At 39.9% G+C, this 129,608-nt stretch overlaps 7 protein-coding genes across 9 annotated transcripts; 4 read left to right on the top strand and 3 right to left on the bottom strand.

Moving 5' to 3' along the window:
- The first annotated feature begins 15,782 nt into the window (after positions 1–15,782).
- Positions 15,783–20,456, top strand: LOC146138375 (uncharacterized). Its single transcript, XM_083393413.1, has 4 exons — positions 15,783–15,844; positions 16,158–17,662; positions 18,087–18,219; positions 18,467–20,456. Exons 2-4 carry the CDS (start codon positions 16,290–16,292, stop codon positions 18,662–18,664), a joined length of 1,704 nt encoding a protein of 567 aa, XP_083249539.1. The 5' UTR covers positions 15,783–15,844; positions 16,158–16,289; the 3' UTR covers positions 18,665–20,456.
- A 3,871-nt stretch (positions 20,457–24,327) lies between these two features.
- Positions 24,328–69,024, bottom strand: LOC146138373 (WW domain-containing oxidoreductase-like). The gene is made up of 10 exons (XM_083393456.1): positions 68,864–69,024; positions 68,360–68,424; positions 67,878–67,935; positions 66,818–66,996; positions 66,395–66,501; positions 65,990–66,078; positions 56,685–56,870; positions 55,811–55,918; positions 53,663–53,807; positions 24,328–26,008 (listed from the first exon to the last, which is right to left on the bottom strand). Exons 1-10 carry the CDS (start codon positions 68,950–68,952, stop codon positions 25,757–25,759), a joined length of 1,278 nt encoding a protein of 425 aa, XP_083249582.1. The 5' UTR covers positions 68,953–69,024; the 3' UTR covers positions 24,328–25,756.
- LOC146138374 (uncharacterized) lies at positions 59,165–65,878 on the top strand. The gene is made up of 6 exons (XM_083393457.1): positions 59,165–59,510; positions 60,403–60,533; positions 62,246–62,422; positions 63,188–63,303; positions 63,923–64,037; positions 65,289–65,878. The coding sequence occupies exons 1-6, from the start codon at positions 59,348–59,350 to the stop codon at positions 65,571–65,573; spliced, it is 987 nt and encodes a 328-aa protein (XP_083249583.1). The 5' UTR covers positions 59,165–59,347; the 3' UTR covers positions 65,574–65,878.
- A 2,747-nt stretch (positions 69,025–71,771) lies between the features above and the next one.
- Positions 71,772–74,365, top strand: LOC146138372 (alpha-galactosidase MYORG-like). The gene is made up of 4 exons (XM_083394580.1): positions 71,772–72,080; positions 72,171–72,712; positions 72,952–73,132; positions 73,316–74,365. The coding sequence occupies exons 1-4, from the start codon at positions 71,772–71,774 to the stop codon at positions 74,363–74,365; spliced, it is 2,082 nt and encodes a 693-aa protein (XP_083250706.1).
- An 819-nt stretch (positions 74,366–75,184) lies between these two features.
- On the bottom strand, positions 75,185–81,524 carry LOC146138371 (uncharacterized). Its single transcript, XM_083394579.1, has 8 exons — positions 81,458–81,524; positions 81,212–81,388; positions 80,313–80,366; positions 78,056–79,355; positions 77,703–77,805; positions 77,250–77,480; positions 76,515–76,610; positions 75,185–76,414 (listed from the first exon to the last, which is right to left on the bottom strand). The coding sequence occupies exons 1-8, from the start codon at positions 81,522–81,524 to the stop codon at positions 75,185–75,187; spliced, it is 3,258 nt and encodes a 1,085-aa protein (XP_083250705.1).
- Positions 81,525–84,824: 3,300 nt separating this feature from the next.
- Positions 84,825–88,739, bottom strand: LOC146138370 (dynamin-like GTPase OPA1, mitochondrial). Its single transcript, XM_083394925.1, has one exon. The coding sequence runs from the start codon at positions 88,662–88,664 to the stop codon at positions 85,746–85,748; it is 2,919 nt and encodes a 972-aa protein (XP_083251051.1). The 5' UTR covers positions 88,665–88,739; the 3' UTR covers positions 84,825–85,745.
- A 12,148-nt stretch (positions 88,740–100,887) lies between these two features.
- Positions 100,888–127,694, top strand: LOC146138369 (somatostatin receptor type 2-like). 3 transcript variants are annotated; one of them, XM_083393256.1, is made up of 11 exons: positions 100,888–101,423; positions 102,533–102,610; positions 104,459–104,575; positions 105,628–105,746; positions 114,882–115,057; positions 117,471–117,532; positions 118,022–118,168; positions 120,035–120,214; positions 120,842–121,068; positions 122,563–122,775; positions 126,285–127,694. In XM_083393256.1, exons 1-11 carry the CDS (start codon positions 100,988–100,990, stop codon positions 126,381–126,383), a joined length of 1,854 nt encoding a protein of 617 aa, XP_083249382.1. In that variant the 5' UTR covers positions 100,888–100,987; the 3' UTR covers positions 126,384–127,694. The 3 variants fall into 3 exon arrangements, with proteins under 3 accessions (XP_083249382.1, XP_083249383.1, XP_083249384.1); XM_083393257.1 differs by having other exon boundaries at positions 125,410–127,694; XM_083393258.1 differs by lacking the exon at positions 102,533–102,610 and having other exon boundaries at positions 100,889–101,423.
- Positions 127,695–129,608: the final 1,914 nt, after the last annotated feature.

The following is a 129,608-nucleotide window of genomic DNA, read 5'->3' as shown; positions in this document are numbered from 1 at the left end:
GTTGTATGTGAAAAACTTCAATAGAACCACGTATAACACGTATAATATCAAAAAGGCAGCAGCAAATTGCTCATTAAATTATTAAATTATAGTTTTAATTATTTGCTTTAAAGTTACATTGCTTACTTTTGTCGTAATTACATTTTGGGTGGATTTGACTTTTGAAGTTTCACCGGGTAAAATTTTACCGGACCGTAAGCTAAAAAGGTTGAGAACCACTGCTCTAACCAACCTGGCAACTAACACAAAAAAACGATTGTCATTCTAACTAGGCTAGCAAAGACAACATATAGGCTAAGTCAATCAAGTCATCTCGTAAAATAAAAAAATGAATGGCAATAGTTTAATGATGATGATGCATGGAAAAATTCGTCCCTCACTTAGTTATGTGCCAGGTTGCTAAACCTTATTCGCAGAATCAGACGCCACAACTGTATTAAATTCCAACTATTGAATCCAAAAAATAACTAACTGAGGGCCGAATTTTTCCAGGGCCTAAGGCTATAGCCTTATTAGCCTAATGGTTAATCCGGCCCTGGGTACATCCCTAACTCCCCTAAAAATTTCAACCCTAACTATTTTTGTAACCCCGCCCATTACCTACTTTTTTGTAGAGAAGCCCAGATGAATTTTTGGACTCCTAAGAAACAGGCCGCTAAAATGCATGTCCTTAACTTCTTGAACTCTAGGCAAAATTCATCCACTCAGTAGATAGTTGCCCGTTAAGTATATTCACAAATCTCAGCAGTACATACGATAAGGTAGCGCGGGGATTCAATCCGCTAGTGCTAGTTTATAAGACGTATATATTAGAAAGCATCAAGTAGAATCTGTGCGAAACGATGAAAACGCACAGTCACGCGTCAGTAATCAACGGTCACGTGCATAGTGACGTAAAATTAGGCAATATCGAGTTATATTGTATGATAAATGCTACAGAATCCCCCTCCCAATGAACAACTCAAACATAGGAAGGGCTACAATAATGCTCTGCGGGCCACATACAATGTTGTTTTTTTATTAGATAAGAAACGTAGAATTTTGTGATGATTAATGCCGTGGGCAACTGGGCAACACCCAGCCTGAATTAGAGGCTATGCCCCCTATATCTTCTGAAACGGTATTTGATTCCCGTTGCATTTATTTCGCTCCCAATCGCCAACCAAACGTTTATAGCAAGAAAAAAATGCTGCTGTCCTCACCTACCTTGTTTATTATAAAAGTGTAATAAGTTTAGCGGACCGCTTCTGAGGTTTTGGTTGGCTACATCTAGAAGATAAAGGTGTACTTTATATGGTGTTAACCAGACGGTTAACTACGAAACAACAAAAAACTAAACAAAATACAGTTTGCAAATTAGAAAAACAGCGTGCCAATATTTTGTATGCAGCGCTCAATAACTTACGTGGGCATGCTTTCATTCTTGCTACGCACAAGTATCCTAAAATTACCAATAAAATAAACTTTTAGGTGGTGTTATTTCCTTGCTGTAATGGTTGTGTTGATGCAGTATTTGTAAAAGATTTGACTGAAATTTCCGAAATGTTTGCTAAATGCGGTAAGTTTTCTCAAAGATTCTCTTCGTCACAAGCGACTTAAAACAATGGCTGTTTTGCCAGGTAAAGGTTTTTTTACATTTTTTGACATATTCGTTTAATGTCTTTTGTCGAGAACGACAGGAATTTATGGCAGAAGCGAAAGTTATGTTTTTTATTTCGACTCGAAACTGTTTGCACCCCCTTTTTTTCGGCATTACGTTCGAACCAGAGCTGCCTGCAAATGATTTCCACGTTATATTTTACCAGTGTCCCTATGTATCCCTCTATGACACTACAGATGCTGAAAAATAATAACTATGTGCAAAACAGCCTATAGTTATGCTTGTGCATAGTAGTTAATCATTTCAGGTCGAGACAAATATTACGAACAACTTGGACTTGATCAATTTAAAACTTTCGTCATCAGCTCACTAAGCTAAACTAGAAATGTGCAAAGATGTCAATTGTATAATTATGCCAACGGCCAAACGTGTTTGGAAACATTTCGTATCATATACGCTTGTAGCAAAAACATATAATGGCAATTGTATCTTAGGATTGAGGTATTTACCTCTATCCTTATTGTTGAAACAGTTTGAAAATTCAGCAGTGTGTGATTGAAGTTATTTAAAAAACACTGTACAGTATTTGATAGTTGTTTTCTCACATTTAATAGGTGACTTAATTGTGCTTTACAAAGCAACAATTAGGGTTGATGCAAATTTCCCTGGTATTTGCTCTAAATTTCCCTGGTACTTGTTTCCAGACTTTTACTAACAATGATTTTTTTTAGGAAAGTAAATCAGAATTTTATGATGTTGGCACACCCACCCTGAATTACAAATAGTGCACGGATTTTCGACCCTGTTGTGTTTCTTTTGCCTCCAATGTAAAAGAAGGGGCATATTGCCAACTTTGAACTACTGGTCTAAACTGTTTTTCTGCCTCTTACATAAGTCAATAGTCAAGCAAATGTTTATAGCAACATAAGTGCTGCTGTCCTATCTACCACTAATTTACTAAAAATTTGTACCAAATTTAGCGGACCACTTCTAAGGCTTCGGTTGGCTATACAAATCAGCAGATATAGATTTTTCTTTTATAGCGTTAACCGCAGTCGGTGTTAACTACATAACAACAAAAAAAAACTAAACAAAATACAGTAGGCTACCGGAATGCCAATTTGAAAAACAGCGTGCCAATATTTTGATACAACTCTCAGTTTATTACGTGTGCCTGATTTTATTATTGCTATGCACAAGTATCCCAAAATTACTTAAAAAATAAACTATAGGTGTGTTATTTTCTTAATTTAATGGTTGTGTTAATTAATGCAGTATTTGTAAAATATTTGACTGCAATTTCCGAAAAGTTTGCTAAATTCAGTAGTTTCCCAAGGATTCTGTTACGTCACAAGCGACTTGAAACAATGGATTTTTGCCAGGTCAAGTTTTTTTTTTGCATTTCTTGGTATATTCGTTCAATGTCTTTTGTCGGGAACGACAGAAATTTATGGCAGAAGCGAAAGCTATGATTTTTATTCGAATCGACTCGAAACTGTTAGCGCCCTTCAATGGGTTGTTTGGCATTACGTTCGAACCAGAGCAGCCTGCGAACGATTTCCAGGCTTTGCAGAAATGCTTCTATTCAATGGTCCCTGACTCATTGGAGAAACTAAAGACCAACCCGGCTTTTAACATCGCTATGTTGTTGGTCAGTGTGATAATGTTCATCGCACTCTTCGAGGGTGGATGTGTTCTCGTGGAAAGGTAAATCTATTTCAAATTCACAAACGTTAAATTTATTTGAATGTTTTTGCTTCGATAGCCATGTAATTTAACATAATCTACACTTAAGTTTGAACAGCGATATTTTAGTTGCAACGATGTTTAGGTTTGTATCCTTTCTGCGAAGAATTGTGCATTCGAGGAAAGCAGCACTTAAAAAAGGCTTGAAGGTAAAGCATAAGTTACACCAGTATTTCAGTTGTTTGATCGGAATAGCTGCATTAATTTAGGTTTCGATAAAAAAAGTAAAAATAAAATTGTGCGGTTGTAGGATGTAGCTGAACTTTTGAATGCGATGTTTGCTAGCTAGCCTACTGAAAATAAACGTCTAGTACAGGGGTTTTCAACCTTTTTTTACTCATGGCCCACTAAATTAGTAAAAAAATGGCGGTGGCCCATTTAACGTTTAATGAAAAACAAAAAGTTTCAACAACACAATAAATTAATAAAGCTTGTACATTATTTCAAATGCGTTACGTCGCCTCATACTTAATGGCGTGGATTGGGACCGCCCAGGCGAGTAGTTCAATATATAAAGCGGGGCAGTAAATATCATCAGCAGCCAATATAAAAAGAAGTAGTTTATAATAAAATGCGCCAAGGGCGTCCGAAATTTTACGCATTACATTCCTTATCTTCTGATTTTGCGGTTTTACAGACTTTCTGAAAATTTCTGAAACCAGTTAGAGTCCTAAAAATTGTACTTCCTTGCAACAGCTGACGGAAAACAGAGGGCTTTGATAGCATTTGGAAAATGAAACCAGACATTGGTGCTTTATATTTTGCAACTTGAGATATTTTTCGAAACAACTCCCAAGACTAATTATAAAATGCCAATAATATTTTTTGGGTTTCGAGCGTATGGTTAATCTCCCTTTCCACGTTGGTGTAAAATTTGAACACAATTGTTCTATTTTTATACTCCAGGTAGTTCCTGGTGGTTAAGTCAGTATTCGATTTATGACGATAGAAGGTAACATAGGTTTCAAAAAAGTTTTAATTATTATTGAAGTTCATAAATTTATACCTGAAATGAAACACAAGTAGGCCTAACACAACTACGGGAACGTCGCGACACACCGGTTGCGCAGCACAATAAACGTAACAAAGAATAATACGAAAGCAAGGGGATTGCCATTGTAAAAAGAAATTATGTTACAAATATAACATTAGGTCGAGGTTTTTGTTATTTATCTGTCGGACTCTTATGTGTTCATCATAATGACATGCTTTTTGACCTCACTGTATGCAAAGCTCTGTGGCCCACTGAAAACAGCGTCACGGCCCACAGGTTGAAAACCTCTGGTCTAGTAGTACAGTGGTCGGCAAACTGTTGGCCGCGGCACAAATGTGGGCCGCAGAGCCATTTTAAGTAGGCCGCGAGCTATTTTTTAATGTTTTTTTTTTTATCATGTATAGTTGTTGGCCGCGTGAAGGCTGTACATATATTGAATTGTATTTTAAAAGTTGTGTGGCTAAGAATTGTTAATTGTCTCACCGTGGTTCAGGCCCGCGTGGTAAATGAGGCACAAGTGAGGGCCCGTCAACTATAAGTTTTCCACTTATAGTTGATTTTTCGTTTAAAGTATGATTTACATTATGGCATGGCCGTGTTTTCGGCATCAAGGCGCCGTGTAACATTTCACCCTTTCTTGGTGTCCACAACCATAACGCTGTGTGAACTTAGACTTCCTCCACATACAATTTCTACCAACATTTATCTAGTTAATGTATTTTTTATTCAACATTGAAATATTGCTATTGTTACGTGAGCAACATTTATCCAACTTTAACTACAGTGTTATTATAATATTCCTCTTTTGTGTTTGGTTCGAACTTTTTACGTGATTGCGGCTGTCGCCATTCAGCTGTGGAGATGATATAGTGTTAATCTTTTGTGCATTAATACGTCTAGGGTAAACGTTTCGCCACCTGGATTTTAGCTTCATATTTGCGCACCAGTTCGTTCAATACAACAGGTGTTCCTAACAACAATTGTTTCATGACGTAACTTTGTGATGTCATTTTAATGCGTCCAATTCAAAACAAATATCCTATAGATTCGCCTTGTTTTGTAGTTGTTTTACGTAGCGGGCCTTCAATAGTTTAAAAAAGAGTATTTACGGCCGCGACAAATAAATTTGCCGACCACTGTAGGCCTCCTAGTATATACGATTCTATTGAACCTGTCGGCTACATTTCATATAAGGTAATACAAAAACAAAACGGCACAAACTTAGCAAAAAATTCGTGTCGTGAAAAGTGGTGAAAAACATGTCCTTTATCTGTCTTGAATACCTTTACACTCAATACTTTAATAGTCGTGTTTTTAATGACAGAATTTACTGCGATTAAACATGTTTTTCGGGCAAATCGCCAAATTTTTAAACGAGGCAAATATTCATTTTGATTTCAAAGAACTATAACCCTTAGTAATGCGTTTTCTCTTTACGGTTCTACGTAAGCCGTTGCCATGGCTGAACTTTCGATGTAGGAATACCATTTTTAAGTTAACGAATAGTGTCTAAGTTTGTTAATTTGTACCTGTTATATTTTTTTTCAAAAAGATTACAAGCAACCCAAACAAGGATAAGTTGCTGACAATTTGCATTCCGGCAAGAAAGAAATTCGAAAATGTAGGATTGCGAGGTAATTGCTGTGGGGTTTTATATTGATTGCTGCCTTGGGCTTAGTTGTACACCTTTTTAACCCATCTTTGTGTATTTATAGGTCTACCAAATGTCGCCGTGAAGTCCAATGCGAAACCTTCCCTCAAATTACCATTCGAACCGTTCCTGTTAACTGCTGGCATGGTTGTGTTTCTTCAAACAGGATTTCCGACCAATGGACCACGCGTGCACTTCATCATCACCTCCGACATGTTTGAAATATTCCTTTCTTACTTGAAATTGAATGGCTCGACCAAGGCTAATGCTCTTCTGACTGAACTGAAGCAGCGTAGGGCACAGGATATCTTAACCCCATCACCTGATTGTAGCCAAAGTATCCAGGCCGTATCTAAATCATCGCAGCAGGTCTTCATCCACTGCACGATTCAACCTGACAAGTCCTCCGTAAAACGCCCAATTAACAAAACCTGTTCAGTACAGACCGTCAACTCGATAAGGGCAAATGTCTGCATCGCGACAAGCCAACCCAAAATCAACACTATTCACACTAAATCTGTAAAATCCCCATCCGTCGCCGGCCAAACCTTGCAGTTTGTCGCAAAGCCTATTCCAACACAGACCATCAGAAAATGTTTTATGCCCGCACGCATCCAAACCGTAAATCCCATCCTCAAGTCAATTCGAACCCAAACTTCCAAATCCGTTGTTAAACCCGCATCCACGCAGACCTCTACTTCAACAACCGCCCCTGTTTCCACTCAAATTATTGGACATAATTCGAAAAGTTCAAAGTCACATTCTGTGCCCACTTCAACTCAAACCTTCCAGCGTACCATGCTCTTAGCGTCAATGTCTACTCAGACTTCCAAAACTGGTATGACTGTTTGCACCCAGACTGAAGAACTTGGCAGCTCGCCTGTAAGCACACAAACAACAACTCAAACTCAGCCGAGTGATCAACTTACATCGGACACTGGAAGCCTAAAAAAACGACAAAGCGCAACCACATTCACCCAAACTATTTTTGGAACTGTTCGAATGTTGCCGGCTCTAAAACCCAGGTCCAAGTTTAACAAAGGAACACAAACTACTATTCTTCCTGCAAGGGCTTGTCAACGTACTTCGAAAAACGCAAGTAAAACTGACAAATCTTCCGTAGTAGCAAAACGACTGCGCCCAGTACTAAGTAAGTCCCATGTTGTCGTCACTAGCTATCCAGGATCGGATGAACTGGGAGGATTCCTTGATCCTGAACATGAATATTGGCTTCAGAAATGGTCCAAAAGGAAGCACCCGATTTTGAAAATTCCGAAATTCAGCAACGACGATATTATTAAAGCAATTAATAAACTGCCGAATGAGGAAAGTGTTAAAACAACTCCCACCGAAGAAGACTGGGAGAGGTACTACCAGGAGGAGCTGGCGGAACAGGCGAAAGAGGACGCGCAGCGAATGGCACAGAGGGCATATGACAAAAGACAGGACATAAATTCCTTCCGTTCAAATCCCGGAGACACACCGAGCAAAGATGCACTTCTTGTAGTTGATGACATTATGAAAGCTATTAATCAGCTACCAAAGAAAAAAAGCGTTCGTCAGTCTCCCACTGAACAAGACTGGGAGCGTTACTACCAAGAGGAGTTGGCAGAGCAGGCGAAAGAAGACGCACAACGACTGGCGAAGAAGGCAAGATCTACAAAATCAACAAAAGATAGATCTTCCATTTCGTCAAAGCTTGGCGAAATAACCAAAACAAAAAAACTTGCTGCTGCTGAATCTCACTCCAAACTGCGTGCACCAAACACAATCAAGACAGCGATGAAAGTCAGCACCTCTCAGTTGTCCGCTGAATCCAGCTTTCACAATGCACCCAGTGGTCCTCCTTCTACAGTTTGTCAACCAACTTCCTCGAAACTCCGTGCGCCGATTAATCACAAGGCTCAAATTGTGGTAAAGAACCAGCCAAGCAAGTTAGAACGACCGGTGTCCAAGCGTTGTGGATCGAATCAACAGATTAAACCGAAAGACCTGAGTGATGCGCTCAAAATGGTGCCCAAAATTAAGTCGTCTCAAGTTTCCGGGTCTCCAACTTTCCGTGTCCCAAAACTGGATAGGAAAAAGGGGGAAGATTGGATGGCAAACATGCAGAGAGCCTTGACAAGGGAGAAGTTGTTCAGGATCCAAGATGACCCTGAGCATTGCTGCACCTCATCCTCGGTCGTCGGCAAGATGAGGAAGCCAACTAGGATGAGGAGGAGAATCTTGGAGGAGGTTGATTTCCTAGATGAAATAAAAGAACTGGCAGAACCTTTCAACCTCGTCCCATGCATGTCCGGTGCTCCGCGGCTGATCGGAAAAATAAAGGTAAAACATTTTCATTCATGATGACCGATTCAATATTTGTATGGCAATAAACACTTTTTTTTAATTACAGCCTGACGATGCCAGCTTTTTCGATATGGAACCACAACTGCTGGGTTTTGTTGACGATTTTACCGACGACCTGCCACTAATTACAAACGAAGATATCCGCCAGTTGTGCGATCGAACCCCGCACCTATACAAGATGACTGACCAAGAGGAACAGGAGATGGAAGCTTGGCTGCACACTTGCAACATCCCCAACCAATTGCAAGCCAATCTACTCTTGTTTTGAGTGATCTCGAGATATTTCTCTAAAGACAATGTGATCACAACCATTTGGCGCTGAAAAGACGCTTAAGAGTTCATTATTTTGTATTTCATGACTATTTTCAATAAATGTAATATTTATTTTAAGTCGGTAGGTTGTCGTTCTGTTAATTTGTAGAGAATAAGCGAGGGGACCAAAAACATGCTTTTGTCATTCCATTTAAATTAAAGTTTAGACCGCAGACTCCTGTGTTACCGTTGTGTGTTTGTTTAAGTTTGTAGATACAGCATCCGTATCTACGTTTGTCAAGGGTGTAAACTTTAAACTAGTTGCACCTGTGCCAAGAACTCCCCGAAACCCCCAAAAATGTGTTCCACCCGGTTCAATTTGTTTTAGACGCTTGTAGCGCTCGTATTAGGATAATTCGTGGCTTTGAAGCGTCTGTGTTGGAACATGTGTTATAAATTTTATGCTTCAAGTGGACTGTATTAGAACTGGATACAGGTGAACAACGTTTTACCCAGTTAATAGCAGGTTTAAAGACTTTTATTGTTGCTAAAGCATTGTTAATTCAACATAAGTAAGATTACGTTGGGAATGGCTTTATTTTGCGGTTTAGGAAATATTTTGATTATACATTTTTGCTGTACTGGTGAATAATGCTTTTCCTGATTATTATCTTCCATACCAAAGCATGATTAGTCTGCGCATATCACATGTATCCAGTGGTAACACAGCTCGATTGAAGCGTAACATTTCTAACACATGTTCCAACACGGACGCTTCAAAGCCATGAATTATCCTAATAAAAGCGCTACAAGCGTGTAAAACAAATCGAACCGGGTGGCGTGTTTATACTCAAGTCATAAGACCTAAATAAGAAAAATATCAATGTCGGAATAAAACACAATTTGATATAAAAATGATATCCGCCAAATACACAAAGATGCTCGCATACCACCTAGAATACCGTCGCGTACGACTAGTAATACGCGTACAACCTTAGGGAAACACTTTATTAATAAATGTGACAATTTTAAGAACCATGCGAAATCCGGTTTGCAGATTATCAAACCTTGCCTACTTAAAATGTTTTTCAATTCAAACAATAAAAAATATACTATACATAAAAATTGTTGATTGAATTCAAAATTTTGCGATGTGCCTTGCGGCTCGCAAAGCCCTCTAAAGTAAAGTGTTACTTTGTACATAACATGAACCGGCAGCATTATTGAAATCCCATTTCTAATCCACCGTGGGCCTGGCAAGTATTTCTTACGGTAGGTTTGTTTTTCTAAGACAACAAAAAAGTGACGATTTAAACGGTTTTGGCTGTGCTTGTAGAAATAGTGGCACGCAGAGAAGTTTGGCAATAAAAGCAGGGCTGCGGAGTCGGACTCGGGACTCGAGTGATACCATTTAAAACAGGGGTTTCCAACCTATTTTACGCCGTGCCCCCCTTAGAAAATTTTGAGAAATCAATGGCCCGCCTATTTTTTCAACCTTTTGAATATACAGTAACGGACAGTTATAATGATAAAATGATATAAACATGATAGTACAATAATTAGTTATTACATACTCAGTTAATGTGATGGTTGAGCTTGTTTTTTCTGACAATGTCTTAATTGCTGGTTTAGTGGGGGAAAGAGCCAAGCGCATATCATATTGAGTATCCAAGACACTGCGCTGCTTTGTCTTCATAAGTAACATTGTTGAAAACCCACATTTACATAGATATGTTGGTGGGAAAGGCAGCAATGGCATGACCATTTCATTAAGCTTAGGGTACAAACTGCTTAGTTTTGCCCCAAATGTGGTCAAACTATCTTTATCATAGCTCAATCGGGTTGCCTTCTCTTCTTGCAGCTTCAAGAGTTCATCAAATTTTTAATTATTCTTTTTTTTTGTTATAGTGGAGGAGATGATAAACTAAAAAAAATATTATTTTTCAACTTTTTTCATGGTCCCCTCGAAGAAGGCCCCTGATGTAAAACAACCCGATTCCCGACTTGTAAAACTGATATGGCCGCCAACTGTAAATTGTAAAGGTGGAATAGCATATGGTGGAATATTTTACAATGTATTGTGAGTGAATAAATTATACCACACGCCTATACAGTACGTGGATTGCTGAAAATCCACGTTACTTTAGTTACGTAAATTGGCGGAATACAGGCTGTAGAGTCAGGGTCGGACTAGGGACTCGACGAAATCGCACATTTGACCGGAGTCGGCTCGGGTTTATTTTTTGGCCGGAGTCGGACTCGGGTTGTTTTTACCGACTTCGCAGCCCTGAATAAAAGTTGACCCAAAATAAATCGTTTCAAAGGCCTGAATTGTAATCTATATTATTGTAGTCGCAGTAGTATTTAATTCATGTTTTGGTGTTCTTGCAAACGACATCTACGCTTATCCAAATCTAGTTTGTCGATAAAAGATAGCGCATGTTGCTAAAATGAGGTTTTTAATTGCTTTTATGTTTAAAATAGGGAGACATCCTACTTAAATTGAATATTTTGTCCCGTTTTGGCTTTGTTTTGCTATACATAAAACGTTGGCCTATTTGACCGAGATTCGGAGTTTCGGTTTTGAATACTGTAGATACCAACACCGCAAGGTGGCAGTATTTCATTAACAAACGTGTTATTTAAGTCACGACCCTTGACCAAGTAAATAAACAAATATATTTCAAATCGCATTAAATTTGTCTATATCATCAATAAACGGTAGGTCCTACACTTATTTTATCGAGCCACTTGTTTTTGTGCTCCTAAATAAGATGAATATAGCTTTGAGACAAGATTAATGATTCGTCCAGTAAGCAAGGTAAAATAATATCATATATGCTTGTAGGGTAAGAAATCGCAGCTATATAACAATAACAACGCGAACAAAACTAGTTTGTGGGTTACATTGTTGAAGTAAAATAAAATTGATGAGAAGGCCATGTGCCTGCTTTACAGGTTTACCATTTGGTATTTACAATCACGAACAGCACTTAATCCTAAGTGAACATAACCCTGCACTTGGATTAGCCGTGGAGGTAAGTGTTGTTTTGTAACATGGGATTATTGATATTGGACGCTTCACAACAGTTTAACTCGTAGTGTTGTACTGACTTTATTCTTTTAAATTTAAACAAACGACTTGACTTGAATTAGACAAATGTCCTGGAGTGAGACTAACTTAACTGCTGAAATTTAATGGGTCACATTTGTTGTGAAATGAATGGGGCCTAGTTAACTTTTTCGCAAAAAAACAGCTCGGGTTTTATTTGTTTAGATTTTAGTAATTGTGAAAATATACAATGTCAAGAGCGCAATACGAATTTTAAGTTTAATAGTAATACGTGTTTTAACGCTAATTACTTAACTTGGATAGGCCTAAGTAATGATTTAGTATGGATCTTTTATTATTTTTGAAAATGAGTTGGCCAGAACTCATGTCATCAACTCTATAACCAGAGTCGAATTGGGGGTGCAACCAACGTAACAGTTTGACTACGTTTTTGGAAAGACACTTGCACAATGTCATATTTTATAATGTACGATAAACGTTAAACTAGACAACATAACAAAACCTAGATAGTAGTCAATTTCGTAACGTTATTTCCAAGACAGTCTCTGCGGAATCTAAGCTCGGTTTGTTGTTAATTCCAACGGCACCGATGTTTTCAAAATATTGTTGACAAATCAACTTCGAGCGCTTATGCGTAGGCCGTGGTCGTAAGCTGTTTGCCCGAATGCGACAGCACGCGTCCATGCATGCGCGATTTGGGAGAATTTGGCCGCAGTTCGCGCTGTTAGGACTTTTCATGACGAAGAGGCCCAGTAAACAATCGCGTCGAAACAGTGGTAAACATCGGCCAATTGGCCCTAGTGGGAGCGCTAACCCTTCGCAGTAGTTCGTCGCTTGCGAACCAGCCTTTCGGGTCAACGAAGCACTTAGGAGAAAGGGATCACTGGGCCAAGCAGAACTATGGCCTACGCCGAGCCAAGGCGGCCGTTCTCGATTAGGCGCGAATACGACATTAGCAGTAGAACCAGCAGTATTAATAGCGGCTTAAAATAGACGCGACGAGCTATGCTTGGACTCTAAGAAACGATTAACGACGACGTGTTGTTTGCGGCTGGGGAGAACTTTGCGTTGTTAACTACTTTATCCGCTGTGCCGGTGGCGACGGGCAATGTTTACCGCCACGAAGTGCGTATCTTTGATCGCGTTGTGTTTCTTACATAACATCGTCCAGCGATCCAAGGTCCGTGCTGATTGATAGATCTCGCAAAAACACGCGTGGTTTAATTAATTGGGTTAAAAACAAGGCAAAACTGAGCAGCGAAACTGTATAGCTTATAGGGGCGAATTAAAATTTTATTTTTAAATCAGTTGTCTTTTACAGCACATAACAGCAGCTTTCCAGGGTCTTGCCTTGTCTTTTGGCTGGGATTACTTGGGACAATCAAACAAGCCTTACGGTCGATAACAATGCGAGTATCGTTGATTAGTTATATGTTTCCGCAAGGATAGAAATCGAAACTATGCGCTGCCACTTAATGATGCATTCAACACAACAACTTGTCGTGAAATCGTGGTGCATGGGCACTCAGTTATGTATTGCGGTTAGCTATAAAGTACACAAATTGCTATAGCAAAGGTTTTATATTAATGCAGACATTTAGATAGATGAATAAATGTATCACTTTTAAATATATGTAGCGCCAGTGCGACAGCTTATATCAAAAGCACAAAGATTAGAGATACATTGAAGAGCAAAATTCAAACCGAGGTGCTTTCTTCGTGAAGAAATGGTACACATTAGGACAGTGGTTTTCAAGGCCAGGAGTTCCTCAATTTCTAAATTGTTTAGCTAATTGAGGTGTGTTTATTACACTGGGATTCATCGAGCCAGTGGAATTATTGCACTGGGGTTCCTCGAGCCAGTGAAATGTTCCATAGGGTTCCACTCCAGCAAAAAGGTTGAAAAGCACTGCATTAGGATTATGCAGTGAAGCTAGACGTCCAGCTTGCACAGCCGTGAAGTTAAACGCCGATATTACGCAAAGCGGTACGGGCTTGGCTCCACAAACGCGCAAAAAACAATACCTTAAGCGGGCGTAGAGCAGCTTAACTTTGCTCGAATATGGTATTTCGCGGTGCGCCAGGCAGGCCCGCGATAAGGCACACGGCCTCGGCCCGCGAATAGCGCGACCACGTGCCTGCAAACATTTCGTAATAACAGGAGACTCCCTCCCTTTTTTATTTGCGATTGCAAAAGCAGGCGGCAGCGGTGAGCGCGCGGGTTCAGGGGTTCTGTCCAGCAACAGCAAAGCGCCTGGGCGCGTGCGACTTCCTTTAAAATCGAAATGATCAGCGCACGCCTGTCGATTGTTCCCGGGCCGCGGCGGTTGCGAAACGCAGATATATCGGGAAGCCTCGCTGACGCAACCGAGTACGAGTGGGGCTCAGAGAGACAATGGGATCACGAGCAACCGATTACACATCGCCGGTCGCCGTCCACGCGGGAAACTTCGGGAAGAAAGAAGACGCCTTGTTTAGTGTTGACGCCGCAGCCGAGGGTCCAGCGCCCCGTGACGTCATAGTTTTTATGTTTTCGAGTGGGAAGCTGGTGCTGCTGTGCAACGCGCGCGCGGTTCGGTGTAGCGACTTGGGTAAACAGCCTCCGCCGCTGCCGTGAGAGTTAATTAGCCGCGCTGCTTCTTGGAAGAGCGCCAAAGTGCTGATGATGCGGTGGCCGCGGTCATTGTTGTCGGAGACGTTGCTGTTGTTAATAAATCCAAGGTGCAATAAAGTATCAAAAACAACTCACTCTCGTCGTGCAGTGTCGAAATTTTATTGCACTTGCAATGAACGACTCTATTCTATTAATAGGGTCGTGGTTTCTATGAATGTTTATGAACACATTTGTCATAAGGGGCGCACGTGATAAATAGAGTGTTATAAAAACAGAATTTTTCAAGAAAACGTGTACCTAGTAACTATTTATAACTTGTGTTTTTTATACTCAAACTAAAAGTAATTAATTGCAAAAACGAAGTTACTAACTTATTTTGAATAAGGCATTTCGAGTTATCCACTACTGTTTATCATTCGTACTCATTTTGACCGTGAACCGTGGTTTCGCGCAAAATGAACTTTGAACACACTTCTAAAACCAATCGCGCTATAATTAACCAGTAACCGTGAGACTAGCGCGGCTCAGCTCGAAGCGAGTGCGGCGATCTTGGGCGAAGATCAATTGCGCCACTACGACGATTTTGCGGCAATAAGCGCGCGGATACTCGCACTCGACGACCCACGCCGCCGTTGGGGTGAAGCGGGGTTGGATCGTGTTTCTGTCGTGATCGCCAAGTTTGCACAAACCTGTCGACCCGCTGGCCAAAGACTGGTTAATAAACAACCAACCGGCCACGGCGAGTCTAAGAGAAAAACGGCCAATGCGACAGCGGCGATGATGTGCTACACGTTGTGGGGATGTGCAACACAGCTAGTGATATTGCACAGGGCTGTGGCCTGTACCCGGGCCCCGATAGATCCCCGTGCCGATATATAGGTCGAGACCGATCGCCCGGTGCGACGCTTTACCGTTGCCGCGACTGTCGAAACGGTAAACACAAATCGCTCGTTTGTGCGCGCCTGCTGTCGCTGCTGCCGAGCCGCTCTCGAACTGGCCTCAACCGCGGCCGGTTCACCTATAACGCCTGCGCCGCGGAGAGACAATCGGCACGGGAGTGAACGAACAAGCGGAGGATCGCTGCCCGGCAGTGAATAAGAGCCTCAGTTGTTGTTGTTGGTGATAATGCAGCCACGTCGGGTGTATTATGACCAGTTAGAGAAAGGGCGCCGAGGCGCGCGGCAGCAAGACCAACAAAAGTGTGTGGGACTATAGCAAAGAGAGAAACAGAGAGAAAGCCCGGCGGCGGGCGCTCCGTTAGGGAGAAAGGTTGAGTTCTCCCTCTTCAGGATCGGTCAGCTGATTCTCGCTTACTGAGACGTCGCGTCGCTCTGCCTTTCTTTCGGTGGCAATTCAAGCCCGAGCCGCCTTCCTATTGGCCTGCCGCACCGGCTTTTCTCTGTTTGCCCGAGCGAATAATAGCGAAAGCACGGCCGGGCCACAGTCAGTCAGTCAGTCAGCTGTTTGCTCAAGTGGATCTCGCGCCGGCTCTGTAGCAGCGCAGAAGACGCGGCGTGCAGCTATACACTTGCTGTTGCGCAATTGCCGCACCCCATTCACGGGTAAGGCGGAAGACTTCGGCGCGAGATAATTTGTTTGCACTTGGAATAAGAAGAGACGAAATGTTTTTACAAATTGCAGTAAGAAAGGCGATAATAATTAATTCAAAGTGTGCGAACCACCGAAAGGCGAGATATTGGACATTGCGCAATCATCTCGAAGTTGGCAGCAATCGTGCCCTTTGCGACTAACGTTGTAAGACTTAGTATATTAGAAACATGGGTAAACCTGTTTTACCTTAGAATATGAGAAATATTAGCTGAGCCACGTTTTAAAATAGCCATTTTGTTTTAATGGCTTGTGTTACTTTTGCAGAAACATATAAATAAAACTTAGAAAGCAAGACGAAAGAACTACATTCCTCCAATTTCGCTTTCTTTGCTATCGACCCTATCGAGGAACGAACCATTTTCACATCCAATCCAAGACACCGCACGGAATCGACGAATGGTTGCCATCGACCTTTACGCATCAGCAGCAGAAGACATGTCGAACGGGGAAGGCGCAGAGAAATCGGCCGGCAGGTTCAACCACTCTAGTCCCTGCGACCCGTTCCTGCCTTCCAGCCCCATGCAGCAGCAGCAGTCGAACTTCAACAACAGCAACATCGCCAGTTTATCGGAAGGCGACTCGGGCAAAGTGGCCTCTGTGTACTGCTCAGCGAGCGCAACCTTTTCGCTACCCTCCTTGGAGAGCGCGCTGTCCGAATCCTTTCCTGAGCAGAAAAGCTTCGAGGCCAGTCACCCCTACACAAGCTACACGGACTCCCTGATAGGCGGCTACTGCAGCGCCGGCGAGATGCCGTGCGTTGTTGCCGCCCAGCTCCAGCAGCAGCCTGTCGAGCAGCTCAGACCCGAGGTAACTGCCTCGCAACAAACCGTTTGCTCGCTGTCGTCGTCGCCGGCGTCGCTGGCGCCCAGCCCACCTCAGGAGCGGAAGCCCACAGCCGAAGAGCTGCAGTGGCACGCCCAACAGCAGATGCTGCACATGCACGGACACAAGCATAAACAGCAGCAGCACCAACATCTGCAGCCACAAGTGGAAGCTCTGCAGCAGCTGCAGGCCTCGCCCCCGGTCCAGGACATGGGACGCTTCAACGTCGAACACTCTTCCGACGAGGATGAGGTCTTCGAGAGTCTGCTGTCCAACATCCAGTTCAGCGAGTCGTCGGTCCTTTCCCATTCCTCGTCAAACGCTACGTACCCGGCCCCGATGTTCGACGACTGCTTGGCCGTAGACACGCAGGCGCCGTTCAGCACCGTGTCGCAACCCACCTTCAGCACTTTCTCCGACGCGCAAATGCTCGCAAATCAAGGCGGAAATTTCCAGTCGGATCCGCACGAAAAGATCGACTTCCTCGCCGGAGCGGTCCGAGACTTCCCGCTTAACGCCAATAGCGCGATCTCGCAGCAGCCTGTGTACGTGGGAAACGTCGTGAACACGGCGGCGAGCCCCTTTGGACAACCGTGCGGCGGCGGCGTCTACCCAGGCGCCAACGGCTCGCAGTTCTACTCGGGCATCTTCTTCGACGCGCAGTCGGACAGCGGCTCACTGGGCGAAAACAACTTTTCCGACACGACGCTAGAGCTGACCAACGAGAGCATACAGGCGCAACTGCTCTGCTCGAAAATTAACAGCTACGCCGCACAGGCAACGAACAAAACGCGCAGTAAATCGGCCGGGTCGACGCCGAACGAAATGAGGGCGGTGTCTCAATGCAGCACACCGAGCCTGCCGGGAGAGGCCCTCGACGCGCTTCCAGACAACCAGCTGACACAAATGAGTGTGAGAGACCTGAACCGGTGTTTGCGGGGACTAAGGTAAACAGACAATGGCAAGGGTCATAATAGGCGCTTTGTACACACCTCACCCCCAATCGCTTTGCGCGCTCTTGCCCTGTTTAATCCATAGTCTGTCTGCAAATGTTACGACCATATAAAATCGTCCCCGTGGTGCAGTTGACTGTGCGTCGGCCTGGCACAGCTAATAAATACTTTTAAATCGTCAAGTTGACAATGGATGTAAAGTTAATGCTAATAATAGCAGGACTGTTTACAAGCTAATGGGGCAAACAGTACAAAAGTTTTAAACGTAAATTCAAAATAAAAAAACACCTGTAAATTAAATATAATATGAATAAAATTTAGTTCAACTGGCGACTTGAAAAACAGTGATTTTGATTGTTATTTGAGAATCTTGTGCGATACACGAGTTTCTAATTCGGATTTTTTTTGCCTTTTCCAGCAAAGACGACGTTGCTGCACTAAAACAGCGGCGAAGAACGCTGAAAAATCGCGGCTACGCCCAGAGTTGCCGAACCAAGCGGGTCATGCAAAGGCACCTTCTGGAAAAAGAGAAGAGCGTTCTTCAATTACAGGTGACTGCCTTTACTGGGCAATCGAGCGTCATACAAGTTACTAACTTAGTCGTACATCCTACCCAGTTGCTACAAAGTAATTAAACGCCATACTGGAGGCGTCCGTATAAAAGCAAGCATTTAAAATTTGAAATACTACTTTTGAAAAAAAAAGGCTTTTTGTTTAAAATACTGAATTGACAAAGCCTGCGATGTGTGCTAAGCAGAGTGGTTCGCTTTTGTAACGCCAAATTTGTTTGTTTCACAGCTCTCGCAGCTCCAAGAGCAAGTAGGGGCTTTGGCAAAAGAAAGGGACGACTATAAAACTAAATTCGAGCACCTGAGGAATTTCATCCTGGATCAGCAGCAACTCCTCAAGCCAGCAGCCTCTACCGAGCGGCAACAGCGACTGCAGCAGCAGAACCAGCTCAAACAAAGCTCCAGCCAAGAAGTGTACCAGTCTTAGGCTGTTTGCTTTGTGACGCCGGTCGTACCTCGTTCATGCAATGTGAGGACGCTTGAGAATAGGCCGCTGGAAACAGTGTAAAGCCGGAAGCGTCTTTTCGGAGAGATCAAACAACAAAATCGAGAGCCTGCTTAAAGTTTGTAGCAACCGGAATTCCATGCTGTACCGAATTTTTATTACTAACTTAAAAACAGTTATTTTATCGCTAAGCCTGCGTTACCGGTCGTAAACAAATTGGTGAATATGCATTAGCCGACGCATCGTTTATTGCAGACCATACAGTCCTTAAACTCGTGACGGTGTAATAGTTTGCGAAGTACTTACAACTTTCAGTGTTGAAACTCGAAGTCGCGACTATATTTTCCTCGGCCGTGCTGCAAATCCGTAGTTTGACTCTAATCCCGCCAGCCTTACAACGTTTCCCTCCAGCATATGTGTTTAATGCGTGTGAAACATGTTCAGGGCTGTAGTTACTGCTACCCTGCCGCACTGAACATTCCATCCCTTGTACGAACCATGTCTTCGACAAGGTACAACATCTATGACACAGCAATATTGGCACCACGTAAAAATCCAATTGCAATAGAATGACTCAGTTTGTAACTGCCAAAAATCAAAGTCTATATTGAACGGGCCCCATATCGAAAGCTGGACGAGGAATCATTCTTTGTGAAACCTTAGCTGCTTATTCTTTATCACTGCCAACTTACCGTTTATTTAAATTAAAAAAAAATGAACGCACATCCAAGCGAGTATTAGCAAAATTATTTTTGAATAAATATTTCATATAATGAAACACTGCTTTAAAAGCAAAAAATTTCTTATAATGAACTGTTAAATTCGCCCAATGTGTAAAATAAAACGTAAGTTCAATCGATCTACTAATGTTTATCGGCAGATATCTTTTCTCAACAGTAACGAGTAACACTGTATTAATTTTTGAATTACCAGCAACCACTGAGTTGCCAATTTTGTGTACATTTTGACGTATCACTGCAAAGCTAAAATTTTTGACAAGTCCTGATATTTTTGCTTGTTTGGTATGTTTTCAATTGAATCAAAAAACACCTTTCATGGTGGGTTATACATCCACTCAAAAAAAATAATATCCAGAAGCTTAGCGCCTTTGATTAAACACTTATCTTTATCAAGTATCTATTGTTATCCTATTATAAACTTTCTATATTTAAGTTAAACCGTCCTCAATTAATTTTTAAACTTTAGATAAGAAATCTGTCAGCAAATGCCAGCTACTGTTCTGCATCCAAATGTCGTTGGGTATGTTTAATTTTTTTCCGCCAAAGGAATAAGAAGTCACCCCCAAAGTGTATTTTGCTTTTTTTTTCATTCCGTGAATCGCCGTTGCAATTATACGTACAACTGTGTGGTGGTATAGGAGAAAATAAGGCCAATTGTGTTCATTTATGTATGCAGACGTTCCAATCGCTGTTTTGCTGACGAATCTTGCCTTAATTCCCGGGGTTTTTCACTTTTTTGTAAAGTTCCCGACGTTTGGTTACTGCTTTTCTTGTTTCATGTTTCGTTCTTCTTTACGATGCGTTTGGCATGTTGTGTTCCTTTTTAACTGTGACCCCGCCTCGTCTTATAGGTGTATATCCGCCGCCCGTGCAGAGCGACTTGCTCCAATTTTTCATTTGAAACCCTAATGTTTGCCGCGCATATATGTCGAGGACCTAATACATTATAAGATTTTTTTATGTATGTGTGGCGTCTTTTTCTCTTCTTTCTTTCCTCTACCCCAAAACAGCAGTCTCACAATAAATATTTACGTACATAAGACGTGGTGTTGATTACGATGAGTCAGTCTGGAACAAAACGGTCCACCTGTGTGGTAAACAACTTTAAATTTTTTTTTTATAATCCTGCGTTAATTTTAGGCCGACCCTGTTCTTTGTAATAAGATTTATTTTAACTTGCAGCACAACCAAATGTGTTACCAGGTTTCGACAGTCAAATAGTGAATTTGATATAGCATACACTTAAAAAATAGGAAGGTTGTATTGATAAAGCGAATTCCAGCAAAGTTTTATTACCTCGTTTTATACCTTGCCATAAACTTGAACAAATAGAGGATCGTTATTGAAATACGGACATTTAAGTTTTTACGTATCACTAAATTATCACCAGTAAGAATAAGTACTATACTTTCTGAACAATCGACTATTATTTGAAATAATGTACTGCAAAACAATTTTTTCCGAAATCTATCGTTTTGTGATATAGTATGTTCTTTGTAAATAGGCCTAAATATTGTAGGCGTTTTTGGCTCCAGGATTGGTACAATATTTAAAGAAGTAACAAATAGGCTATACGCTTACAAATGATAGAAACTTTTGATGTCACTGGCCTAAACAGGGATGTCTTTCAAAAATCCCAACCAAGCGATCTCAATTTCTAAAATTTGTTGTTAAACAGCTTTTAGTTTTTCCACTTGGCCAGTCGAAACTTCAAAACACTGTGCTGACGTAGGTCATAGCTGGTTTAGAGTTGCGAATTGTTGACTAGCAACATGTGCTACTGAACGTTGTTTTTTATCCTTAAGCTTGAGCATGTTAATCTCGTGTTTGTCTCGTAAGTAAACACATAACAGCGATATCAATTAAGGGTTGAAAGGTTGAATACAAACAATACGCCATCCAATAAGTTTTAGTGGGAAATAGGCACTCTGCAATCATGAGAATATTTAATGTAATCTATTTGCTTTGCAAGAAAGTTTCGCGTAATTTAACTCTTCCAAAGGTCAGGTACCCTTTTTCTATGTACCTAATACTAACAAAAACCTACCAGATCAGGTGTTTACCGCGACTTGTATCCGGTAGCGGGCGGGTCCTATACTGCAAAACGCATTGTTAAAAAAGTCGAAAAATGGTTTGAGGCAGGGCCATTGTCCAAGATCATGCATCTTTCCAATTGTCATGTCCATATAAATCAGCGTAATCAAATTAGTGGAAGGCCCAACTTGAATTTCTCGACCTGTTATTGCAGAAGGCGTGTTGACACTTCGACACTCTCACATTGTGCGCGATCGGGCAAAAGCGGTACGACCATATTCAAACAGCGTAGAGCCTGCGTCGATATTTGTCCGCGTCTATTAATAGAATAAGGGCTAAATTGGAAAGGGGCGAACTTACCTGTAGCGCTGCTGCGCTTGTTTGTCCTAAGCAAGCGCAAATTAAACTGAGGAGCGCCGCGTCCTACGCCAAGTCCTTTGTGGCCCCTGCAAACACGATTTTCCGATACAGCTTGGCGGGGCAGCCGGCGTTCAATGGGTGAATTGTGCGGGCTGGGTGTTCAGTGTGTGCCTTTGTACAGTTTAAACGAGAGATAAATGTCTATTCGAGCTCTGGTTACAGAAAGCACAAAAAACGACAGTTCGCCAGCGGGAGTTCGTAACGCGATTCCGCACGTATTTCGACCTGGAACCGGCCGCTGTTTTGTCAGTAAAACAGGAATTCGAAGTTAATTTACTTCGTTAGCTATAATTCCACTGATTACATGACGTTAAATTGGTTAAGGAGGGAAGAAAACAGAGGCAAAATCATTTTTATTTAGGTATTAATTCCTTTTCAGCAATACGTGAAGGAGCATAAATTCTAATCTAAATGCTCGGCGGTTTATCTTATAACATTAGGCCAAAAAAATCTGTATTATTGGCTTCTGTTTCTCCTATAAAGCCTCGCGATATACCGATTGGTTCAAAGCAATGCAGTCCGGCGGCAGCGTGCATTCCCGACAACCGCACTCAATTATAGGCTATAAGGGTGGGGGTCTTGGGCCGAGCAAAACAACCGTCCCATCTCGCAGTCAAGCTGTCCCTTTGAGGGGCACGACCGAGTCCCGTAGCCAGGCAACATCCGTCAGTGGGCTGCGAACCTGTTAGGCGCGCAAATCACAAACGCAGGAAACTCTGGACCGAAATCCGGGCTGCGGGCGGCGGGTTAAGGCCCTGTCGCTTTGACGGCGCGATCTAGCAACGGTTTGACATGCCGACAAAGGCTGAGCAACGGCACATCGAGATGGGACGCGGGCTCTTTCGACCGATCGGCCTGTCAAGCCGAAACGCTACTGCGCCGCACTTCCTCCTTGATGCAGCAGCTCAGGCGTTCCGCGTGCACCGCATCTTGATCGAAGGAAAACGTGGATAACACACATATCGCATGTGAGCCGTCAAGCTGCAGCGATTAGACGACGGCCAACGCTCGTGTCAAATTTACAACCGCTTTCCGTTTGCATTAGGGAATTGTTGTGCAAAAATTATAGTGATCGTAACCAACAATAAACCAATTCTTTGGCATGGCGGTTTAAAATCTACTATGATGCAAACTTAGGCTATGTCGCACTTACAAATACATTTACCCGGCTTTTAATTTATAACACTTTGCTTACTTTTTTGGAAAGGTTTCTTTTGATGACGATTGAGTGGGTACTACGTTGGTCTCGAAATTGTTTCTTAGGTTTTGTGGAAACAGACAAGGCAAAAAGGCTACACGAACCCTAAACGTTTAATGTTTGTATTTCATTATTGTTTTTTCGAAGTAATCATGGGCATCACATATTTTTATGGAAGGGATCAAATTCTATCTAATTTAGAAAACCATTCAGAAAGTCACCTATTTGATTAGTTGCTTTCGCAGAAGTGGTCGTCAAATGGTCAGCCGTTTTAAAGGGCACATTGATCAATGACATGCCACGATATTACATTCGTACGAATCAGTTTCGAATTTAACTACAAGTAAGTCTAAACAGCGTAGGGCTTCTCAACTTTGCATGAAGAAAATAGTTTGATTTCAGACTTTGTTTAACGAAAGTATAGTCCGCTTCATGCAAACAGGGCATAGAGTTCTCATGAAGTCTATATTGGCACCGCGACAAAATCTGGCACCGTGACCCGCGATATCAACGCACGTCCATTTTGTTGCTACAATTTGACCATTTTTTCGTTTCGCAAATACCGCAATCAGAGTGAAAGACAGAGAAGTGTGGCAAATAAAACCGTGTGAGGACAAGCAACATACCTTCCTATTTCACCAGATGAGCCGGTTCTCTTCGTTGAAGTTTGCTTGTTCGACATTTAACATGTTCACACTCCTTACGCACCGGATCCGAAATGTTTGATTAACGAAAGCCTTACAAGCCTAGTAAACTCTGGACTCAGCCACGACACAGATCATTTCGTTTAAACAAATATTGCAACTAAGCTGGTTCGAACACGATGCCGCATTGTGCTGATTTAAATCATTTTATTGTCAATAGGCAAAAATATGAACATTTAAACGCGAGTGATTCATGGGTCATCTAAAAATAGCGGCGAACTTCGTGATATCGAACAGAAACACCGTTTTCACAAAGTTCAAATGAGGGGAGAACCAAAAATAGAAAAAAAGCAACATTTTTCTTTTTACTCAAACAACATGCATATAGGGACTTGGTTAAAAAAATGTTATACTCAAATATTTTTTCGTGCAATTTAGGTTCAACAGTAAGAACACTTCTGTTGTACATGAAAAAAACATCTATCACCAAAAATAGCATAATTAACAACTTGATGTGTTGAATAATAGGTGTGTGCGTTGACATCCTGCCAACAGCAAAGTGAGCTAAGTTTAGAAAAATAAAAACGCTGAATACGACTTTTGGTCTAGGACAAAGAAAGAAACATACAGCTAGAAGTATCATTTAATACAGTTCGTTGTCTATATCAATTTACTCCCATCTTCAATCCCGCATTAAACAGCAAAACTTAGAAATGCAGATCGACATTATACCTATTTGTGCCGCTTTGCTATGCGTAGTATCGGCGAATTAAATCTGTAAATTCGCAAAGCATTCAAAGCAATCATGCCGCCGGCAAGACAAAACATCGCGGGTCAGCACAACTGAATAGTTTGTACCATCTTATTCTTGGCAAACAGTTTTATTTTAGTGGGTTGACAGGGCGACGTTTAACGATTTTCACTGAATGGAGGGTGCTGTTCTCGTGATGCTATATTGGAACATATCCGCCTTGCAACCGCCGATTCGAAGGATTAGCGCGGCTAATTATATCACAAAAATACCCTGCGAGGAAATCTTTCGCCAAGTTTAGTAATGTTTCAGTAAAGACTACTTGTATAATGTGAAATACGCAAGGCTTATTATGATCTAAGATCCCCAGTTTGTTGTTTACTTGCTTCATTCTTATCGAGACTAAAGACAAATTTCCGCTGAAATTTATTGGACAAAATAATGGTTTCGACGGAGCTCGAAAGCGTGATTCATTTTCTTTGCTGCTTTGTTCTAAAACTTGAAAAACAACTACGAACGAAATACAATAGCGTCCAAAATAAGACTGCTATAAATAAAAATGCAAAGTTGTACGATTTTACTTTCAGATGTTGTTTAGTACTCATAGTGTGTGTATGCGTTGTATATCGTTACTGTATGGTTTCTTGTCGAATTTTATGAAGTCGCAATCAAAAAATGCACCACGGGCGGCAAATCGTCTTCTTAGCTGCGTTGTTGGGGTAAATCAAAAGGCGGGACGGGTGATGCTTTAAGCCCCCGAAACTACCCCCGTAACGCCAGGTCGTTTTAAGTGCGGGGTATCGCGTTACGGCCGTTCGCCAGAACTGTGGGTTTACCTTGCTCATTACGACAAACACAGGAAAACAAGTGGCCGCTGTGGGCCCAAGTCTGCTTACGGCATCGGCTTGCGGAAAACAGCTTGTAAAAACAACGGAATATAAAACAAAGCATCGTCACGATGACTGCACGGAAAAACGTCAATGCATCGGAAAAAAGTAAAGATATAACTAAGATTATGGTTCTTTAACGTCTTACGGTTCGAGCGGCCAAATCCGAACATAACTTGTCCCTTTTTTCGCCATATTAACATAACTCGAAGACTATGGAAGTTCGACTATTCGGGGTGGTAAAGAACTTGAGTAGAACACGTTTAACATTTAACACTTTGCGTTCCGAACACAAAACAAGTAAAATCAAGCTTGGCGCGGCGAACTCAGCTTAACACTGTGGCATGCGCATGCAGCACATTACGACAGGACGCGAATTTCAAACGAAAACAAAAGCACGTCAAGCGTCGGAAATCGTGCTGCTCGAGTCTCGACTGCGATTGTCAGCCTGGCCGCGCGCGATCTCCTTTCGTCGCGCTCTCAGACGGTCGGAAATCAGGTCTTCCGTGATCGTCCAGAGACGTGCGGCGGCGGCGGGATTCGAACCGTCGACGCTCGTATCGCAGACGCAGCAGTTGTTGAAGTAGAGACCACCCAAACCTTCGAGCTCGGGCGCCGCGGCCGCGTAGACGCTGCACGCCGCTCCCTGTTTCTACAAAGAAGCAAATTGCTTATAAGGATGCGGGTTTGCCTTTGGACAAGTTGTCCTAATATGGGCATTTCAGGGTGGGGTTTGTCTTTACGGCAGGGCTGGCCAAAAAAAGGAACCCAAATCCGATTACCGAGTACGCCCTGAATTTCGCCCATTTAGGTAACTCAAATAAGGTGGATATTAGGTGATCCACTCATGCTGGGGTCATACAGTTCATCAACCCACAATAGTTGGCAATATTTTTACCATATAGTATTCCACCTTTCTAATTTACAGTTTGAACCTATCAGTTTGGTGTTGCAGTTTTACTCGAGTCCTGAATGGGTCCCGAGTCCGACTGTAGCAAAACAAATCGAGTCCCGAGTTCGAGTCCAACTCCGCAGTCCTGTATTAGCCAGCATACAAGCGACAAGGATGAACTCCTATGTTGGATGTATGTTAGACGCTATGTACATTCTTCACGGTGCACAATAACTAAACTTGCGTTTTTGATGGCCATACCTCTAATGAGAGCAACTCGAGTGCATTGGGCGTATTGCACTTTTGATGAAAAATATATTAAAGCAGAACTGTGACAGGTATACATGTCGGGCCCAACAATAAAACGAAGGGTCGAACAATTAGTGGCGACTGGCAATGTGTGGCCTGGAAACACGACGGAATTGCTGATAACGCGATATTTGTAGCTTGAATCTCAATGGTATTTTAGGATGGGTTCAACGTTCGACCTAGGAGTTACAAGAAACACAACTAAGCTAGACTGAATTATAAAGCCCAGAGAACAGGCGAAGGATCAAACAACCAAACAACATTGCATTAAATCATCTCGTGTGTAGTGTAATCGCTAAAAAAAGTATGACTGGTTTTGAATTGAGGCCGAATCTCGCGATTGCGTGGGACGAGAGGCCGCAAGTTTTCCAGTTACCTGGAATGATAAGTGATGAGTAACCTAAACAACGAGGGAATGGAAATAGCATTAGTGGCAGTCGCCTCTTCAGTTTCTGCTCCTCGGGAAGTGGTTCAAATCGGTATATCGACCTCCCGAACTTTCTAACGTCTAAAGTATGGTCATGACCAACGCATTCCGATCAGACTGCTGCGGGTCTTCCTCCTAGAGTCTCAAAAAATTCAGATCCAGCTGACGTGTTCGCACAACAAACAAAATAGCTGCCCGACGTACCAAAATAGACCCGAAAAACTCCTTTCGCAAAAAAACGAAAAAACATTTAGCAACAGAAGCAGGCAAAATCACATGATGCGCGGCAATCGCGGCAAAAGTCTGTTGTGCCCGTCCCCTCTCGCATCTCTTTCTTGCAACAATGCGGAGTGCAAAGTGCCGTCGGCGGGCCAGCCGCATTGTACTGAATGGCGTGCGCACACGTCAAGGCGGCGGCAGACGTAGGCGAAGGCACGGGACAGCAACAGGGATCCGCGTGCTGTGCGCAACGCTTCGGGCCGCGAGTAAATAAATCGACAGACGGCGGTTTAATCTGCGCCATAACGGCACGAGCGCTATAGGTAGGCGCGGTTCTTATTCTGTCGCGGATGCAGCCTTCCTGCGATTCCAGCGGCCTTGGCCTTCGCATTCCGGCGACTTGTTGTTTATTCGGTTCTTGTGGGTCATTAGCCGGCGGTCGCAGGCCGAAAAACGGAAATCACGCGAGTGGGAAAGATTACAGGCGCGTGGCGTCGGTCCTGTTTATAGTTGGGTGGCAAAAATACGCACGAGCCAATTACTATAGGGACTTGACGATGCACTAGGCACGAAACCGGGAGATGAAAATATGCTTACTCGAATTGTACTCCCTACTCCGATGCCACCATTTTCGTCAATTTTTCACTAATCACACCAAATCGCCCAAGTTCGACTTCCTGTTTTTTCCTTAAAGTCATGAGCCAGCATTTCGAAGACTCAGCGCAACATAAGCCACCTTGGGAAAAATAAAATCGTGGAATTGGCCCATGGACAACGAAAAAAAAAGATTGTCTTGTAAATGCCCCGCATATTGCCACAAAGGTGGTGTCGAACAGAAAAACCGAGCCGATGTGATTTTTCTTTTACCAATATGCACACCAGTGACATCTATAAATCTTATATGCAAACCAGTTTCCATTGTAACTCGACTAGACATTTGAAGCCCGATAAACTTTCGGTTATATAGTATAACTGGGGAAAAACAACTTTCTTTTACGTAGCCTGGTAGGATTTAAAAAAACCTCCTGAAACAGGTTTACTTTATCAACGTATTAACTTTATTAAAAAACGACTTTTTCCTGTTTAAAAGATAAAACTCGTGGCACTGTAGCTATTCTTGTTACCTTGACCTAATGAAGCAGGGTTGTGTGAATGCTGAATTGCAATATATTAACAGTACCGCAAAAATTTCAGTTTTTACACAATGTAGTAAATTTCTGCAACCGTTGCATCTAACCGTGTTTACTTGAAAGGGTAATTCTAGCGAAAATAGCCGCTCGTGTGTTTCTCCTGTTTGCAGGTTTTGTTAAGAGGGTCTTAGATGTTGGGAAATAAACGCAAAATAACATGGTTCGAACGGGTTCGAAAAAAACAAAAGCAGGTACATCTGGCAAAGATAGTGTGCTGACGGCAGCCGTTTCTTGGTTAATTTTGCTAAATCGCAGAAGGGGGGAGGGGTGGGTGGCCTCTTTGATGTCTTGACGCGCAAACGGTTTGGCGAATGCATCGCGTGCGAATGTTGCCGGACTCGTACAAAGCAAACCGCTCCAACTATACATGCGTGGACACAAGTTCATAGAAAAAAACAAAGTATTGAGAAAATCGACAGGAAAACACTCCGGGGCCGTCGCTCCCTGCGTCCGCAATCCTGAGTCCCCTAGGGATCGTACGCCTGGGGCGGCCGCTCGGAGGTAACCCCAGGCAGTGTGACGTCAGGCCGTGACGCGCTTGCAGGCGCGTTGCGAACGCGAAACGCGTCACGGCGTTTTGCACGCGGAACGCCGGCGGCTACCAGCGAAAAAGCACAGAAGCAACTGAGGATGGATTCGAGTCGCGTCAAGAATTACAAACGAAATGCCGACAACGTTGCAAGCGATAGGCACGAGATAACGCGAAAATGTTTCGCAGGTCTTTCAGGGCAAGGGTTAAGTCACTTTCGCTTGAGGTGTGTGTAAAACTTCCATGCGTAGTAAAATGGTATGAATTCGCTTTGTTAAAGCTGACCACAGCGCTTGTGGTGTTCAACAGGACAACTAAAATAATAGCAAAAAAACTGTTTAAAATCTCCTTCGTGATAACGATAAGATCAAACTGTGTTTAAAACTTACCCGAAAATCACTTCGTTTAGTTTTCAGCAACTAACTCATTTCACTCCAATAAGAGCATTTACTATTCATCCGTATATAAAAATCTAATGAAACATAAAGCAAATAGCTCGCAAATAGAAACTCAAAACTACCGTTCTGCCAACGTTTAGCACTGTGCAGGTACCCAGGACACACTTGGGGTGAAATACACGCTGAATGATTAAAAATTACACCATGCATTTTGTTAATAAAAGCTTGAGAAGCGCACCGCTCCGAACAAAAATCAGTAAGGTCTAAAACTTTTAATACAAATATGCATTTCGCCTATATATGCATTTTGTTGTGTTTTTAGATGATCTCTCATCGGATTGAAGACTGTTTTGCCTAAACATGTAAGCGACATGATTTTCCGTTTCTAAATTTTCTAGGTAGATTTTTTATAACCTAATTAGCAACCAGAATCGTTTGTTTTTACCATTCACATGCACAAAGATTGTTAATAATTAGAAAAAAAATCTATTGCAATCGACACAATTTAAATTGGCGACACAGTAGCATCTTCTGCGCTTTTTTAAAACAGGCGCATTTAAAACTTTAAACGGATTTGAGTGTCGAGGCTGAATGGGGCTGGCAACCGTCCATGTCTGGCGAAGCGAGCAATGTTTGGGGTCAATGCACTAAGAGTTGAAATGGGTCGAAGAGTTGAAATGGGTGCAGCTTCTTGAAAAATGGCTCATTTTGCGATAGCTTTAAAAATAACATTATACATTTATAAAAATATGCTTTCAAAAATTGTAATGATTTCTCAACTACAAATATTCCATAGAACAACACATGGCTGGTCATATGATAATTAACATTCTAAATCATGTTAAAATAAAACAATATGCGCCGATAACAATGCTTTCTTGCTAAAGTGCGATTGAGATATCACACCACGTAAAGTATTGACAACGTTACCCACTAAAAACGTTAAAATACCCCCTGTGGGTAATAACTCACGGTTTGGGAACACTTGGTCTTGTGAAGCTGCAACACCGGATACCTCGCAAGTTTGCCCGAGGTCTTAACCTGCATGCAACGCGCTAACGGTTCACTGTGAAGGATGCGTTTACAAACAGCGCTGCATTATTTGAATTGGCAGCGGGCTGGAAAGTACACTTGACTTTGCAACACCTCGAACGCTCGTTACAATACTAGATGACGACGTGGGCCACACTTTGTCGATTAATCACCGTACGTTTAGCGGAATATTAAGCGTTTAGCGCAGTGGTTTTCAACCTTTTATGGCTTGCGGCACCCCTCAGAAATAATAAATAGATTGTGGCACCCTTAAAAGATTTTTCCGTAGGTAAATCACTAGAATGTCACAATAAACGGAACTGGAACAACACACATTAACTCTGCACATCGTAAAGAGGTTTAATTGATTTATTCCACTTTATTAATCTTACAAAAAAGTTGTAAGAGATGAACAAAAATTAGATTCAAAAATATCTCTCGGTACCCTTGGGCATTAGAAATGACACGCGGCACCCCGGTTGAGCACCACTGGTTTAGCGAAATATAAAGCGTTTTTCCACCCCGCACGTATGCACTGACAAAGTTTTGTGGCTCACCTTTGCCCCAGTTGATATTCCGTCATGGAAGTGAACAGCAAATAAAAAAAATGTAAAAGAAACTTGCCACCGCTAACGTTGGTAATTTTTTTATAGAAGGTAAATAACTTTGACCTTCGAATATGTTTACGATTTTTCAAGGTCCCCTTGGATAAATCTTGTATTTTCTTCCTGTAAAAAATTGGTCCTTAAAAGGGTAAAAAAACTAGACAACGACCTGTCTCGAAATAGATACGGTAAGGCAGGACAAACAAAACCTAATCTTATCATATTTATCAAGCATAAGGTAAACGCATGGCACAACAACAGGAGGAATGAGGTTATCGTCTTGAGCGTATGACGTGTTATTTCATAATAAAGTTGACAACTGCGATAAAATGACTCTCTAAAATGTGTATTTATTTGCTAGGTTAGCATCACATTATGATCCTGCATTATGAGCTTAAGGCAACTGAATAGGCTAAAATATTTGAGTAAACGCCAAGAATCGAGCAAGGATAGCTGGTGCAATACAAGACATCCCACATCTAAAAAGGCAGCCGCACTCGCTTTGGACAACTGCACAAAGCAATTCCTGGAAAACCTACTCATATCGTGACTTGGTTTTGCAACGGGTGAACTATAACAAAACACAACAACAAAAACGCCGTTACCGCGCGACACAAAAAAGGGGAAATACACTACTCACTCACGTTTAACAAGAAAAAAACACAAAAAGCAAAAAAGCCAGATGGAAAATATGAAAGACGTTACAAAGGATGAGCAATAGACAAATGCAGTTCATTTTTTTATCATTTACTTAAGACTTTTAAAATGGCGTTATGCTTCTCGATTGTGCGTTTTGGCGAAATTGATCATCCTCGATGTCACAAACTAGCTATAACCGACCGACAATTACTCTTTGACTGACAACTTTATTGAGGCAAAAAATGAGGCAAAAAAATATTGCGAAATCCGTGCTGTACATGTCTTAATCCGGTGCGGCCGGGGACTTTCTCCAGAGCAAGCGAGAGAGAAGACAAAATAATGTTTGTCACAACACCAAGACGGTAAAAACCCGACGCGACTGACCGATTTGAGACCAAAAGTCCAACAGGGCGATTGCCTTAACAAGAAACGTCAATATACGAGGTTGCGGTGCCAGTATAATCCCATGCGAACAAAAGCTTACACGCGGCAGAGACGCTGCAAGCACGCACAGGTGCCGGTCTTGACACCAAAGCGACCTTTTTAAATCGGGATTAAGGCAGAGCTGTTAGCGGTCAAACTTCAGGTCGCACAGATCAAGTGCTGTTTCAAGCTCGGACGCTCATCTGCTAAATGTGGCTAAACGGGTGATTGTGGACATAAACACTGGACTGAAAGCAAGATTCAAAAATCTGGAACATTTTGGCGAATAATGGTTGGAGGTTGCAGTAAGACGTAGTAAGATTAATTATCAATACCCATACAGAAGTGTAGGTATCATTTTGAACGTTTTGAATAAAGAGTTATTTGCCTACGTCTGTATGGGCTTTGATATTCTTACTACGTTGTATGAAAGACTTTAATTTGGCGTAGCGACAAATTAAGTGAAGGTAATTAAACGATTTCGTGATTTTAAAAACAAACAACGCCACACCTGTCACTAATTTCAAACAACTTTCGACAGTCATGCGTATAATCATGCTTATAATATAAAATCAAAAAATGGTGGCCACTCAGTATCGGAAAATCGAGTTTTGGATTGCTAGGATAGATGACCTAATCAGAAAGAAAAATACGATTATTTGGAGCCTACCGTTTTGCATAAAATCGTGCATTGCTCGGGGCTTGGTGTAGGTAGAATTTCGCAATGGTACCAAGCACTACCTTACCTACATTTACACATAAGCAAATACGAGTGCGCCTCTTCAAAACCCGTCCACAGAATCAACCCTTAATCGATTGTGTTCAAAGTCACGTTTTCTATTTTTCGAAATGCGCAAATGAACGTCAACAGCCTATCCTTACAACGCCTACAGTCGATCGGCCACAAGACAATGCAAAAATCTTTCCAGTGGCCCGTCCTGGTACTCAAATCAATCCAATCGGATTACGGCGAACACGCGCTTTATGGCTCGAACTTGCGCCGCGTCAAAACATGATTCGATCGGCCGCGTACTCGTGTTGAAACGTGACAACCTACGTAAAGGCCAGCGGCATTCGGCGGGTGATCTCCCGAACATCTTACTGCCGCGTATTGCCGCGTAGCACCGCAGCAAGATGAATGTGCTTCTCTATGCCACACGCAAGAACCTCTATGCGCGCCGGGCATCACACGACAATCGTGTTTTCGCCGGGAGTTTGCACGTGACGTCATGGACGCCTTGACGTCAGAGCGAATACGCGCGCATCGCCGGGGCGCCTGTTTGACTACGCGACCCAGTACAGGTGTTCTTACATGGGTCGGGCGGTTGGTAACGCTACACTAGTTGTGGTTATTTGCTTGCCTCGAATGGCCACTACTTTCAAGATTAGGAGCAAAACATTTTTTTCAATTGCTTTATACACTTGGGCGGTGCGGTAATTCCTTCACAAATGCTTTTTTCAAGTCACTATGTACGTCATTAGTTAGGGTACGAAAAGTGTAAAAAATAAAAAAGGGATAAATAAGGACTTTGACGTTGTTTTTTTTTAGATTGTCACCTACAAAAATTGAATAGTTGTTCATACCACGCATGCAGTCGGCAGTCGGCAGTCGGCAGTCGGCAGTCGGCAGTCGGCAGTCGGCAGTCGGCAGTCGGCAGTCGGCAGTCGGCAGTCGGCAGTCGGCAGTCGGCAGTCGGCAGTCGGCAGTCGGCAGTCGGCAGTCGGCAGTCGGCAGTCGGCAGTCAAAAAGAAACTCGTGTGCTCCCAGACAGAAAAAAATTCTTTCTTTCTTTCTATGAGAGAAAGTCGCGCATCTCAAGCGAACGCAGTCGCAAACCGGTTACGGGTGAGCAACTTTTATTTTTAAGGCGTTTGTTAGCAATTCTGGATCGATAAATGTCGCTACATATTTTGCTGCTGTGTATAAAAAAACGTGTGAAAAGAGTAATTTAATTTCAATCCTTCAAGGGACGACCAGCGCTTTGGTGTAAACAATAGGCTCAAGGCGATAAAACATAACATGTTATGAAATTTTTTGTAACCGAACGTGTGCAACGTTCCAAGTAAAGACTTAAGTTTAAAACTTTTAGCAGTATATGCAACCACGCAATTTTTTGAACACTAAGCAGATTTACTTTTCAAACGAGGTTTTCTTTCGTTGGACGTCAAATACTGCTACCACACGGGTCGTATACTAAACATACTTTGAAAAAACATCAGGAAACCTACACGCATATCGTACAACAAGCAATGCTGTGATGTAGATTGAGGCCAAAGTATAATGACTTCTTACAATGGGTTTAACCACGCAATACTTGGCAGAGGTCGCGAAATATTGCGTTCATTGCAACAGTTTAACAGAAAGCATTTGTTTTTTCAGTGAGGATTTCTTACGTTTGACGCAGTTTAGCACCGGGATTACGTTTTGCTTAAATATCGCGCTATCAAGCAAGTCTAAACAAATTGCTGCTACAACCTGAAGTTTTACGTTTGAGAGTTATTGTCAATTAAAAAATGTCAAGGGTTTTCGTTACTTAAAATATATATGACATGCTTAGCCAAGTGTTGTGTGCTATAGTCGATTATTTAGTCGTACCATTCAAAAACATCACACAACAGTGGTTGCATGTTAACTCGAAAGGGCGGGCGTGCGACTTCTCGCAAAACCTCTTGACGAAAAGGGTAAAGTGTTTTCACACATTTATAAGGCAACAACTTGCGTAAAGTGCATTGCCTTGGTAAAAATAAAGTTTCATGTGGCAAAGTTCATACTTTTATGTTTGATAGCTTTTTTGCAGTTTGTTTAACCCCGTAAAAGATAGTATAAGTTCGCAAAATATTGCGTTAATTGCAGCGTTTTCCTTGACATTCTTTTATGAGGCCTTAAGACACTTCCACAGAAAACTTACATCAACCTTAACCGAGTTTAAACTAAGCAACATTTGGACTGAGTTAGCAAAATATCGCGTTTGTTGCCGCGCGAAAGATAATTTTAATTGTTTGTTGTATTTTGTTTTGGTCTTGGAAAGCGGAGAATGGACAGGAGAAGAAACGGGTAAAGTGAAATGTTGGCATGGACTGAAAACATTTTTAATGATAAAACTGCTAATACTGAAATAAAAGGCGTGAACGAATGTTTTGCATAAAAGTGCTCCAGCCTGCAAAAAAAATGTAGCTTCGAAGAGCTAGACGCAAAATTCCAGCGACTTAGTTAAAAATTTCAATGGCTACTAAAAAATGATTAGGCGATCAAACGAAAAATACGGCTGGGCCTAATCTACAGATAAGTGCGTCGGAAGGGGTGCAACGCACGTGCTGAGCCCATGGGAGGTGTTGTGGGTTGCATTCGAGTTTCAAGCCGGTGCAGCGCGCATGAACGACGCGCCGCAATGCCACAATGGGAAACCCGACCCGGGGCGGGTTGCAGGCCTTCCAAGCGCCTTTGGGCCGTAAACACGCAAACGCGGCCGCTCCAAAAGCGTTCGGGGTTCTAGAAAAAACGCGAACCGCAGTCACCACCGGTTGCGCTTGGCGTTCGACGCCCACCGCGCCTCCGGTAATCGAGTTCCGGCAGGATTGCACTAAATGTGCGCCGGTAACAAACGTAAACAGCTGTGAGACGTTTGCGGCAATGTCGGACTTTGCGCCAGGGGAGGGGTTGGGTATAAACTTGTGATTCGAATCCCCTTGCCCCTACAGCAGGGGTTCCCAACCTGTGGTACGCGTACCACTAGTGGAACGGGAAGGTTATTTAGGTGGTACGCGAGTAGCTTTTTTTTCACAAAACATGGTTTCACAACTTTATACTTTGTGTATCTGGTTTTGTTTACAAAAAAATAATACCGAAGCCTATTCTAATTGTTACGTAACTATTTATGTTGTTTCGTAACAATACGATCTTCAAAATACAGGTCATGTCAATTGTACGCAGTTGTTTCAAACCCCGTACAACGCTGTGGGACAGTGGGCGTTAAGTATGTCAAATATAGATATATTTTGATTACTCTTGATAAATTTCATCTACTGTTTTATAGCTTCAGCTACATATAGCAAGTTGTAAGCTAAAAATAGGACAATATTTTTCTTCTGAATAAAATACGATTCGATTAAATTAGTTGTTCTGCGAGAAGTGGTACGCGTGGCAGTACGGAGCGTCCAAGTGGTACGATGTCGCAAAACGGTTGGGAACCCCTGCCCTATAGAGACGCCGAAAACCAATTGGCCGCTATGGTCAATTCGAATTTTTGTTTATAGGGGTTTGACAAACAAACGTATTAATATTAATAAAGCGGGTGTTTAGAGCAGATATTCTTACTATTCTTGGAATCGCATTACGGAATCTCGTGCTAAACGCAATAATTAAAATCACGCTGACGAGTCGACTACTGTCTCATCGCCTTTGCATGCCACGGCACTGATGGGAAGTTAGGGTGTAGCGCAGTGGTCTCCAAGGATTGACACCACATGTGTGGTCACCTGAACCTTTTATGGTGTCACTATCACTAACCAATCCCTGCAGTTTTAGTGTATTTAAACCACGAGCATTTTAAAATTGTTAAAACTAATAAAAAAGTCGCGCTCCATGTGTTAAATTTAAATCCATGTGTTAAGTTGAACTTCTTATTTTAGTACACATGCGTAGCCGAAGTTCTCTGAAATTGTGTATAACTTCAGATTAATAACTAATCAATCGCTAGTGGCATTTAGTTTAGGCATTACTTATCGGAAAACAAAATGGAGTCGCATGCAAATGCCTCTTTTTTATTTTTGTATAAATCGGGGTCGGTTCATACAAAGGTTGGAGACCACTGGCACTGATGTAGCGTATACGCCAGAAAGGGTTTATCTGCAAAGCGTTCTAATTGCCAACAAGTGATGCCAGCAGATCGGAAGGTTAAATGCGCATAATGTCGTCGTTGCGCCGGCCGGCGTTTCCAACATTCTGCAGGCTCCAACTAACATGCCTTGTCTTTCACAAGTCGTGCCGAACGGCAGCAAAGGAGGGTGTTTGACGGTAGAATGCCCCAGTTTCGCCCGTGCTCAATCATGCGCTTGCATTTCGAGTATTTTGGCAGCGCCGCCAATCAGAACCATCAAAACAACACGCGATGTTGAATTAAGAAGGCCGCAGCAAAAGGCTTTTTGCGAAAGATGATTTTCCGCAATACAGTTAAAGTCGACTTAAAACACGCTAAGCGGCCTCGGATAGAGTTTGATTGCATAGAGGGGGACTCTTTCCAATCTAATTGATTAAGACACAGGATATTTTTGTATCGCCTTATCATGGCCAAAAAACACAAATTAAAACTCTGAAAGTACAATGCAGCATTTAGGAACTTAAAGTCTAAGCACGACTATACTGAATAAGCGATTCGATCAATCCTTTACAAACCCTGTTTTTATGAATGAACAGTCACGTGACCATTACGAACCTGTGCAGCAATCATAAATCTTCGAAACACAACCAAAACAATGGACATAACGTTCAGGGAGAAAATGTCTGCCGCTTCTCAAATTTCTGTTGAGTTGGCTCGTTTCCCAGCTCCTCGTGCCCTTTAAAGTTATTTCTGTTAAGTTGGCTCGTTTCCCAGCTCCTCGTGCCCTTTAAAGTTAACCCTGTGAACTTTTGCGCCGATCTTTAATTTTGCTGTTGCGAATCTTAATGCGCATGTTGCAAAAGCGATTTTTCTTATAACACACAGAAATGTTAATGCGATCCCAACAAATATTACGCGATATTCAAGCAAAAAAATAATATTGATAATCAGCCAACCTGCATACCTCGAAGTTAGTGAGGTATTAGTTGTAACACGCATGAGCAACGTTATGCACGAGAACACGCAGTTGAGAGAACAGAAGAGTATAGCCCAGCGGTTCGCCCTAGAATTTTTTTTACTCCGAAAAACAGTATGTCGACAACTTAAAAAGCTGCCTTGTATATATTCTGTTTTAAAATGGGCTCATCAATGTTGATTGCAATATCCGGGAAAATCGATTGAATTGTGAGCATATTTGCCAAAAAAGGGAGTTTATCGGGTGTGTTGCTACTTCGAAGCGACAAACAAGATAGAAAAACATTGCTATTTGGATTTTGGTGATGACCCCCTTACGTTGAATGCATATACACTGCAGAGAAGGCATTCGTCATCAACTAACCAACAAATTAATTCGGGCCCAGACGGACGATGCGTCTTGGATTTGACAGCTGTCAGACAATTTATGACCACCTCGCGTGTCAAGTCAGCAGTTTAGAAAGCAAAGCTGGCGATATTTCTACACTTAAACGAGACTAAACAATGTCTGTTGCAGTAATTCATGGCGAACAAGCATTATGCTAGGCATTGGTTCCTAAACCTTTTTCTTAACAACTAACCGGTTGGAATTTGACCATTCTTCAAAACCTAAATTTGATTGAACCTTTACCAATATAGCAACGGCGCTCTAATTTCAGGCTTAACAAATTTCTATCCTGCGCCTTAATTACCCTAGACTAGTTAAAAAACACAATTGAATAAATGCCAAACGAATTAATAATATAAGCTTTAGAAACGAAAATGAATAAATTTAGAAACGAGTCATCACTTGATCAAAGTTTTAGGCTGTGCTTTTTTGTGTTTGACAATTTTGTTAGGTGACGAACAAAACTGTCGCAAGCCCAAATGTAATGTAAAAAAAAAAACACGTCTTTTTTTACAAAATATGGTCTTCTTTTGAATTTATATCCGCTCGGGTAAGGCCCTTAGGAGAACTAAAAAAGCACAAGTGAAATAGAAACGCTAATCGGAATCCGGCGGAAATATACATTTGAGGCCAATTTTGGCGCCCAATTCCACCCGAGGAAAATTGCCAGTTGGCGTGTGGGCAAATCGGCAGTGGACTCCAGCCACAAGGCCCAAATAATAAAAATATCAACATCGGAATAAAACATAGTGCGGAATAAGACCAACATAGAACTAAAACCTAATAGTCGTAAAAGGTATAAGTCTGAATAACAAGTCCTATAAATTTGTTGGAATAAGACTTATACAACATTTTACCAAACCCCATCCCTAAGTAGATCACTCACCCCACTAATAATTTCAGTCCTAACCCATTTTAAAACCCCATCCATCACCCACCAATAACCCCATACAGGGCCCAACATTTTTCTGCTTTAGGTCTTGTTGATTCGCAGGTCTTATTGTGTGTTCCAATCGGCAGTTGGTCTTACATACCTTTACGTCGCCCAATCGCGTTCCGCGCCATGAACGGGGGCGGTTTGACGTGTTACCGCAACTGCGGGGACACGACCCTTTTCCGCGGCACTCAAACCCGACCGATGAACAAAGCCGGAGAATGTCGGTCGCGATGTTGCGCGCGTTCGGCCAACAGAACTTGCACCACTCCTATAAGCCATGATTTGTCATTGGCTATGCCGCACACAAAAGCCCCACGACCGCTAAACGTCGAGGCGCAAATAACGACTTCGGTCATAAATAAACAACGAAGCTGGTGGTGGGTTCATGACAATGACATTGGCACTTCCCGGAATACGATCAGCACCGAAGTCACCTCATGCGGGAGGCAAACGGTGTTACGGCACAGAGTGAACGCTGCCAAGAAACCGCACTTTTCCAAAGGCAGGCGCGTACGCCAACGCCCATGTTTGAGTTTCGCGTGGAGTGCAGTACTATAGGTGTGTGTATCTTTTCACCTGAATTCACTGCATCGCCGCCTTCAAAGGAGGAACGTAAGTTTACCAAGGCTGTTTAAACGTGGACGAACCGCGATTATTGGCAGGTAGGATTCTCCCTACCAATGACTCGCTTGGAGATCAACACAAGGTTGTAGCGTGGGGCAAAGGGTAGATATTCACGCAGTTGATTCGCAAAATAAGGCTGCAGCTCGTTTTAGGCATTTTCAGTCAAGGCTTTTCCTTCGTTCGGTATTTTATCATGTTTTTTTGGCAGTAGGTGGACAACAGGCTTTCTGAATTGTTTACCTGGGCACCGCCTTTTTAGTTTTGCAGTTTACAACGACGAACACGAACTGCATTTTACACGCAAAAAGTGTAAAAGTCACGCAATTTTAAGCCCAAATCAAACAGAGCAAACTTTAGCAACACGAGCAAGCACAAAAGGCCAAAATCACCTTAGTTGCTTTATCAGCAAAGTTACAAGTTTTTGCCATCTCGGAAATGTCAAATGTTCACAATAATCCGAACAAAAGCGTTCCAAATATAAGTGCGTGTGCCTAATAAAGGCTACAACCATTTCACACTCCCTATATAAGTCAATATTAAACAAGCCCGTAACATTACAGGCTGCCACGCCAAGAGGTGGATAATCAGGACATTGTCGCGTGATCCAACCTTTTATGGGATGCTCGCAATTACACCCGAAAAAAGCTGTGCAAAGCCTATTTAATACAAACGATACCGCCGTACATAAAAGGTTGTTAAGGCGCTTGAAAGTTCGTCAAGCAAGCATTTTTGTTGGCAACTCTGTTTGCCTCACTAGGAAAGTGCAAAAGCAAGTACAGTAATGGTATTTGTCATATTTTTGCATGAAAGCTTGAACATTCACGTTTAGGTGTCGCACCACAGTTAATCTTTAAAAAGCTATAAAGCATAGTTTCGTTGTAACTTTATTACGACCAGTGCCGCATCGAAAGCACAAATAAGGTCAAACGATTAAAAAACTTTTGTAGTGAAACACGGGATCGCGCATTTGATCGTCAGTTACCATAAGTTAAGTAAAATACTTATACATAGCAAAGTTATTGATAATTACAGATAATTAATAAAAGTTGTAAAATGCCGAAAATATTAATAAAAACAGAACAGATCAGGTAAAAAAAAAACAGGCAATTAGAAGAAACTCTGGCTTTCTACAAGGTCGTTGTTCCACCTAATGCAAAGTAACGGCTTTTTAATAAATATAAGGTATAATCACACATGGGCCTAAAGCCATAAGTAGATACTGTTGTTTAGGGTTAACGCGCTAATCAAAACAACGTCTCACCAAAGCTCCAAAACAAAGCTCCAACGTTAATGTGATTCAAATGTAATTAAATTCAGTTTTGCTTGGCAATCCTTGAAAATGTAAACCTCGGGATTAAATCTAAAATTTAGCTTAAAAATCCCTAGACCAGTGGTTCTCAACCGGGGTGGAGAGACACCCTGGGGTGCCTTTTCTTATGCTAAAGGGTGACGAGAGGTATTTGAAAATCTCAGTACCCCCTTTGATACAACTCTTTGTGTATAAATGTATAGTAAAAGTTAAATTATATTTTGTATGGATTTGATTGTGTTTTTCCATTGCATAGATCAACGAAATTAACAGCTCGGGTGAAAACTTCGAAAAATCTTCTTGGCGCATTTACTCCCCCGCAGGAAATTTCGGATTTCAAGGAGATTTGCGCGTTAAAAATCAAAATATTAGACGCCCCGTCTCGCACCAGTGGGCAGGCGCACGTGGCGGCCACTCTTAAGGTCAGTTTATCTCGAAGTCAAAACAAAACAGGCCAAGAGCACTGCGGCAAATAAAAAATCGGTGTGACGCAAGCGACATGAGAGACGAACAGGGACAGGTGGCCAGTCTGTCTGGCGAGGTTACTCCCGGTCAAGCTGTTGTGTAATGCTGGCGCTTATTTTAAAACGACGCGGCAGTCGAGTTTTATAAGTGACGAATCTAGGACGTTTCTTTAGGTTTGAGGTCATGAATTTAGACTTGAAAGATTTCAGAAAAATTGTAACGTTTTTTTTGCTTGCTACTGGCTACGTTTGCACGATAAATGTTGTTGCACACGAAATAAAAAAATCTAGTGGATATATATATATATATATGCTATATTTATGTACAATTTTTTAACATCTCCATAAAATAAAGTAAAAATAAAAGTATTCAAAATCAATTTGCGGCCAAGAAGCAGAGATGGGTCGCCAAACACGAATTGAAATCACTAAGTCCTGTAGTGCATCAAATCAAGTTCGACTGCCAACAAAACAACACAGCAACGAGGCCGTTCTCCCGTCCGCCCAAAAGCAGTTGCAGGCATATAGGAACAAAGGCGGGCGGGCGTCCTCGGTTAGCAAACGTGGCTGCAGTGGCGCAAGAGTCAGCGACACCCGGAAAGCCTTCAAGGAGATGGATGGTTGTGGTTGCTTGGTTTAATAAACACGCTGGTGGACATTGAAGGGTATAGGCAACGCGTGTGTGAGACAGCACAATAGGCTAAGCAACTGGCCCCACCCGTTGAGCGGCGCTCTAATTAGTGGCGGCCCTTCTTGCAAAATGCCTATGACGTAGAAGGGATCGCGAGACTTTGGTCGGGCCGCGCGTAATAATCCCTATAGCCAGCTTTTAAATTGTCGTTGTTGCGCTGGTCAGCAAGTTTGATGGCGGTGCGTTGGGGGAGAGGGCGGCGTTAAGCAGATGAACGTTCCTCCGAGTAGCGAATTGTTCGCTTTCCGGTTTGAGCATTATTGGCCGTGTTGGAGGGAATATATATATATACCAGGGGTGGGCAAACTGTTCGACAAGTTAATTAACAAAAGACTGATTTTAATAAAAATTGTGAGTGTTGTTTTGCTATTACCGTTATTATTATTGTGTTGATTATTATTAACGTTTTGTTTTGTTATATCACAATTCTGTTATTATTGCGGCTGGCCTTGCATAATTTACCGTTTTTGTATTGAAATAATTTCAAGGCTCCCTGGTACTTGTATTTTCTGCAAATGGCTCTTCCATTGAATACATTTGCCCACCCATGATCTATACACACTGCAGTACAGTTCATTTCCGCAACGCGAAAGAAATTTAGTGATTCGAAACGTTCAAGATGATACCTACTTCTGTATTGGGTTTGATATTCTTATTACGTATTACTACAACCTGCAACCATTATGCTCCAAAATTTAGCGTACTTAGGGGTTCAAAATGAGAGTTTTTTCACTGAAGTTAGTTGAATGGCGAACGTGAGTTGGAAATATACCTTCAACTGAGAAAAAAATGGATTTTTTTAACATACAAACATTTCGATAAAACACAAAACATAATTACTAGTTTCCGGAGTTCGAAGTGTAACTTCAATTCAAAGAAAAGTGAAATGTTCAACTTACAAACATTTCGAAAAAAACAGAAGGCATAATTACCAGTTTAACGAAAGTGCACCAAAAAACAAATAGTAAACCGAAGTACATAAATGATGAATCCCTAACGCTAAAAACGCGGACCGAATTAAATCGGCTAAGCTAAGCTTTCAATAAATTGGGAGTATCGACATAAAAAGGGTCTTATTTCACATCGTCCAAAACTCTAAATCTTTCGCATTTTACTAAAAATAAAACAAAACAACCGAACATCAAACATGTGAAATTGTTATTCCAACTGAACCAGACTTGGACAACTAGATTTATTTTAGCTTTTCCAAATTAGATTAAAATTAGAACTAGATCGTTTTGAGTTTTCTCAAATTAGATTAGAATTAGAATTACCGAATTTCTAAAAAATCAAATTTCAACTAGAATTTGAACTAGAATCACATTTAATTATTTACAATCAATTTCATTTATTCGCAATTTGTTCTTATAAGAACGCGAATGGTAAATATGTGTGTGTTAATTTTTATGCCTTTTCATTCTTTTTAGACAGCAAAAAATACATACAAGTCGTTCAAACTAAAGAATCCAAAGTAAAATTTTGTGTTTTATATGAGATACTAAAAATGCCTTTGGACAAAGTAGCATTTTTGATAAAATCCGAACTAGAAAAACTAGAATTATCTAGTTGTCCAAGTCTGAACTGAACAAATTAGCGCAAATGGCAAAGGCGTTGGTGTGTTTTCACTTTCTATGTCGGACCGGGCAAACTGCGGCCTAAGAATGGCCCGCCGAGCAACCTAATCCGGTAGATGTTGATGGAGCCGATAACCGATTGCGCAGGAAAAACAAAGGGGAGATTTTGCCCCTCGCCCTCAAGCGTAACTTGCGCGCCTTCGGGAAACGTCGTGTTGCGTTTGATCGAATCGCTTTACAAAATTTCAGCAGCAAAACGTACACCCGGATTTTTTAAAATTGAAGCAAGAAGAAATTAGCGACTGACTGCTTCTAAACACGATTGGCATTTACACTTAAATGACAATTGTGGTGATTTTGGCGTCAACGCCAAATTGCTAAACGCGAATCCCAGATTGCTAAGTTCAATTGATTTGAAATGAAAACAAAGAGCCGTAATCAATAGTATAGTAAAGGTAACAGTATAGGAACTTTTTTCCGACAATGACATGAAAAGTTTGTTTTGAACATGACAGGTTTTACCCTGGTCTACTTTACTTTTGTTTGCGTCGGAAAAAAACGCTTCAAACTTGGTTTACAGCCCTACGCGAAATCGCGATGGTTAATTATCGCAGGATTCGACTGAAATAGTCGCTTTGCTCGAGAGCTTGATTGCGAGTTGCAGCCACTTAATTCTAAGAATTGTCTAATTCGGGAACAACCTGCGTGGCGATGTTGTTGTCGCTAGTAACGGCAATGATCACAAGGCGGTATTGTGTCGATTATATAGAAAGTTTGTACGCAGCAATGGGATGGAACTTATGATCAATCGGGCAGCTGTTAGTTAGCGCATACAAGTCAATGATGGCCCAACACAAAACATGTTACTGTCTTTAAGCTGGCCACAAACGAGTCATTGATTGTTAAAGTCTCGGTAACCTTCAGATTTATCTACCCGCATAGGCCTCGAGCTCCTATCTCGGAATTTATTAACTAATACAGCGTAATGCCACTTCCTTGTTCGCGAGTTGACCGAAACGCCACAAGTGGTTAAAACTTGAAATCATCGCACACTGGGGGAAGGGTGGTGGTATGAAGGTGCGTTTGACTCAAATCTGGCCGCGAGAAACAATGGACGAAAGCGAGATCACGCGCGGAAACGCATCAAGAAGGCATCCCTCACTGTCACACATCGAAACCCGACTGTCGACATCGCATCGCCGAGCACAACAGCACACAGCGTGAAGCACCGCAACGAGAACCGTGTTTACGCCTTCCGCGGTGTCCACTTCGAAAGCTGCTGTACCTTCCTGTTTTCCACGCACGACCGCAAGTATCCCTGCGTATTTTGTCGAGCTAAGAATCGCACCGGGCCTGTGATATGCATACGCGTTTGTCTGCTTAAAAAAACATAGAAACAAAGAAAGGGGATGTCACAAGCCTTTAAAACAGTGGTTCTTTGACTTTTTTTAACGCGGACCCCCATTTTGTTTTGCTTTGCATGGACCAGGGTAGACAATAAATTTTTAGAGATTGCGTCATAAACTGACGTCACAATACAAATAAACTTCAGAAAGCTGCTGTTCCTGGCCAAAAAAATGTGAACGTCAAATGGAGTGTAAATACATTCAGTGCAAAAACGGTTAATTTTTAATTACATTTTTTTCTTAAAACACTTGAGCTCACAAAATAAAAACCTTGGCGAGTGCATTTCCAACTGTTATTCGAGCGGCCATACATTGCACGTTTCAAGCAAATGTGTTCACAGGAGGCTTGTGTTGCACCAATAAGACAACCAAGCGCAACGAGGGGTACCGGAACGCACGGCATATGCAAATTCAGCTCGGGAAAAAATCGAGAAACCGCCACAAAGCGGAATTTGCGGCCAACCAAAAAGTTGCGTTTTGCACGGCACGTCTACAGCAGTCCGGACTCAGGGTGGCTTGCCTGGAAATAGATAGGGTTGCATCGGTGCCTGGGGGGAAGGCAGAGAGGCATGAAGGGGGTCGTGTGTGTGACAGCAACAGAAGATAAATTCCACGTAGCCCGGTTTAACCCGCCCTGATGCCAAATCACCCGCTAATTATCGTCAAATTTCAAAATTTGGGCAATTTTAGTGTTGTGGTCCTTAATGTTTTTGATATCGCAGCACACCTTGCATAAAAACCATTCAGTTGTAACACAAACACTACACTGGAAACGATAAGTTATCTCAGTGTGCATTTAAATGTTAAACGCTCAAAGATTACAAAACTTACGCAGCACACTTGAAAATCTACCGGGCACACCGCAAAACAAATTACGTTTAGGTCAATTTGGTTAAAATTTTAATTCTACAGATCAAAATTTCCTATTTTCTGTCCTTTAAAAGCCCTTCTTAATCTTAAATTACTATTGTTTTTTTGTTTTTTTTATTTCTTTTTTTTAGTTTTTTTTACCGATTGAAATCACTCGGTGTAAAACACTTGTAACATATGTAATTTCAGAAAATTGCCTTGATTCGGCTATACAGCTTTCAAAACGCCTTTTGGCGAAATGCTTATAGAAAATAACAATGGTCGAAGCCATTTTCGGCCAGTAACCAAAATGGGTTTGTGACTTACTTACGTGCGCCACCTAACGGTAAAATCGAATACCTAAGTATGCATACATTATGAGCTACAACAGTGGTTCTTAAACAGGGGCTTGTGGGGCCTGAAAACATTTTGGTTGGGTATGGATATTTTTGTAGTGGTAGACCAAATACATATCCTTAGACATATTTAATAGTTATGGTGGGGCCTGACATTTCTTTTTTTTTTAATAAAACTGGGGCCTGACATTCTTTTTTGAAACAGAAGTGGGGTCGGTATAAAACGTTTGGAAATCCCTGAGCTGGAATATAGGAATAAGCTTGGCTTAATACCCGTTTTTATTTACTAAAATATTTTAGTTAAAGCGTACAAAAATATAACAGTCGGTAGGTCAATAATTAATCAGAATAAAAATTCGTAACATGACCTTCAACAGTTCGGATTTCGCAACGCGCGAAAGGTCCCAATGAAATGTAGAGTAAAGGGTCCAGCAGTCTTCAGCGCAACCAAAAGCACGAGTTGATCATTGAAATATTCCCATACTGAACGATTACTCACTGCAATCGCCATCGGTGAATGAGGGCTGCAAAAGCTGGAAGCTGGGTGCATTTCCTTCTAAAACACGTCATGTTTCAAGGAAATCACGAGCAATGCAGGTTTGGAAACCAGGTCAACGAAAGACAATACGTGCTACAGGTGTCCGATAATATCAGGTCGGAGCCGATACTCGATGCAAAGTGGCAGTATCGGTGCCGATCCGATACTAAACTAATATAGGAATTTAATCCATGATTTGCGGTCCAATGCGGAGATTTCTCCCTTGAAAGGTTAATTTATCAAAAATTTGTAAATCTAGATCTAGATTGTAGAGCAGCCTTTCTTAACCTGGGGTAAATTTACCCCAGGGGGCCCAGGGGGTAAATTTCCTCGTTTTAGTGGGTAAATGAGCTATAAATTATCCACATCATTTGCCGGGACAGAAAAATTTGCCAGCTGTATGTATTGATAGCCTATACTTTCCTAGTTCGTATCAACTGGCAATTCTAAGCTAGCCTTGTAGGGGTATAAATCAAAAAATAGCTCTCGTTTGTCGTTCCCAAAAAGCAAGGGAAGCTGTCGCATTGTATACTACTGATCTAATTTGTTACTTTCGTTTTTTAATCAAGGATCACCATTTTATATATTTGGGGTAAATCTGATATTCATATTTGTTAAACGGGTAAAACATACAAAAAAGATTACAAAATCCTGCTCTAGAGGTAACTGACGTAAACGAAGGTAAGCCTCTTTAACACTGAGGCAAAATTTGGCCGAATAAGCTGAAAAACATACATTTGTAGCTAATTTTATATATTTTGTTAGTTGGAGCATTGTAATGACATGATCGGACAGTTTTTGTATAAAATATTGGGTATCGGTATTGTAATAAATTGTCAAGTATCTGACATCCCTAATACCTTCCATAAATGTAACACTGTACACAGTTAAAAAACCTCGGGCTCAGTTCCTTTCGAGCCTTTTGTGTTTTATTCGCCCTAGTTGGGGCCCACGCCCACGCAAGAGCAATGTTAACTTTGTTAAGGTCCATTTAGATCAGTCGTTCCCTAACCTGGTTTTATTTGATTGTTAGGAAACAGTTTAAAATAGTTTGATGGCGTTTTACTTCACTGACCTATATTTACTAAAACTAAACTATTCAGCTCCAATTGTTCAATTAATCAGCCGAACTTGACTTATACATGATGTATTAAAGAAAGTTACTTGAATACCGCCAAAATTTCTCATGATACAATATTTTAATTCAGTAAGACAAAACTAAATAAATACGTTTGATGTAATATTTTAGTCTATTTTGAGATGAAACGAACTTGAAAAAAACAAAAAAGTAAATTTTACAACAGTCCAGTTTTTGGCAGATATGAATCGTACCTTTCCCGACCCATTTTTAACCCTTCTTGACCCATGTTTGGGTCGAGACCCACACTTTGGGAACCACTGAGTTAGATGGTGCTTTCGTTTGATTGACAAGCGAAATGCTCTGTCAGCCGCTCTGCTCGTTAATGTCGAAAACCGTGTTTCGATTTCCAGGGACAATAAAAGCTTCGTTGTTTTGACGGAGTACCATAAAGTCTGCAGACGCCAATAAAAGACGAAAAAGTGGGCGTGGGCCTACTTTAGCAGCGAATTTCAGAAAGGGGCATAGAGGCAAATAGAAGCGGATTTTTGTAACAATATACGACAAGGGGTCGTAAATTGTCAAAGAAAGTTGTTTTTTGAACGATTATTATTCGTCTGTGACAAAATATATTGTTAAAACCTTGGGTTAATATACAAGACTTCTAACAGTCGTTCAGGAATCAAAACGCCATGACGATAAAAGTTTGAAAGTTTATCCCGAAGTGAAACCTAGCAAAGATCACAACATCTACTATGGGCAAAGCTATACTGAAGCATGTTGGAATTCCAATCTTGTATCACCAAAATGGCGCAAAAACAACTGCGCAGCATTTTACCCCAAAACAAAAAAACAGCGATTTTAACGCATGGAATGCTGGAGGCAGGAAGGCGGAAATCGTCCACATTCACATTAAAGACGAGTCTGCTCCCATACATCTCCCCAGTGGTGAATCTGTCCGTGGTTTGGCTGCCTGTCATTGCGGCAGTTTACGTAAGATAACGTACATCGTTCACCAACGCCCTTCAAGAAGGCGACAGGTTTCAACAACCAGTTATCGCATCCTGAGGGAGCAGTTGTAACCGACGGTTTAACGAAAGAGGCCCCGCGATCGCGCTCATTCATATCGGAAAGGACGAATGATGGAAAAACTATCACTCTGGTCAACTTAAGCAAGTCGAAAAGGCTGCAAATGAAACGGTAAGTTGGTTGCACTAATGGAGTAATGGTAAAGTGATCGAAGTTGCAAAACATTTTTAAACTCATTTATCACACTTCCAATTTTAACGAAGGATGTTTCGAAACACTGTCAATTACCTCGAACGTTTTTCAGCAAAACGTGTTACACAAAACTCAAAAAGAAGAAAAAAATGGCGATTTAAGACAATCGCGTAAACACGGCGGATAAGGCCGTCGATTAACGGAGGTTTGAGGGTAAGGTGTCGAATCGACCCCCTCTAAGATAAATGCGGCGCCCGGGGGCGTGTTTACAGCTGCGGCACACTTGGGCGCGTGCCCTTCCCGGAAGAAGGCGATACGGGCGACGAAAGCACGTGCAAACGGGAGTACAGAGCCTCCGCTCCTCTCTTGAGATATCGCTTCCAGGTATAGAGGCGCCTTGAGAGGGCCATCGCATTAGAGCGGGTCAATTAAAGCGCGAAAAAACAATAGGTCGTAAAATAGTTCGGAATTTCCTCTCTGGCTATAGGAAAGTTCTACTGGCTTGAGCGACGGGGGAACGTGAACGGTCGAAACACTCGCATTTTGCAGGTTTTATGCGTTAAGATTGGAAACCACATGTACCACCAGTGACAATAAAGTACGAGTTGGAGGCTACAAGCAGGTTTTACATGTCTCACATTATTCTATGGTTGAAAAAAAGCCAATATATGCATTTGCACGTTACAGATGATTTTTTTCAATTTACAGATAACAAATGTAAAAGAAGCACATGGACTCAAGAAAAAGCTTTAAAAACAGCTAAAATGTAAAAGCACAATAACACTGAAAAAATACTGAAAAAATATTTCAAGCAGGCCTAAGTGGTATAACATTCCAATAGTGTCATCTCTTATTCTCTATAGTTCATAATACCCGTTAGTTCTGCATATTAAAACTTTCTGATCTTATACCTAACAAAAGCATATCACAAAATCGAATCAGTAATGGACGAAAATACCATTGGATATAAACTATTTTTGTACCACGTCTGTGCTATTCAGATTGAAAAAAATATATTTTAAACCGTATTTATCATAAGAATTGGGATTTGTATGCTTTCAGTGTTTTTAAAAATTATACGTGTTCAGAAGCGATGGAAAAAAAATAACTGTAAACCAGGGTAAAACCAGTGGAACTTTTTTTGCCCGAGAGGGGACTGGAAATGGCGGCCGGAAAACTGTAAAAATATGGAAATTACAAGTAACATTATTAAGCAAATTACAAATCGGTTAGGTTACGAATTGGTAAAATGTCGCTCGAATGCATCGATCTAGACCAGGGGTTCTTAAACTTTTTTTACCACGGGACCCTAAAATTTTTTTGGAGCTCGCGCGGACCACGCTAGGCCAAAAAAATTGAAAAATGACGTCATAAATTTACGTCACAATACAAATAGACTTAAATCTGCTGATTTTGGTCCAAAAATGTGAAAGTGAAATGAAGTCTTATTACAGTCAGTGTAAAACCGTTCTAATTTTAATTAAATTGTTCTCTTTGATAAATTGATTTACTTCTAAAATATACACTAATATTTCAATTATAGGCGTTGATGGACCCCCTAAAACTAGTTCACGGACCCCCAAGGGGTCCATGGACCCCAGTTTAAGAACCCCTGATCTAGACGACTAGAATTATATCTAGTTGTCCAAATCTTGTCTGCCGACAGTGTAAAGAAACAATAGCTGAATGATTGACACGATTTTCTTCAGTAAGAAGTTTTCACTCGTAGAAAACAAAAAAAGGTAATAGCGGCATGTAAGAGATTAAACCTTTCGACTTGCGAAAAAATAAACGTCGGCCGAAACTTCGTATTCCGGTGTGAAAAAGATATTCTCTAGCAAAATTGGCGCAACGGAAAACATCCCAAATCTGAGGGGATTCAGTTGAACGAAAGGGCGCTCGTCTTTTCTGTCGGGATCAGGAACTATTATCGCACGGCGGGAAAACCGCAAGAACAGCGTAAGCGTAAAGTTTGCACGAAACCGTGCGGATTGCGACAGCAACACAAACACAGCGGCGAAACCTGCGAGGCAAGTTTGTTAAACGAGCGGCCTTCGCTTAGCCGAAATCGGATCGGATCAGAGGGTTGCCGCACGCGCCTGGCAACATTGCACGGTCCTGGTGCAGCCCCGTCACGTGTTCAAGGCCGATCGCTCGTCAATGAAAAACCAAAAAACATTAAAAGAAATCGACGGGGCTAGTCCGATCGGATTTGCCGCGGCCGAAACCGCGACCATGTCTCGGCGGCTTTTTCGTGGCGAAATCCCGCCCTATCGCGATGCCACGGAAAAACAAAGATACACCTGCGGGCGACCATTTGGTCGCATGTTGCGCCACCACTGAGCATCCTAGCCTGGCTAGCAACAGCAGTAGAAGTAGTAGAAGAAGCCCTGGGGCCACAAAGTTCGCCGCCAAAGTGTTGAAACTTTGCAGCAGCCGTCGCTTCGCGCGTGTTTACTACGAATTGGCTCAATTCGCGTGTTGTTGTGGTTGGCAGCGGACGCTTGCGACAGAAAGTGCTACCTATCGAAGTTCGCAAGAGCGCAAACGGAAAGCGAGACTCTGCTGCAATCGTTAGTAGGGCGCGAATGCTCCGCGACACCGTCTAGCGGTTATTCACAATTGTACCGGGCGCTGTGAGGTTTGCTTTGCTTTACGTTGACAACACGATAGAACGAAAACAAGCAGAAAAAAGACTACCAGACTGTGACATTTAACAACTTGCCATGAAAAGATTCATCACGTTTTCCAGCGGTAACACGTTTGTTTTGTCGAGTCTTAAATAAACTAGGCTTGTTCAACAAATTAAGGAATAAAACTTTTTTTAATCCATGTGTAATTTGTTGGCGTTTGAGTGTACCTATATTTAATTAAGCGACACTTTATGCCTTTATTACAGTTTTCGACAAAAAAATGGCTTATTCTTGACCACGCAATATCGTAAAGCAGTGTTTCTTAAAGTGGTGAATGGTTCACCCCAGGGTGAATACAATTTTTGCAGGGGTGAACCAGACAAAAGGGGTGAATAAGGGTGAACGAAAGTTTAGGAGCATCCTATAGTCACTAGTAAACAACTTTCTGAATTAAATCGACTACTGAACTGGTGTTTTTTGGTGTTTTTTTTGCTTATTGTATTAGTTAAGTTTGTACTGAGTGTATAAGTTAGGCCTACCTTATGTCCTCTTTTAGGAAGATTTGTCCCCTTTTCTCAAGAAAACTGAATGGTCCTCCGAGGACGCTCAAAAATGTCCTCTTTTTTCCCATTTCTGGTTAGTTGCTTATACTTTTAAAAGACTTTTAGGCGAAAAGTTGTATTTATTTTCAAAAATACTTAAGCCATGAAAGATGCTGAATTGCTGTTTTAAAAAGGGTTTCTAGGGGGGCTCCAAGCAATTCGTAGGGGGGGAGGCGAGCTCTAAGTTAATATTTATTTTTTTTGCAATAATTCTAATGGTATCGTTTTCGTTTTGGTTGTACACCACTCCTACAGCGCTGTACAAACTCTGTTTTTGCCAATTTAACATTAAAACTGCAAAAAAAATTTGCGAGTCTTCTGTTAATTTTTTGTTTACTTTGTTGAGCACAAAGTCTCTTTTGAGTGCCATTCCATGTTTTCATATCATCGAAGGTACAACGGCCCTATTTAATTATAATTTTTCTAACTTATAGATAAACGATAAAAGTCATCCACCGTTTGAACTATTTTTTATCCACATTTTATATAATTGGATAACAGGCTAGCAACAGGGGGACGAAATGTTTTGCGAAAAGCCTCCTGATTGTACAGTTTAGCGCCAATTCAACCAATTAAATCCAATTTTTTTCGCGCTTCGCGCGACCGACAACAAACTTCACTATTTTCATGTTGTCTTAGTGATATTGAATTAAAAAATCCGAATTGCTTTTCGTAGGGGTGCAAGTTATAGGAAAATTACATAGGGTGCCGCTGCTAAAAAAAGGTGTGGATATGGCACGTATTTCTCAAACGAAACAATTCAAACTATCGTTTTACTTGGAGGGAAAAAATGTCCTCTTTTTGGGTGCTAAAAATATGGTAGCCCTAGTATAAGTACAACAATTTGGTGACTTAGTTTTGTGCTTTTGTTGCTTTATATTTCTGGGCTCGAGAAATTGTAGATTTGTAATGGTAAAACTTAGCTTGAGTTGATCAAAAATGGAAACAACTTAGGCCATTTTGTGCTGTTATATATAAGCGAGATAGTTTTATCATATCATTACAGAAGGGTGAATGAAATCTGGAAATAAATGCTAGGGCGAACGAAACTAAAAAAGCTTAATAAGCACTGTCGTAAAGTACAGTTATTGCTGTCTCCTATATAATCTTTCGCGTCTAGATGTACTAATTGATACATGCATGTACCACACATTTAAAACACTTTACCATACACCGCTTACCATAGACTTGGTGAAGGGTCTCGCCAGAAAGAAAGCGGCACGCATAAGCCAGGACGAACTTGACAGCGAGGTGTACATCATGTTGCCTGGGTGCACGCTGTTGCTGGTCACGCCTCGACGATAGAGACGGCGGTTAAGCTCGTTGCTGTTCAACGAGAGGTCAATGTTAATGTGTATAATATACAGTTTGTTTACATTTTGCGAAATTTTAGTTTTTTTATAGTTTGTTACATTTTGCGAATTTCTGTTTTATGAGGGGCTTCTAAAATCTGGAGAAGAGCGAAGTATTGCAATGATAGAGATACGTGAAAGCAACAATAGTACACATTTTGGTATTTAATTACATGTCCGTTATAAATATAATTAAAACCATAAATATAATTAAAAAAATTAGCTGATTTCACCATTGCCTTGTTAGCCATTCCTTTTTCTTCCGGTTAAATAGCAGACTTTGTGAACTTTTAATAAAAATGTTACTAGAAAGGGCCGCTTTAAATTTAATTAAATCCCCAGTTTTTATGAAACATCGCCAAGTTAGTCAACATTTTAGTATTCTTTATATTTACCACCGTTATATAGTTTATTCGTATCAATTTTTAAGTTCACCCACCACGGTAAAACGAATTGGAGCCATAGTTCTGAATCCAAGAGTAGATTTACATTTCAAGGCGTGCGAAAGGTTTGTCAGCTTATAAGTGCTACTCTTTAAAAAATGGGAATAAAAATATTTCGAAGTCAAACTGCAAGTTCAAAGAAATACGTTCAACCTATAAAATCTACCGTAAAAATAAGTGAGCGGCAGAAAGCTGTCTTGTTACGTTCCAGAAAAAAAACAATAAACAACCCACGGCCAAAAATAATTGCTTTCCAGCATCTGTAAAAATAAACCTTTTCCAGGTGCCCGCCAAGTGGCGAAATTGTGTTGCAAGCAAAGGAAAAATGAGCGAGCGCGCGAAAAGGACAGGTCCGGACGTGCCCTCCGTGTTTACCGCGGTTGCTCATGGGCGACGAAGTAAAACTACTACGAGCCGCGATGACGAATCACAACGGCGAAGGCACAAAAACAAAGGCTGATTCCTACGGGACTCGAGGCCACAGCTCGCCCACGTGCTGGACTAATTGGCCTGCGTGAATTGACCGCTTCGGTGAACGCTGCTCAGTCGAGAGGCGATTGCTTTTCTGCTGCTGAAGCAGTATAGTAGAACACTGAAGGATAGTCCCAGGGGACTGTCCCGAATATGCTTTCTCTGTTGAGTGTGGTACTTTAGAGTTAAAAGCGAGCTCGCCGTCGCTGCGTTACAAGGTATCGGGATGACGAGGCTTCAGACAACTTTGTTTACAGTCTGGTGGGCGGCGTTCAATTGCCGGGAAACGCGACAAAAGTTTCGATTATCTAGAATCAAAATTTCCGGTGTCCACTCGTGCCAAATTTATATAGATTTAATGGAAGGGGAAACGATAGGGAGCTAGGTTGACTGGCTAAAGCAGTGGTTATCAAGTGTGCGATGAGGCACAGCGGCGTTTTTGCCACACAGAGGTGGGACTAAGGAAAACAAAGTATGCCACATATAGAATATTGTAGTTTTGAAAACAAAAATCTGTTCCTTTAAAACAGTGGTTCTTAACCTTTTTCCTTGCTGCACCCCTTTCAAATCACCAACCAAGTCTCGCACCGCCTAGAAATTGCTTAAATAACAACAAAAACAGAATTTGCTTAACTAACAAAACTATTGTAATTTTATTTTTTAACTGATAACACAAAAACACTATACCAAACCATGACTTTACATTTAATGGAGCAAAAAAAACAAAATAAAGTAATACATTTTCTGAGTCTGATTCAGCATCCCCACACCCCCTTGGATCAGTTCTCGCAGCCCTGGTTAAGAAACCCTGTTTTAAAACGACATGCAAGATCCAATTAACATCGCACAAAATATTTACTACTGTTATATACGAACTTTGTCACGATTTTTTTTTTAACTTTGTCGCGAAGTGCGTCGCGCGCTGAACCTGATAGAATCATGACTTTTCAAAAAAGATAACAATCATTTTTCGCCTAAAAACTGCTTTACTAACCGATTAAGCTTTCAATGCATGGAAATTTAGTTAACGTTTCGATAACTAGTTTGTGACTTGTGATCTTACCTGAAGAGAATATTGCACAGTTTCGATCGGTTGTATTGCGTCATGTACCAAAATTGTGAAACGGGAGGAGAAAGCTTTTCCAGCGTTGGTTCCTCCATGTCAGGGTACCTTAAAAAACATTTATCAGTAAGGATAAACTTTTGTTAAATATTTATTTTCGTGTCTAGTAAAAAATATTATAAAAACTAATACCGTGTGGTAAAAGAGCTCTACTATTATTCCGCAACGTCAAAAAAAGAAAAATTTGACTGCATAGAAATTGGTTGCGGTTTGGTAAAAGTCTTAGGAAATGGTAAAATATTTTTTTAAGTGTCAAATAAACGTTTTTTCGTACCAAGGAACACCACACACATTACTGTTCCTAATAAACAATTCAAAAAGCCTGAGACAAACTATATCTGTAAATTTCTACCTTAAAGGTGATACTTTTACCAACGATATCTCAGCAAAATGCATTAAATCAAATAAAAAATTGAATAACCCTCATTTGTGTCATTATTTGTTTTGATATCCCCTGTGCACTGTTTTAACGAACTTCGTTTTTCGCGCAAAACATCGTTTAAGGTTTAAGCCAGTGGTCGAAAATGTGGTGCTGAGAGCCTGTCGAACTATATTTTTTGGCAACTTAAGCTGTATGTAAATGAAAAAATTTTCGCGCTTCGCGCGTATATCATTCGTTTTATAGTATGTTTTACATCATGATAAGCAGTGATATGGGCTTAAATGCGCCGTGTAATATTAACCCTAAAATCAAATATCATGACTCCGCCATTGTTTAGTAGTGGGCCTTCAACAGCTCTGAACAGAGTACTTTGGGCTGCGACAAAAAAGTTGCCGACCACTGGTTTAAGCACAACTCGTTCCATAGCGCCACCTGTGGGATTCAGAGGACAGGACAACCACTCGCGCGGGGGCGCTAGCGAGCAAAGATTTCTCGAGCATCTTTGTAAGGTGGAAGTGGCCGACATGGTTGGTGGCGAACGTACGCTCGATGCGATCCTCGGTCAGTTGCCAGGGCAACGCGAACACGGCCGCGTTGAGGATGAGCATGTGGAGCGGCCTGAAAGGAACAACAAAGCATTTTATCGAAACCAAAGCAAAAAATTTGGACCTCAAGACCAGATTTGGAAGCCTTTTTTAAAGTAAAGGTAACATTCACATATCCGAGGACGTTTTTACTCAAAACTTTAAAAATAAGTGTCGTACTGCACTAACATTTTTTAATGGTTTGAAGTCACTCGCATTAAAATCGCTTAAAATAGAAACGCGTAAGTACAGTAACATTAAGATCGATAACAAAAGACAAAGACATAAACGTATCTAGAATATACCTAATTTCATTTAGACGGGTTCACTCAATTCGCTTCACTCCATTTAACTGTTTGGAGTTGGGTTCAAAATTTTTCATTCACATACCTCAGTTGTTCTCAAACTTATTCAGACACAATTTAAGAAATTACTGGCGTACTTTTTTTAAAAGACCTGGGCAGTGGGCACACTATAGCCCGCGGGCCAAATCCGACATGGTTTACTTTCTACATAACACTTTTTTATTAGTAATTTCGGCATGTTTTATTGAATAATTTACACAAGGCATCTCCTTTATTCATAACGCTAACAGCTTGTCAAAACTAAATCTTTCACCCTCTTACAACGGAATCATACTTTATATTATATTGTATTTCGAATCTCCTTTTTAATCCGGCCAGACAAAACATTCAGTGTCTCTCATGCGGCCCTCTGTCAAAAACAATTGCCCACCCCTGAACTAAAATATATTGACATACCCCAATAAGTCTAAGGACACCAATTTTGGGATATCCTAAATGTCATGTCATATTGCGTTGGATGGTGTCACTTTTTTATCACAATGTACATAGACGTTTAACAACAAGAACGAAATACTTGTTCAGATGAATAAAATGACAGACAGAACTCTTGGCATCAAGTTCAAACTGAAAATGTCTACATTTGGATATTTGTGGAACGGCCCGTCTTCTCTGATACATCTTGACCAGCAGGCCTGCTTTAAAAGCTGTTTGAACAATGTGAAACAAAGCGGATATGCGCTGGGTCATAAATTAGTTTTATTGGCTCGACACGAGCAAATGTTGTCGCAGCAAAAGTAACCAGCAAGGCGGTGAATATCAACCTTCAAACAAGAGGAGAAATGATTAACGAGACCGCGGCTAAACAACGGCCTGAAATGTTGAACAAACAGTTGTGCGAGCGATCAATTTGCTCGTTCGTGCAATGAACTGCTGGCATCGTAAACGAAAGAGATGCAGAAACAGTACGTGAAGCAGTTAGCTTGTTTCCTTGCCCAACAGTTAGAAAACAGTTGGTAGTTGGTACTATCGTTTTGCAATTGATTTGACAAACAAGTTTGAGTTACGGGTATAAGACTATAAAACAGAACATGCTAAAAAATTAGGTGGATTAAAAACAACTTTTTTCCAATATCGCAATTAAAATATATATGTTAAGATAAGTACTTATTCTTTACTCGACATTTATTTTTTTGATTTCTGGTGATCAGTTTTTTTAAGGTTTGGAATTGGTGCCGGCAAAGAAATTTTCAGGGACCTCAAAATAAATATGTTTGGCTGCCAACTATTTTCTGACTGCTGATTCGCAGCTGGAGGTATTTGATAACCTCTGCTTACTGACTGACAATTATCTGCTTAAAAAGTAGTTTATATACTAAGGAACCGTTTGACAAATTTGAGGGACAGTTTGGGGCCCTCAAAACACCTTAACATAAAACACTGCTTGTGATAGTGCTTTAGTGTTTTCAAATTAACGAAAAAAAGCTACTAAAGCAAGACAAACAAATGTAGTTTTTAATCAGGATTTTTCTTTCCTGGGAAAATATGAGCTATAGCAGCGGACAAATAATAATTTTTTGAGTTTTTTAATGTAACGACAACCTGAAAGTCCCACCGTCAAACAAAAAAACTGGGATGCAACGAAAAGTGAGAGAAGGACCTTTTCCGCAGAAAATTACTCAAAAACGCGGGTAAACAAAGGTAGATAGGTCCATAATATTAAATGTCATCGGCGTGCGCAATATGCTATTTAAACCCAACACACCGTGCCGCCGAGCCAAAACAGATCGGATGACCATTCCATTGTTGTCAATTAAAAGGCACCCGTACGATAGAGTGCTGGTAAAGGGTGTTGGCAAGGTGCTCGGAGAATTTACAGCCAAGCCACTAGTATAGGTGAAGCCCAAAAACGAGTAGTTGTCGTAAAGCCTAAAAGTCATTACAGCATGGTAGTTTGGTCAACTGAAGCTATAAGGCAAAAAATGAAAATCAATTTAAATCTATTTTGTCTTACAGTCGTAGTAGCGCCATACACTCGCCTGCTGCAATCCGAATACAAATCAGCTTCGGCATTCTGTAGAACAACTCGAGACGCCGCGTACGATCGCGTTTCCCTAATAAGGGAGCCGCAAAGTCCGCCCTCATTGTCGAAAAGAAGACAAAAAGCCAATTATCCGTCAGCAAATTTCACGAGAAAAAGTGGCGCGGCATGGAAAGGCGAAAAGACAGCGCCGCGTCGCAGCACTTTCGACCCGAGAACCTCAGCGAAGGCGACATCGAGGCCATTTGGAAGAACATGATGCAGGAGGGTGGCAAGGGACGCAAGATGACAGGCAAGACGCCGGCCTCCGTCGACACGACGCCAACCACAGGTGAGCTGGGCAGGTTGAGAAAGAGATGGCCCGCTGTTAACCAGTGTTTCTTAACTGGACGTGGTCAAATCATAGCTGAGGGGGCGCAAACTAAACATTTTTCTTGTTTCGAATGGGAAGTGAATAAGTGGGTGTTGGTTGAGTTGGTGCTGTGTGAGTTTGAGAATGAGTGTTGAGTAAGTGGGTGCTGAGTAAGTGTTGAGTGAGTGGGTGTTGAGTAAGTGTTGAGTGGGTGTTGAATAAATGGGTGCTGAGTGAGTGTTGAGTGAGTGTTGAGTGAGTGTTGAGTGAGTGTTGAGTGAGTGTTGAGTGAGTATTTAGTGAGGGTTGAATGGGTGGTGAGTGAGCGTTGAGTGAGCGTTGAGTGAGCGTTAAGTGAGTGTTGAGTGAGTGTTGAGTGAGCGTTGAGTGAACGTTGAGTGAACGTTGAGTGAGCGTTGAGTGAGCGTTGAGTGAGTGCTGAGTAACTGTTGAGTGCATGACTATAGAAACTTTGTTTCTGGTAATTTATTCCCTAAAGGCATCATTAATTAAGGACCTGCTAAAAGGTATGTAAAATGCATTTTCAGGTTGTTCCTTTGGAGCAGTTACATCTGAGGAAAATGGTTAGAGTTTGCTGTAATAGCCAAAGCACACGATAACGCACGGCATTTTTTCATTTTCAAAATGGCATTAGAAGCTTCACACCGACATCGTTCCGCAGTTTCTGCTTAGTGGTGTAACGTGTGGTCAATGGTGCGCACTGTTTATTGCACAGGTCACAACGACTATTATCCACTCGTCAGGAGGAATTCAGTTTCGCTAAACGCTCATCCAAGCAATTGTAGTGCAGCGGGGGTCGCGTGGAACAAAATAAATAATCGTAAAATTAAATAACATTATTTTTGCACAGACTACACGGGAAACCTTATTCCTCTGCATGCCGAAACTTTGGAGGAAGAACTGAAACAGGATCGGGAGCTGGCTCGGATGAACAGCGTGCTTCGAGCAAAGAAGCTTAAGCCAAAGACCTACTTGCCTCAGGTATTCAAAAGCAAAATATTTAGCAACTGGGTTAAATGCACTAAAAAAATATGCTTGGCAAGCGTTTATCGAACGGAAACCGTTTTATAAATCGAGCCAACTTTGATTTGTGCTAATGTTACACAAATGTGTATAATATCTAAATAGAGTAAAGTTGCCTGTAGAGAGTGAGAAAAGCTTCACAAAAGTAATGCTACCAATAAGAAAAAAGTCTACGAAGTTACAACTTTCGTCTATTGCTAGTTGCAATACCAAGTATATTTTAAGTACTGAAAAACCGAATGAAACATGTTCTTGATGTTCGTAAGGTGTAGGACAGAAAATAAAAGAAGTAGTTTCTTATCTGAGTTCTATGCAAGAGTGTCATCAGTATTTACAAGACCTGCCCAGTGATCTGAACGACATGATATTTATTACTACTAAGATGTTATGTTTTACAAACTCAAAAATATAAAAAAATAATTACACAAATATGAAAATATCAAGATGTAACAAGCACTTCACTGCCCTTGGAAACCGAATAAGTTAGAAGTGGCAATGAGGCCACTAATAGATCATTTATGAATATACTGTTGCTGCCAGGCATTGTTTCAATTGTAAAATTGTTCTTCCCTTACAATTTTAGTACCAACGTTTCGACCACCTATTGGGGCAAGCTTCTTTAGGGCAAGAATACGTGTTCGAAACGATGGTGCTTTGATAAAGAATAATTTTACAATTAGATCATTAATGTTCAAATAAGCATTTGATCTGAAAAAAAAGTTTATCGTAGTGCAATTGCGCAACGAATAGTTATAGGTGTGAAAAATTTATGAACTTAACACTATTCGCATTCGGTTAAACATAAAGCAAACTGGAAAACACTTTGTTTAGTCAGCAGTTCGCACACGTTCAATGTACAGCATCACGTTGCGAGTCGTAAAACTATAAAACCAGTTTCATCTTAAGACCGACTGTTTGAAAGTGGATAAAACACTCTTTTCGTTTGGAGTCCTTTTGCAATGAGATGCTTGGGCCATTGGGCAAGAAAAAAACACAAAAGAAAATACTGGCCCACAAGGTCCAGAAGATTTGACATGGCGATGCACAAGAACGAAGAAAAAATATTCTCGGAACCTAAACCACAACTGCGGAGTTGGTTAAACACAACATCCGAGTCCTGAATCCGAGATAGCCAGAAATCAAGCAATTTGCGTAACTAAAATACGGTGGATATACATACAGCAATAATAAGGGTGTTATATACCCAACCATATACTATTCCACCTTTACAATTTACAGTTTACGGACGTATCGATTTTGAATTTGGTTCAGCACATGCGCACGTCGGACTCGGCTAGTCTTACTCCAGAGACCCTAATCTAGAGTCCAACTCCGGCTGAATCGGCCAATTTTGTCGAACGGGCTCCGACTGTACAGCCTGTATTCCACCTACTTGCGTACCTAAAATGCGATGGATATACAGTACAGTAACCCCTACTCATAAGGATGTCATATAACTCCTCAACTCACAATATGGTATCCCATATAACTCATCCACCCACTATATGCTATTCCACATTTATATGTCACAGTTTGCCACATTATCGGTTTCGAATTTGGTACAGCGAATGCGCATGTCGGACGCATGGTAGTACTACTCGAGTCCTGAGTGCCGAGCCCCACTCTAGCTAAAAAAAAACGAGTTCGTAAAGACCCTAATCCTCACTCAGGTGATATTGTACGACAACGTGAGCCACGATCGGATGCTCAGCATGAGATTGGAGGAACTCCGGGATGCTCACCTGGTGGCCGAGAGGCGGGCCAAGAGGAGGCAGGAGACCTTCGTGAGATCGCTACAGCGAAAACAGGAGGAGTGGAACAGAAGGGACGCGAGGATGGTTGCCAAGGTAACGCCGATATTGGCATTTAAAGTTCTATTTCAAACTGTTTTTTTTTTAACAATAAGCAGCTTCATAATACCGTTTCGGTGAAACATCGAAAAAAGGTATTTACTATAACGGCTTTAATAAAAAAGTGCACATTTAAGTGCGGATGGACAAGTCGCCTTGTTTTTTTTAGGGGGAGTCGAATCGTACGCTACTTAAAATAAGTTTAAACGTGGATTTAAAAAAAACGATAAGCTTTTTTTAAACGAAAAAGGGAAAATCGGCGCTTTGATGAAACAACAGTCGCTTACAACTTCCTCCACGCTTTACCGCAGTGGTTTCTAGTTTTGTTGCGGGACCCCTTACTGTTGTACGACACCCAATTTTTTGTTTACACATATTCCAGATTAAAGTCATATAAAATTAGGCAAAATGTTCCCTTTTCAAGACAATTGTTTCGAAATTTGTCGAAAATGTTTAGATTTACGCCAAAAGCATTAACGATTTCTATTTTATTAAACAAGGCCATGATACTGGAGCTTCGCCTATTAATTGAAACCAAGTGTAATCGTGACGTCATAAAAACGACTGGTTCACTCAAAAAAATTCATTTTCACTGAAAGTTCACTGAAGCAAATGTCATTACTGCAATTGTTAGACTGGCGGTTGTTCTTGTTCCTTTCCGCTAAAATTTAGTTTGTATTGTTTATTTTTTGTCAATTTTTCGATCAACACATAGTGCCCGGCGACCCTCAGATTGCGAACCACTGCTTTAACGTTTTTCAGTTGGATCCGGACAACCTGCCTGACCTGACTTTCACCTTCGGACGTCTGTACAACAAGCCCGATCACCCCTACCAAGCCGCCATACAGACGCTCAGCACAAAGCAACCCCCCGCAAGGTAACTGACATGCGAGGTGTGAATAATCGAATTTTTTTCAGGTGTTGTACTGTTTGGAGTAAGCTACAAAATTATGTCGCTTGTGCGATAACAGACAATTAATCTGCATTAGTTTAGCACTAAAGTGCATTTTCGCATTAAAACATATAAAAAAACACACTGGTTGAGAGCAGCCAGCACTTAGTGCCACCCATACCCCTAAATGGCCACCTGGCGTAAACCACATTGCGTTACAGGTAAATTATAAGAATTCAATCCAACGTAAAAACATTTTTTTAAATTCAGCTGTGTAATTGGTTTAATATTGTGCCTTACAACTGGGCTTTGTGAACGTATTAGTGCAGGGGTAAGCAACCTTTTACGTGGGCAGGCCGAAAGTACGTATCCAGGTTGGACCACAGGCCAAACTTGCATTTCGCATAGACCCCAAAATAAAAATAATAGGTTTCCTGTGATCAAAATATATGTTTTAACTTCCCTTTACTAAATATTTGGTTTATATGGTTCAGTTAACCACTCTTGTTTTTGTCGCTAGTATTACACTAAAACTTGCAACGGGCAACATATTTTTTATCTTTTCAAAAAAAATAACTAAAACTAAACCACAATGCAACACAAGAGCGTTGGCGGACCACGCAAGACGAAGACCGACCATCCTGCCCCAGGTCACAAACCGGCCGATCTATGACGACGAAGAAGAAGAAGATAGGACCTTCATCACCAGACTTCCTAAAGTGAGTAGTTCGCGAAACCTACGTGATCTCGCCTATTGGTTCTCAATCTTTTTAGCATACGGACCGGTGGACCTTCAAAAATCAAAATCAACCCAAAATTTAATTACGACAAAAGTATGCGACTAAAAGTCTTGTTAGGTTTTACATACCACTGGTCTTAAATTTTAAGATTTAAACGAGTAGCCAACTTTTAAACAGTTGGGCAAAACCCTTGCAGCATTGTGACGTACGATAAAATCTAAGGTAGACCAATAATTCTATGTTGCGTCAAAATGCTGCAAATTACGAAACTGGTGAAGTTCTAAACTTGATAGACAAGCCTTTAACATCTTGCATTTTTTGCAATGTAGATATAAAATTGTAATATATTTGGCGGGCCGACCGGAAAGTTGTCGACGGACCGGCGGTTGAGAACCACTGCTCTAGCCTGGGGAAGTCGCCCGCTACCTTTTCTATATGAGTCTTTAATATTAAATTTGTCTTGTAGAAGCGGTAAAAGTCGGCTAAGCGCTCACAAAACAGATCTGATAAGCGTTTGTGGGATTGTTTTGGTCTGGAGACCCGCCACTGTTTAGCAGGACTTTTTGGTATTAGCTGCTATAGAACAGGGGATCTAAAATACGGATTTGCGCACCTATAAGCATAGTTCAATGAATTTCGGAGTAGCAAAGTTAATCTTTAAATCCCGTTCAAAACGTTACTATTATAGCATACAGTTCATGTGCAGATTAAGCGCAGTGTTTAAAAGCAATGCAAGGCAAGGTTTACAAACTGCAAACTCCTTCCGACTAAAGAGTGTTAGTTCGCCAACGTTTTGGTAAAACCGGACTTAGATTACAACTAGAATTTGAGCACACAAGCAATTCAAACATTAGAGTATACTTAGAATTGGCCGCATTTTGCTTTAATTCTTCGGATTAGAAAACTAAAAATTGTCTAGCAAAGGATATCCCCATGGGGTTGCGCAACCAGTTTATGGGATTGCGAATAAATCCGTATATTTTTTTATATCAAGGTATAAATCTATAAAATTGGAATTTTTTCTGTTTTGACATGCTAATTGCAAACCTACTACAAAACAAAACCCGTCAAATGACATAACTGTAAGAAAGGCATGACAAAGTTTTTTTTTTAAATTGATATGTTAAGAGGGTAGAAGACTGAAAAGGTTTAGTAAGCCCTAGTCTAGATCCAAGTTGAATCACAGGTACCGCAACGACAGCTGATCGGGTAAACTTTCTTGTCGCACAGAAACAGCATCTGCCCGCGGTAAAGCATACCAGCGAACCGGGCGCCTATACAGAACGCGGAGGCAAAGAAGGATCTTCGGAGAAAAGCGGAGGCAACAGATCGGTTGGGAGACGCAGGGGCCGGCGGCGTAAGCAGAAAAAACGCGCCAAGGAATGGACGGCAGACGCGCGGTTTCACACCCTCACTGACATTCTGGGAGAGCGCTACAGTCCGAAAAAGAAGGTTCGGCCCCGACCGGTTGACAGCGAACTGCTGGCCGGCGGACTAATAACCACTCTACTGTGAAGAGCTATTTTTCGGTGCGCTGTTAGGTTTATAAACGTCCCCCATTCCTTTTTTGGCTGTGTGGCCGGATTGCGGATGTTTTTGGGCGGTGAGTGTTTTTACTGTTAGCGAAAGATTGCTGCCGGAAAATTTGCCAAAAAGTGCGTAGAGTTATTCATGCTCATTTCTAACGCATTTAGCACTGACTTATGTCACTTTACGTATTGCGTCGAATTTCGTTTTTGGTAAATTCGTGCAACGACACTAGTTATCAAAAAAAATTACCAACATAACATCTCTGTGGTAAAGAAAATAAATAGACCAAACTTCAGGCTGATTATTTGCACCATGATCAACTCGTTTTTGCAAAATAAAAAGAAACTCTCAGAAAAAATAGTCAAAGTTGATATGAAACTCTAACATACACAGCAACTTACCAGGATTTTGAAGCAAATTCCTCCGCAAATTCGGCAACACTTTGAAGCGAGCAAAGATCCAACCGCATGAAAACCAAGTCAGCGTCATCCTTCAATAGAAGAAAAGCCTAATGTAGCAAAACCTTTTGAATGCAGCAATTCCCATTTACAATGAGTAAAACACGATTTATATTAAACAAACTCATCAAAATATATACTTCAACATTAACACAAAGTAAGAGCTAATATTGCTGTAAAAAAAGAATACAGTTCTATATTATATTTGTACACCGAAATGGTGTCAATTGCCAAAAAGTAAGTTTATCTGACAAAGATTTCAATAAAAACTAAATTAGATATTTTATTTTTAAAAATATATGATAAAAAAATCCTTAAAAAATAAAGGACAAACAGAAGTCCTCGTACCCTATCCTTTTTGATGGATTGAATGACATCCATTGTTTTGGAGGTATCTCTGCATGCCATAATGACCTTTGCGCCATGACAGGCCAGTGCTCTAGCTGTTTCCAAACCTTAAAACATAAACTAGTATTCAACGGAAATCTCCATATAATAACCACAGTTTTATACGTTAAACTACTAGCAAGACATTCAACACACATTTTAATTTTAAAAATATACATTTTGTATTTTGTTGTCTCTTAAATAATTAATAGTTAATAATTAAAAAACTGATTTAACATGGTAAGGCAAGGCATGATGCACAGTTCAACACTAATATTTGAACGATTTATTAAAAACTGATAACAATAAAAAATAGACAGTGTTCAGTAATTTTAATTAAATAGAGCTTTCAGCTGAAAGTATCGTAGGTTTATGTTATCTCACCAATTCCACTACTGGCACCAGTTACTATTGCAACCTTTCCACGAAGATCAGTCCCTTCAAGAACAGCATCTGTTGTGGAGCTGCCGTCAAATCGCTGCTGATAATTTCCTTTCTTTTCGGTGATATTTACAGCAAATGCTAGTCTTGGGTCAGTATATGTGGTTCTTTTGCTGACATGACTAAAGTGAAATAAAGAACATATTTCTAAAGTGTAATTAGTGGAAATTCAAATATGTTCAGTTTGACAATTAATTATTATTTACAAAACAAGAGATGTTCGATACTTCAAATTTTATTGAAATGCAGTAACCTAATATTTTGGAAAAATAGTATCAATGTGTGATCAGATATGAAATAAAATTATTACTATGCCTATGGAAGTAAAATTAACAAAAATTAAAAGATTATCAGCATTTTTTCAAAATTTTCTTAATGTTTTAAACATTATTTACTTACAATTGTTAACCTACTATTTTATTTATTTCTTTTTTTGATGAATTTACATTCAAAAGTAGGGTCGCTGTGTTGTATAATAATCGTGACTGAAAGACTTTTTTTAATTGGTATTGAATTGGCACCTTCTAATACCGAAAGAATACCAATACTAGAGATCAGCCAATATCACATTTTTGGACCATTACCCATATCAGATTTTTTACAATTTTGTCAACCGATACCCGGTACCGATACTAATTTTTTGATATACCTAAGAAATGTTTAAAATTTGGGTTAATTGAAAATAAAATCCAAATAACGGTTTAGATTATATACCTTTATTAATTGTTAATATTTTGCATATTAACTTGGCGTGATGCCAAAACCCAATTTTTTTGTTAAAAAATGTGTAAGTTGTTTGTTGTACAGGAAAAATTTTATCATATTTTCGTACTAAAATATCAGCCTACATTTACCGATACCGATATATCGGTAAAAGTCAAATATAGGCCGATAAGAGCTCTGATCCAATTTTATCAGACATTGCTATTTAAAAGATAACAAATCTAAGTTGCAATCTGTAACAAAGGCAAAAAAAGAATAATTTGTATTGAAAATAGCTTACTCCACATAATATGTCCTTCCATCTTCATCTTCTAAACGTTCCCATCCATATGGAAGCTCTAAAAGATTGGTTAATGGTCAGGATATGTTTAACAAACTATTACAGGCATCACAAGTACTGGAAGCTTTAAATGTTGAATAATTTAATTATTCTTTTTCTCGATATACATACTTTTGACAGTCAATTTAGTTGGCTTGAAGTGACTTATTCACAAATAAATTCAATTCGCTTTTTTCAAAGCTATAATTGCAGTTAATGCATGTCTCTAATCTAAATATATAAGGGCCTAAACTTGGCCTGCTTTTCTAAGTAACAGTTAAGAACAATATTTGTGTAATGCATCTTTAACTTGCCATTCGTTATAACACATTCTCATTTCTAGAAACAACCCTACATTTGTCTAATAAATGCCATTTTATACAACTGGGGGTCTTTGTAACATAAAAGGTTACTACCTGTTTTAAAGATTAATTTTAAATTACCTTTTGCCACACGCTTTCTTTTGTTGGTTTTCGGATGTTCCCATTTTGTAATTTTAGTAAAGTGGCTGTAATGTAACAATTTTTTTTTCTTTTAATTCCAAGATCTGCAATGGCTTATAACTGTCATGACAATAAAGGCCGTACACAGAATAAATATGTTAGAAATATAGCAAACCTGGAATGTAACTAAATTGTTTTGGTTATGCTAGAGAAATACCCTCAGCATTATAGATTAAGATACTACCATGGATAAACAATTTAGTAAATCCTATACAATTTAGGATAAACAACAAACAACTACAGTCTTTAGAGGCTTTTTTTGCATATTCCTTAATCGTAGGTCTTTATACCCCAATGTTTATCACAATCATTTTTGTAGCTTTACTAATATGCCTTTTATGGGTATCTCCTTAGGTCCACGGTGGCATAAAATAAACATGGTAGGCCATGGACAAAACCGAGTTGATGAGGCCTGGACTTTTAGCACACCAACCCTTTGCTTACTTGGCATAATAGACCCAGCCTTCAGGAGTTACCCTCTCTTCCCATCCATGTGGCACCTCATCTTCACTATCTGTATCAGGTTCCAACATGTTGTTATTTCAATTCTGCCTCAATTAACCTCATGTGTAAGTTTTTGAGCAGATGTTTGGTACGATAGAGCTCCTAAAGACCTGAGGATCAGTAGGTTAATGATGAGTGCTAGTATGTTTTTCTAGCAACAACAAAACATATATAAGTGCTTTTGTTAAATTTAGGCAGCGTCAATAGCCACTTAGTTTATTTTGTTTTATCGTCATAATGTCTTATTTTAAACCCAAAAGGATGGCATGATATACAGCCCAGGAAGTAAAGGAGCTATCCTAATGTTTATAAGAACATGGCCATTGTATGATGAATTAAGACTTATTAGATAACGTTGAAGTGGCTATTTTACTTGGATCTCTCCAGTATGTATACAGCCAGTGGTGTGGTGCACCTATAGACTATTTTCCCTGATCACTTGGTATACACACTTACACCCAGTAATTATTATATAAAAAATTGGGGCACTGTTTAGAATTCTACCACATTTCTAACAGTTATGAAACGAGTTGTCAAAATTCAAAAATTACAAAGAAGAAATAAAGGTGCTGGTCTAGAATTCTATCACAATTATAAATCAATGCACAATATTTTGGGTTTGGGGTGACCCACCCTAACCCAAACGCTAACCCGCACCCTAACACAAATAATGTGCGTTGTGGTAGAATTTTCGACTGGCGCCTAAATAAATATCGGAGAGTAAATATAATAATAAAATAATAATACTAGACCCACCCAAACGCTAACTCGCAACCTAACCCAAATAATTTTAGCAATATAACGCCTGGACAAAAATATGGTAGGCTTCCATAACAGCGGCGAAAATTTAAACTACTTTGTTATCCGGCAAAATAGCACCTTCCTTTCATAAATGGACAATAGTTTACAAACTTTCTGCTGTTATTAAACACCATTTATTACGTCGACACTGATTAAACATACTACATCGATTTCAGCTAAGCTTATGATTGGTTTAAAATAGGGTTGGTCAGCAGATACAACGCGAGTGCATTTCTTTATACGCTGGATCAGTGTTGCCTGCATTTTTGAGTAATTCCGTATCGAGAGAAAAATAAAATAAATTAAATTTATTCACTAAAAAAAGTAACAAATGAGGATCGGTAGTACTTTTTGTGCCGTTATGCATCTTATTGTGTGTTTCCATAGTGCTCGAGCAGCCTCGTAGAAGCAACGCCAGATAGGCGTTGGTAGAAGTGTAAATTGTATTCCGGTTAATCAAACGAATTAAAGTAACAAATTTTCCTTTATTTCTTTTTTTTTCAGTGTAAATTTAATCTAACCAACATATAAGCGGTTTGTATGAACAATGTGCCGAAAAAAATAAATCTAATCAATTCGAATTTTCTGGTGGGCACTGTTAATGTTATTTGACTTCCTAATTCGTCGTAATCAACCGGAATACATTTTAGCCCTATAATTGCACATAAGGACGAGAATTTGTCTTGCAGCAAAAGGCTCTCTTTAAGTTCCCTGTTTGGGGACGTCACGCTATGACGTATTTTTGTGCATCAGAAAAAAAATGCATAAAAAATGCTATATTTGGGAACTGTTTGAAGCGTCCCGATTGGTCCAAAAATGTGGTAATCAAAGCTAATAAAGAAGAACTTTCGTTAGGCCTCTAATTAAAACCTGCAGGATCCCAAGGTAATTTTTTAGTTAGCTGCATGAAACGCCTTAGTATTGGACTAACAGCGCACTTCGACCTCAAAAATCTACAACGTTAATGTCTTCATAATTATACATTCTCTGTCTAATTTAATATAACAAACAAGTGCGGAATAGTTGCGTCTTTAAACACTACCAGGGATGAACTGTTACTTTCATAACGACATAAAAAAATATTTCGATTTACACATGCTAAAGCACGGGTTTGTGAAAAAGTAGGAAGGTAGCCTATGTGCAATACTGTACACAGATAAATCAATAATGTGGATCTAGGATTTTTATTTAGGTCATATAAAAGTATTACTACACTCTGGGCATTAAGGCTTGTAGCAAAAAAAATACCTAAGCCTATTGTGTAAACTGTAATTGCCCATAGAGCAGGAAAGGGCAACCTTTTCCCAGTCGCGGGCCAAAACCAAACTCAACAAGGTATCGGCGGACCGTAATAAATCTCCACTAGCAAAACAAATTTTGCTGTTAAATGTGTGGTTTTTAAGCAATTTATGAATCAAGGTCGGACCAAAGATGTTTATGCAATTGAAAAAGTCTACGCTAATTATAGTCGAGAAGATTGCGGCAATGGATTTAGCGATGAAAAGCTGAAGTTACGGGTAAGATGGAGCTGGCTCTTAAGGCGAGAGCCGAAGGCTGTTTATAAGTCTCTCACACGTTCCTTGTCAAGACTGACTCCACAGGCCGCTGAAATGCCTGTCCTTAACTACCGTTACTTAAACTTTAGATAATTCCACTAATAGAAATTGTTGCTGTAGGTTTTCGTAAAAACAATGTGCCAAACCAAAAAAAGGTAGAATTTTATCGCGGAATTTATTTAATTTCTTAGTTTTTTGCAAACAATGTGAATACGGTTAGTTCGCTTCGGCTCACTTTTACCACTGGTTCCTGGCTTCCAGCGGTTCAAACTTTAACGATTATAAATCAGCATCACTTTATATATGTGGACTATTAGCTTCAGCACTAGATGACTGAGCAACAGCGCCCTTCTCGTTATGTTGATACAAGTTAATAAATAACTTAGTCATAATGTGAGACATGTATTGACTAGATTTTATAAATTATTCCCTTGATTGTCATGATTGTATGTTTGTAAAGACAGGACAATTGTGCTGCATGTTTTGTTGTAATGGAAAAGTTTCCGTTTGTTTGTCTCGCCGTAAGCATTGTAGTAGCTGGAATTTGCAGCAGTCTGTGGGTGGTTCTACTTCCAAGTGATGGCCCACCACTAAAACGGTACTATTATGAGACAACAGACGATGGAAGAATACGTTGGTTCGATCGCAGAACGGGAAATGAAAAGCTTCAAATAGTTTCGGAAGCATTAGCTCGTAACGGTGGCCAATTGTCAAACGAACAACCGTTGAATTTAGCTTGCGGTGAATCGTCATTGATTGTAACAGAAACACCGCTGGTTGATTATGATGGAACTGTACAGGTGGGCATATTGTATTTGATAATATTTTTTAATGATGAGCTAACCGACTTGTTGGCCTGCTGTAATTGTGGTATTTGTGAACTTTTTTAGTGTTGGAACATTGTTAGCAGTCATAACGACTCGGAAGCATGTACGACTGACAGTGAACTGCTCCATGAAGATTGTATATTGATGTACACAACGGATGGCCTTAACAACCAGTCTGTGATGTGGGTGGGTGGGGCCGAAATGATCACGCAAAAATGGCCGATTAACGAGGTCAGTTTGGAAAGAGGCGTTCCGTTCCTGTCCAGCGATCTGCCCAAGAGGTATGGCAATGTGTTGGACAGATACTATCTTTCTTCGCTCGGTTCTGCAATATACGTTGAACCGACAACGCCCCTTCACGTGTCCATGCATCCCAACAAGGAAATGTGTTTGTTTGCTTCACACCGAAACAACGTCCTGGTCGGACCTACATTCTTAAAGGACACGCAAGACAGCTTGACCGTTCTGTCGTATCAAGCTTGCGTCGGCGAGGACAGCAAATCAACTCACCAAGCTATCACCATGGACTTGGGTTTCATCAAACGACCTTCCGCCTTACCGGATTTGAAAATGATCAAGGACCCTATTTGGTCAACATGGGCAAGGTAAGGGAAAATAGCTTTAATTTTAAACCACCAAAAATAGAGAAAATGAAGTGTTTTATGCATTCCATTGTCGCAAGGATTTAAAAAGCATGAAAAAAACTATTAAAAGCGAAATTTATGACAGCATCTCTAAAGATTAAATAAATTTCAAATATAAAATTTCTTGCAGCCGGGTTATGTGTTCCTTTACCAAAAAACACAATATAGTTGGCAATTATCAACGATCAAATATTTTTCAGATATAAAAGAAACATAAATCAAAGCGTAATTGAAAACTTTGCCGAGGAAATTTTGGCGCATAACTTTACAAACAGTCAGCTTGAAATAGATGACGGTTACGAGACTTCATATGGTGACTTTACATTTGATGAGCAAAAATTTCCAACGCCGAAACAAATGGTTAACAATCTCCACAACAAGGTGAATTTCATTTGAATTTTATTTCGGTTAATAATTTAAATACACGAACGGCTGTTTCAAGTCATCAACATAAAATTTGGCAAGACTAAATTTTGCTGCACAAGCTAACAACCTCGTGTGCATAATTTTTTTTTTTTATTTTGATTGTACGGAATTATATTTCTTTGTTTTCGTTGGGCGCAGGGCTTTCGCGTTACCACCTGGACAACACCCTTTATCAATCTTGACTCTCAAAACTACGCTAGAGGACTGAGTAAAGGATACTTCATTCCTGACTCCGCCAGTGGAATTCCTGCAGTTATTCGTTGGTGGAACGGGCGGGGCTCGGTGGTCGACTTTACCAACCCAGAAGCCGCTGATTGGTACAAATCGCTGATAGAGGGAAGCAAGGCGCAGTACGCTCTCGACTCGTTCAAATTCGACGCCGGCGAGACAAGTTATCTTCCCAAACCGGGACTGGAATATGCACATACCCGACTTTTGAATCCCGGTCAGTACACCACACTCTATTCCGATGCCGCGTATGCTGTGGGCGGTTCAATGATGGAAATGCGTTCAGCGTGGAAAATGCAAACTGCCTCCTACTTTATGCGGTTAATGGACAAGGGTTCCAGTTGGAATTCGTTAAGGGGATTTCAAACGGTTATTCCCTCCGCCTTGTTGTTCGGCATACTGGGATATCCGTTTGTGCTTCCTGATATGATCGGTGGCAACGTGTACGTGTTCGGTATTGCTAACGACAACAAACCGGAACGAGAGCTATTCATTAGATGGATTGAGCTCTCGGCCTTTTTGCCCTGCATGCAGTTTTCCATTTCGCCCTGGCAATATGACGACGAGGTGACAGAAATTGCTCGCCACTACGTCAATCTACATCGCACTGTTGTGTACGACGAGGTTGTGGCAGCAGCTGAAAGGTACGTGTCTGGGGAGTTGTCCTTGCCGGTTGCACCCATTTGGTTTCATTCATCGCCTGGTGACAAGACCGCCTTTGCTGTGGACGACCAATTCTTGGTTGGAGATAGGTACCTCGTGGCTCCAATTGTAAACCAGGGTTCGACCAGTAGAGACATTTATTTGCCAGGCGACTCGTCGCTGATATGGATAGATAGGATGAGAACAGACTGTTTAACGGATGCAAATAAACCTGTAGACTGTGAAATTGGTGGTGGAAAATGGGTTTATAATTATACTGTTGAGTTGCACGAAATATCTTGGTGGGAAAAGAAATAATAAAAAATTAGAGCAAAAACAAGCAACCCAAGATAAAATACACTGACTTTATTTAAAAGTGATATTGACATGTTTTATGATGCTCTTAACGCGCGTATAATGTATAAAAATAAACCAGTCAACATAAAAGGTCAATTTTATTAATTTAAACACTCGTCGAATTTAAATTCTAGGCTATGCAACCTATTATAAGTTTATTATAATTCAACCAGTATAAACATTGACGCAACAAGCAATAACACAATGTGATTGGTAAGAAGTCACCAGAGGCAGATCCAAGAAAACGACGTCATCATGTACGTCATAAAACACGTAACGTTTAGAAATCTCCTGTGGCTGGTCAAATACGTAGAGTTTTAATTCAAAACAAAAGTGCTATAAAAATGTCGTTATAAAATACTTGAACTAAATGGAGTTGAACACACACATTTTGTAAAAACTCCCCTCATATTTAAGTCGGATAAATTGTAATGTAATAATATCCGTTATAGACCTAATCTCGAAAAAAGTTATAGCGCGTTTAGAGAGTTGGACAAAAAACTGTTAGAACATCAATCTTTCACTTTGACTTGTACAGAATAAAACAATAGACGACAACACATTTTGCTTAAATTATATTTTGTTAATCAGTTGTCTTATTTATAGGTTAAATAAAGAAAAAATATGCTAATATCGCTGACGTTATTACGACTTTGTTACAAATGTACAAAAGCGATAATATGTAGGCTAAGGCAAAGTAGTCTATCAAATTTATAGCTTTTGATTTTATAGTGTATTTTATTTAATGTATAGCTAGATATTATTATGATACTATTTATCTTATTTCTGACTTGCTGATCGGTGCTTGACGAAAAGTCTACGACAGAAACCAAAGGCAATCGGTAGCGTATTCGAGTAAATAATGGGATTTAAAGAGCTGTTAATCGGCAACAGGACGACAGCAGAAAACGCGTAAGCGGAAGAAGGAATCATCTTTCCAGCCATACTAAGAAAGGTCATGATACATATTGGGAGCCAACAACACATATCGGTTGCAATTAGCAAAGTGATCTTTCGCTGTAATGAGCGATTTGCAGTGCTTCCAGCATTGTTGCGAATTTTTGATTTATTTGTGGATTGCCTGTAGATAATAGCGTAAGCTACGGTGATGAACAACAGAGCTACAAAGTTAAATGTTACAGTTACTGAAGAGTAGATACTAAACCCGTCACTGTCGTGTGGTAGTCGGTAGAACTTAGGAATACACACACCGTTGGCACTGTAGTACCCATGTTGGCCTGTTAATTTAGGCGCGTAGTCTGGGAAGTATTTTGTCAGATATTGAACCAAGTCATTCCAACCATTAGGTACGACAACTGTAGCGTTGTCGGGCTGAAGTGCATTCAACCTAATGGCGAACTGCCTTAGTTCTTCGAGTTTTATGGTTCCTTGTTTAAAATAAGGGCTACTTTCAATTAAAACGTCGGTAACCATGTATTCCGACAAAAAGTTGCCCAGCGGCAGTAGAGCGATCGCAGCCGCTAAAAGCCAGGTAAGCGCCACCCAGCCCACAGTAACTGAAGCCCTAAGCTCACGGCCCTTGAACGGAAGCTTAACAACGTAAAGGCGATACGAGGTTAGTAGCAGCAATGTTAATACTGATGTCTCACTGGACAGCACAATGCCCACACCAAGGACACTGCACTGCTTGCTCGCCCGCCAATGCAAATCAATGGAGCAGTACTTGCCCGAGAACTGCACCGATTTTGCGCCCATGCCGAAAAGGCAGAAGGCCATCAGCAAATCGGCAACGGCCAGATTCAACAGTTGAATGTTGCTAACAATCGAAATCCGGGACGTTTTTCGCTTGCGAGACAACTTGAGAAATCGAGCGGTCTTGAAAATGACGGCGCAGTTCCCGACGAGGGCAAGTAGAGCCGTTAGCCAAACGAAAGCTCGCAGTACAGGTGACTTTATCATTTCAGTGGCAGACGAAACGGCGTTGGTAACATCAAAATCTTCCGGACATTCGTCAGATGAGTCATTGCAGTCTTTAAAACCGTCAAGGACCTGCACGAGAAAAATATTGTTGGTCCAAATTTGTTTATGCGTTTTATTTATTTTAAGTAAATTTAGTTTAAAAGCTGTTTTTTGTCGTAATGTCCCTTACCTTTTGGCGATCGACAAATAGAGGTTCGCCATTGTGGCAATAGAAATGTGTCGATTCGCTGCAGTTCATCTCGTCCATGTGATCAATGCAATCCAACTTATTGTCGCAACGTTACCTTCGGTTTCCTTCCTAAAAAATGCAAATTCTTTTATTTTACAATTACACTGATTTCTTGTTTATGGGTGTTACTCCATTCTTGATTATTTTAAATAACAGCCAGTGTTGTAGCTTGTTCATTTTGAATTGAATTATGGCCCAGTAAAGTTATTTTTTTGAATGAATACTATGTCAATCCCCAGTCCAAGTCATAAGTTGACCAATTTAAGTCCGAGTTCATAATTAGAGTAAATCAAGTCCTTGTCATAAATATAAAACGTTAACTCAAATAAAAAATACCAAAAACGCGACATATAGCAAGCAAATCATGTAACGTGCAAAAATTAAGACAAGTTATCCAATTTAAAAAAAAAAGCCTAATAGAAACACCTTATTTAAAGTCATTTTTCAAAAAGCCTTAAACAGGTTAAGTCAATTGTCCAAAAGACTTAGGTCAAAACAAGTCATTTAACCCAAAACACTTAAGTCAAGTCATTAAAATCAGTTACTTAAGCGTACTTAAGTCGAGTCGTTGACTTAAGCCATTACAACTTCAATTTTTCACCCGTAAACTGTGAATATGGAAGCTATGCATATTGGACCTTATATGACTAACTGCAAGTCCGGTTTATCTTTAACGGCCAGTAAAATACGCTGGTTCTGTGTCTTACCTGTAGGCCAGGGAGGCATCCCAGCATCGCAGTAGAAACGGTCACATTGGGCCTCATCTACTCCATCGTCGCATTCCTTGATTCCATTGCAAACCGAAACACCACCCAAATACGCAATATAACCATTGCACTTTCGGGCCACCTCGTCACCAGTTGCGTTAAATAGCTCTTTCCAGGGCCCGGGAAGGTCTTCATCTATCTGAAACCAATACGAAAAAACAATTGAAAACCCCAAGTCTAACGAATAAGTCGTTTTTTTTTAATTTCGAATGTATTACGATGTTATTTAACCCAACGTGATATCCGATTTTTCTAGTGATCCTAAGTTTGCTAAGTGAAATAGTTTTCAAAAGGTTTTAAGGAGAATAAGCTGTTCTTTATTCTTGTCGAAACGATTGGTTTAAAGCGACTGAAAAGTTACTTTTTCCAATGGAACAGAGTCGCAAACAATTGGACGAGTTGTGCAGTTGGCTCGCGGCGAACATTCATCTTCGAAGAAAAAGCACTCTACCTTTCCGTCACATCTACAATGCAAAGATTACTAGTTCAAGGTTCGTTGAAAAAGCATGGACACAATATTTATATGATTACGGATAAGTATATGATTACGGACATGCACTCTTTGCTAAAAATAAACTATATGTTACTGTAAGCATGTATTCATTTCTAGAAAGAATGTAAAATCATGTTAAAAGTGACTTAACGAAAGATAGACCTATAGTTTTCCTGGTTATTCTAATTGCCTTTATTCCGATATTTAAAATAAATACTTACTTAGTGGCGTTTTCTCGAAACAACGAAATCGCAGTTTCGTCCAGTTTTAGCTCCAGAACTAGGCGACGATGTAAGGGTGGAATTGGATCACACAAAAAATCATTTCGGGCATCAACAGGTACGATTTTGTTCTCCAACGAGCAAAACACTTCGTCGATTTTGGAGTTCGGGCAATCAATTGCACCGTCACACATTTTTTCCAGATTCAAGCAAACTAGGTCGCATGCAAGGTCTCCTATATGACAGTTATCGCAGCCAGAATCTTCAACATCGCTATCGTAGCAAATGTTGGAACAAACCCCATCCAAGACGGCGGTGGTGAAACTTTTTGAGCAAAGACACTCGTCTGAAAGATCAGGACAATCGACGACGCCGTCGCAAATCTGTCGCTTCGCTATTATGGTTTTATTGTCCAGACACATCGAACAGAGAAACTCGCCGTCCAGGCCAAAGCAAATGTCCGAACCGTCGTCGCACCAAGGTAACTGATCGTATAGCGCCCACTGCGGCACCGAGCAGTACTTGGTGCCCCCGTCAAGCGAGTTCAAGCTCCACTTGTGGCATTTAAATCCAGGCACGGACGTGAGGTCGTCGGCTCCGTCCGGACAGTCTTTAAGTGAGTCGCAGGAATAGTGCCAGGACAGACAGACTTCGGGTCGGTTCGGGCAGCGGAACATCTTGGCTCCTTGCAACTGACAGCTTTCAATCTCGTCGCTGCAGTCGCCGCAGTTGTCGGTTCCGTCGCAAAGGTAGCGACGTGGCAAGCAGCGTCCAGAACTGGCGCAGGTGAACTCGTGTGGCCGACAGGCAATGTAAACCTTGCTCTCGTCGCTGCCGTCCGGGCAGTCGCGGTTACCGTTTCTCCTCCAATGATTTGGAATACACCTGCCGCTGTCGGCGCACAGAAACTCGTCAAGGTTGCACTGAATGCTGTCGTTTTCGTCCGACCCGTCGATGCAGTCCGGAAAACCGTCCTTCACCCTGTAACGCGCTATACATCGGCCGCTGTTTTTGCAGCGGAATTCGGTCGATCCGTGACAGTCATCTAACGGGGCTACTTCATCACTTCCAGTCTCTCTGCAATCGGTTATGTTGTCCATTACCCATGATCGCGGTATGCACCGTCCGTTTGTGACATCTTTATCACTGGAAAGCCGACAGCGGACTTCGGAGCTGGTGCATGAATCCAGCCCGCGCTGCTCGTCGCTCGAATCACTGTACGATAGAGTGTCACAATCTCTATCGCCGTCCATAACCATCCACCTCGGAATGCATCGGCGCGTCTTTAGGCAAGTGAACTCTGCGGGGAAATTAACCTAGGGATTTTTCTCTGCCTATAGTGTTAAGTTGTTTTAATGACAGTCGAATATGGGAAATTCTATGTCGAACGTATAACTAGATTTGGGTACACTATATGCACGGATCTGTAATTTAGATTGATAATAATTTGCAAAGCCAAAATAGTCGAGTAGATGGACACCATCTTGATTAACACGGTTCGATACGAGCTTGTATCATCTTCAGTTAATGTGACTGAGAAGTAGTTCAATATCACTTATAAAAGGTGGGAGGCAATCATTCTCAGGCACATTAACTGAACATGATACAAGCTCGCATCGAAACCTGTTAATCAAAATGATGCCCATCTACTTGACCGACCTTTTTGGCTTTTCAATTCAATATTATCAAGCTATAGCTAGATTCTTACTAAAATGTCGTTTTTTTCGTTGTTATAGGATTAAGTGAATACAGGTCTACTGTTGCAGCCAGGCATTGTATCAGTCGTAAAACTGATCTTTAAAATATTGCCGAAAGAACAGTTTTATGGGATTCTAACTCTGTTGTAATTTTGAATTTACATAAAACGCAGATACTATCAGGCATTTGATTGCTTCGTAACCCATCGTATTTAAATGGAGTGTTCTGCTGTGTTGAAAAACTTAATAGTATGTTGTTCGATTTAATGCAGGCTTTCCATTCCAGCACCTATCAAATCTTTAGCAAACATTTTCTTTTAAATTTATATAGGTGTAAAGACAGCGAAATATGCCGTACGATTTGCCAGCCAGCCAAAGGGTAAGATAGATCAACAGTGATAGGCGCAATTACGTATGGATAATACTGGATGGAACGATTCGTTCGATCAGCATGCCTAAAATGTTTTATCTTGAAAACAAAACGTTTCAAAAGTAAGACGTTTTTTTCGGTAAAAAAATACTGTCGCGCGTGAGATACGGGTCGCTATAGATTCGCTCACCCTCATCTTCTCTGCATCCGAGAATCACGTCCCGCTTGCGTGCGCACCCGTCCTCTGAAAAGAATCTAGGCACACAACGATGAGGAGATCGACAGGTAAATTCGTCGTCCGTACAGTTTAAGGCTAAATAAACGTATTTTTTTTATTTTGATTTGTTTTGTTTATTTCTGAAGTGTTTTAGGCCCTAAATATTTTTCCCTTGGAAAGGACTGCGTAGTCTTAACCGAACTCAGGACCAACGACTTGGCACTCGCCGGAGTCGGTTTATTACGCTTACGTCGGACGAGTGAGACTATTTGACAACCAGAGTGCATATAATGTCACACCCTGTAAACAGTAAAGGTAAAGGTCGAAATGTATAGGATTGAATATTTTAAACCTATACGTTATATATGGGTGGGCGAGTGGTGAGACACCCCTATAAGTAATTTCTGTATATCCCCTAAATTTCGGTTATGGAACGGGTGGAATACTGGGTTCTTGAGTCGATGCCGGACCACCTCTATACGGAATCGTTTGGTTTGACTGGATTCGTACTCGGGACAGTCGAACTCAACTGTCTGTTTTTCCCTGGAATCGGTCACGGGAGTCGGACTCGAATTTTTTGAGGGGGAACTATAGACTCGAATCTGGTTGTTTTCAACCGCTCCGCAGCCCTGCATTTGGTTGGATGCAGTTTACGAGAAAAAAAAATCTAATTTACAGCTGTTCGGTTGCAAGTTTCTATTGATATCAATGTATAACTCCAGCACAAAACGAAATTTAACAGGTGGTTAAATTAAGTATTTATATTCCTTTTTTTAAATCACACGTCCTTGTATTGTATTTTATTGTTTGCTTTGCGGAACGCCAATCTTTATTTTATTGCAGCAAATTAAAAGGCCCTCGTTGTCTCTTACTAGTACGATGGTCACTTCCATCTGCACAGTCAAGGATTTGATCGCCGACCAGAAATCTTTCCAAGCATTGTTCGTTGTCGTCGCAGAGAAATAATCCGTCTTCAGCGCGACACGGCGCTGAATCACCTCTTCGCAACTTGGCTGTTCGATTTTCGTAATAGTTTAAGAGCTGACCTTCTGTATGAAAAGTACTTGATGTTTGCGTGATCGGCCTAATTTCTGAGAAAATCACTACGTTTTTTTTACCTGCAGCTTTGTCAAATTGGCCCCAGCTGATCAGAACGCAAGCGGCTTTCAACAGGAGCAAGAACATCCCAGTGGTCGTTATAGGCTAGTACTTGTGATTGTACAAGTTTAACCTATTTTTAAACCAGCGAAAACATGTGTAGCCTATGTAAGTGTGTATTCCGTAATTATTTGCATATCACTGCAGGTTTTCCAGGTTAAAAAAAAAACTTTTACGAACCCTGTAAATCTATTCTACCGTTTTAACGTAACGTTAGGCTGCATGTATTTCAGTAATGCTCCAATTTTGATATTCGATATATGACGTTAGAGTTACCACGTTATCATAACCCTGCACTTGACTACTTAATTCGCATCTCGAAGTTTTTCATTTTTGGCTTCAAAAATCAAGTTCGAAGCCTTTATTGAAAGGGCGAAAAATTTTCTAGTTGTAAAAAACGTTATTTTCATTTTATTACGAGCACGGAACAAACCAGCCAGATGGCTTGCGTCTATAAAACAACCCTTCCAAGAATCGTAAATGAACGTAACACTACACTACAATGGCAGCAATGGTTTGTTCGACTTATTTACAGAAAATATGCTGCAAAATCATGAAACAGTAGTCAAGGCTGTCAGCCAGTGGCGTAGCCAGCCGAAAAAATGTTGGGGCCAAAAAGTTTGAACTTTTTGTTTAGCTTTCGTCATTGTATTAACTGCCGTTACGAGCACAAAAAACACTGCTGTCAAACCGCTTCGAGCAGCAACTGACTGAGTGTTAACGCAATACTCAAACACCATTCAAAAAGCAAAAACTGTTTAAAAGTAGTAAAACTATATTAATGTGTAGAAAACGTAATAGTAACTACATCGTTTGTGACGTAACAGGGCATGACAATTGAAGGTGTGGCATGCCTGTGATAGACTGTTGTGGTACTGCTCATAAATCGCTAAAAAAAATTAAAATTTTTTTTAGTAAAATATTTATAAATTTTGTTGGGGTCATGGCCCCTCTGGCCCCCCCTGGGTACGCCTATGCTGTCAGTATTAGTGAATCCCACTTTAACTTTCTCTATTTATTTTTATTCAATTTGAAAAAGTATATTAAGAAGTTATTGACATTTTTCTGTTATAAGCGTATAACATTTCACAAATTTGGTTTATTGAAACAATACATTATATAAAATATTATTTTACTTTATTCACCATATTTATGCCATATATTTTTAAGGAATTGTCATTATATAAAAGTGTCTAATTAATCATATTTACCTCAAGTAAGAAATGTGGGTTCTAGTTAAATGAAGATTGCCAATCATTTTAATAGGATGTCATAAAAGTAAGAATAACGTTTTACAGCCAACATGTTGTTGCAAAGTAAATATGCTTTGTAGGCTAATATATTTTATTTTTATAAGGCCTGAAAATATCATGCCAGCTAAAAATCGACTTTTTATTGGCCAAACAGAATAAAACTGTTTGTTCTGGTTACGTACAAAGACCAGAAACAGAAAGTAGTTTATGTAGGTCGTGCAGGTTTCGGCAAAATAAGATAGCTTGTTCTACATTTGTTCCGACTTTGGTTCGTGCATGATTTAAAATGTTGAGTGGATTGAACAAGAAAAAGTAATCCCCACATATAATCCGACAAAGCATACGTCAAATATTCGAAATGTGAAAAGGGGCGTTTATCAAGATGTAATATTTTTGTTGAAGAGGGCAATGATAAAGCCATACCAAAGCGTAAAAGTTTCTCGGAAGATAAATTTAGAATAAAGTTGGGTCATGTTCTTGTAAAAAATTACAAGCGGCAAAACGTCCTTGACGATTTTTATTCCCATTTCGAAATGAGTAAAATGTTTTCGCTTTTACGACGAGTGGCCTTCGCGTTTGGAAGCATGGAAATTGTAGGCCTAATTGATCAGTGCGCATATTCGAAAAGTTATTTAAAGTTTGCTTGATAACACCATTACTACAAAAAAGACTCATTGCACAAAGCACGATCTTTAAGCCTTTTAGCGCAGCCGTTAGATCAAGGTTAGGTTCATTTGCTATTGTGAAAGGTAATCTGATGCAAAGCAGTGCCGCGCGGACAACGCAACCTGACATCACATTCGATAAGAACCAGTCGAGATGAAAAGGAAAAAAAGGAAAGAAAAGCGATTAAGACATACATGGCGTAAACGTGGTTATCTAACGCGAAGTAAAATCAGTTTTTGTATGCTTATAGTGACATTAGTTCTTTTTGAACCATTTGGGTTCGCTAAAATCCAATTGAATCATTGGCGGATGTTGTAAAAATAGAATTTTAAAACACTGCGAAATTGCGGGTCTAACTTTAGACATGTGTTCAACAGCATGGTGCCGCAACAGAGCAGCTTTGTCGTTCCTTTCATTGTGGTTAAATGTTAAACATATCGCTCTATCGTTTTTTTTCCTTTCCTTCTCGACTTGCTCTTATGGAATGCCACGCCAGGTTGCCTTGTCCGCTTGGCGCTGCTTTGCATTAGATCATCTTTCAAAAGCCACAGTTTTCTTCTGAAAGCCTGATATTGTTTTAAATTTGTATTAATCTATACTACTTTCATATCTTTTTGACTTTTTTAATAATATCATTATTACTTTGCCATGTATATGTATTGTACTTCACTTAAAGGAACTGACGATGCCAGCATAGACGAAATATATATCCCTAAAAATGTCTTATCCTCGTTTTAAACTGAATTTTATTGTTAATATACAGCGATCGACAGGCAGAAACCTGCTGCCAATGGTTTTGGATTCCATAAAGATTTGCCCTTTAATACGTATTTTTTGTAACCCTTGAAACAAATTGTAGAAAAGCAAGTTACTCAAGAAAGAAATACATGCCGAGCAAACTTATCAATAGTCACAATTTAATTTTATTATACAGGGTGCACCAGAAAAACCTACCACATCCAAATTGTCACTGTACCAAAGCTGTAGCAGTCTAACAGGAGATTGAATTTTAAATTTGCAGCAAAGGACTTACCATTTGTGTTTCAGGTTTTATAAGTAAATAATATTTTGTTCAATTTTTTTAAATTTTGTTTCTATATGTAAAACGGCCTGGACTGGCAAAGGGTGCGGCAGAAAAACCTACCACATTTTAAACTAGGAAAAGAAGACAAAATTTATAAGCAATCAAAACATTGGTGGTCTCATCTCAAAGTCAAAGGGTTACTAAAGCCAAAAGGTTACTATTTAATGTATTTATGTTTTAAAGATTACATCCTGTAGTAGTAGATGGTGTCCTCGCGTCACAGATTCCTCATTCCTAACGAAATCTTCGACAATAAATGGGCGGTGTTCGCCAGTCCAGGCCATTTTACATACAGATACGAATTTTTTTCAATTTGCACAAAAATGTCGAGGCTATTATTTTTAATTGGCACCATCCAAGTTACGTAGAGAAAAAACACTGAACCCTATTTTTGAGATACAATGTCGCGGAAGAGTTGCTTTACTTTATTGGCGTTTTATTGCAAAACCAAACTGCGTTAATGAAAGAAGCACATGCATTTCGCAAGTAAAAACACCATGCAATTTAAACATAAATAAGACAGAATCGACACAGTCGAGCGGGGAAACGAATTGTGATGTTTGTTTGTTATTATATCGCCTCATCATGACACGTGAAATATGCGCTTTTGTTAAAATTGTAATATATGGTACAATTGCATGTGCTGTTGTGATGTTTTTTAAGTGTGAAATGGAAGCAAGCAAGTAGTAACTTTTGTTAGATCATGTTGTAGAAACGCCCTTATATTCAACATTTGTTTTGTAGCTGATTGCACACAAGTTCCACCTCGTTAGACTGATGTCGGTAGACAACAGACTAATTAACAACAACACTCATTTACAAGCATATTATCACAACATGTTGGGCCGTGTCGGTGCCGTGTTAAACATTGGCGAAACGGTAATGACTAATGTTGCGCAGACTGCTACAAATTTTTAAATATAAATTCATTTAAGGTCTTTACAAGGACAATTCACGTTTTTATATATATAAAAAATAAACGAAAACATTTCACAAACACGGGTTAATGCGATTTTTCAAGCCAACGACATCTAAAGTTGAACCACTGAATTTCATCAAAGGCGAAGAGCGTGCAAGGGAGTGAGTGAGAAAAATAAAATATAGAAACAGGCCACAAGCTGTGGTGGGTAATTTGCCGCGAAAGATAAATTATCTGCTTAAATACATAAAGCAAAAACAGGTAAATTGCATCATGGTGCCAGTTGCTTGTCGGAAAAAGAAAAAAAGTCGCGCGTTTCCTAAATTTCATCTGTCTTTCCGCAACGCCTCGACAAACTCCTCGAGTTTCTGTTGAATGTCGCGCACCCGCTTCAGCTCTTCGGCAAGCTCGACCCTTCGGCCGGTGAGCAGGGACTCCTTAACGTCACGGTCCTGCCCGAAGTCTTCTAGCACTTCTTTCACCTCGCTCTCGAGCCTATGCGCCTCGGTGTTCATGACTTGCTGGCGCAGCGCGTTGCTGGTTATGGCTAACATGCGCTGAATGCGCCAGAAAAGTACAACGTCGCTACAATCAATGCCCTCGCCCTCTTCGTCGGCATGAACACTCGCTAGGGCGGTGGCATGGTGCCGGTAAAACTCCCGTTTGCAGCTTGAGCAACGCGCCAGGGCGTCGTTAAGGAAATGTACGCGGTAGAGCGGCCGCCACGTTTCGTGGATCATGTCCACGTTGACTTCGATGCCCTGGGCTTCCAGGTTCTTTCGAATTGTGGTTATTTCGTCGCTTGCCAGGTACGGCCCGTGGTTCTGCTGCTTGTGGAAGAGGTTTTGCAGCTGGTTTTTGATCTCGTTGCGCTGGTGCTGGTCATAGGACCGGGTTGTCCAGTGGGTCCACCGCTGCCACCAGCCGTGCCCCACAAGGCTCTCCACGGCCGACTCTGTCCGCCTTAATAGGCTGCCGAGGTTTTCTTCGATGAAGTGTATTGCGTTTTCCCACTGGTGCTTGTCAGAAATAGATCGGTCCTCCAGCGCGTTAAGCTGAATGACATGTAGAGTGTCAACAAAATCCTCATTCCACGAATGTCGGTCAATTGCTTCTTTCCTTACGGCCTGCTTAAGTTTACGGAAAATCTTTTCAGTGTTACCGTTTCCAATTGGTTGCTTGTCATCGTTTGCTTGGCTTCCCTCATCAAGCACTTTGCTAAATTCATTCAGCAATGTGTCTTTGGCCACTTCGATAGAGACCTTTGGCAAGGGCTTATCCGCCCATTGCTTAAGTTTAATATCAACTGTCGTGTTAAAAGAGCCAGCATCGCCAGATTGCGCAGCTGGAAGGTAAATGTTTTCAATAACATGCGACGACACACAATTCCACATTTCATTTTGCAGCGTCTGCTCCCATTTTTGAGCAGGGATGTTTACCAGTGAAAGCATGTCGTCAAGAATTTCGTTTTTGGCTTTTTCAAAAAGCTCGCTTCTGTCGAGTTCTCGCACTCTTGGAAAATTGTTTTTCCATTCTGTCTCTAAATTGAACCGGGTCGCTTTAAAAGCATCGGCTTGTTGCTCGACGGATTCTTGTACCATCTTCCAAAAACATTTTGAGACCGCATAACTGAGGTTTGCTGTTGTAAGTTGACTTGCCTTCAGCAAACCAGACTTGAAGATTTTAGATGAGGTAAAAAAACCTTCCTCATACTCGCGTATTTCATTAATGGAGGTGTTTGCACTTCCCTGGCCAGTTACAACAGCAAAGTAACCCAGAGCCTTCATTGGAAAGAGTTTGCCATCCAAAATTTGTTGTATGCGGCTTGGGTTGCTTATGTTCTTTTCTGCCAGGTCAACCTTTGTAAGCACAAATATGGTACGTTTACCAGCGGGGTCCATTTGGCTTACCAGGTCGGTTACAATACTTCTTTCGGCATCAACAGAACCATCCTGAATGCACAGTATAATGGCATTAGGGTTCTCCATGTAATGCTTGCTCATGTTGCAAATGGCATCTTTAGTATCTGGGGCCATACCGCTTGTAACTGTGTTGATCATTCCTGGCAAATCCACCAACACCATTCTTTGTAAACCCGGTCCTTTAACACTCAGGGAAATCGTTTCATTGCTAACTGTCTTTCCATGGCAACTGGTCTTCATTCTGAGTTCAATTTCATGGCGAAGCGCTTTGAGTTCAGATTCTTTTGATAAATCAAATTCCCTTGAACTGTCGCGAAACTGAGCTACGTGGTTGGGCCCCTCACTTAACGTTACTTTGACAGGTGAGCGTGTCATCATCTCTCCAGACCCACGGGGAAAAATACGAGCTTGAGCAATCATTTCCAAAACGCTGGTTTTGCCTGCACTTTGGTCACCAACAACCACCACTCTAGGCAGATGGTCGTGGGTATTGTAGTTCATGTCATAATCTGCAAGTTCATCTAACACTTCTGAGTACATATCGATTAGTGACTTTTTTGTCTTTCGTCGGTAAATGTCTTTGTCATCTTTGGCTAAAAGCAACTTGCGCAAGTTTCTATTTTCGCGTTCCAACTTTTCTACTATCTTCTGGTACTTGAGCTCTGTGTCAACAATTTCATTCTGTAAAGATTCAACTTTATTTTTATCACCATTAGAGTTTATAACAGCAGAGGACTTTGCCTTCTTAGAAGATTCTGAACCATTACCATTGACTTGATCATACAAATTCTTGTCACCATTTAGCAAAATATGTCCAGGTTCTTCAAGAGCTTTCGAGATAGAATTCTTCTCCTTTGGCAAGTAATTTAATAAAGAACTTGTATCTGGCCAATTAAACGACTTGATGCGCTCATAACTATTGAGTCTAGCAGAATCTAAATATCCCAGCATATTTTGTCCGGCTTTTAGTGTTGAATTAAGTTTTTCCATGGCTGGTGTAGTGACATCATTGTAACGATCGACCATATCATCATATTTTGATTTTGCATAAACTCCACCACCTATTGTCCCCCCAATCAGCCAATAACGAAGTCTAAGGGCCTGGCTAATGACCACTTTTGCGAGCCCACCTCCTATTTTTCTTTGGGATAGAAATAGGTTTGAATGTGTTTTTAGCAAGCCACTTTTGGTTATTTGCTGAGTAGTAAACATAAGGCGGTGTGGCAAGTAGGGTTGGCTGCATCTCTGTGACCAAAGTTTTCTTGTTGAGGGAATGCAACCAGCCCTGAGAATTGGCCACGATCTCTTGTGCACAAACCGCATACTTTCTTATTATCCGGGAAACAATACTTCATTGAAGAAAAAATTCATTATTAAATAAATATTTACAAAAGTACATTTCCTGCAACAGAGCAAATACATGTTAACAATGGAAGTGGAAAAGTTTGATAATTTAGATAATTAAATCAGAAACAAATTGCAGTTGGCCAAATCAATTTGAATTTTTATATAGTGGAAGTGGATTAGAAATTTTGTATTTACACACAGCTAATTTGATGAATTAAACATAGGGTATAAGTAACTTTATACCCTTTTTAAACACTTTATAAAATATTGTGGTGTATAATAAACTATAAAAATATTGTGGTGTATAAATAAAAAAGTGTTTTATATTTAGGGGCAAACTTCATCATAAGGCTTATTAACTGCTTTTGGTACATATATGTTTTAAAATACTACATAGTGTTAACTACAGCTTTAAAAGCTTAAATAACAATAAATAAATATAAAATATAACTCATATTTAAAGAATGTCCAATAGATAAGTAGAAAAAACAATAGTAAATAGAAGATTCAATTTGACATAGAAAAGTGGCAGTTTTGATATTATGCCACAATTCTCCGAAATCTTGTGTGTGTAGCTTCAAACTTTTACGGAGTCCATACATTCAGCTGGAGTTAAAATCAGCACCCAAGTAAGACTATGTATGCCCCGATTGCATTCCAGTGCCTCCCTGTGAAAGATCTTTGGTGTGGAATGCCTGACCAAAACCATGTCAAGGCTGTCATTTGCCATGAAATATTGCATGAGTAATCTTACAACATAAAATCGCCCTCTATGGCAGGTAAATCTAATAATTTCTGCATAAGAAGTTTTGGCGGCCACCAATCATGGAATGCAGTGGAAATGTTAGCCTACCCCTGATTAATTACATAATTTTGCTTAAAACATATGCAAAATTATACATTGAATATATATATATTTCCATTTGGCTTATATATATATATACATAGACTATATATATATATATATATATATATATATATATACTCCACAAAGAGCTATTTCTCAGTTTATTAGGCCGACAAAATTTTATCAAGTAACATCACTGGAAGTAGGTTTCAAGTAAGCCTTCCAAGCCAAAGATATTTGGTGGAATGGTACTGGAATACAATCGGGAGCCTACCTAAGTACGATGTACACATACACAAAGTACCAAATTTTTTAAACCAATAAGGCTGAGAAATTTGAACTGTTAAGATAGAATAGCATGTGGTAGAATATTTGCCAACCATCTATTCACAGTTGTGCACACGCACACCTTCCACAAAATGCAGACTGGGTTGTTGGTGAATAAGGTGTATTAGTAGGTAATATTATAACTTTTAATATTGTTTAAATAGTATTAAGGCGTCAAATATTTGTAAACAAAGCGGCATTTATTTTTGTAAGGTTGATTTGTGGTTAGATATTTAAACAATGAATAGAAAAACAATAACAACTGCTCCACTGTTATAAGATTTTTAAACGCGTTTCGAAATCAGAGCAGTGTAGCAACTTTTTTGCTGGCTGGTACATTTTCTAATCTAAACAAACGCAGCGTTCGACTTATTACACTAAAAAATCCGAAATTGCATCAAAATATCAGCACTGTGTAATAACGACAATGCCCTGAAGAGCAAATGCTCATATTTATTTTACGTCATGTTTCTATGGTGTTAAAATGGGAAATTACATGGTTGTCTCTTTGGTTGCTGTTAAATTAAATTTATGCTTTACATTGCCATTAATAAACCTAATTAAGCATTCTAGTCAAACAGGAAAACATTTTTCGCATTTGTCAAACATGAATTATAAACACATCATTTAGTAAGCCGTGTTTTCTTTTATGCTTGACCTTATACATTTTTGCAAAGTCGCTATAGAAATCAATTTTTATGTACTCTGCATTTTTGTGTTTTTAAGTCTTGCATCATTAACTGATTGATAACATAACACAGGGGCGTGCAACCTTTCATACTGCCAGGCCAAATATGTGTATTCGGATTAGACCACGGCCGGCAAACTTTTTGTTGCGGCCCAAAGTAGTCTTTTCAGAGCTACTTAAAGGCCCACTACATAAAACCACTACGAAAACAGTGGCGGATTCAAGGGGATATTTGGTTTTAAGGTGAAATATTCTACGGCGCCTAATGGCCATTGCTTTGCTATAATATGAAACATCCTATAAAAAAAGAATATACGCGCGAAGCGCGAAAGTTTGCGTTTACATAGAGTTAAAGTTGACAAAAAATATAGTTTTACGGGCTCACAAGACCACATTTGACACGTGGGTCTTTTTAAGCTGAGCCAATTCAAAACATTATATGCCACACCAATTGTTAAAATAAAGTGCAATGAATGTACGGCTATATTGCGGCCAACAACTACAGTACATGATAACACCAAGCTATTCAAAAATAACTCGCGGTCCACAGATGGCCTAACACTGTGTTAGTGACTACCACAAAAAAAAAATTGCTCACACACGTACGTTGAACCGAACAATGCCACCTTAAAAGCGACAAATTTTCTCAGCTGTGGAAACTTATTTAGATCGAGATGATAGCGGTAAAAAACTACTTTTTAGCTGCGCAGAGAGAAATTTGTTTCGTTTCTGAAATTGAATATAAAACAATTACATTTCAAATGAGCGAAAAAGACCAAACGGACATTTTTAATAAGCTTTATTTACATGGCCATAAGTAGCTATTCGAAAGCATTTGTAGAACAAAATAATTGCAGCGCTCAGTGCAATTAACTTTCACATAAAGTTGTACACTTTCCGCAACAGCATCCAAAACACATTTTGTAGTTTTATTTTGTTAGCAGGTCGCATTCTATTCTAAAAAAATAAAAATGTACATGCTCTATAAGGCGACCTAGACTAAGGAACAGTCAGGAGGTTTCAATATTTTAACAGTTACCTGATTAGTGGTGCGGGCCACATATTTTGGTTCCGCGGGCCGCAGGTTGCACGCCCCTGACAACAGAATACCGATAAACTTACAATAAACATATGAAAATATGTACACATGCACTAGGAAGTAGGAACACACAATAAGACCCAAAAAGCAACAATGCCTTAATCAGAAAAATCTATAAAACCATAGTATTAAGACCAACGACATAGTAAAGTCCACATATCGGGTGCAGTATAAAATCGAAATCATCTGAATAAGATGTCGGAATACGCCCTTAATTCATCGAAATAAGGCCAAAATGCCAAAATAACGCCTGAAACGTAGGTAGAGGGTATTGGACGATCGGGGGCTGTCAGTCTGGTGTTAATCGTTTCCCAACCAGCGATTTATATTTTTCACAACTCTGTCTTTTGCTCTTTATTATGGCATACCCTGAGTCAGCGGTGGCGAACCAATGACTCGCACGCAGGCTATGAAGGGGTCAGCTACAGATTTCAGTCACTCATTTGTATTTTTAAAACCAAAGTGTAATTCAACATATTATAAATGAATAACTGTTTACCAAATATTTTAAAGTTGACAAATATAGGCAAATTTATTATTGGCACCAAGTTGCTGAAAACAGATGTACGGTAATTGTTTGGGTTAGTATATTCGCTCTGAATATGCAGTATTTTTTGGAACTGCGCATGTTTTAACTGCCTTACAAAAATTGTCAGGTAGGCTACCTATAACGATCTATAGGCTACATTGACGTAACAGCTTCAGGCACATAGGCTTGCTCATGGTGGGGCCACATGGGCCATGCCCCCCCACAATATTTCTAAAAAATCAATTTTTTAGTAAACCTCTTCATTGTCAACTGCCGAATTAAATATAGTTTGCCAAATCAGCATATCTTGCTTTTTAACATTGATAGGCGGTGTTCCAAACCATTATAGCCTAAACTTATGATAGTTGAAAAAAGTTGCCCCCAACAAATTTTGGCAAGTAAATTATCACACTAGCATTTTTTTAGGTGAAAAGGTTTATGGCATAACCAATGTAGCAGGAAACGAATATTTTTGCATAGACATTTGTATAGCCGCAATAAATCTAACTTAACGACATGTTTAGGCCGCTAAATTGAAGCTGCAAATATCAAGTTACATGCGTAGGCTATACTATAGCTAAATGTGGCACCAAACAACAATTTCCGCGAAATGTCAAGACATCGCATTTTCATGTCGAAGGACATGGACTTGAAAGGCGCACAAGTAAACAGTTAACGGGAAAAAGGCTAATGAAAAACAGTCGAAGAGAATTGGACTTTTTTTAGGATATCGCTCTTTGGCGAGCTGTTAGACTAATATATTCACAATTTAAAAATTTTGAAGTTAGACTAAGCTTGAATAGTTTCCTTGCTTTTATCCATGTTAAAAAAAATTGGTACCGAGTGCAGAGCAATCTGACAAACAATTATACAATTCCCGCTTTACGCCAATCCATGTTTATTTTTGGTATTTTGTGGAAGATGTTGATTTGGAATGCTTTTTCTTGAATAAAGTTTATAAATACTGTGGTTGTATTTTGGGCGATCAAAAGCGTCATAACATTTCATCAAGGTAACCAAACGAGAAATGAAATCCCAAGTCTAAGTAAGGTTAATATCTGAACACGACAGTATAAGAGTGCCAATATAGTTGATTGGCGTGGCTGAGGTCAAACTGACGTTTTCGCGGTAACCTGTTCGAATAGCTATGGCCATAGTTTTCGCATGTCAACTCGATTCATTACAGCGGATTTCGAGTTCTATTAAACGTTGACATGCTGCGTTCTTTGACCATACTTGCATCGGCAAAATTTCAAAGGGACTGTGGCAGTGTAGATGAAGATGAGGCAAGCGCAAAACCGCTAATGATTTGTTATGACACAGGCGCTTTTCGCAGACGCGCCAATTAAAGGGCGCCTATAACGAAGCCACTTATTTAGGAGGTGAACTCATTCCCCGAGGGAGCCACATCAAGCGTCAATGCAAGACACATTGCGATGCGCGGCAAAAACGCGAGGCCCAATATTAAGTCGCGGGGTCGATACCGGTCTTACGTGCAGGATTCACCGTACACGCGAACAAGCAAGGAGGAACATAGATGCATTATGATTACAGACAGTGGGAACGTTTGAGTTGAACGGATGACGGAGATGAGTTGAGTCGATCAGGGCTAGATGTTAGATACGCTTAATCGTGTACTCGCGAAAAACGACTCTTCTTCATGGTATTTCGCTGTTAAATTGATTAAATATTTCCTTAACTGTTTTTGCTAAGTGGTTAGTGTATGTACATAATTATTTTAGAGCATAACGGTTGGAGGTGTAGTAAGACGTATAGTAGGAATTTCAAAATCCAAATATCTACTCATAACTTATTGGTACTTATGTATGGATTTGATATTCTTAATACGTATAAAACTATAAATAAAAAAAGTTTTTCTCGCATCAACGACTCTATTAGTAGCCTATTCTATCCTAGTGAAGTGTAATTTAGACGTGAAGTATTTAATGCAAGCAGCAATGGTTTGTTAGAAATAGCTTCATTCATTATCCGTCTAGGTAACGGATTTCCCAATTTAGTTATTGTTCTTTAAAAGGGCCTTGATATATTTTTAATCAAGCCACGCGTTAAATAGCATTTGAAAAGAATAATTTGACGTTTCCTGCCGGAAAAGTCAGTCACGAAATAGCCAGAGACATTTAAAGGCCTGTTCACGTTCACGCTTTCCGCTTGAAGCAACGGTAGAAGCGTCTGAACGTTGCAAATGGATTCTGAATTATGGCTGTACATTATCTTACCAATCAATTTATTTATGCGGCGTATTGTGTGACCTTGTAATAGAGAAAAAAATTGTAATAGAGAAAAACGCGATACAATATTTGGTACACTTACTGTACCAGTACTGAATTGTTGAAAACATGGACAAATTTACCGTGTTTAAGACGTCAGGTGTCAGGTATGTTTGTTTCATATGCAGCCCTATACGTTTGAGATTGACAACGTGTGACAGCAATAGGTTGTGGGTTACTTTTCGTGTAAACAGCGTTGAAGTTGCGATGTTTTGAAAACCTTTTACAGTCAGTGCCTATAATGCTTGGTTGTAAGTGCGTTCGTCCGGTCACCGCTCAGTGAAAAATAAACAACAAGGGTTTCATGAACTCTCGTACTATAAGACAACTGTACAAAAGAGCTTTCGAAACGGTTTGGTCTGCGACCTTTTGCAATTCATTAGAACTTCCTGTGATCATTTAGGCTTGACAGTGATAAACAAAACATTTCTCGTAAAAGTTTCTACACGAATTTGTGTTCCTTTCAAATGTCTTGTTTACGTTATTTTTGACACTTGCTTATCAAAAGACAAAAATGTACAGTTTGTGTTTAGGTACAACATTGTTTGTTCCAAACCTACGTTTCCGAAATTATTAATCGTTCAATTTAACCTTTCAGTCCCCGCTTCGAAAATTCACCAAAGTATCAATTCCACGTCAAGTCATTTTCAATGATTAACAAATCAAGTCCCAGTCCCAGTTCATGTGATTAGTGAGCTAAGTCAAGGCAAAGTCCTAGTAATTGCCATAGCAAGTCAATTCCAAGAAAAATGATTGTTAAACTATACAAAAAAAAATAATTTTTTTCGATTCCAAGAAAACTTTAGCATAAAACATGCAAAACCAAACAAATAGAAAGCCTATAGTCTAAAAATTAAGGTAAGTCAATTAAGGCAGTGTTTTTGATAAAACCCCAGAATGAGGTACGTCATTGTCAAATTATTATTAAACGACTGCTTTGAGTCGAGTAATTAACAAACAATGAGTGAAAGGCCCTTTCGTCAAGTCGTTGACTTATGACATTGCAAAATACATATTAACGCGTTTTAGTACGTAATATCTATAAATGGATAATATTCTATAAAATTACTAAGGGAATTCCTTTGTATGGATCATTTTGTACTTATTTTGGAAAAATGTCGGTCTTTTTGCCTAATAAAAAACAATAGGTCGTGATAAAAAAAATTACGAACTTTTTTGGGTGCAGCCAATACACTCACTTCCCCTGTGATTCAAAAAATGACATAAATTGTGTAATTTGGTAATTAATTATTCATGGTTTTCGACAAGATTTCTCTACTGGTGGCTTGCGGTCGGAACCCCGGACCTTTTACACTTTGTTTTTAGTCTTCGTAAAACGCTCGACTGCGTACGCTTCGCATGGCTGCGCAAGCAACCATTGTATCAGGACTAACCAAATGGCGGACCGTGGTTCGTTTGAGGACCTTTGTAGTGCTGAAATTGTAACCTCAACGATAACTACCATGTGGTACGATAAGTTGACGTTTTCGAGTAACTGAAAAATACATAGATTCCCTCACGTGTTGACGAGAAGAACAATAAGTCGCTTCTGAGTCATATTGCATTCCCACTATTTTAAATTTAATATACCGAATTTTCCGACACTGAAAATATATTGTACGTTTGTATCTCAACCCTTTGTAATAGTTGATCAACTTCTTCTTTCGGGGTTTAAAAGAAGATTAGACATGTGAAATATCGTTACATCCAACATCATATATATTTTTAGTATTTTATGGACTATGACCGATTTTTGCAACGTTGTTGAACATATTTACATATTTCTTTTATAGTCTATCTGCGATACAAACGAGTAAAATAAACCACGCCGAGGAAAAAACACTTATGTGGATCGATATGTTGTGGTCAATTTTTCCGCACTTTTCCCCAGAGGTGCCCTTTGTTTGCTTGAGGCCTTTATCGTGCTACTGTCCGCAGAGGACACTATAGCCAGTGATTTGCCTATGTCCAGTGGGTAATGAGTCAACAGAGTAACGTTGGCGCAGGCGGGATTTTGCTGTTTGGCGAGTAAGCAATATCCTGCCAATTAGCCTGAAGGAGTGCTTTTGGAAAGCATGGTAAATCCAAGGAAACTGTAACTTATCGAAACTCTTTGTGACCGGTCTGTTGAATCCGGCCTATACCTAGATGTTTCGACCTAATGGAACATAAAAGAATTACAAACCATAACAGCAAACTCGCACATAACAGCGTTTCGAAATAATAATAATTTATCCAGTGTTGAATTGAAAAGAGTAGTGTGACCAAGAATTGGATGTAAAGTGCATTGCGTGCTTTGAAGTGCCGCAAATTTTGCAACACGTAATTCAGGTCACGAGTCAGGTTAGGCAAGACACGAGGGAGTTTAGGGACTGGATCGTTTATATATAACGGACGCCATCTCGTAAAATGAAAGTGAACAACATCGGATTCGTAAAGGTCGTGGGAAATAAAGGATTTGACTTACATCCCTATACGAACGCAAGTCGCCTTAGGACACGTTTCCTTAATCTTTGAACGAATGAAGATATCCCTGAGAGACTTCGAACTCAGGATAAAATAGAGTTCAAGAAAATCTATGCGTGCGCAACCAATTTTACACGTCTTAATTTACCAATACACAACATTCAAATTGAACGGAAACTTGATAATCCCAAAGCCCTCTGAGGCTCCAAATGTGATTAGTTTACTCGGCAGCGATCCGTCGAAAAATCAAGCCTTTTTTGATCGAAACCATATCCTTCGGTCGGTTCGTGGGATTTTGTGCTTCTGCCAACTTTTCAACTGGGCAAAGTGGCGTACATGAGTGCTCACACGACTCCTTACAGGCCACATTAAAGCGGGCAAGACTGCCCGTCGGGGATTGGCAAAATATATGTGAACCTGCGAAAGTCCAATATTCTGATCATTCCGGTTTGTCTCCTGCGATGCTAACAGCATTTTTCTGACCATAGAAAGTATTCAGGATTATTTATATGCTAGTTAAAGAACGAATTGTTTTTGTCACTATTTGAAGAGTTTTGTTTCAGATATTACCGACGTGATAATGTTTAACTCAAATGCAAATGCTAATTTTTTTTTCTAGATAAAAATACAGTATATGCTATACGGCGGTAATATTTTTTCATTTGTTGGTGTTTATGTGTGTTATGCATAGAAAGAACAATTGTTTGGTTTAAAAACAAAACAAAGACCGTTCTAAATATAAGTTTTCAGGAAAGTTCGTACTTTAAATAAATTTGTCGTTGATCCGATTGTCCGTTTTTTGAATTACCTAACTGATAACAGCTTTTATGTTCGAAATTAACCCTAACATGTTTGTTAAGGCCGGTCTGGTCTTGTGCTGCATGACCTGTTAAGTTTTTATTTCGTGGTTCACAGTCACAAAATGCGGGCCGACAACGCGAAATGAATACACAATCTTAAGATGCCTAATGTTTGCTGGGCGATCATAATTTATAAGTAGGGCGATTATTTTTTGACTTGTCAAAAAAAGTCAAAATTTTGTCAAAATTTACATGTTAGGTCAAAATTTGTCAAAATTACTTCAAGTTAAAATCGAGTAAAAATGCACATAATTGGTTTTCAAATTAAAAACAACACTTATAGTCAGCTTTTTAAAATTGTCGTTCGGTTTTCTCACAATTTGTTGTTCAATTTTATCAAAAAAATTAGTTTTCATTTATGTACAACGACATTTTAACGGTATTATATCTTGATTAGAGCAATATATGATATACGCGAGCCGGTATAATTTACCACCCAGGCCTCTCTGAATTCGACAAATGTATTTTTTTCTAAAATAACCAGCTTCTTTTTTTCTCTGGTAGTTTTATAGTGATTTGTCTTTTTTGACAAAATATGACAAAAATATCAGTCAAGTATTTTCTTGAGTTTTACAGCCTAACATCAAAAACTTGTGGTTAACGACGTCACGACACTAATGCAGTACTTCATACAACAAAAGGGTATTTAAATCAATGTATTTCTAACAGGTCAAAATTTGGTCAAAATAAATTATTTTTAGGTCAAAATTTGTCAAAATTTTGATTTTTCAGGTCAACATTTCCCATTTTTAAGTCAAAAAATAATCGCCCTATTTATAAGTGATGTACTTAGGGTCAGAAAGAACGTAAGTGTTGAAAACTTTGTGGAATGATGTAGCTTTACAATTCGATCCCTCGCCGCATCATATTTCGTCCAATATACATTTTGTAAGTCAGCAGTTTTGGTTAGCTAAGTGTACCGAAGGGTTTAGTTGCTTCTGTTTCAGGCAACTTGTTGCGGAATGACCTTAGTCGATAATAAAATGGTCTTAGATTACTTAAGAAAAAATGCATATCTAGGATTAGTTATTTGCTAGTTAAAGAACGAATTGTTTTTGTCATGATTTGAGTTTTTTTTGTTTTAGATGTTACAGAAGTGAAAATGCCTAACTCAAAACGAAAATCCTAACTTTTTTCGAGAAAAAAATACAGTAGGTCTATATTCTATACGGCGGTTATGTTGTTTTTTAAATTGTTGGTGTCTCTGTATGTTATGCCCAGAAAAAACAATTGTCCTACATTACTCAAGAAAAAATAACGCATACACGAGCTATGCGGTTTTAATTTCCACTGCAACATGACGAGGTAGTTTGAAAGCAAGGGCACAGAAAGCGAATTTGTGTGTCATTTAGTCGCTGATCATGTCCACCCGGGTTTAAGAGACACGCGATACGGCGGGCAATAAGTTGCGCCGAGCCTGAACGTCAGTCCTTCGCTTCGACACGACCTGACACAAAGGGTTCGGCGTATTGATATTGGCATCTGGTTACGACGGGAGAACGGAATGTTTACCGCTTTCTTGCGCGGAAAGTGTCGTGCACGCTTTCTGAGATCTTTTTCGGGATTTTTGACGTTGCCCCAGAGCCGTGCGGCTGCAATCCAAGCGAGCTAAGCCCTATTTGGTGGTAAACGCGGCGCGGAGCTGCAGGCTCCTGTTGCGACAGGGGCTACAGTTGGTCTTTGTTCTTTTATCGAAGGAACCGCAAGATTCTTGTGCCGGTAAACGACAACACGCTTCGGTTAGGACAGAAGATCGGCGGCAGTGCAGTTTGTTTATTTCGCAAGTTGTCAAAACAAGTGAACGCGGGCTTGTCGGTGTTTACCAATCCCTTATGCTTATGATTCCGGCGCGCGCGTGTGTCATTAATTGATTTTGTTGTTGTCGCTGTTGTTGTTGTTAGCGGCCGCACAGAGGAAGGAGTCCCAAAAGTGGTCAGTCGAAAAGCGGCAGAGGTGAAATAATACCCGCAGCACCCTTTCCGCCGGCCTAATCATCCCGACGAAGCGTCTCTTTCTCTGTGTTACGCGTGTAGTGCGCGCGTGTGAGTGTGTGCCGGCACCACCCTACGTAGAAAGGCCTGAGAGCGCGCGCTAAAGAGACAACCAAGCATTCGCGCAATAAGCGTGGTGGCAATCAGCGCTCCGACACGCACTCGTGCAATGCCACCAAGGCGTCGCCGTCGAGTCGTTAGCGGCAGGCTTGCCAGGGCGAAGGGTCGTGCGCTGACGGCCTTTCGGGCTTCGTTTTGCGGCGGATGTGATTCGCGTTTGCGCGCCTGCAGAACGCCCGCCGGTCATCGCGTGCTGCTGACCACCACTTGACAGGGAGTTGTGCCTTCGGCTTCGGCGGGGAGCCTCGATGGGCGGTCGCAGGTGTTCCAGTGTAAACACTGCCACTGAAAGGCTCAGCAATACACGCCTTAGCCCGAAATCCGGAGTTCTTATGGTGCTAGAGTTTCGTGACCAGCGCTTCTTGTTTAGGTTTAGCTGCGAATTTTTTGTTACTGCTGCTAAAGCCGCAAAGTTATGTTGATTTTATCGCAGTGCGTGTTCAGAATGTTGTGTGCTGAAAGCGCGGCAAGGCAGATTCTGCAGACCGAAACACTGGCAATTTACTTGCCGTGCGGTAGGGTTGTTTGAATATTCAATCAGTTCAGGATGTGGCAATACAGTAAGGCTCTTTGCGTTAACCGACCGGCGCCGTGGTTATCGGTTTCCGGGCAGGTAACCCTTGTGCAGGTAATCGTAGAACTGCACAGAGTTATCGCACACAAGTAATATACGAGGGTAGTTTTATCAGGTATACAGTAAATTTACGCCTGTTTTTAATTTCTTTCCAGTCAAAGTCTTTTGCAAATTAACTAAAGTCTTACTAAGCTAAAGAAAATTAAGTTGCACTTTATTAAGTTTAGAGCACCGTATACCATATTATGTACTTTTACCAAAACAAAACATCAAATAATAAACTCGAACCAAATTTAGAATAACATTACCGAAATTCGAACAACATCCTCGGATGAAAACACAGATCCGAATAACATAAAAATATGACCACAGGATTGCCACACAGTTTTTTAACTATGAGTTTAAATTTGGATTTTCTCTTTTGTTCAGGGTTCGAGTTAAACAAATCGAACACCCTTTGTTTCGCAAATATACCAAACTCGTTAAAAACAATTTTCGCCGAAATAAGTCATGACGTGTTCTATTCTGCGCCTTGCCGTGTGCGCCGCTTTGCTGGTGGCCAGCACGTCCAGCGACAAGTCGACGGGAGTCACTCCGCCTATGCCATCTCCGCATCCCAACGACAAAAACGCCGAGGACTTCGGCCCCGACTTTAGCCCAGACTTCGGCGGCGACCTAGGCGCGCCGGGCGACGACTACCCGCCGATGAACGGACACCCGTACCCGGCCGACTCGCCCTACTTCGAAGACACAAACTTGGATGACCTGGACCTGAACGGGTACGGCAACGCAGCGCTGGACTACGAGGGTCGAGAACCCGAGTACGACCGGGCGCTTCGGAAACCGCTCAACCTCACCCTGGGGATTATCTTTGCGGTGATCACCATCGTGGGACTGGTGGCCAACGGCGTCGTCTTTTTCGTCATCTTCGCCGGCAAGGAAATAAGTGAGTTTTGCTGGTTTGCGTGTATAATGCGTTTTTATTTTGCCTGCTTGCTACTGTTGTTCATGCGGCGGTACGAGAGAGGCATGATGTTTCCAGGGGTCTTCGAGAACTCCCACGGGCGCCAGCGTTGCCGTCCACTCTAACGCTCGTACCAAACGGCAACCCTGTTATGCTGAAAACACTTACAGCGCTCAAAAAATAGCGTATGGATCACATCGTTTTACGTAGTATAAAAATTGACATTCCTCACTTTCCGTTAAAAACGGCCATTGTGAAGTTGTCTACGCCCCAAAAAGGCTTGCTAAACTTTATTAGGTTTCGCTGTTCGTATTGTACTAATATGTTGTACTGTTTTTGAAGCTTTTAATATTCATGTATGCGGGAAGTTAGGTTGCTGGAACTTTTTACCTTCATTTTAGGTGTATTTTCGCTTTTGTATTGCTTACCTATGCGAAGAGGTTATGTCACTTGTTCTCGTGACCTTCCTAAAAGTGTCCGGCTCCTTTTTTTTCCCTTAAATATTTTTTTGGTTTTTTTTTTATTAGTCCACTGGTCCCTTTACTGTATATTCGTTTAAAACAATCTTGCCATGTTTTGTCCTTTAAATTATCTTTAATGTTTTACACTTTACTTCTAATATGAAAATCGTTCATGTAGCATTAAATATCTTACGCACCCAACGCTAACGTTTTGAGATCGATTGGATGACGTAAACGTAACAAATCTCGGACTGTTTCCGTTCGAACATCTAATGATGTATTTTATAATATGGTATGTAATCGATACTCCAGTTTTTTATTTAGTTTAAATCGATTTTCATTCCAATGCAGAACTAATGGACCAAACATTTTGCCAGGAAGGGTTTATTGTGAATTGAGATTGTTCTAACTTTCCAGCGAAAATGTCACAATCCCAAACAATTTTTTAATTGAAAACGAAAAAAGAAAAACAAAAACGAAACAGCAAAATAGTTAAAAGTCGATTTAACAAGCTTTAATTTGTAGTGATTGATTCTTGTATTGATGTTCGAAATGTATGAAAACTGACCCTCCAAATATTTTCGTCTGTTGTCTAATTTTAAGCCCAATACGTCACCTCCATATTTATAGGTCAATTACCCAAAGCAAGTCGCCGTAAATACGAACCTAACGCTTTGAGAGCGACCAGCCTTCCCAAAGGAAGCAAAGGTACACACAGCAGCACTTCACTTATAGCGTGGTGGTTTGGCATTTGCGATGCAGTGGTTTTGTGTGGTCGTTTAGACTTTAAAAGCAATGCTCCGTGCACCACGCCTGTCTGAAATATCGCCGCGCGACGCTGATTGACAGCACTCTGTTTTACTTGGCAGTATACTTCGTTTAAACCCAAAAGCGACTATACGCACTGCTCAGTCACCTTGAATGTGGCAGTCGGATCGTTTAGACAGTTTTTGCAAGTCGATCCCAAGTTTAAGTCGCCTTGGTACGTTACGCTCTGTTTTGCAAGCTTCACGATTTCAACCCCCAAGTTTTACGCTTTTCGCTTTTTGACTTCTGCCTGTCAATCGGAATCCTTCAACACCGGGGCGGCGCTTGTGATGGAGAGCCGCTTTTCTCCGTTCAAAATATAGCGCGATTTCGCAGTTGATCGTTGAACTTTGACAGCCATAGTCCGCTGGACCACACATGTTTACCCTGTCCTCAATAAGCACCTTTCGTCGCGATGTCAACCCTTTTGAGCTACTTACAAATCCCGTAAATTTTGCCTGAGAGCCAGCAGTTAATGCGGCGCAAAGCGTTAAAGGATTACGTTGAAGAAATTTAAACAATTATCGCCCTCTTGCCTTTATTCACCCTTTAACAGACTGAAAAACGTTTGATACTTTTTTCTAGATTTTAGTTAAATTAAAAGATTTTAGTTTTACAAAAAATATTTAAGGTTTTATAAACTTACAGTGACATTTTAATGGATCTTTACTTTAGGCCATATTTATTGTGATAAAATAGAAAACAATTGCTCATATTTAGTACTCTACTTACAGCTATAGTAAGTATCCTTACTTAAGGCGAGAATTTCAACAGACAGTTTCACTATACTACATTGTAACGATTTACATTAGTTGAGTTAGAATTATATGCAAAAATTCAATTTTGGTGGGAGATAAATCCTAATTGCTTTTAAAAGTCGTTGCTGACTGTTTTTAGCACGTTCCTGTTTGAGACACAGTCGGACAGGTGTTGACAGAAATTTCCAACTGACCTAAAATCGCATTTTCGTTTTCTCCAAGGTGTGCAGCCGCGGGTTTTCAGTCGCCGAACCTGCGAGATTTTACCTCGCCGCGAAAACATAAAGCGCTAATTTGACGCGTCGAGGTTTTCGCTTTTTAAAAATTCAACAACGGGCGGAATGTTTATCAAAATTCTTTCGGATTCTTCTTGCCGATTTAAGTTTTTGGCTTAGATTTACCGGGGTGCGTGCGGAGTTCTACTGACACTATAGAGTGGTGTGTTGTTGTTGTTCTTATTATCGATTTAAAGTGTTATCGTGTTTTCGCTCAATGGTTTCGCTTCTATACTCCTGCTATGTAATTTACCGCAGCAGTGCATTAAAGTGTGCTAACTAATTTGCCACACGCATTAAAACAAATTAATGAGCAATATTTAATTTCGTTTTTTCATACCCTTAAACTGAACGCGCAGAACTTTTTAAAATTAATTGCTGGAAGTGTGTAACACATACGTCACGATCACAATTGCTGCCCAAACATTTTTTTCAGCAGATGCGCACTTTTAGTATAATAAAATAATCTCCAGGCGGTGCGTAAAATACCCAGCCAAAAAAGTATAATATTTTGCATAACAAAACTACTCTTAAATTTGATTATTATTGTTTCGCTTGTTTCATTCCCTTTGGTATCGCGTTTATATACGGCCAAATTGCCATTTCTTGAAAAAAATCACAAATTGTGCAATCCAAATATTTGTTTTGTTGCTTACGGCGTGTTGTCCGAACGAGTGCAATACTCCCGAGATTTACCTAATTACTTTGTTTTGCAGACAAAACCGTTACGGCGATGTACGTCCTGCAGCTGGCAATAGCAGACAGCGTGTTTCTCTTCACCCTGCCTATCTTCGCCACGCAAAAGGTTGCCATGAACTGGACATTCGGGGCAAGTGAGTGCAAAAGATATAAATAGGGACTGAGAGAAAAAAAAACGATTGAAAAAAATAAATTACCCGGACTTTTTATGTAGAGTATTTTAAATTTGTGATTTACGTTGTGGTCATTTGTAAAAAAATTATCAGAAACCACAGTTGTATGTATTGCAAAACATTTTTCGTTAGTCCCCGTCTTAGACCTTTGCATTCAGATTTCCTACAAACTATATTCAGGCAGTAAAAAATTAAGGTAAAACTAACTTTAGGCATTGCGTTTATAATTATTATTCAACTGCATGACGAGATAAACTAGTTAATTTCAACTCTACCAAGTTAAGGCTACCAATTTTAGTACAATACTTTAACGAAAGTAGTTCTTGGTCGCAGATAGTTGAATGTACAAGTTAGGTGTCGCACAGGATATATAGAAATACTAAGTTATAAGTCACCCCCTTAAAGCAAGTTGATAGTCCATTTTATGACAAACGACTTGCAATTCCGGTATCGGTGAAATAAATAAACCAATCCTTGCGTACCAGTCAAGACGTTTATTATTTACATTGGCCTTCAAATGATGATAAGCTATCGACGCGATGTAAACACCCTACGTTCAAGTGACACGCGCACGCGTTACTATTTCCTGTTTCTTTTTGGTCACATCACAACAAATAAGCTTTTAGGGGCCGCCCTATGTAATTTGAATTTTAGTTTCCTCGACGGGTTGACTAACTGATCATCCATGCAAAACAGTTTCGAGATGCGTTGATTTCCACGGTAGATTTCTAGTTCGGCATAAATATGAAACGACGGCTCAGACCGTTGCTAGAGCTAGTCTTAGGGATAATTGTGTAACCTTTTTTGTCCCTAAGTTTAAATTTAAACGGCGCGGGCAGTAGTTTCGATAAAAATCGACATTTCGCGCAAGCAATGTCAAGATATGCGCCAAAATTTCGATCGTATCGAATATCTGTTGGCCGCTGCTGTTGTTTTCCTTCAAAAGTGAAGCTTTTACTTAAAGCAAGCGCGAGGTTTTATTCATTTACCCAGCTGCTTTCTCCATTATTCAGCTACCTGTACACTCTGCCACACACTCAAGTTCATCAACTACTACGCCGGTATTTTCTTTCTCACTGCAATGAGTATTGACCGCTATATCGCCGTTGCCTACAGCACAAAGTCCCACCAGGTATGTATGAGTCGCCCTGTCCTAAATTAAACTTAGTTTATACAACTCTGCCGGTAAATCATTGAATCTCACTTTATCGGATTTGTGACAAGTTAGTTCTCGCAATGGATTTTCCTCTCTTTTGACCCTCCCCAGGCATTAGCAGATAACCTTTGAAAGTTACTTCACTGTTGCTACGTAAAATCGGTTACAAAAACACAAGATCAGCTGAAAAAAAACGACAGTTAAAAAATAACTAGAAAACAGATTAAAAAGATCTACTCGACCTTTTTCTCTTTGCAATTTATTATCAAGCTACATTACAGATACGTGCATAGTGTACCCAAGATTAAAAATAATTCTTGATTTATAGTGGAGATTACATTTATGGTGTGTACATTTTATTTTAAACTGGTGCACTTACAAAAAAAACGGCTTGTTAGGTTCTACAATTTTTTTATTTATTAATTATAAAAGTTTTTACCCGAGGTCACTCAAACATGTTTTACATCTTGGCGGGATTTTAATATATTTGTTTTGAACTCAGACCGTTCGCGATTTTTTGCATTGAAAAGGCCAGCTGTTGCGCGAAACATATTTGTCAGAAGCAAGGCGATTTCGTACATAAAGTTTGCATCGAAATTTGCAACAGCAAGCATTATGGGCAATACCCTCATGCATATACAATTTATGTCATTAACATGCATGCCGAAAATGGCTAATTAGTTTTAATCTGAAAGATCTAAATAAAAGTTTGATAAAAAAAAAAATGGTTTGTCCTGCAAATTTTCTTCGAGTAATAATAAAACATAAAACCAGGTACCAAAAATACATAACCCGGTACCAGCTAATTTATTGGTTTTGTGATGGTTATTGCAGTTGCAGACCTTAATCAGGCATAATAAAGCTACAATGGGTTCCTAAATTAGATTTTGGTTTTCACCGATGCGCGTTACACAGCACCTTTTATAATTGCACTACATTTTTTTTTGACCGATTGCTTTTTTTTCAATATTGATTTCAAACAAATCGCGAGTCCGCTATTGGTTCAAACAGTAAATGGGAAGGGCAAATTCGGCATGAAATAAAACTAATTCTATTTTGTTTTTAACTACAAACTATACTTTACATCGTCAAAGCTATGAACAACTAAAGTGCGCGACAAATGCAAAACGTGAAAAATTAGGCATTCTGTTTTTAATAAAGACTTGACAAACTCAAGCTTGCACAAATTGTAGGATAAAATAAGTGTTAAAAATCGGGCGGATTTTACTATGAAAATTTTCAATAGATTGCTCCATTGCCGATCAAGATGCTGGCTTTCAATATGATTTGGTGTCATAGCCAGCCCAAACACGAATTTCGCGAGCATCGAACCGCACAAGACTGTCATCCGCCATAGATAATTTTATGTGGTTTTGCAATTTGATCAGCTTTTACAGAAAACATTTCAAAATATTTTGTCACCACAAAATGCATATTGGCGATGCATTATTAGGACGAAATTTCCATTCGCGGCGACGGTCATGATTTATTCAAGCGATATTTTGACATCATGAGAGCAACTATGACGATACGCTTCCATCAAAATGTCGTGCCATATGCTTACACTTGAAAAGTATGGCCGATGATTGGAAACGTTTTGTAATACACGCTAAGATACAGACTAGTAAATTTAAATGATTGATCTTGAATTTAATAGCCTATCTATAGTTTATTTCTTTGTTAGCCTGTGCATAACACAGCTGGAAACGTTGGGTCACTGCGTTTTACCCAAGGAATTTTAACAGCCACAGTGACTGACACAGCGATTATGGGAACATGAAGATGAACCGCAGGCTGCTTGTGTTTCTTGTTGCACACGTTGTAACACAAGTACGGCACCGCCCATCAAGCGATGGAGTAGATCTCAATCAATTGGCTGTGTATTGAAATGCGCCTAATTTTAATAAACAACTTGTTAGACTAACAAAACAAACCGTTAAATGATAAGTTAAAGCCCCGTAACCCAGGGGACCACCGTATTTTATTTAAACTGTTTTGCCTTCAATGTTAAACGCGGGTATCATAAAAATATTTGAAAGCAAGACAAAGAAAGGTTATAAAAAGTCGACGGATCTGACCCTGAAACATCTTAGACATCACCGTATTGTTATTTGATTTACCATGCGATATTTGCGACAGTTGATCTTCTTCCCAATCAAGCATAACATAAAAAGCCCAATTTAGGTTTCCGATTGTGTTTTACACACCTTCTGCAACCGGAACGAACAAGTTAAATGCCGTATACATAAAAGGCAACTCAACGGCGGTTAAATCCACAGGCAAGAATTCCATGACTATCAACAAATTCAACTTCGTTTCCTTTAAACGCTCAAGGAAAGTTGTTGCATGGACACCGAGGTTTTTGGTGCTCGGCATTCTAAGCACCACTAAAACAATTTCACCGCAAACAGATAAATTTGTCTATTTCGGTGGCATTTTGTGACGTCATTGTATCGGATAATTTTAAGCACCCCTGTGTAAAAACAAAATTCGGCGACTATGGGCTTTAGTTATAAGAGGAAAGGTTTGTTTTGGTGCATTTCCAAAAAATGTAAAAAACGAACACAACAAATATGCACTCTTTTAAAAAAAAAATCAAACGTGCGTGATTAACAAATATACGTGCCGCGGCTCATTTCTCTAGCGGAAGGGTCAACCGGAAGTGTTCTTCACATCTAGAGTAAAGCCCCGAAAACGTTTCCTTCCTTTTCCGCTTCAAGTGTCGCTTTCCAGCAAGTCACCACACTCATTGATTTCCGTTGACGCAAGAACATGCGTGTTTCCGTGTGTTGAAATCAACGGGTTGGCATTGTTGTTGTTGTTGTTGTTATTCTAGTTTTCTTTGTGTTACGCAATGAACAAAATCAGGAAACAAACTTTGGTTTGTTGCTTTGGAACTCGATATATTATCGAACGGTGTCCGATGAAACCGTCTGCGATTTTTAATCCGATATGTGACTCTGATTCGGAATTAAAATGCACTTTGGATGGTGGCGCATTCCAATGTTGTGTCGTGGATGAAAAATAATCGAAAACGTATAAGGAATTAGAAATCTTACGTCATGTCACTCGCTCAATAAAAAGCAATTAAACGATAATGTCGCACTGATGTAGTGATGCTGTGAACCTATAGCACTAATTTAACCTTGCAATCATTTTATATACTTTGTAACAAGTTGATTTGATGTTAATATTTTGTTTCAGTAAAAAAAATTTAACCTGTGGCCACCAAGAGGAACATATGAAGACAAGTATACGAAATGCTAAAAGCGTCAAAAAAGGCTTATTATAGAATGAGAAATTATTGCTAGCCATATTAAACATCTGCACACGAATAGGCATTATATTCCTTTTCACTTGTTTATCATGTAAATTAAAACCTGGTTAAAATCGGCGTACCTAAAAATTTGGGTCAAAGACAAGAGGGCAGAGTTTTTTTTTCATTTTGTTCAATTTATAACAATTAATAACAAATGCCATTTCTTACGTCACGCACGATCTTGTTCATTAATACCGGCGCCGCTGAGCACGTATTATGGTCGGGCAAACGGACGTGACGTCACGTTAACCTTTCTCGCATCCGCTTTTTTTGCCTTTTCGAAAACGTTTGTCTTTCACGTGACTTCAAACAACTCGCATAAAAAACGTAATCGCGAAAACGACGTTGTTTTGGAAGCACGTGTCGGATTTGTTCTTTGCTTTAGAAGATGCAATTAAGTCGGCTTTCCTGTTGCTACAATATAATGTTTACGCGAACGCCCGTATTTATTTGTAGTACAACAGATCTAATTCGATAAAGACAGTTAACATCAGTCGGAAGTTTGTTAGCAAGCGCGTAAGACATGTCTTCACATCGCGATCATCTTTCAACGTTTGAATTTTGACTTCCGATGAATTATACGAGTTGAACTGAATTTATTAACGGTTTATACAATTGGTTTCCAAAATCGTATATTAACCAAAGCATTGAAATAATACTGTGTGACCAAAACATATGTTATTTAATTTAAACAGCCTTCTTGTGATTGAATTAAGCATTAAAAAAGTATTTTTGATTTTTCACAACGCTTTTTTGTTTTGTTTATATAATCGTCCTGACTTAATGAAACTAACTCGAGTCTATCAATAAAAAAAAACAAGTTTGCATTTATTTTTAAAGGACAATTTAATATTATCAAAAACTAAATGCATAACTTTCTAAAAACTTGTTGGTCCAAATTACAATTTTCGTTCGATTTTCCTTTGCCAACACTAAGTGTGCCGGGGTTATCTGTGTGTGTAGAGCCTGTGGTATATTTGTTGCGACGAGAACGAGGGAAAGTACTTCAAACCATCCTTTCATGTAGCAAAAAAAAAATCGCCGAAAGGGCCCATCGAAGCAGCCCAGTGACAAGCCACGGAATTCTTTAAAGTAACGCCGATTCACCATCATTAATTATTGAGCAATACACCAGTGATCTGCTGGATCGGGCTAGGGTCGCCCGCACCCAAATAAGGCCGCCCGATAATATCGAATATGGGCGTTCTCCTATTGATCCGCTTCTTTTGGGAGCCTCTCGTATCTCACCACTCTATCGCGCAGTCTTAATTATTCTGTTTGCTTCGGAACGGCGATGTACTGGTATGTAGCCTACAAAATGATAAATCTAAATGCGTGTAATTTGATCCTTTTACACTCCATTTATCACCAGTTTCGTCTTGTTACATGGCAACGTTTTAGTTTGGTTGCAAAGTTCTTTCGATTTCTGGAAAACCAGTAATACTTCAAATCATTGTTCTACAGCGAGTGCATGTAGGCTATAAAAACCATGTTTAAGTGTTTTTCCAAAAGTCAAAATTTTGTGTGATCAATAAATAAAATATATTACACTCTTGTCTGACCCCGCCATTTTAACTAAAACTGGTTGAAACCTCCTGAAAAACTCTTGGAGCGTTAAATATACTTATTATATAGCGTACTGCTATTTTTTTAAACTTTTTTACAAATCTGGCCTGTTTCAAACGCGTCGGTGACATGTGACGGTCGTCGTGATGTTTAATGACGGATTGCGTTGTTTTTTGCCGGGGCAGCGGCGCATTCGTTGTGATTTCACTTGTGATAATGCACGAAGCGACGCGTTTTTGCGCCGGCGCCGTGTCAGCTCCGCCAGAGCCGTACCTTGATCTATAGCCGGGCCTGTTGTTCTGCGGTCAACAGCAGCCCTGAACAACCAGCACGCGTCACGAAAAGCAGTCAAACCACAACATATCAGTGCCAACGCTGTTTACCTGCGCGCCGCGTTTGCAATAAACAAACCTCCCGATGATTAAACAACACGCGTAACAACAATACACATTGCACTCTAAAAACAACAAACATCGCACCTATTGTTTTTGTTGATGTGTATACGTGCCCCGGGGATGACTTGCTCTATCTACAAAGTTGCAAGTAAACATTTCCGCTTTTGAATTCTTGGTTTGTTTTGGGGTATACCACGGAATGCGAGTGCATAGGTTTTAAAGCGTAATTCGTCAAAACTCTGAAAAACAAAGTCCTTCTGAATAACTTATCACATGTTAGTGATTAAAAGCGACAAACAGAGCAATATTCTATAGACCATGGATCAAAAAAATGTTACAGTTTGCGACCCCGTTAATTTTTTGAAACTTGCCGCGCTCCGAACGTTTTAGAGTTAAACAGAATATTTCTCGCTGTGTTTTTTAGCACGCACTTGTTAAAGTAAAGTTCAGCTTTTGGTGAATGGTGAAGTTTTACAGATATTCGCTCATCAATTTTTTTTCGGTAGATGCGATAGTAACAGTATGTGTACAATTAATGTGGTCTACTTGCGACTCCCAAAACGTTTTGCGCGACCCCGAGTTCTAGACGATCTGGTCTGGACTTTTCACATCGGGCCAGCTTACAAGAAACCCTGGTTAGCAGTAATTATTACACCACTGAATGATTTGGCTTCGCCAAGTGCTCCAGGTTTAGCCGCATCTTAGCGAAGCGCATTTCTCCTTAATGTCTTAAGAGTCCCCCGCGAACGCCACGTATATGTTATTCCTTGTTATAATGTACGATACGCCACGCTGTCGATTGCATTGGGCGGCCGTATAACTACGTGCTCGCCGTAAACGGGCCTTGCCGACAACAGGCGTGCTCTTGCGTGGCTAATAGTAAACAGCACGAAACAGGCGGTTGATCGTACGGTGAGCCGGTGAGTCATTGGCGCAATTAAACACATAAACCTACAGCCACGACAACCCTTTTCGTGTACTGTAATACGCGGGCGGCGTCATCTTAATTGGGCTTTCACACAATCACTCCTGCACTCGTTGCATCCGCCCCGCCCGGAAAACAGGCTTCTGTCGGGGGATTTTCGTTATCAAACACTTTACACTGTGTTAAAAACGCCTTAAAAAACACAGCGCATACTTATTGTCCGCTTTGTCCCATAATCGGGAATCGGGAATCGGGAATCCGTTGTTCAATTTAAACCGGATGAAAAAACTATTAGTCATACGAAAACTGTGTGTCGAACGTAAACTGCATGGGTGGATAATTTGTTGGAAATCAATTTGTGGTGTTTAAAGTGATGAATTGTACGCATGATAGTAAAAAGTAATTGGGTGATGCGAAAGTTGCCAATATCTTATTTAGTTTAAATTTAGGATAAGGATCCAACGCTGGCCCTATTTTTACGACTTCTAATTAACTACAAATTAATCTGATTTGACTATGAACAACAAGCCCGAATCGGTCGAGTAAATCGACAACATCTTTAGGAAAATGTTTTGATAGATATACTTGCTCATCATCGTTCAGAAATTCGTTAATCCGATTTTGTCGATATTTTCTCATTTAAAAATCAATCAAATGCGTTTCTCAAATGCGTTTCTCAAAAGCGTATAGCTATTCCGGTTAACGGCGAAAAGAATCTTGATGACCGGGTAAATAAATGCCATGAACAACCATGCAGCCAATAGGCCTAACGGCAATCTACTTAGCCCCATAACGAACCGATTGCTTCTTTGATCCAAATAGCTGGGTGCTGTTTCGCGGCCTGAGTGGGCTTGATAAAAGGAAATTCGACATTAGACCGTTACTTGTCAAGGCTGATTGGATATATTCCTTTCACCAACTGCAGCGATTCCCAGGGGTATGATTGCAAGTACTTAGTACATGGCGTAGACCATACATGAACGAAAAAATGGTTCTGTCCCTTCGAATATCCATCCATCTTTTATTTACGTGGTTCTGCCCCTTTATATGTTTGTGCCAATGCCGTATGTTTTATACTGTAGTTATAGTGTACGGACTCCCGCAAGGGTTGCACGAGATAACAGACTTGAACTTGGAGAAAACATACAAAACATTTTTTTTTTAATCTGTAATAAGAACAGTAGCTATTGTTAAAAATGCAAAGGTCAAGTTAGCAATCTTTATTGTAATACTGCACATGCGTACTTTCACCGCATGGCAAACAAGATTTGCGCGGTACGGTAATAAGGAAACGTTGTATATCAGGGGAGAGGCATATAAGTAGAATTATTTTTTTGCTGTCTAACGGCAAAACTGATATTAACATGACAATTCGTCACTTAACCGCTGGCTGCTCTTATCAAGTTTACCAAATAAAAAAATAATAGTGCTGGCATAGCGTCAACGGCATCATTTTTTTTGTTGTAAAAACTAAAAACCACTATGAGCAACAGTCACTGATCACTTTGAGGTGTTTCTTCCGCAAGGCTAAATGCCCAAACCAACCGCGAGGCCGATTTGGCCGTGTCCCTCGGCATTGTCAAAGGCTTGGAGCCCAAGAAGCTTCCCATATGCATTATTCGGCATGTTAGTGATCGTGTAAAGCGTTACGGATTGCCGTCGGGCCGCCAGTGCCGCGAACCCGTGGGACCAATGAGCGTCGCCCTAATGGCTCCGGCCTTCTTCTTTGGGCGGCGCTTTTAATGGGTTTATTGCTAAACGAATACTTGGCTAAATATGCCGTGGCGATTTCGCGTTTCGACAACGAACATCAAGACAAAAAACGGCTTCTGGATCTTCCCGATGTTTCCCGGTTAGTGTGATGAAAAAAAACCTCTTGGGTGTTCGCGAACCAATTTAATGGGTTCCATGAAGGCCAAATTGAAATATTAATGTATATATTTATGAAGTAGGCTCATAAATATTTCAAACAAAAACACTGAATATATTTAGACTTTTTTAGGGTTCCGCGGTAAAAACAGTTTAATAACCCCCAAAATATACGAACATCTGTCATAACTCGTTTAAATCAGCATCTGTCACGATTTCGCCCATGACGCTTAAGTTCAAACTCACCACCGAAACCGACAACCTTTCTTAGGTCCCTATTCGTACTTCGCATTTTGAAGGTTATTGAAAGTTGCCCGTTGTTGTATTGATCATATGTATAGGTAGCAAACAACATATTTTTCCGACATATTATGTTACCCTGTTATAATACGTTGCGACAAAGCAACGCTTGTTTATCACGTTTCAGACTGTTTGGAAATGTGCTCACCCGGCGTCTTGCATTGTGTTCGTCCGTTCGTATTACTTGCTACACACTTTAAAGGCTTGAACTGACAAGAATTGCTGTTTCAAATATTTTTGTGAATCACCGAATATATACCGACAGTATATCCGGCATATAATGTTGCATAACAAAACCCAGGCATTTATGTTTCTTGGGCCACGAGTCTTTTAATAAGGTTTACAGAATAATAAATTAATATATTAAAAACGACATGTTTATTCCGATCACCATTTTCAGTTTTTAGAAAATTGTTTGGAAAACATTTGTTCCATATATTTTCGACATTTTATAGCTTTTAATTAGAGTGTTAGTCCAGAATTACAGTGAAAATGAACAAGACTAGTGCATTAGTGCGCAACGTCGCCTAAACATTTCGAAATGAGAAAACACTAATTCAAAATTGAATTGCGCAACCGCCAACAATGTTATTGATTGGAAACATTTAAAAATGCCCATTAGTTTAAAATATTCCGCCCCGGGCAAGCTGACGGTATGATGTTCCTATCTCTCCAATTCGTGGTCATTAAATCCGGCTCAGTCCCAACCCCCATCGACGTTTCATTTTCATTTGCAGCTGCGCACCCGTCGACGTACCACCATCGTGTGCTTTGTAGTGTGGGCCGCTGCCACCATTATGACGTTGCCGGTGATGATGTACGCCACCACAGAGGAGATTGGATCGGTCACCTTCTGCCGTCTCATCTTTCCCGGTTACGTGAAGTTCAACGACAACGAGACCGTGATCTACTAGTAAGGCCTCGTCCTGTATGGTCTGATAATAGGGTCACAGCCGGTACCCGACGCCAAGTGGTACTACTGTTGTCGTCCGACACAATAAGGTGGCATGGGAACAAACAATAAAACATAAAAAGCAACAATACCTAAAGCAGAAAAATCTATAAAACCATAGTATCCAACGACATGTCGTTTACGACCAACGACATAATAAGGCCTAATAAGCATTAATATCCACATAAAATTAAGAACTTAATCGTCTGAATAAAACATAAACCTGTCGGAATAAGTCATAAATTCTTTGAAATAAGACCAAAATGTACAAGCGGGGACTATAGGTCTTGCATCGGCCGTTTTGATGTCGCCGTTTGGACGTCCTATAATATAAATGGCGCCGCTGTTTTTAGAACCTGATTTTTCTGCCGATGGTACTATGACTATCAGATATTAGAACTTATTTCGAACTGTGTTTTATTCCGACGTTGATATTGTTCTTATTTCAGTCTTAATAACTGGAGTCCGGTGGTATTGCTACCGATCTCAGACCAAATTGATATTTTAGCGTTTATTTGCCATCTTAAATAAGCGTTTTCAATGTATAGATATTTTTACGAAGATACCATATTCACAACAAAGTTAACTAAGCTCAGCGCGAAAGCAAGTTTTATACTAAATAAACCAGAAACATTACGTTTGACCATATTACAATATTTTGTACATTTTGCCTGATTTACGAGCACCGGACACCTCTTATCCAAAAATTATGACTTGCAAAGGTAGCGCGAAACAAATTCGGCGCGATCACGAATTATCGCGGTTTGCCGTCTTATGGAGATCTATTCGAGGTAAAGTTTGCCGCATTAGCCCGATATTGATCACATTTACAAAGCTATTCGCGCCTTTCTGATTCAGTTTCCCAGCGGGGCTGGGGAGCCATCAATTTTGGCGAACTTAAATCGATGGATTTGAGGAATAAAATCGATAGGCGAAGAATGTGTCGCGCAGGCGTAAAACCGACCAATGGTGACCAGCAGTAAAACAAAGCCAACGACGGAAATCGTTTGACCTGTCACGCCAAATTTAAAACTTGATTATTATTGATTTGTACCTGTACTTTTCGCTGCAGAGTGTTTCCAATTAGCTTTGTTTGTTGATTTCAACTATCAGGTCATTTGGGCAAATGCATATTTATAAATAATGCGCGGTTGAAACCAACCAAGCTTAAGATGTCTCGTAATTACTTACGAGGTATTACTAAAACAAGAAGTATTAATATAGAGAGAAATCGGAAAATTGTGTGAAATAAGTCGACTGAGTTTTTACTGTTAATATAAAAAGTGTATGCTGACCTTTACAACTGACCAACAGAGTTAAGCACGCTACAGTCAACTAAATTAAGATATTTAATTTTTAACCTATTTTGCTAAAAATAACTTGTTTGAAACAAAATACAGTGCTTCTAGACCTACAAAGGATTTTACTTAATCCAAATTAAGCTGAAGATAAATACGTTATTTACTCTATAATCAATTTTATAAAATGGACTTTTATTTCGGTTTAACTAGATTATACCTGGAATGCATTTTACACATCCAGAGTAAACCAAAATTTAGGAAATATGTCATGCCTTGAAACAATTTGTCGTTTTATATATTTGCAAATGCAATAAAGTGCGCTTAATCTTTGAAAAAGTGACTTTATTTGGAAGTTTCTAACTAAACTTTTTTTCAATAATGTAACAGACAATGTCGTGATGTGTATTCCTCCGAAACAGAGGGAAAATTGGTAGTAAAACATTTTCAAGAAAATTACCTAATAACGGTTTAGCAAATGCAGATGTTTGGCTCTACTTAGGGGCAGTGTATCGTATTATATAATCCTAAAACCGTATTATTTAATCCTAAAACATGTTAGAAACTTTAAGCAGCAATGACGTAAAGAAACGCTGTTTCATTTGCAACTCACGACAAGTTAAGAAACGATTCTTGCTGCTTTTATTGGCAGATTTTTCGGCCACCTTTATTGCACAAAATAGTGTCACAAAAATTTGTATTTTATCTCCCCTTGTACTTTTTCTATATCCTATATTTTTTTTATATCCTATAAGTTATAAACGACAACAAAAATTTGTTGGTTGCATTGGAATTACGGTGCCAAAGATAACAACCAAATACAATTTTTTGGCATAGTAACATAGCTTCAGCAAATCGAGTACTTATTTCTGTTTTTTTTTAAATAGTGTTACAAGGCATGTTTTATGACGTTATGTTAATCTTAAGCCATGTTCTTAAAAAAGTTTTTCATTTTTTGTGCCATCATAACAATAGTTTACTATAGTATGGTTCGCCCAGAATTTTTTTGCAAAACTTTGCAAAACCTTAATTTTGCGCACATCCAGCTTTTCTAACCGTTTCCGTTCAACTCGCAGTGAGTCACTGGAAAGTGAAAACGACACCCTTACGCAGGAGGAATTTTACGACGGACTCGCTGGTAAGCAATCACCATTGGTTTGGATTGATTTTGCACCAGTTCGCGTTACTTTTCGATCTGTTAACACTGTTATTTTAGTAAAGCATGCCGTTTTACAACAGTCTAATTTACTTTTGTTTTGTTGACACGCTGCGCTGCCGGGAGTTTGTGATAAAGCTCACGACAGCGCACCAATACGTGCTGAAACCTGAATCGGAGCACAAGGCACATATCATCCCTTGATTGAGAATGCTCAAAATCAGAGACGAAACACACATATTTGATTTGGCATCGGTTGTGGACGATTTTTTGTTCGGTTCTTTCTCTATTCGTCGAAGAGCTCGCGAAATCCTAAGTTCTTTACGTTTTTGATTTTAACTTTTTTTTGGTTGAAAAATTAAAAGTAACTTGCGCCGATGGAACCCAAAACTGAAACCCAAATTGTCCCGCCCCCAACTGTAGGGAATGACAGCGTCGGCCAGGGGGTAACCGAGCCCGATTATTATGAAGACGGCTCCATCACGATGCCTCCCGAGTGGATGATACCCGACAACAACACGTTCGTCTGCTCGCACAACAACCAGCAGGCCTCCGTCTATCCAGTTTGGCTCATCGTCAACTTTGTCTTCGGCTTCTTGATACCCTTCATCATCATACGTAAGTTTACACGGTAATGCTGTAAATCAGTGTTGTTGTTTTTAACCCGAAATTGGATCGCCGACTAAAGTAGTTTTATGTTGGTTAATACCAAGACCACGAACCATATTATATTGACTATATTAATTCTGCTTTTTTTTTTTTCTGTGTTCACTTTCAGCTTGCAAAAATTTAGTGAATAGAACTGGGTCGCTGGAGCTTCGCTGTTAAGCTTATAGTATTTGGGTCGCTGCGATTTAAGGTTGAGAAACACTGCTGTTAATGCTGGCATGTTTCTGCGCTTGAACGTTCTGCTGTCTCGCTGTAGCGAATTCGGTGACATGTTTTTAAAATAATAAAAAAACTGTTATTGAATATGCGTTGCTCTGTATAACCTGTATCAGAGTTACTCAACTATTCTAAGCTACGTTATTCAACATTTGATTTTTAAATCCGTAAAAGGTGTCTAAATTGTACATTGTTGTTCAAAGAAAGGAAATTGTCCGTCGGATTTGTATCCTTTTTAGCAATGTTGAAAAAGAACATTTTTTTTTATTGCACAATCTTATATTAACTGGGTCAAGTTTTAAACTTTTGTTTTGAAATGTCAAATAAAACTAGCATTGGCCTCAACTAACGTATATGTACCACATGCCTCTTGAAAGTAGTACAAGACAAACAGCGGTGCTATTTTTGGTGGGAGCCTTTGCTTAGGTAGGCGATGTTCAAATTATTTTGCCAGGAAATACATATATAAAAGTCTTCTAGACTAAGCCTTATGTTTTTCAGGGATTGAAAAAGTTTCGTTTGCCTAAATGGTTCAAATCTTACGGCAGGCCGCATGTTAGCTTTGAATTGCTTGTGTGCACGTAAATCTTTATAAAAACGCAATTCCGATAGATTGCGTAACCATGACGGCCATGTCTGTACTAATAATGTCACCACAGGTGTGCAATAGTTTCTTATAGCTTCGAGGAAAGGTACCTACTAAGCCTAGTTGGTGGATAAACTTGACTTTAAGCTTTTTCTTTTTGCTTATAACAAACTGCCGTGTTGGCGTTTAACACTCGGGCGATTAGCAATGTTTAAAACGATGCGGATTAGTTTCGCCAATCCTGCTCTTATTTCATGTTTGCGACACAAACTTCCGTAATGGATAGCAATAAACACACCTTGAGCAATGCTATGGCAACTCAAATAATACACTTTGCATTACACCTGGGACTGTTTAATGCCATTTACCATTAATCCTAATTGTAGGTAGTATAAATATAGGTTCTCCAGCTGGCGTTCAAAAATACGTATTAGCTTTAGATTGGCAATTACAAGGTCCCCATACAGAATAAAGTAATCTCCTTACAAATTAGTATGAAGTGCACTGGGGATATACTAAAAAAATTGATGGGCAGGCCGCTTTGCGGTTTGGTAACTATTATCAAAATTATAAAAAATATTAGGTATTTGAAGTACTAACTCAATATTTTATGGGTATTCGTTATAGCGTATTCTATTTCCATACTGATAATTAACATTTTGGGTAAACATTGCGATGGTACGACCCGATACCAAATTGTGTAATTATAACGGTTCAATAGTCCAAATATATATGAAAAAGGAAATTTGGTTAGGTTTGTATGTTAATATACTGTTTTTTAACAAAATACCTTCCTAAGTGGAAAACGTTTTTTTTGCAAATAAAAAAGCAAAAGTTAGTTCAGTATCGGATCAACGCCGAAATCACCCTAGTTCTAGTAGCGAACGAATGCCGAGAAACTACTTCTTGGGATCATACATTCCCTCCGATCCGATGTTATTGGACATCGTTATTCCGACAATCCCATCATGACAAATCCATCATTAACGCTCTGTTTCTGCCTTATTGTGCAGTGATCAGCTACGTGATGATCATCAAGCACTTGCGAGTCTCAGAAGACAAGATCGCCAACATGACTGGAAAGAAGACGGTCAACATGAGAAAGAGGGTCACTCGAATGGTGGCCGTCCTGGTGGTTGCCTTCGTCTTCTGCTGGCTTCCCTACCATCTCTTCAATCTGGCCAAGATCGGAGGTTAGCGATATTTCAGTTGGGTAAAAAATAGTGGCAAATTGTTGCAAGTTTTTAGCAAATAAAAATTACAAAAACGAGTGCTTGAAAACTAGGATAGCTTTAAACTTAAAAACGAAGATACTGTAAAATTAATTAGTACACCATTTTTTCTGCTTGTGTCTAATTATAAATTTTGTTTTATAGTTGAACTGTTTAAATATGCAAAAACATGGCCAAACTGATGGTATATCCTTTTTTGCTGCCATATTTTTACCTGCTTTCGCAGTACGAGTTTTAAACTGGCATATCTTCTGTGGAGTTACAACAGAGTTTGAAATCCTTTGATATTATATATTTAAAAAATTAAGAACAACTCTTAAACCGGTTTTATAAGCTATATAATATTAAAACAATAACGCATATATAAAAAACTTCCCAACAGCCAGCGCCATTGACACAAAGACCAAAGATAAATTTCGTATAAAAGTTATCTAAAAAGAGGCGCGTAACAATAATATTTTTTGCCAACTTGGCATTAAGGTCATAAATAACGAAATTGCTTACCACCCAGAAAGTCAAAAAGCTTTAAGGCCAAACGTAAAAAAATCTGAAAACGTCTGCCAAAAATAGTAACCCCCCAACAAACAGGCATCAACCTCTCGACGGCCGCCTGCTTCGGCACCGAGCAGTTCCTGGTCGCGCTGGGCTTCTCCAACTCAGCCATCAACCCGATCCTGTACAGCTTCTTGGGTCACAACTTCCGCAGCCGTCTCTCAGACAGCATTCAGATGACGCGGCGCAAGTTCCGGCGCTCCAGCAGCCTCCCGGCCGGTGGCCATCACTACAACGGCGCCACACACAGCGGAACTGAGGCGGTGAGTTACTTGTCCAGTTTATTCCTTGTTCTCGTGTGTATTCCTTGTTCTCGTGTGTATTCCTTGTTCTCGTGTGCTTGAAGCACCTGTGTTCAGTCATTTTGAAATGACTTACGTCCAAGTATTTAAAAAAAAAGTCAAAATCCCAGTCTAAGTCATCAGTTGCCAAAGTCTAGTCCCCGCCAAGTCATTATTAGACCAAGTCAACGCTCAGACTAAACGATATCAGTCCAAGCAAAGTGATTTGTCCAAAATACTTAAGTCAGGCCAAGTCATTTTACCAAAACCACTTAAGACAAGCCAAGTGATTTAAAAACAGTAAGTTTCGTGTAAAACTCTCTCGCACACTCAACAAGTAGAACAAAGACTCAAACCAATTAAGTTTAAGTTATTTTAAATCGACTGAAAGAAGCGTGTTTTAAAAGAAGAAACAGGTTAAAAACATGTATGTCGTTTTAGAATACTACATTTCGTCGTTTAAACCAAGGCATCGTTAAAGCATATCCAATAAAAAATATTTGTTTTGGATAGCAATGGATCGCATTTTTAAGTCGGGGTGCGCAGCGAAAGAAAGTAAAAAAAAACTTTATTTGCAGAGTTGAAAAGCATTCCTATTTGGCGTAAAGCCTCCTGAAAACATAGGCTTCAAATAAATTTCTATAGTTTCAAGAAAACATTTTAGTTTCAACGAAGTTGGTTATGTCTGACTATTTATCTTCTATGTTTTCGCGGCCACTGGTTCGTAGCTCAATATAATGTTTCTTTGGACAAAACATCTGCACTTCTGCATAATGTGTATCGATTACTGACAAGCGGTATTAGGAAAAACTTAAATGCACAAGAAGTAAAAGCTGTAAACTTGACTAATAAAGGGCAATGTATACTTTCTTCTCAGATAATGCAAAAATGCACCCACCAGATAAAAATTACTTTGTTTCAGTGTTGTAAACAAGTCATTTTGAAATGACTTAAGTCCAAGTTAACTGTTTCTGAACAAATAGCGAGTCAAGTCCCAGTCTAAGACATCAGTCGCGCAAGTCAAGTCCCAGTGAAGTCACAATTATAGCAAGTCAATTTCAAGTCACGTCCTTGTTATAAAGATAAAACGTTTAAGTATTAGAAATTTTAAACTCAAACGATTATGACCAATAACTGAACTCAAAAATAAGAAAAACGCATCATATAGCAAGCAATTTGTTTCATGTGCAAAAATTTGGATGAAGAGCTTAATTTTATAAAAAATACTTAAATAAAACACTTCATTTCAACCTAAGTCATTTGTCCGAAAGACGAAAGTCAAGTCAAGTCATTTGTCCGAAAGACTTAAGTCAAGTCAAGTCATTTGAAAAAAGTGATTTAAGTGCACTTAAGTCAAGTCATTGGCATAAGTCGACTACAACACTGCTTCGTTCATAAAAAACATTTAGAGTTTTTCCACTCTTTGATATTACCATGGCTTTGTATGAACAACAAGCAACGAACCTTTGCGTTCAGAATAACTCGGTAAAGAAGAAGCTGAGTCTCCTGGTGGGAAAGCGCAAGCCGATTCGGAGCGGATCCGAGCATCCGGAGCGGAACGGAGGAGCGGGAGGCGGCTCCTCGTCAAACGCGAGCGACGGATCCGGGAAGAGGCACAAGTTCGGCATTCCTCTTCTGGACATGAACAAGAAGAGGGAGGCAGGCGATCGATACTTGAGTGAACAACAGGTGGGTTGTTGTAGCGTGTTCTTTTAACAGTCTGTTTAAATCAGCGGTTCCCAAACTAGGGTCCGCGGACCAACTGGGGTCCGTACAGCAGTTTCCGAGGGTCCGCATTGGTTAATTAGTCGTTAAGTATTTAAGCATTAACCTTTAGAGAATGTTTTAAACATTATCTGTCATCACTATTGTCTTTTGTTATGCTTTGTTATTCGATCATATAGCGTGTTTTATGATGTATATTGTGACATGATAAAGCATATATTATGCTATACCTGTTATCAGCGAATCTTTCACTTTAATTGGAAAGTTGTTCCATTAGAAAGAATCGCGACTGCACTATTGTACTACACGAAACATGGCTCAACTTATAGGGACGCGAAATACCAAAATAATTGCAAAGGGTCCACCAGGCATTTTTTTAGAATACTGTTGGAACCGCTATAGTCCAAATCAGCGGTTCCCAAACTTTTCTAAAAATTTTGCCTGGCGGACCCGTTGCAATTATTCTGATATTTCGCGGCCCTATAAAAATTCAAGGGTCAGTTGACCCATGTTTCTTGTAGTACACTAGTGTAGTCACGATTCTTTCTAAATCTAATGTAACAACTTTCTGACTAATACGAACGATTCGCTGATAGCAGGTAGTACAGTATAATAGATGCTTTATGATGTCACAATAGGCATCAGAAAACACGCTATATGATCGAATGATAAAGCATACCTAAAGACAATAATGATGACAGATAATGTTTAAAAAGATTCGTTGAAGCCTAATGTTGAAATACTTTAAGACTAATTCTCCTTGCGGACCCTCTGAAACTGCTGTACGGACCCCAGTTTGGGAACCGCTGGTCTAAATGAAGGTGGCAAGATTTTGGATCAGCATCGATATCACCATACTATCGTACAAGTATTGGTACTACCACTTCACAGGGGGTATCAGTGTTGTAAACATGTCATTTCAAAATGACTTAAGTTCAAATCAAGTCATTTGTGATATAACTCAAGTCCAAGTCAAGTCCTTGTTATAAAAGTAAATTACAGGACATCGCTAAATCTAACCAAGTAAGACTATTGTATTTTGCGACCCAATCAAATTATATTGCAATCCAGGTTTGGGTCGACCCATTTGTTGAGAAACATTTGTTTCAAGTTTGATTTTTTCGATGCATTGCAGCAGGGCAACGTTTAAAGCTGTTTTACTCACGGCGTTTTTTTATTTTTAACAGCTTCCCTCTTTCCCGCATACGTATTCTGAATAGTTTATAGAAACTCTAATGGAACGTTTGTATTATGCTAAACCAGAAAAGGCGTGCAACAACCGAAATTTAAGCATTATTTTAATCTACGTCGTTTACCACAGTGAGATGATGTTTTCTACAATATTTTTCTGCCTTTTTTGAAAAATTCGTCATAAAAGAGTTGTGATTAACGAAATGTCTTCTATACAAGAAAGCTTGTAATTCTTCAAGGCAGGTTTCGCCCCTAATGACACAACCTTGTGTAAAATTTATGTCAAACATGTTTTTCTTTTTCCATTGAAGTAAAACGCTCAACCCTGTGGCTTTCAATCGATATCGCTGCAAAACAGCTTTTGCAGCCAACATAACGTGCTTGAAAAACCACTTGTAATTCCCAGGAAACTTCTAAAAGCTTGTAGTCGTTACCCTTTGAAGGTGGGCCAAGAGTCCAAATTGTCAAAATCCTGAAACCTTCTATGGGAAATTAAACGCGCCCTTCGTACACGAACGTCACTTTGCGGGCGCCCGAATAAATTCGCCCGTCAGACGGCCTAATAGCCTTTGATGCGACTCTAAACGACGCAAATCCCAAAACACGTGCAGTTTCCCAGCAACATCAAGCTCATAAAGGACGTCGAGCGACCGAAAGTCTGTTTTCGTCTCTGGCGCCGACCTCAAAGTCGTCATTGCCGGAGCATATTAAATCGAACAGACAAGTGAAATTAGCGTCTTCGAAATTCGGGGCAAACGGCGGACCTTGCCTGTGGCGTCTTTTGGGACCGCTTGTGCGACCTTTCATTTGACGCGTGTTGGTGACTTGCGGTATTTTCGTCTGTTGCTCTCCTTAATGCCGTTAATGAGCGCACCGAGCAGCGACGTGAAGAGGGACGCCGAACGCGCGTTTTGCATCAGGGCAGTAAACTCTTAGCGGGCGCCTGACATTTTCGTTATGGACCTAGCATTTAAAAGTAAAATATACTTCCCACGCATAACCTTTACACTTTTTTATGGTTATGCAATCGTCTTGTTTTAAGACAGAATTTTATATTGGTGTGTTTTCGCCTGTTTCCTCAGTAAAGCACGACAATTTTGTTACAAGCCTTATAAAGTAAAGTTGCCAAACAAACTATAAAGTTGCCAAACAAACTATAAAGTAACGTTGCCAAACAAACCATAACAGTATCGACGTTCTTACGTGATAACATTGATTTTGTCGCAATAATTAACTATCTGTGTTTTTACCATTTCACAATGCAAAATCCAAATTGCAGAACGGATATGCAAGACAGCGTTTTCCGCGCCGTATATGTTTTGTTTGGCCTGCGCGCATAGTCCTTTGGCAGCCGTGAATGAAAATCCTAAAACACTGAACTTTACACTATAATTTGCTTTCATGCAGCCGACCGACAGCGCAATTGAGCCCGGGGAGAACGAATTTGAACAGGTTTCAGTGGTGCGCATGTACTTGTATGTTGCTTATCGTTGATTGGTTGTTAAATTCATGCCTGTTGTGGCAGCGAGCAAACTTCAAGGCATCTGGTTCGACTCTCTAGCGAATACTTGTTCATCTTTTTGTACTAAATGTAACTAACGTCAAAATTAACCTGAGTTGCACCCCTGCACTTTAAATGCTGCATGGCAAACATGTTAGCCAAAATCACTCCATTATTTTTTTTAATGAATGTCATAGGTTTTTAACGGGCAGGTGCCGCTGCTAAACTATTGTTATCTGCAAATTAAATGTAATGATACTAACAATTCGCCAGATATTCACAAATTTATGGTATTCATTAATTTCAAGTAAATAAATCTCGATTTTGAATGTCATTGTTTTGACTATTTCGTACATTAATTATGGACATTAGTGTTTTGGTAATACTTTTAATTAACCTTTACGTAAGAACAGTTAGAAAGTACGTTGAACCTAAGCTAGGAATTTTATTGGTAAGTGGGTAGAGGGCAAAAGTGTTGAGAAATCTTTGGAGGAATCTACAAACTTTAAAAGATTGATAACAACTGGTTCAACGAATTTCGTTTTCTTGATCCCCGTCCGAAAAGCTATAAATTTTGAAATTATTTTAACGTTCTTTTACTGTATTTTTTCCGTTCGGTAGTAAGTAAAAATTACCACTTATAAACCTATACGCATTTAAACCTTGTCATTTATAATAGATCAACTTTTGAAAGTATTTTAAATCCAATCGCCTTAACTCACGGCGAACTGCGATCATTTCTAACCGTGCCGTTTCTGTTTTTTGCATCGTTTCGAAACAGACGGCCGAAACCACCAGGACGCAGGCGCAGACCGAATTCACGAGGGTGATGCTGGCCGACGCAGGCGCCAATTCGACGCACGATGACGTCGACGTTTAGACGCCAGCAAATGAAGCGGCTGCCACTTAAATTGTAACGACGAAGCAGCACAGCAGCAGCAACAGCAGTGGGACTTTTGGCTCTGACTTCCAGGCCGGTATTCGTGCACACTGTACAGAAACTTGAAGCTGGGATTTTTTTGGAACGCCGGCTATGTGACCCACCCCTTGAACTGTCTTTGTTTGGCGTTTTATCAGCGCAATTCCAACGAAGGATTTAATGGATTTCAATTGCTCCCTTGAGCAGCGTATCGATGTATATCACTTGTATTATGTTACGTGTAAAACAACCATACAATGACGCTTTGATTTGCATTCAAATGTCAATAAACAAAATGTAAAATAGAGGGCATTTATGCTACCAAGCTGTGAAAAATGGCATTGTAACTCCTGTTTTCAAATCTATATCTCTATAAAGTCGTATATAATCTATTTAGTTAACAGTTTAAACAACATTGGTTAGGTGTTTCGGAAGTTGCACCGCGCAATGAATGATTAACAGAAAATTTTCCCTTCGTTAAATGAAATTTCGTCTATCGGATGTTTAGCTCTCCTCTTCCAAATTGTTGTAAAAAAGTTCTGCTTCGCATTCGCTTTCAACATACAGTTCCTTATATGTGCTTTATTTCTGGTTTAATTGCAACTTTCACTAACATTTGGTCTATCTTCTGCGGCCTGCTCATGTGTCTGAAGTCAACCGCTGTTTGTGTCCGATTTTATGATTTTCTTCAATTTTATGATCGATTCATTTTCCTTAACTAACGCCGCAGTTCATTGATCGATTTGCCGTATACACGCCGCTTTTATTTCGTTCGTGTTCAATGCTGCGATGCTTTTGCTTTCTAAAAGGCCCTTATTTGCTTTCTGCGCTAATCATTTGCCCGGTGACACAGTTTATTTATTTTTTATATAACCCCAATAACAAGTACAGTACAGTTTGTAGCAAAAGCCATGTTTGATTTTCTCGCAGAACATACAACGGCCATCCTACTGCAGTTTCGTGTGTGGCAATAAAAAACAATGGTTAAAACAGCGATAAATTTTACTTTAAATGGGATTCACCTCTTTCAAACAACAATTCTTAATTTCCGATGTGCAACCGTATGTTGGCTTGCAACTTGCTGGGCTTCCTTGCTCTATCTTGCCTGACAATGTCGAATTATTTCGTCAATTTTTTGTTCAGTCTATTACACATTTGGTGGCTCACATTCCTTTTGTCTCGTCGTCTTTTGGCCTCGCTTTAAGTTATCGCGCTCGATAATCTGGTCACCAAAGCGTAATACTTGCTTTGTTTTCGTGTTGTGGTACGTGTTCCTCACCAACCGTTATTTTTTAATATTCGCTTTTCCACCTTGGCAAATCAGTATAACTTGCTAACACTTGCGAAAGTTCCAAACATGGACATTTAAAGCGTATTAAAGCCCAACTCGGTATTTGTTTTATCAGGCAGTCGAGGGACCATATTTTTCGAGCTAAATTAAACAAATTGCAGTCAAGGTAATTTTATTTTAATTGTAGCCTTTAATAATACTACACCGCTTTCTGTAGACTTAAGTATCACCCATCCTGTGCATGCTATAATTGCTATATTTAACATTATCGCCTTTGTTCATTGTCCGATATAATGTAGAGCCCTTTTCTTTGCGGGAAATTGTTTAAAACTCTGCATGCTGTTGTTTTTCCCTAGTGTTTTCTTAAACGAATGTTTTTATGTTATGGACAAAACGACTTCTTTATAAATCATACAGTTAAACTCTGTACACTGCAAGTAAACTCTGTACACTGCAAGCTTAACGAGCGCACATTTAAAAATGTTTTTGACGTATATTTCCTTTCAAGTCGTCATGCTAAAGTGTAATGCACGAGTTTTAAACTGACCCTATACAAACACATGGCTGGAAACCATTTAAACGGGATACTTAATCACGCCGTATTTAATTTGCCCTGAACCTGCCACGTTATTTTTACTGTTTATTGTTAATATAGCATACACGTTTTATGTGTAATAAATCTTGTGCAGAAATGATGGCTCGTTGATTGGGACCATGAAAGAATTAAACCTTGCATATGTACATTTTCACAAATTAGGCGTGTATTGTATTTGAATACCATTGTAGTTGCCTATGACGCTATAATTATATTACACATCAAATCTAAGAATACAAAGCAAAATGTGGGCCTATGCGGTGCAAGAGCGGATTCAGGATTGTTTGGGGGAGAGGACTGAGAATTAAACACTTATTTTATTAAAAAAAACACCTGTTCTCGTGCGAATTCGTGCGTATTTAGAAGGTTTAAATTGGAACACTTTAATTTAAAGGATATGTGACGAATTGGGCACACAAAATAGATTTGCATGGTAGGCCTACTTAACACAATTTCATTTACAGTCTAACTTAACAAAGATTGTACTTTGTAAAGTTCATTATAAACAACATTCCACAGTTTGTATAGTGCCTTCTAATTGGATATTGAATTAATTATTTCAAAGTAATAGCGGTAAAACGTCCACCCTAAGTACGGAAAATGCTTTGTTTGGTGTAAAATTTTATCACGCGGCCGTGATTCACGATCACAATCAAAATAAAAGATTAAAATACTTTTGGGAAGCGTATAAAATTTGTCCAGTAATCGCGTTTAAGGCTGGTTTTAATGGAACAGTTAAACTAATAATAATATGGCTAACCCAAATAAATTATAACCTTTTTAGGTGAAACTATCGAGGTAATGGTCATATATTTTATTTTAAAGGCCAAATAGAGGGTGTGAAAAAATATAAAGATTATAAATGATGAACTGTCAATTAAGTTGAGCTATTGTATTTTAGACACGAATCGACAATAGTACAAGCATAACTTGATTTTACTTTTATTTGTTACGGAATTGGTGAAGTACCGTACCCATTTTATAAGCCCTTGTATTACAATTCTATGTTTAACTTTTATTCTTTTGGGAAATACCCATTTGTAACATGTGGGGGAAAAATAACAATTACTTCAGGATTTATTATTTTTTGTCATTCGAACTTCGAAGTATCATCATTTACATCATAGGTGAATTTAATTTAAATTCAGTGACTAATTTATTGTTAATTGTAAAGGCCCGTTTACACTACAGCTGCACTGAGCTGAGCAAAGCGTAATTTGCATTTAAATTCTATTGTGACGAGAGTTTCAAGCTTTGCTAAACTCAAGCCCCGTGCAGCAGCTGCAGCTAGCTTAAAAAT

This window comes from Ascidiella aspersa, chromosome 7 (assembly GCF_963924565.1).
Source record: "Ascidiella aspersa chromosome 7, kaAscAspe10.2, whole genome shotgun sequence".
Taxonomy (NCBI): domain Eukaryota; kingdom Metazoa; phylum Chordata; class Ascidiacea; order Phlebobranchia; family Ascidiidae; genus Ascidiella; species Ascidiella aspersa.
This window is presented reverse-complemented; position numbering and strand designations above follow the sequence as displayed.

Coding starts and splice junctions, on each gene's coding strand:
- LOC146138375 (XM_083393413.1), top strand. CDS start 16,290: ATGGTTGCCATCGACCTTTACGCATCAGCAGCAGAAGACATGTCGAAC. Junction 17,663..18,086: donor CGGTGTTTGCGGGGACTAAG/GTAAACAGACAA, acceptor TGCCTTTTCCAG/CAAAGACGACGTTGCTGCAC. Junction 18,220..18,466: donor AGAGCGTTCTTCAATTACAG/GTGACTGCCTTT, acceptor TTTGTTTCACAG/CTCTCGCAGCTCCAAGAGCA.
- LOC146138374 (XM_083393457.1), top strand. CDS start 59,348: ATGGAAAGGCGAAAAGACAGCGCCGCGTCGCAGCACTTTCGACCCGAG. Junction 59,511..60,402: donor CGACACGACGCCAACCACAG/GTGAGCTGGGCA, acceptor ATTTTTGCACAG/ACTACACGGGAAACCTTATT. Junction 64,038..65,288: donor TCATCACCAGACTTCCTAAA/GTGAGTAGTTCG, acceptor CTTGTCGCACAG/AAACAGCATCTGCCCGCGGT.
- LOC146138371 (XM_083394579.1), bottom strand. CDS start 81,524: ATGTTCTTGCTCCTGTTGAAAGCCGCTTGCGTTCTGATCAGCTGGGGC. Junction 81,389..81,457: donor CCAATTTGACAAAGCTGCAG/GTAAAAAAAACG, acceptor CTTTTCATACAG/AAGGTCAGCTCTTAAACTAT. Junction 80,367..81,211: donor TGGAAGTGACCATCGTACTA/GTAAGAGACAAC, acceptor GATTCTTTTCAG/AGGACGGGTGCGCACGCAAG.
- LOC146138370 (XM_083394925.1), bottom strand. CDS start 88,664: ATGCGGTTTGTGCACAAGAGATCGTGGCCAATTCTCAGGGCTGGTTGC.
- LOC146138369 (XM_083393256.1), top strand. CDS start 100,988: ATGACGTGTTCTATTCTGCGCCTTGCCGTGTGCGCCGCTTTGCTGGTG. Junction 102,611..104,458: donor CCTTCCCAAAGGAAGCAAAG/GTACACACAGCA, acceptor TTTGTTTTGCAG/ACAAAACCGTTACGGCGATG. Junction 115,058..117,470: donor AACGAGACCGTGATCTACTA/GTAAGGCCTCGT, acceptor TTCAACTCGCAG/TGAGTCACTGGAAAGTGAAA.
- LOC146138372 (XM_083394580.1), top strand. CDS start 71,772: ATGGAAAAGTTTCCGTTTGTTTGTCTCGCCGTAAGCATTGTAGTAGCT. Junction 72,713..72,951: donor ATTTGGTCAACATGGGCAAG/GTAAGGGAAAAT, acceptor AATATTTTTCAG/ATATAAAAGAAACATAAATC. Junction 73,133..73,315: donor TTAACAATCTCCACAACAAG/GTGAATTTCATT, acceptor CGTTGGGCGCAG/GGCTTTCGCGTTACCACCTG.
- LOC146138373 (XM_083393456.1), bottom strand. CDS start 68,952: ATGTTGGAACCTGATACAGATAGTGAAGATGAGGTGCCACATGGATGG. Junction 66,502..66,817: donor TGGTGCCAGTAGTGGAATTG/GTGAGATAACAT, acceptor TTATGTTTTAAG/GTTTGGAAACAGCTAGAGCA. Junction 55,919..56,684: donor CTGTCCTCTGAATCCCACAG/GTGGCGCTATGG, acceptor ATGTTTTTTAAG/GTACCCTGACATGGAGGAAC.